General features: G+C 40.8%; 1 protein-coding gene across 1 annotated transcript; it reads right to left on the minus strand.

The window, feature by feature from the left end:
* Positions 1-8646: 8646 nt before the first annotated feature.
* On the minus strand, positions 8647-83504 carry angpt1 (angiopoietin 1). Its single transcript, XM_033637920.2, has 9 exons — positions 82678-83504; positions 55248-55403; positions 54548-54669; positions 53068-53300; positions 43673-43797; positions 41801-41902; positions 36158-36324; positions 19611-19741; positions 8647-11906 (listed from the first exon to the last, which is right to left on the minus strand). The coding sequence occupies exons 1-9, from the start codon at positions 83065-83067 to the stop codon at positions 11743-11745; spliced, it is 1590 nt and encodes a 529-aa protein (XP_033493811.1). The 5' UTR covers positions 83068-83504; the 3' UTR covers positions 8647-11742.
* Between the last annotated feature and the right edge of the window lie 60675 nt (positions 83505-144179).

Raw genomic sequence — 144179 nt, forward strand, 5'->3', positions numbered from 1 at the left:
AAACATGCAGGGTGAATGTGAAGGTGACAGTCCACCAGTAGAGGTTGCTCTGATTTCATTGTTAAACACTGTAGCGCTCCATGAGGACACAAAAAGGTCTCTTCAGCTCACTATTTAATGTTTTTATTTAATAACACCAAACATGTAAACCCGTCTACTAATGAGTCAGCAGCCAGCTCCACTGTATATTGAATTACAGCACAGTGACGCACACGGTTTATTATATCATGCTAAAGAAATTAATTTTTTCCCACTATCTCACCCTGTTTGATTTATTTGGCTGCCTTTAAAACTGCACTCTGTATAGAGGGATTACGAAGCTCTGAGATGCACTTTCTGATACACTGACTTAAAAAACAGCACAAATTAGAGCCAAATTCTAAACACTTGTCAAAAATGCAAACAAATAACCCTGATCCATGGCTGCTAAAGAGATGATTATGCCCGTTAGAGTGTCATTAACCATCTGCTGATTTCTTTCAGACATCGCAGGCAGCCATAAAAGCAGTGAAACAATGCCTTCAGATGGTTTTCATTCTGTCTCAGCCTCTAATAAGATATGCATGCTGCAGGTGGGAAGCCAGCATTTCCTGTATTAAAGGCGATTCTGCTTATGTGGGCCAAATAGAGCGGGTGGTCGACCCCACTGAGGGCTGAGGACGTCCAAGTCTGGAGCGAATGCACCTGTGTTTCCTGGTGCTTATCTACATCTGCGCTGTTGCTGCTTTGTTTACCTTCCACTGCTTGTTCAAAGGTTGTTTTATTTGGCCGTTCTCATTATTGTGCATTAATTGCTCAGGAATGCTCAAGCTGTTCCACTGACCCCTGTGTGTGATGCTGACTTGTGTTATGCTTGGGGTGATCTTGCACATAATTGGAATCCTGTTGTTGCAATGATCAGATCAACATCCTCATGTGTAAGAGATATTCATAACTATCATCTTGTTTGCAGCAGTAGCGTATTTATTTGTAGAGGGAGTAAATGGAACAGCTGTAACCAGGATCGAGAGGATGTTTTTTAGCGTCTCGTCAGCAGAGTTTGATGGATTTAATGTCTTCTCATTTCCAGGCTAATCAACAATAACATCTGTAACAGTCAAATATATGGCTCTTGACAAATCATCTAAAACAACTACACTGAAGTAGTAGTAGTTTTGATCCAGCTGCAGAGGGTTCTTGCCTTTCCACAATGATGACCTCAACAAAGAGGCCAGCCGCACAAATCTGTCCTGGCCCAGGAAAAGTAAACCACTATGTAATCCACTAATACTTCCTTCCGAAGGAGCTGCATGTTATTGTTTGGCTGTGCCACTTGGCCCTGATAAATAAAGATGGGAAAGACAGTAAATTAGAGCAAGCTCAATATAGGGGTCAGTGAGGGCCGGCCAGGAGGCTGAGAGGAAACCTTGTCCCCTACAGAGCGCCCGACAGGATGACAGAGAGCACAGCTGGAGCCAGACGAAGTCATTAGAGGCTGAGGGAGAAGTAAAGGTCCCTGGTTTGGATTTATGTGACAGGTTTCATGACAATGTTTTACATTATGAAGAGGGTGGAGGCAAAAGAGGAAGGACTATGATAAAAGATAAAACAGGAGCCCTTTGGAGTGGGAAGTGTTTACAGTTGTAGAGGATTTATACAGCACTGTTTTATGTTGTTATGATGTTTGTCTGTGTCACTGATAACGCCTAATGGCTTTAAATAGCATTAAGAGCAGCTCTGCTAAGCTGCACATGGACACAGTGGTGCTTTGAGCTAAGTGGTAATGCCGGCACGCTAACATGCTTATGTTTAAAAGGCATATTGTTTACTATGCTCAGTTTTTGAGTTTAGCATGTTAGCATGCTAACATTAGCTAATTAGCAGTAGTAGCAGTAGTGGCTTATACTGCATTCTCAGTAGGGAAATTATGGGGGACTTGTTACAATGGCCCGAATTTCCAACACCCCATTAGTCTGAAAAATGTCCCATTAAACAGAAAGCCCATTTTTCCGACAACCCGATATCCCGAAATCAAATGTCCATTGCTTCGATGTCCCGTTTTACTGAATATACACCCTCCCTGCAGTTAGACACCTAACTGCCAGAAAAGTGTTCACACTGTACATTTCTGTAAACCAAGGATATGTTTAGCAGTAATAATTTTGTTTCAGATAGTACACTGAAACTTAACATTTCTCAACAACACTGGTGAATGTGTGGTCAGGTTTAGGCATTAAAACCACTAGGTTATGGTTAAAAAAAGCAGATTTTGGCTAAAAACACCCACGTTTGGTGGCACAAAAGCCGCTGAAATAGCAGGGTCGGATCAGTGATAAACACCCAGGTTCAGTGGCTCAAACAACAGTGGAAAATGCCACAAAGGGTTGGTAAAACCACCTGGGATCAGTGGCTCAAGTGCCATTGTGAAACTGTAACTAATTTTAGGGAGTGTGTGTTTTTGGAGAAATGCTACTTCAGAGTAATAAGGGGTTGTCAAAGAAATGGACTTTTGCTCCAATGGGACATTTTTCGGACTAATGGGGCTTAGGAGTTTTGGGCCATTGAAACAATGGCATGGCACCAAATGACGCTGCTGGCTGTGCTGAATACTATTTGCTATCTCATAACAAATATTCCCTATGTAAGGTTGTTTTGTGAATTCATACCAGTATATCCCTGTAGCATGCTGGAGTTGAAACTTAAATGCATTTCACAGTGCTGTATTGGTCATATAATGGAAAATACTGGCAAAGTAGCTAGCTAGCAGACATGCTACAAGTAACTTTTATTATGTGCTGAGTTTATTCAGCTGCTAGTCTAAGTAGAATGTAATTTGTGCATATCATAAGTTACCATTTCTTTTAGTTTGAGTAGAGAATGTGAAGCTGATGTCAGGCCAGGCCACAAGGAACACCATTATAAAAGACATTGTCTGTAAAACTGTTGACAGGATACCTCAAATTGCAAACGGGGTCAATTAAGACTCTTTCTATTATGAAGTTTCGGTCCATGGAGGTTTTATATTTGTAAAACTTTCCCCAAACGCAGATAAACGATTTAAAAATCCATAACAACATCACAATGTAAAGTCTATGAGCTGAGCGGGAACTCACAGGCGGAGCCAGCAGGAGAAACACTACTGCGCATATTCAGTGGGCCACATACCGCTGAAGTAAACCCAGAAGCTAGAAACATTTTTTGGTGTACTCTCCAGGCAAGCAACTCAACTGAGATGAATAGGCACCGTTTTGCCATCCAGTATCCAGGCATTATTGAAATCTATGGTCACATGTTAAATCTGTTTGGACAGGGTGCCATCTTGTGAGAGTCATCTGTGCCTGCTACAGTGGTCTACCAGCAGTATTTGGACAAGCTAGCCATGTTAAACTATTTGACTTGGCAGCCCAAGCCTGGAATACAGACCCTAATGCACTACATCCACTTACAAACCCAGACATTGCAGACTATCTTGTTTTCGGACTGAGTGTATACACTTTGGTAACAGAGGTAAGAAAGCAAGTACCTCACAAGATGGTGCACCCATCCCATATGGCATAATCAGGCCCTCAAGAAGTGTTTCTGGCTTTGAAGACAATTTTCGTAGTGGCCAAACAGTGTAATTACATCTGTACATGTTACGTGGCTGAAAGACTTTTCCCATTGACTTACATGTTCAAAGAGCAGTCTGTAAATCAGTAAGTGCATTTTTTTAAGTGCCAAAACCCCCACGAAGTGAATCATTTCACTATCAGAATTTGATCCATTCGGTCCAATAACATTTAGAAAGTTTACATGAGTAGCTCGATTGAATCATTTTGTCCACATTCAAGTTAGTGGAGTGCTAAACCATAGCAGCTGCGCTATGGGTCACAACAGTGCAGAAGTATGCTGATCATCCAGGTAATTTTTGTACTTGTGCTTCTTTGGGAATTACATGAGTAGTTAGCCCACAATAATCCTTTCATTAAGGGTGCTTTGCTCTGCTCTTTCTTTGAGGTGTGCCTGCAAACAAGAAAGATATTCTGAAGACTCACTCAATTAGAAACATCATGCATCATAGTTTTGCTGATGGCGGTAAAATGGTTATCAGAAAATTAGGACGACTTAGTGATTTGCATGCTGGATCCACTGCATTTTAGCGATATTGAATCTGTTAGTAAAACATCTGGCCTATTTGTTTTGAGACATGGTCTTGTTACCAGAGATCTTATAAAAACATGTTGCTTTTGGCTTGCATCGTGTGAGTCGGCAATCACACTTCATTACTTGTGACCGCAGAAGCCTCTGGAGCAATAATTGGCCACACACTTCTCACTCGTTACATCAACTTCTATAACGATACCAACACTGAGCTCTGAAATCAAAAGCCCAAAACAGGTCCGACACATTCATTCTTCCACTGTTTCTTTATCCAACTTATCATACTTTGACGTCCATACCGGTTTCCCATAATTATCCAACATGTCACAGGAATGGACACATAAAAACAACACTTCATTTTATGAATTAAACAAGCAAGCAAATGCTCTTTAGCTTCAACTTCCCAGGATGTCTTAATGTGATTTAAAGTCATCCATATAAGCTGATTTGGCCCCTACCAACATCCGAATGAGAAAGATTCTTTAATGCTCCTTTCATCCAGCTAAGAAGCCTTCATATTATCAGTTTGAGTGGCTCCTGCCGGGACCTGCAGCATTTCTCTGCTTCACACCCTCTGTATACACCAAGTGTCATTCTCACTCCCACAGGCCATCAATCATATCCAGATACTTTTGAGTTTTTCTATATGAGGGAGTCCCTCACCTAAACTGCTGTTTACATTCTTATTCTACTCTATTTATGTTGCTAAACCACAGGAGTTTCAAACCAGCATTGTTCAATCCAAAGTGGCTTTTCTTCCTTCAGTTGGATAGGATATATATCAATAACTAATATGTGCAAATGGCAAGTATTCTTGTTATAAAAGTGAAGAAACCTGCTTATAAAAGTTGGCCTTTGGTCGTCTTGAGAAATCAGAAATCAGACAACTTGTTGCTCAAGATTTGTAAATCCCTAAAATACATTAATTTGCCATGAATATTGTCTCAGTTTGATACAACGCTCTGTACATGTGAGGAAAAACTATGATTGTTTCAGTATTTAACAAACACAGAATGTCAACAGTTCTGTAAAACCCACACATTTGGTTTGGGATTATACTGCAGTAAAAAGAGGATGATTTAGAGTTGCACTTACTGATGTCCGCTTTAGTATAATGATTTCAGGGTGACTTGCATCGAATGATTTCCTGAGTTTATTCCCCCAGTGCCTTTTTAAGCTTTTAGAATGTTTGCTTCATTGGTGGTTGATTCTGTGCCACTTACGTGGTTTAACAGATAATTTCTTTGCTGGGGTTGATGATTGCCTTGCAACATGAAAACGTTTAAGACCCAGCCGTTAATTCAAACACAGGCAAAATGATGTCACTGTCACACACAGCCAAAACATGGGTCTTTCTTCCTTGCTCACAATGCTGTGCAACTATGCAGCTGAACACACTTCCAGTAAAGTCTGAAGAACTTGGCATTGGGTCTTTTCTGGAGGCAATTGTAAAACTGAAAACACAATCCAAAAAAACAAATCCAGTGAAAGTGGAACTAATCAGATAAAGATGAGATACAATTGACAAGAAATACAATAACAAGAAAACTGGATTCAAAAGCAGGTTGTAATGCTGAATTCACATTAGCTAAATGTGAAGAAAAACCTCAAGTTATTCTGATCATGCACTATATATGAAGATAGTTAACCTGACTGCTAGTTGTGTAGACCCACCATTATTAGCTACTCTGACTGAATTATGTTCGTGGAGCTGTTCATTGGCAAGTGAACCGAATACAAAGAGCGTGGCAGCCTTCTTTAAAATGACTAAAAAGAAGTTTAAAAAGTAAAGTATAAAGCAATTAGCCCAGTTAATTAGGCCAACTTTAGTCTTAATCTGAAAACACACTGACGCGTCACACTGCAGCTTGTCAACAGATGACCACGCAAAGTTATTATTGCTTTCACTGAAAGATCTGTTCTTCCTCCAACTATGCATTAGCTTAAAATCATACATGGACACCCTTAATATGAGTTGTTGAGCTATGACCCACCAAGCAATATCTTTTTGGCCATTGTCTTTGTAATGACAAGATTGTGAGTCATTTAGCTCGAGATATTTTTCAACCTCAACAACGAGCCTGTCCTCATCCAGTCTCCATCACACACGAGATACAGCAACAGCTACAGAGTTCTCTTTATGCATCAGCAGTGAGGAGAGGAGTCAAGCTGCCACAGGAGCAGAGAAAAGGAGCTGCTATGGGAGCTGGTATGATAAGCAGAGAGCGAGTGGAAAAGGACAGTGGCATGAAGTGACACGGGCGATGCGTCCAGGGGCTGACGTGCATCTAGCCGCTGCTGTTATGGGGTTGAACATTGAAAATAATAGGGGCATACTTTTTGACACGCAGCATTTGCACGTTTAGCAACACATTGGCTTCAGACATGCAGCTAGTGTAATGGCTAGCTTGCTAAGTGTAACACTGCTCCAAAAAAACTAAATAAAGCAGTCTAAAAAACAGCATGATGAAAGATGCCTGTGAGTATTTGTTTGGTCACAGATGTGACAAAATGGTGGATGTAACAATGTCACTCAAAGGAATACTTCACCTACAAAATGATCATCTGTATATCAAATACTCACCCCGTTACACTGAATTCGGGAAAAAAACTGTTTTTTTTCCCTCACATGCCTCCACAGTGAACGAATAATCCAAAAACTGAGAAAATTTTATACATTTAATAACAGCAAAACTATTGCAAGAAAAGCAAAGACTTCTTGAATTCAACATGACACAGAGCGAGTAATTTATACATAGGTCCACATCTGTGGATGAAGTATTCCTTCAACTATACAAAGTCAAAACCTAGTATATAGCTGGACTGTACAGTATATGTGATGCTAAGGGGCTTTTAATTTGAAACAAGGACTTTTAATTTAAAACAAGAAGTGGCTGGCAGTTACCCAGTCACAGACTTTTGTTCGCCTTGACTGTAGCTTACAGAGTTTTCATGAGCCACAAAAACAGCAGCTGCCTCTGGCTCAGACTCAACAGGTTTCTGTGCAGAACTTTTTTCACACCTTTGACATAACTGCAATGCCTAGTTTATTGTAGATATCAGGTTAAACTGGCAATGATGTCAAAAAACTCTGCTACTACTGACACAAAAACACAAGTTCACATTAAAGGTGTACTCTGTTTTTTTTTTAAAATTTAAGTTCACCTTAAATATTTGCCTCTGATATTTTTTTTAGCAGTGAATGAATCCTTGCCTAACTTGTTACATTTAATTTTGTTTAAAACTAATTTACTTTTACATTTTAATCCCTTAATTCTACACCAGGGCTACATGATGAAATAGAATTATGTCATTAGCTGTAAAAGTTCACTCCACTCTTCATCCTGTGGTGTTCTCTAGCCACCACGGTGGATCATTTTTTTCAGAGTTCTCAGCTTAAGTCTAACAATCTCAGTTGTAATATAGTTATATTTTTTGCTGGTGCAAATCTATTTGCACTTGATTAATAATACTAGAATGAACAATCAGACAGATGTTCTATTTTTACTTCCACTTCCTCTCTACACATCTTCAATGTTTTTATTCATTTCCATGTGAGCAGGTGGTCTCTTTGGGGGATTCAATGGCCCCAAGTGCTCATACTGCAGGTACTGTACTCTGTCATATCTGATTTGGTTGACATCCAACGCTGTCTGTCTGCATGCAGCTCAGACCCTTGGGGAGTCCCATCGCCTCGCCAGCTCTTCCTCAGTTAACAGGAAAGGATCCACTTTCAGTTGAGCAGCCTGGCTGTGGATGTAAGGAGCTGCTGGAGTGTGTGTGTGTGTGTGCGTATGTGGGAATGACACGTGAAACACCACTTTGCTTTGACACCCTGAATGTCCACTAGAGACAAAACTTCCCCCCAGTTTGGAAGTGGTTCTTGGTACCTCCTGTCCTTATACCAACAAAGGACAAAGCTTCAGACCCTCATAGGTGTGTGCCAGCGTGTGCGGACTCTCTTCACACTCCGTTGCTGCAGACTCTCTATAAGAACACATTCCAGCGAGGGTGTCGGGTCAGTGCAGGCGCTGAAGGACACGTGGTGGTTTGCAGGCTGCAGTAATTTGTTTAACCTCTGATTAGGCCCAGGAATGTCAACTATGAGGAGACACTACAGGTCCCGACAGCGTCGTTTGACACTTTGGCAATCTGTCATTGCCACTAGTGAGCAAGCAAGCGAGTCACCACTCGAGACAATAGGCACTTCACTGCCTGGGCAGAGAGGGAGTCTAATGTTTGAACCATCTGGTTTGGTTCTGAAAAAGGAGGAAGAAAGCATGCCTGTCTATCTATGTGATTTATCTCATGTCTTTCGGTGCAATAAGCTTGCTTTGCATGACATACAGTGCAGCATTTGTATCAGGAGATTTAAACTGATGGTGAAGATATTATCATGAAAGGAAGCTTTCTTTTTTTTAGTTAAAGCATGTCTGCTTAAAGAAAGATGTAATGAAGGGCGACTTTTTTTAAACCTATGTCTATCATCACATCAATTTGGCACAAAAAGTGCAGCCTAAACGCAGATTGAAAACATTAGTGCATCACATGCTCTTTTATTTAATCTAGCAACACAACACTGACCACATGTTACAAAAAGATGTTTAAATAAATCTGCAAATCTGGAATTTAATGAGGTAAAAGCAGAGTTATCAAAGGCACATTTCTCCAGGGTTATTATCTTAACTTCTATGTTTTATGCTCAACTTCAAAACACCATTGTACTTCTGGCAGAGTAAAAACAGCAAAAAGAACAGCTTTCCTCAGGAAAGCTGCTTTGCGTACACACACATTAAATTATACAATTTTAGTATGCTAATAAACATGTCAATTGCAGTTTTACAAGTTCCAGATACTTTATCTTCTCGCCACATGTACCTTTAGTAAATACTCCACAGTAGATTCTGTTGTTACAAGGCTGGAAGTTATGAAATATGTGTTCACACGGATCACTGGTGGAATCATTAATTTCATGCTTCAAATCCAACTCCAGCTGCTTTTGTTTTTTTCCAAAACTACATTGATGAGAAACAGAAACTGGCTGGATTCTGAGGCTGTGTCATGTTGATGTCTGTGAAAAACATTTTGGAAGTGACTTGTGTTAATGATCTGCTCTTTGTCTTAAGGTAAGAGGTTAGGCTTAAGGGTTCTTTTCATAAATGTCCCTTTCAGTTTGAAATAAGATTCAGTAATACGAACTTTGACCTCATTCTTTGGGAGTTTTGTACACGTGGGACACCAGCTTAATATAAGCATTTACATCTTTGTAAGGCCCCGATCAGACAGAGTGAGACGAATCGCAATGCGTTTTTTGTTGAAGTGTGTTTGCAGCTATTTCTAATTCTTGCTAGGCAACCAATGAATAACCTGTCCTCAGTTTAACCGAAGTAAACTCACAGATCTGTACCCTAAAATCTGCATAAACTAGAATTACCACCTTGTAGTGGCATGCCTCCACGTACCAGTAAAGTTGCTGTAACAATTCACATCCATGTCTATGAAAACATGGCTGTTTCACACAAGATCTGTACATCAGTTTCAAGATGGGCACCCAAGATTAGGGTCACCAATTCAGTATCTGACCAAATATCTTGCCTTCTGTTCCTGAGACATGACATTGAGTAATGGCCAGAAAAGTGTTTTTGCAGAACATGGTGATGTCACAGTAAGTTTGACCTTTGACCTTCTGGATTTATAATGTCTCAACTTAATCATCATATCATATTAGACATTTCTGTGGAATTTTGTTATAATTAGACTATGAATTCTTGAATTATGGCCAAAAACATGTTTTATGAAGCCACAGTGACCTTGACCTTTGACCTGCAACAAGCAAATTCTAATCACCTCATTGCTGAGTTCAGGTGGACGTTTGTGTCAAATTTTATGAAATTCCCTCAAGGCATTCTTGAGATATTGCGTTCGCAAGAAGGAGACGGATGGATGTGCGTACAGCCAGATTAACAACCCAAAAACCTAATGCCTCCAGCCGAGGCTATTGGCAGCATGGAGGCATAAAAATGAACAGGTGGGGGCCAACTGGGGACTGGACACAGGGCAACAGAGATCCGTGTAGGTATATGAAACCCTCAGAAAGAGAAGAAATTACAGGGAGCACCACCAGCTGGTCCAGGAGCTTCACCTGGACGACGGTCCCACTGGCGATGACAATCTGTTGTCAATCATCGAGCCTAATTACAGTTGGTAAAAGGTGAGAAAGTAGTTGAGGCTACAGTTTGTTCAGGTATGTCTTGCAGCTTGCCTTGAAGGGTTACGATAAAAGTGAGCTAACTTTAGCTACCACTTGTTGTCATCGCCATCACAGAAGGCTGGCCTCTCAATTCATCTGATTGGAAGGTTCAAGCGTTTTCAAATTAAGTCTCCTGCAAAAACACAATGCACATAGAGCTTCACTCTCATTGGAAACCATCACAAACAGCCACCCATGGCTTGCTCAAACACTGTCTGTCTGACTGGGGCTTAAATGTGGAAGCATCATGATGTGGTATGTCATCATTACTGGATATATTGTGTACTTTTGTGTGTTTTTTAAATGAAGCATTACTTGTATATGCAAATGTGCAATCCATTCCCCCGTGTGCACACAGCTGTAATTGTTATATATCACTAATTACATGCATCTGTATTAATGTCCTTGTTTTCATATTCAGCAGAGGTAAAGTAATCACTCACAATCTGGACCTTGGCAGGTACAGGTCTTTTCTCAGCCAATAACAAAAGGCAAATGGATCCCAGTCCAAAATCTAATCCAATAATAACCTCACATCTTGAACTCTAAAAATAATCACACTGTCAAGACAGCGAGTGTGTAATAGCCAGTAAGTACTGCAAACGACCCTTGTAACTATTACCAACTCATCGCTAGAATTTCAAAGCAACCTTACAGCTGAGCCTGTTTTATACATAATGCAAACAGAAAGTACACTGTACAGTAAAAAAAAGTTAATTTCATCTCACTTTGGATACAGTTGGGATAACAAAAATAATACTAAAAAACACAATATATAATACATTTTAAAAAAAATGTATGGGCTGCGTTCTGTGAGCAACATTTTAATAAAAAAAGCAACGTCTCTCATTTGTCTCCTCAGAGCGTTCCAGATCAGTTCGGTCCTGCAGTTTAAGAGTCAGTGCTGCTCTGCAATAGCTGCTTTCCATTCAAAAGAGTTCAAGTCCTCCATATTATTACAACACAGGTCCCCAGGAAATTGGAAAATCATGGTTTGAGATTGTGCTTGCATCATCATACAAGCTGACATTATAGTGCGCTCAAAATGTGCACAGATTCCAGGTGTCAGATAACACACCTGGGCGCATTTATTCCTGAATAATGTCACGTTTGTGAATCTGCCTGTGAACAGGAATCAGTTCAGGAGTGCCTTTCTTCCTCCTCGTGGCTGCTTTTCAGTTCATTGAGGGAAAAGGTTACAATGCAACAGCAGCACAGGAATAGCTGTTGCTCCGGGAAGGAACCAGGTTGAATAAAAAAAGATTCATTGGATGACTCCCATGGCCAGCGAAGTGAGATGAAACAAGAGGATAAACTGGGAAGCGTCCCTCTAATCTGCTACATAGCCGTTTGAAAGTTAAAAGTTCAACAGACTAGGAGAAGTCCAGGGGGCGGATCATCATGACCGTGGCTCGTAGCGAGTAGCTGGGGCCCTTGAAGTAGTGCCACTTGATACCATTCAACTTCCCTACGTGTTGTCCTTGGGTGAAGTACATACCGTTAAGGTTGGACGGGCCACAAGCATCAAACCACCAACCTGAAGAGAGATAAGGAAAAATAAATATTATATTGTACATAAAATACAGAGTAAGATCACACAGTCTGATCAAACACATAAGCAATAAATTTGTACGTTGTAAGCCAACAGGAACCCAGAAACTGAAGCAGAACGGTACACACTAATTTTATACTGAATGTGCCCAAAGTGAGGAAGGTGTGTGTGGAGCCAATAGTCTACTCAGTAGCGGACTCTGCTGTAGCTCCATATTGCGCTATACTCTAAGCTTGCCCCCTTCTTTGCAGTCCAATCAAATGCAAAAGATTTGATATTAATCCCTCTTGTAATTGTACACTACTCAAATTTTCCATTTGACTTGGAAATACAGTACTTCACAGCACAGGAGCTAAAGACGCTCCAACTTGTATGTCAGCGTTGTTGTCTGTTCATGGTGTTGATAAAGTCACCTCAATCATAAGTTTTGTCCTCTGAGAAGGTTGAAGGTTTCCCATGGCCTCTCCCACAGGGCCATGGCAATGGTCCAGACACCATTACACTGCTATCTGCTCAATGTGTTACTGTCACTGGGTTCACTGGCATGCCAGTACCTGCTGCTGAACATTTTCGGTACCTCTTTCTATTTAAAGCAAAGAGTGCATGTGCACGAGCTCCAGCAGGAGCTCAGAGTAGAGAATGGCATGGGAAACTTTTATTCTACTCCCGAGGTGACACATTTCATACTTTCCCTGAAGTAAATGTGGTACCTAAAGAAATGGTAAATATGCTAGGACTTAGAGGATGTTATTATTTTAGAACGTAAGACACACACTGGCTTCTTAGCTCTTTTAGAATGGACTTTAAAAATAAATTACTTGTTCACAAGCTTCTGAAAGGTTTAGCACCTCCATACTTAGTCAACTGTTCCTCCCTCTACACTGCTACCCCCTGCTGTAGGTCACTGAAGCAGTTAAGACTCATCTTTTTAATGGAGCTTTCAAGCTGTCTGTGTTTACTTTTATTAAACCTTACATAAAGTTTATTTTTATTTAATCTTATTCTAAATTTTATTTCTATTTTTCTACCCCATTTTATTGTTTGACGATTGGATTTGATGACACCTTTGAAATTGTGTGTACGTATGAAAGGTCACAAATAAAGTGTTATTATTTTTATCATGAGTATTTCATATTTCAGCAGACAGATTTACTGAAGGTAAGGTCCATTCCATCCCTGTAATCTGTCATCTAGGTCTTAAATCTGAACTCGTGAGCACGTCCTCACTGATACAGTCAGATGTGGAACATATGCAAGGCATGGCATGTGTCAGTCACACAGTGACAAATGGTAGCTCTGCTCCTCCCTCCTGTCAAACCTGAACTGCAGCCTACAGTCTGACATTTAACAAGACCTATCAGTAATCAGGAGCAATGCTCTGCCCTTGTTGCTGGCATGGATCGCACACATATAAATTTCACACTGATTGCCGCGTCATCATAAGACACGTACACAACATAGTATGGAAGTAACTGGTGGACACTTCCTTACGTTTCTACAGCTCCCATTTAATGCAGAATGTTGGCGCCAATGGGAAACAAATATGATATATTTATGTATATATATATATATATATATATATATATATATATATATATAGATATATATATATATACAGTACAGGCCAAAAGTTTGGACACACCTTCTCATTCAATGCATTTTCTTTATTTTCATGACTATTTACATTGTAGATTCTCACTGAAGGCATCAAAACTATGAATGAACACATGTGGAGTTATGTACTTAACAAAAAAAGGTGAAATAACTGAAAACATGTTTTATATTCTAGTTTCTTCAAAATAGCCACCCTTTGCTCTGATTACTGCTTTGCACACTCTTGGCATTCTCTCCATGAGCTTCAAGAGGTAGTCACCTGAAATGGTTTCCACTTCACAGGTGTGCCTTATCAGGGTTAATTAGTGGAATTTCTTGCTTTATCAATGGGGTTGGGACCATCAGTTGTGTTGTGCAGAAGTCAGGTTAATACACAGCCGACAGCCCTATTGGACAACTGTTAAAATTCATATTATGGCAAGAACCAATCAGCTAACTAAAGAAAAATGAGTGGCCATCATTACTTTAAGAAATGAAGGTCAGTCAGTCCGGAAAATTGCAAAAACTTTAAATGTGTCCCCAAGTGGAGTCGCAAAAACCATCAAGCGCTACAACGAAACTGGCACACATGAGGACCGACCCAGGAAAGGAAGACCAAGAGTCACCTCTGCTTCTGAGGATAAGTTCATCCGAGTCACCAGCCTCAGAAATCGCAAGTTAACAGCAGCTCAGATCAGAGACCAGATGAATGCCAAACAGAGTTCTAGCAGCAGACCCATCTCTAGAACAACTGTTAAGAGGAGACTGCGCCAATCAGGCCTTCATGGTCAAATAGCTGCTAGGAAACCACTGCTAAGGAGAGGCAACAAGCAGAAGAGATTTGTTTGGGCCAAGAAACACAAGGAATGGACATTAGACCAGTGGAAATCTGTGCTTTGGTCTGATGAGTCCAAATTTGAGATGGTTTGGTTCCAACCGCCGTGTCTTTGTGAGACGCAGAAAAGGTGAACGGATGGATTCCACATGCCTGGTTCCCACTGTGAAGCATGGAGGAGGAGGTGTGATGGTGTGGGGGTGTTTTGCTGGTGACACTGTTGGGGATTTATTCAAAATTGAAGGCACACTGAACCAGCATGGCTACCACAGCATCCTGCAGCGACATGCCATCCCATCCAGTTTGCGTTTAGTTGGACGATCATTTATTTTTCAACAGGACAATGACCCCAAACACACCTCCAGGCTGTGTAAGGGCTATTTGACCAAGAAGGAGAGTGATGGAGTGCTGCGGCAGATGACCTGGCCTCCACAGTCACCGGACCTGAACCCAATCGAGATGGTTTGGGGTGAGCTGGACCGCAGAGTGAAGGCAAAGGGGCCAACAAGTGCTAAACACCTCTGGGAACTCCTTCAAGACTGTTGGAAAACCATTTCAGGTGACTACCTCTTGAAGCTCATTGAGAGAATGCCAAGAGTGTGCAAAGCAGTAATCAGAGCAAAGGGTGGCTATTTTGAAGAAACTAGAATATAAAACATGTTTTCAGTTATTTCACCTTTTTTTGTTAAGTACATAACTCCACATGTGTTCATTCATAGTTTTGATGCCTTCAGTGAGAATCTACAATGTAAATATTCATGAAAATAAAGAAAATGCATTGAATGAGAAGGTGTGTCCAAACTTTTGGCCTGTACTGTATATATATATATATATATATATATATATATATATATATATATATATATGTACAATCCTAAAGCATTTTCAGAGGAGGCACTGCACCTGACATCTTTTTAGATGGACCAAAGTTGTGAGAGGTTAAAGCTGCTGCAGTCAATATTTATATGTTAACAATAGATTGACCAAAAGCATGTTCTGAGAGGTCACAGTGACCTTGACCTTTGACCATCAAAATCTAATCAGTTCAAGTGGATGTTTGTGCCAAAGTTGAAGAAATTCCCTCAAGGTGCTCTTGAGATATAGCATTCGCGAGAATGAGATGGTCACAGTGACCTTGACCTTTGACTTGTGACCTCTAAAATTTAATCAGTTCATCCCAAAGTCCAAGTTGATGTTTCTGGCAAATTTGAAGAAATTCCCTTAAAGCATTCTTGAGATATCGCTTTCACAAGTAGAGCACGGTCTCACTCCGAAGTTGTCGAAATCCGGTGCTTGGGCAGTGACTTGTCGCATCAGAAACCAACAAAAAAGGCGTCCTTTAACATCAGCATGACACGTGGCTGGTTGCCGTTGTAGTTGAACGGCCCCCAGCAACATCAGGGGAAACATAGTGGGACAAGAATGAAAGTTTAGGCCGTGAAAGTCCGAATGGGGTGGGTGGATGGGTCAAACAAACTCCGACTTTCACCGGAGAGAGTGGTGTTTGTGTCCCGTAAGATTCTAAAGCCAAACCCTGTTCTTTTTTCCTAAATTTAACCACTTGCTTTTGTTGCTTAAACCTAACCATGTGTGTTTGTTGTTGAAGGAAAAAAAACATCAATTCGTGGTGTTGTACCAAAGTCGTGTATTTATTTAGAAAAAAACTGTATGTAAACGGTAAACTTCCTGTGAAAACGGAGGTGTATCCTGAAAGAAGAGAACCTGACATGGTGTCCCAGAAGATCCACAACCAATGCATCCAGGGTACCTTGGTCATATGTGAACGTGGAAAGTCCATGACCAAACGTCAATATGTGACGATGTCGGAGTGAGAATATGTTGACGAGAATGGTATGTGAAGACGAATGGATGCATGAAAAACCCCAAAACATAATGCCTCTGGCCACAGGGATACCAATCCACTGTACGCTACCCATTCAGAATTAAACATCAGACAAAGTTAGGGACTAGCTCATGAACATAGTGGATCATTTAGCAGCTAATGAGACATATACTTCCATCAAGAGTTGGTAGAGAGAAAGAGAGCTTAAAGGAAAGTAAATATTGGACACAAATTTGGATTGTGGCTATCTATAGAGGTTTTCTCATATCAATTCCAGACAGTTTCCACAGAATCAGGTCTGGACATTTTCCGTAGTTGCCCTTTAAGACATGGCACACAACAGGACATTGTCTGTGTCAGATGCATTCTTATCAAAAGGAAATACTCCTTTGGTTTAGGCGAGCACTGACCTTTGGGTGAAGCGTTCAGGATGCACAACACGATGCAAAAAGCATGCTGGGGAAATTGCAGTGTTGTGTTTACGTCGCCAGCTCTTAATTAGGTCATAAACAACAAAGTCTCTTGCTGTTCCTTGAATCTGCGTGACAGTGTTGGGGTCATCACTTACTGACGGAAGTTTACATTTCCTGTCATCTCTCAAGTTAGACATTTTTGTCACCCTTCTTCGTTTACCCTCTGATGTTTCTATTTTTTTGGCTTTGCACTAGTTGCATGATAAAAACATCATGAACATGCCCACTGCATGCTGTGTATTCTCCAGACAGTTACCTGGACCATTCACACACAGGCTCAAACGGACATTACACAGACTTTGTACAAGGAAGCTAGCAACACAAGTTTTGTGTAATGTCCCGTCCAATTGATTTTGACATTTGAGTCGTCTTGTTTTAGCTTCCCTCAATGGGGAGAAAAAAAATGCAGCACCAGCCACAGTCTGAATAAAAAGACAGTTGATAGTAAAAGTAGAAAAGCTGCTGGTAATGTCCTTCAGTTGATACGTTGTGGGGGTTGGTGATATATCACAAAGTGTGTGTTGTGCAACCTGCTGCGTCCTTTTATTGAGACAGTGTTTTTTTCCTCTTGAGGAGCAATAAAGCAGACTACAGTGAATGTCTCCTACTCGCCACCCCTCACCTGTTGATAAACCGCAGACCACACAACCGCCATCACACACATAAACATTCAGTATGCACGGCAGCAATCCTCTGGGATTTATGATCAGGATCCTCTCTGTTTCCAGGCAAGAGATTTTTACTGACTTGTAAAACCAGTGGGAAAAGTCTATGCAAGTGCAGTTTGTTCTCATGATAGAGGGATTCCCCCTACCTCCTCCTGTCAGTGCTGTATCCCTACTGTATGTTATGGTGTTGGGTGAATATATACATTACAGTATGTGTGTCCTCCTACGTATTCTTAACACAGCATGTTGCAGTTGTCCTCATAAATGTAGCCGAGAGGTATTTTCCTCTTGTATATTCCAGACACTTACATCATTTGGTGTCAGCCCTGCTCTTATAAATGTAAGGAATAAATCAAATGATATACAGTATATACTGTAGCACAGTGCTGGGTTTGGACCAGCTTTGACTCAGGCTACATGTTGTCATGCCTCTCCTTTGTGGCTGGCTGTGGGCAGGCTATGAATCAAGCAGAGTAGGGGTGTTGATTAGTGATCAGATGCCAGTTCCCTTTAACCCACTGCGTTCACAATGACCTAAGAGGTAATGCTGATCTTAAATCTGCACTTAGAAATGCTTGATTAGTACCAGGTCAGGACTCCACAGCAATAGAGCTGCCATAAGGTGACAGCAAGGGTCACTGGGCTCCACTTACACAGCAGGAGAAGCAGAGTCATTTTAAATCTCTCTGACACTTGGTGCCGCGCCCAGGGATTTTTACAATGTGCTTGTTTCCAACCACAGCGCAACTGGGAGGGGATGCAGCATAAAGCCTAATAGGTGCAGATAGATGTGGCCATGTAAGCCCATTGCATGTTGCAGGTTGTGATCATAATGACCTGAACTAATGACTGGGCAATGAAAATTGTGGGGTTGGTCATAAAGCCAATCAAACATAATTGCTTTTTGGAATGGTTATGTCATGCCATTGTTTTCTCGTAAAAGCAATTCTATACTGTCTCACTGGTGCCATAGAGACATATCATTACATCTTGGGCATTTTTTATGTAATTTTACCCATGACTTCTATTGGTAATAATGACATTTTACTCCCCAGGTTAATTGCTGAGAACTGAGAGCAAGAAGACATTGCTGAGAGGAAGTGTGGTGGGCAAGAAACTTAAGAACTTACTGTAGACGCCCAGACAGGTTTTAAACAAATTTCTGACTAGCTAAACTTCTTCAACAGAGAAAACGGCAAATGGTAAATGGACCTGCACTTGTATAGCTGCACTGGTGTCCAAGACTACCATACAAAGTGCCACCTGCTACTCAGTAGCCATTCACATGACTTTGCAGCAGAAATAAACATGTTGACAGCCTGCTACAAAAAACAGTCTGGGTGCTCTATAGCTAATTTGAACATTCATGACAACTGTACATGGGTGGAATTTTTATTTAACTAACTCATTTAAATTTTATTAAGGCTCTGGCTCCAAACTTCTGGCTCCAGAAAACCAAGGGGGTGACGGCCAAAATGCCAAACTTGAGGCATAAGGTGACACTTGCGGTTACAGTAGCTACGTCCATTACTTCAAATGCTCTATGGTTGACGCCCACACACTTTGACATACAATGTGAATTTGAGAGTTTAGAAGGAGCAAAAGAATGCACCATGAAGTCCCTTTACCTGTGTGAGTGTCAAACTCTAACTCACAGGACTGAAGCAGTGTGCCTGTAGATGACAGCTAAACGCCATAGAGACTCAGTGTAGTTTTTATAAGATGATTATTTTGATACAAACACTCGCCCACCCATATGGCAGATAGCCCTCAGAGATTTACTTGCCAAATGGAAAATCTACCACATTTGGCAGTTGGCAGATGTTAATTTCTGGCTCCTGTACATAAAATTATGTCCTTATTTATTGCATTTCTGGTAGTCTTTTGTGATGTGTGTGAGTAGGGACCAAAAAAAAAAGATCAAAAAGTAGAGTGAGGTGGCAAGAGTCAGGCCAAATTAATGCTACTGTTTCTCTGTGCCTGTTGAATGTGTAGACAAGCAAATGCTTGCTAACATGTTTGTGGACTATATTAGGTAATAATATGTCAATGTTCTGTTTACAGCTTGTTGTGCTGCCCCCTAGTGGCCAAAAATAAATTAAAGCAGCTTTAAACTGTCGTAAAAGTCCATCACAGTAAAACAAACAATGTTGTGGTTAAACTTTGATTTGGTTTACTTGTTGCAGTGACACCAGGAGGTAATGGTGATATAGTGCTCCTGCTCTGCCATGACTCTATGATTATCCTCACTGTAATGCACCATTAGGCTGCACTTACCGCCAGTGAGCATGAGGGCACACTTGCACATGCAGTTGTCATTGTCCATGTCCTTGGTGCTGAAGTCTGCTCCGTGGATTACGAGACTGCTCTGTCTGCCTGCAGTCCCACTGTGGCTTTTCAGGAACAGCCTGGAAGACATGAGGAGGAGGAAGAGGAAGGAGTCAGGACATGAAAACACATGGGGGGGGAGAGGAGTATGGTGAAGTGAGCAGTGTAAGCAATAAAGACAGCAAGAAGACATAACAGGCTGCAAAAATGTCTCCCGAGAGATATTTATTTTTGTTGTGATTGAGGACATTGAGAACACCTGGATCAACATTAAAAGGGTGTTAAAATAAAGAATGAAAGAAAAAGAGAGTATATGAAAGAATTACAGATGGAAAGTAGGAGAGAGAGTAGAGAGCACGTAGTGTAAGGAATGTCTGGGAACCACATTTCCATCAGCAGGTCCACAGTATGTTAATTTACACCACAAATATAAACCTGTAACAGCTAAACACAGTAAAAAAAGGTAATACCTAGGACCTGTTTAACCTGTCATCCATCCATAGCTGGGCAGGTAGGGCACACCTAAGTCTTTGATATCAGAGCAAGCAATAGTTCTCCTTGTCTGGTCTTCTTTTGTGTAAGTACCTGGTCTTCTTTTGTGTAAGTACCTGGTCTTCTTTTGTGTAAGTACACAGCTCCCACTGTTCCCCCTCTTTTCATGATGTTACATTCCTTTCATGAAACCATACATATACAACTGCTTTTTTGCTGCCAGTACATTTATAGTTTAAGCATGTCTGAAAGATACAGGCATGCAATAATTGTAGAATACACTATGCACAACCTACAATATGCTGAATGTAAAACAAATGTGTCCCCTCATACAGTATACAGTGGTGTATCTATAGGCTGGTGCATCATACTGAGCTGCTACTGGGAATTTATCATTGCTTCATGAGCACATTTTTATTGATTACCAAATTATAGGGGAAACTTCAGTGTTTTTCAACCTGGATTTTTGTCCAAGTGGTTAATGGAGTCAACAGTTTTTGGCATGGGTCCAGTATTGAGAGAGCACTGCAGCCACAGCAGCTAAACAGACTGCAATGTGACCGATTAGGGCAATTATACACTGTCAATTTACTTCCATTGAAAGTGCTCGTTTTTGACACTGACAGACTCAGACTGTCATTAAGTGTCTGAGACCCTTCAGAGAAATTCAACATTTTTCTTTAACTTTTGCTGGTCTGTTTGATACTGTGACCAAGTCTCGCTCAGGGATAAGTCTCATTATGAAAACTTGGGAGAGGTTCAACATATTCTTACAGAATGGTTCGTATATCCTACAAATTACGAATTACATGACTTAACGTGCAGTCGTGTAATTAATTTCAAGTTATCAAGGTTAGGTTTAGGCAAATAAAGTTACTCTGGTTAGGTTTAGGAAAAGAAACATGGTAAGAATGTACCTGTAAATGACTAAAGGTTCACTCAGAGTTCACATGGTTCCGAACCTGTGTGTCTTGGGGAAAGTCCTAGAGGAACGTCTGCATTTTTATGACCCATCCACCACCCCCAACCATACCTCCTTACAAGACTGCTCGAGACTGCTTTCTTGTTTACTCCAGTCACTGCAATGGTCACGTGATTGCAGCCTTTTAACTACATGGAATATGTACAAATCTGGGTGCATTATGCTTCAGTAAAGGAATGGTGGAAATGTTAGTAAGAGTTGGAGAAAGGAGTGCCACAAGACCTACACTAAAATGATACCTTTTTTGGACTGTTTGTTACTAACGTTTAAGTGTCTGCATGTGGCACTGATGCCTTTGTCTGTTCCGGTTATGCTACCCAGTTCCTCTTCTACTCCAAAAAGTCACTACTGTGCACATTTCACAAAGTGCATCATTTTCTGGGCACGTGTAGATGTTCTCTGCATCTCTACTTACAATAAGAAAGATACAAACTATTCCCTTAAGATGTATCACTACTTTACAACAACTAATTTATATCACAGATTAAACATGTGCTACAGATAGCTATTGTTTATTCATACTGAGAAAACTGAGTTATGCTACAGTAAACAGCCACAGAGCATCATCTGGCAATTATCCAACCCATGTAAGAGGGGATGAGATATATCCTATTGAATTTCTTGCCATCTTTTCACTCTGAGGATTATCCTAACAAACAGCACGTCTATGGGACTAATAAGCCATCACCCCCATGCTGAATTCCTTCACACACACTGCGCTCACCACACAAATTGAAAATTAATATGCAACTTGGAAGCAGACTTCTTCAGGGTGTGTCCCCCTGTGAACTCACTCTTGGTGTGAATGGGAACTGCCGCATGCGGATCTGACAAGTCCTTCATCCTTTGACAGCTCTGCCATTCCCTAACCTGCTGCATCATACACTTGCCTTATTTCCCTTCATGTCTTTGTTTCTCTCACGCTCTCTCCATCTCACTCTCTCCCAACAGAAGAGATTGCACATCCAAAGAGCAGCAGCGCAGCACCAAGCCAATGAAGTCTCTGTTATTAAGTATCGTTCCCTCTTCAGTGAAAGCAATTTCCTGAGTTCATTTCTTGACAACAGGGGACCATGGGCGTGTAGTGAACCTTGCACCCAGTTCGGGTTTTCCGATGAGAAAGTAACGAATACAAAATATTTTATGTTTTGGAGAGATGTTGAACACTCCCGTATGCACCTCCAGCCTTTGTGAGGCTTATAGCTCTGAGGCAGCAGCTTGAATAGCTCAAAGAAAGAGACTCGTAGACTCCCCAGGAAAGAAAGTCATTTAACGTGAAAGACTTCTGTATTTGGACAGCTGTGTAAATGGCTGATTTGTACAGCAGAGTAAAAAGTGTGACTGCGGGTCACCCTGGGGAATTCACTGAGCTACTAAACCAGGACGTGTAATCCTACATGTAAGGGTGAGTCATGTGTCTAATCAGTGGCACCAAATGACCACTGAATATGGCAAGTTTAGATAAGGTCCTGTGAGGATATTATAAACACTTGGGTGTGCGTGTAAATGTGCAGCTTCCTGTGTGTGTATGTGAACAGTACGTCATCTGTGACACATGCTGCAGTATTATTCAGTGTCTTGGAGGCAACAGATGTCTCTGGAGATGCTTTCCAGTTCAGAGTAAATTCACACCGCAGCACACTGCCTCACTTACGGGCAGCATGACTCCTATCGACTAATTCCTGATTCTGAGGAATAAAACGTGCAATGTCAAGGATGAGGTCTGCTACCACTCTGATAAAGAACAGACTTTGCTGCACATTTGCTCTTCATTTTCCAAAAGCTCTTATGATCTCTGCTGCGCTGACCGATGGCCAAGGCACATCATCAAGAGGGATTTTCAGCATGACACTTTGACAAGCTGCTTTAAATAGTCTGCGGCTGTGTTTACCGGCTGTGCTACATATTTACCACACCAACAATCCCCAACTCAACTGACATCTGCAGTTTTTCCTGTCAGGATACATTATGCTCTCAAATGATAAGTGGGGTAATGTAAAGATGGGCCAAGTAATGAACTCAAGAGGAAGATGTGCTTTTTCCTGAAGCCTGCTTGTAAGAATGAGAGAGGGAAAGGCAGGGAGACTTAGAGATTGACAAAGATGGCGTCTAGTAAATCATGCTGAAATGTGTCAGGGGACAGGCATCTGCTCAGCCAGATCGGGAACTTCACAGGCAACGCATACTAATCTGATTGTTCCTTTTAAGTAACTTAGTAATGTGATTGGTCAAGGCTCATTAGAAACCAAAATATTGAGCTGTGATGGGAATTGGTTCTACTCAATGACACCTCTCGGGACGGAGGTTGGTGTTCTGCCATCTAACTCTTCTAATATCCAATGGGGATGCTGGCTTGTTTACGATATTTCCACATATTTAAAAAGTCAAAGTAGAAACAGTGCATGTCATCTTTAGGGTCAGGTCGCCCAAATTCCCCAAAAAATTCCATTTAACCTAGGTGGTATCTCGTCAAGCGTTTAGCTTCTTTTTCAGAGTATTGACTTTGGCATTTTTTTCACAATTCACAGGCTGACACACACACAGCACACACATGCAACAACGGGGTAGTGCAGGGTCAGCCATGAATGGTGCTCCCGCAACAGTGTGGGGGCTCAATGCCTTCAAGGCACCTTGGCAGTGTAGTGCCCAAGAGATGAACTGGTACCTCTCCAGCTGCCAGGCCACAATCTATACTTGGTCCATATGAGGACTTAAACCTGCGACCCTCCGGCTCTCAAGCCAAGTCATAAACGGAGTAAGCTACTGATGCCCCAAGCTTTCGACACAACCTGAGTCAACTTAAACTTTTAGGTTTACTGGACTCATAAAACAAAGACAGCATACACAAGCCAGCCCCAGCTGAACACAACACTCAGTGATCAGGAGCTTGACAGCGGCACTCAGCAGGTGTTGAAATGACATGAGGGAAAAGTAACGTCTAGTTACAGAATCAGTTATAATGCATGAAAGGCTAACTAGCTTCAATTTGCCAAGAGGAAGCTAGTTAGCCTAGCTTGCTAGCTCCCATTTTTATAGTGGAAACGTGGGGTCATCTCAGTGGTTGAATGTTGAACAGTAAATAACCAACGATATGAGCAACATTTGTGGGTTGTATAATGTGTTCCAGTAAGTAGTACACCACAGAAATGATCAGTGCATCTCCTAGCAACTTTGTCCCTCAGATGACAGCCAACTGCTGCCATGAGAAACACCCACCTTGAAGCCTAGACACTGTCTCCACAAATATGTCCAAAAGCTGCAGTAAGAGCTATAACTCTTATAACTCCTATTTCAGAGTAGGTACTCTCCTAGCACAAAGAAACCATGAGCAATGTCAGTGTACAATGATTGGTAACACACTGGCAATGCAGCACTGGCAACTGCCATTTTTAAAAGCTTGTTGGCCATGACACCAACAGGCAAAACAAAACAGAAACAACAGCTCATAAGGGAATGGATGTTGGTGAAGATTATCAGTCATCCAGGTCATGGTAATCTTTAGTGCTATATCGTAGGCTATTGGACTTGCTTGAGTTTCTGGCTTTAAGTATGTCATTTTAGCGTTCCTATTGGCGGCGTTAAAGCAAACAGAAAAAGAGCCCTTCAAGGTATGTAGTTCTGGGAGGAGCTCCCCAGTGGGCAGTTCCTCTCAGGGAGTCCCGAGAACTGTTTGCTCTTAAAAATGCCTATTGTTTCTGGAAAGACATAATGCTTTTGATTTTTCAAAGGTAATTATCCAAATATGTTTAGCACCACAAAAGAAATTCCACATTATTGTATTAGGGGTGACTGCAAATGTCTCCAATGGCAATACATCAAAACTTGTGTAAATAAAACCCAAACTATTTGCATGACAAAACACCACAGAGGGTAAGTGAGATTTTTTTTTTTATGTGTGTGATTTAGGTGAAACTGACGCCTTCAAGCTTTGATGCAGATTCAGTTTCAGTTTTCCTAATGAGTCTATGCTCTGGAGTACTGCAGCTGCAAACTGTGTACGTGGGAAATGAGTTGCAGCGGGCCGGGTCAGGTGAGGAATCAGATGACTGTGATATGTTTATCTGAGAGCGCTTCCAAGTAAAACTAGGTTATAATGATTGACATTTTATCACACTGTATCTTAGAATCATCGTTATCAAACATCATTCAAACATGTACAGTGTTCTTGGTAATGAAGGCTTCACACTCTATTTAAAAACCTTTCCATTGGTTTTTATGTCAAGCTTGTGCATTTAGTATAAACATACCATCACTTATCTAGAATATATATTACAACAATAAACCTTTGAGTGAAAATATTTAAACAGATAAGAGTTCTGTTAGACCTGCCACATCATGCTCAGCATCTTCTCTCCCTAGAAAGCCCCTTAAAAACCTGAGCAAACTTTCAATCAGCCTACTTATTTGTAGAAATGCACTTCATTTCAAGCCTAGAAGTGTTCAGAGAGGACCCCTTAGAGCTGGTCCTCCCCACATTGTGTCCTTGTCTCCCCACACAGAGGAAAGATGTGTTGGATTACAGCAGAGCGGGCTGGGATTGGCGTGGGGCCTCAGATCTGCTAACATGTCGCCTGTTCACAGTCTAACTTTTATCTGACACTTCCCATTTCACAACACACTGTGTTACTCTGAGCAGAGGATATTGCTGTCATACAGTGACTTAATGAAAAATTTTCTCCGGAGAGGTTTGGGGAAAACCCATAAAACAATGTGTCTAATGGAATGTATGTTACCCTGTGCAAAGTTCAAGTGATTCTTTGAAGGACACGGCAGAAATAAAATACTGAAATGGTGTGAACGATCACTATAATGTGCACAGAATCTTTCTTGAGACTCAAATGGAAGTGGTTTTAAAAAATATGCCACTTTTGATCTTTTGACTGACACAGATAAGCTTAGCCTACTTTGTTTTCTTTCATCTCCATACACGAAGGTGACAACCCAGTCAGCAGAGGGTCCAGCGCGTGCTGTTACACACCTGGCAGTCGTTAGCCTCCTGAACTGCAGTCTGATTGGCCCATTGCAGAGGTTAATCACTCTGACCGATGGTTTGCTTCCTACTACAAGGCTGCAGAGGTGTCTGTCTGGTGGAGACCCGCTTGACTGCTCTCTTGCCACTGGGTGTCCTATAGCTCCAGTGGGGCACATATATACTGATGAAAACAGTATGTATAGAAGCATGCAGGTTAGCTATAGTGCAGATCATTTTCAGTGTTTTCTGCCATACTAACTTTATATACAAGGTATGTATATAAAGTTTCTGAATGTAGTGTATAGCATCTTCTTTATGTGTCATATACTCCCAGAAAAAAGATCTATGTCACTTTCCTATGAAAACCTCTGGAAATTAACATTTTCTATCCTGGTAAGCATAAAAATTAAATCTTGATTTGGAAATATGGGGCAATATCTTCAACTTGAGGCACACATAAGCTTTTCTCTCAACTTTCAACTGCATACGCCGAATCACAATGTTTGTTTGCAATACCTTCTGGATAGAACCCCTGCGTCACATACATAAAATGAGATGGTGCTGAGCAATAGTACCTCAATTGTTTAGTTTCTTGCCATCTAAAAAAGGCCGAACCTCAAAAAAGAATATCAGTTTAAGTGTACGCTATGTATACAATATTTTCTCTTTACCTTGCTATCTGAAAGGTCTTTATGATGGGGAACTGAAGCCTTTATCTCAAAGCCACCAGACTCCATTCACAAAACAATAATTTTACCTGCAGAACAAAGGACTTGGAGGTCTACCACTGCCTCAATCACTTTGTGTGTAAGGTAAAACAGAGAAAATACAACAAATATAGTGTACACTTAAACTGATATCGATTTTTTAGGTGGGTTTTTTAAGGTGGCTAAAATATGTTTTGCTGTGATCCCCATCCACAGCAGTACATTGTTAAGCTTCCGCGCCAGTAGATTATCAAGGAGTCCACCAATGCAAAACAGCACATAAAATATGAAGCAAAAATGTCAGACAGGTCAGATCACTGTGTTTAACTAACTTTAAACGGTACTGTCACAGCTGAAAAAGACTAAAAAACAAGTTTGTGGATTTGGTGTTGTTAGCACTACATCACAGTGATTTGATCTATTGCAGGACTTCATCCGCTGATAAAGTTTGTTTAGTTGTCAAGGAGATGAACTGTTTGTATGTGAGTCCAGCAGCTGATATGATTTCATCCATATGCCACTTTTAATCATCAGATCCGTTTACATGACAACTGAGCAAAGTACATCCACAGATGAAGGCTGTGTGGTATACATGAACAATCTGGAAAAAGCTAGTAGGTGGAATTTGATCTGGGATTGTTTTATGTGTGATGAGAATTTCTTGTATTTTCTTTACGAGAAGGTGATAGAGTTGCACAATCAACTGTATGTTATATGAAAGAAAACCATATTACAACTTTGATTTCAGATAAAACACAGTTCATTTCTAATAAACTGTGCTGCTGATCCTTTTTTCTGTCCTACACAAGTGTTTAAGGCCATAGCTTTGATGCTTCATCTCTGTATCACTGGAAACTTTTGAACCTGAAGCTTCCAGGGATGACGTTCAAGACATAACTTGAGATACATAGGATTATCTCAGTGTGAGTCTTGGAAAATAGAGGAGTCACCATGTTTTGGAACCCAAATCTCTGCCAATTCCTTTCCTAAATCCTCACATGAAAAACATCTAAACAAGATGTGTCTGATTCCACGGGGGAAATCGGGCCATTACCATATGGAGAAATCACTGGATTTAAGAACTTGGCTGTCCGAACAGGGAAGGATATTGAATAAAGATGTAATGGCCCGTTCAAAAATAAACATGTAAGTCTTTTCTTCCAGCTGGGGGGCTTTGAAGGTACGTACGAAACATTTTTCCATGTTAACCTCAACTTGTGTCTGTGCATATATTCCACTGCTGTGGACGTATACCTCAGACAGGTTTGGAAATGATGGCTCGCTGAGGTACCCAGGGTACTTCACTACATCTTACCATGCACATTAGTGGTTTAAGATGCATTAAACATACTGTACTCAGACATTCACTGACCCACATTCCTCTCCCCTGAAGTAGCTGACGGAAACCAATTAATCCTAGAAATTCGTATTAATAATTGACAGGAGGATTTTAAGAAACATTATCTAAAAAAAATGCTACATGTTATACACTTCATAAAAAGTTGATGGAAAATAGAAGATACAAGATTTGTTTAAGGTTTAAGTCCATGTGGGTGCAAAATGGGTCACACATGGTATCCCACATTAATAAAAGGATCTGACAAATACATTGTGTGATATTTTACTGAGATCTTGTGCTTGAGTGGTAAGTGAACTTTAGCTTGCGCTATTTTTTATGCCTTATTAACAGGCCCACGTGGAATCTGTACCCACAGAATTCCGATGACATGTCTGCAGACTTTCTGCAGATTGTGGAAAATAATTGATTAGATAAATAATATAAATAAATAATGTCTATTACATTACAAAAAACATTCTGATAGGACATGATGCTGATTACATTGCGGTCATGTAGCCAGCTCGTAATTGGGTTATAAACTCTTTCTCTTGCCGTCCTTGAATTTGTCTTGCAATTTTATCCCAGATTCGAAGTTCTCAAATCTCATCATCTCTCCAGTTGGACATTTTTGTTGCTGTCTTTGTGTCAATGACCCTTCTTCTTCCTCAGATGTTTGTTTTCTTTCGGTTTAATGTGAGTTGCATGGTAGAGATATCATCGACGTGACCACTCACTTGCTTGAAATTCTCCTGACAATTACCTGCTCTGATCACACAGGGCTCAGACAGTACACTTTGCATCGGACTTTGTATTCTGGAGCTGGCAGGGTAAACTCAATTTAAAGTACAATACAACTGATTCAGACATTTGCATGCTCACACACAACTCCTCAGGGTTATGCCAAGATAATTTCAGGTTTGCAGTGCATGTGCAAAACAGGCTCTGGTCTACTATTAAAACATGATTCCGTAGAATTATCCTGTTGCTCTTATGTGGGTCTCTAGTCCAGTTACAGTAAGTAACCCACTGGAGGCTAGCCAACATACAATAAGTTTACATGCTCTTACCTTGAACATCCTGGTTATTTTCAACTTTCTGTGTGGCTGTTCTCATTAATAATTGTCAAATGCATCTTTATGCAGACGATATGGTTTTATACTTGCTAATTCCTTTCAATTAGCCATAGAAAAATAAAAACTTTCTTTTAATGCAGTGCAAAAAGCTCTGTTGATTTCAATCCTAACATATCCCTTTTGGGTTTGTTAGTGCCAATAACAATATACAACACTCTATGATAATCTTTGGTATTTATCTACAAAGCTTTTGTAAAACAAATTGCATCATGGAAAAATGTACAAAGCCACTTCGAAATCAAAACACCGCTCTGTACCTTTTTCAATCACCAATGTTTATCTATCTCAAACTGTTTACCTAAGCTGGCATTGTGTATCATCCAGTTTAGTTTGATCTGTCTTTTCTTGTTTGATAATTTGGTTTTGTGACGCGTGTAATTTTCCTAATTTTGTGCCATAATTTTCCCTCTGACTCAGCACTATTTTATTGTTAGCCATTCCATCTGTATGTTCTCTAATTAGCTGCTTTATTGTGTCTCTTTGTTTTGTTTTTCCTTGTAGTATCACAGAGGTCAACTTTTATAATCCCTCTTCTATTCATACAGAAATGTAGCACAAAACTCATTTTTGCAGCACAGAAACTTTGATAAATGAGGGTGATTAAGCGAATGTGTCAATCTGATGGCTATCATTACAACAATATTTGTAGGTCATCAAATTATATTTGATTTTATTATTTTCTTTTCTGCAACTAAATTAGCTATGATGATAGGGGACATTTTTCTGTTGTTTATAAAGACAGTAACCCCTGCAATTATGGTGACCCAGTCACAATGAAGAAAAAACAATAGGAGCTCATTTCACAACATTATGAGGCCGTGGTTCAGTGGGAACTTTGAAGCTCTGGTCAGCCCCTCAAAGTGTTGTCCACAAGATTTGTTCATTCTACATTAAAACAACATTGCTGATGTCAGCTTACACTGTGCAGATGTAGCCAGTGTAGATTTCTTCTTTTATTTGGCTGCTATTGCACTGATGGAGGCCTCTTGATCTGCTCCTGCTCCTGCTCTACTTCTAATAGCATTTTTTCCCTTAAGTTCTGCAAGACCAATGCATGTTGTGCATGATAGATAGTCTCCAAAATGGACTGAAGAATAAAAGTCCAATTCTTGGAGCCAGATCTGCATGAAAAGGTTTGGGTCAAGGTTATAGTAAAGGCAAAAATGCAAACTGTTTTCATTATCCATTAATCTGTACCTTATTTTCTCTAGTATTTGATCATTTGTTTGGCCTATAATTTAATCATCAGATCAGATTTCTTGTTTTGTCAGACCAGATGTTAACTAAAATGGAAGACTAAGGAAACATTCAGACAGCTTACAGGGTGAAAAACAGAGTGGCAGATCCATTTTTTATGATTAATTTAATCATTCATTGACAAATTTTCAGCTCCATTGATAATATCTTCGCATACGGTGAATGCAGAAATAAAAAGTTGACAAAATTTGCCTTTTGTTCTGAGTTTTATGACTCCAAAACCTTGGAGTTTTACATCCTTTGACTAAACAGGACTGCATGGGCTCAGCTGTGTTAACAGGTTCTAATCAGTTGTCACCTTATCAGTTATAATTTATGAAAGCACACTCTCTGAAGGCAGGGTTGCCTTTGTGAAAAAGCACTTCAACACAGGCAAAAACTCTAACAGTCTAAAACTATCGACTGAAAAACGTAACAAATTTTTCCCCATTATCATTAAATTAAGGAAAACTGTTATTAATTGATACCTAACTGGTTTTCTGGGACATTCAGCACTTACACAAAGGTAAGGTAAGCTGGGTACAAAACTCTGTACTTTCAAGGGTAATAACTTAATTATGTGGGATGCAGTAAGGCGGCAGAAGCACTGTTAAGTGCCCCAAAGCTGGGAAGCCAGCCACAGAGCTCTGTCTGCTTCCCAGCGACAAAATTATTACTGCAGCACCAATAGTTTCAGTCTGTCGGGTCTATTTAATTCTCTTTTATGTTAAAAAATAGCCTAGTGTCAGAGCTGTTTGTGGTTGTTTTTTTGTTTAAATTTTGTACTACATTACATATTTGTCAGTTGCGTCTCAACAGAGAGTGAGAGAGACGCACAGACATGTAAACATTCATATTACCGACCCAAGCAAGCAGACAGGCAGGGACTTAACTTTGTGTGATTAGAAAAGAGCAGAGGAGCAGAACTGCTTGTTGACTGCAGCTTATTCTAAAATTATGTTTTTTTGTTATTAACCTACAGAGAGTACCAAGTACCAAAAAAAAAAATAAATAAATAAAAATACCTGTGGGTACCAGTGCCAAATTCGATGTACCGCAGTTGGTACCGTTTTAAATATGGACTGTGTCCAACACTTATCATAACCATCAAAATATCTCTGTTTTTGAGATATTACAGATAACAGTCTCAAAGTGTTTCCATTTTTCCAATTTAAATTAAAACGTCAACCAAATGGAACCAAAGCACTGACATGACACTTTATTTCGTAAATATTCTTTACTACATTACATTTTCTTCATTACATTATTTCAATCATCAGATTCTTAATAATATAATGATATAACAGTTTTATTATGCTGGACAAAGCCAACGAGAATTAGATGACTGAATGACGATGAATGGCGGGCCCCAGCTTTTAAAGTGCTGGTAATAAATAGGACGTTTATTCCATGTACATGACTTCATTTATGAAGGATTAGGACTCCATATTTCACAAAGGAATAATTGCACACCTCCCTCCCTCTCTGCAAGTTGAGTCATTTCAATTTCACAGTATGTACAGTGTATAGATGAAACCAAGGAGCTGGCAGCAAGGCAAACATTTCCTGGTAATGCTCAATATGATAAATGGTGAGTTGCATGCATTGTTGGACTCAGACTATTCAATTATTGTACCTGGTTTCCAAGTGGTGCTTGTCTGTCTAACACACACACAGTCTGTAAGAACAAAGCACATAAACAAGGCCTTGAACAGAGTGAGCAAGAGGCAGATTTACGATACCAAATGAGGTCTTTACAAATGTTTTTCTGACTGCTGACGCAGACTGTATTCCAGTAAACCACCACGGATGACAGAAAATAGTCCAAAACCAACTCAAAGACCGGCCATATCACTTACAACTATTTCTTACGTTTCAGAGTAAGAAATATAATTCGGAGAACTTGTCGCAGATTGTTTGACATTTAAAAGCAGGGTGGTGCCAAATCACAAAACATGGCGGCGTGGGTTTGTTTTAGGCCCGGCCATCTGGTTTGTTTTGGCCCGTGTTTTAAGGAGCAATGTGTGATTATCATACCACAACTATTTTCAAGAACAAATCTATTTATAGAGATCACTGCGTCGATTGGACTCTCAAACAGCATAAGCCTGCATTTAAACAGGCTGGAGTGGCTGGGGATGCCCTTTGACTGCTGCACTGGGACTAAGACAGTTATTGTTTCCTTAATTCAAAAGAACAAAAGGTCAAGTGTGGGATGTTAAAATATGTGTAAAACACTGGACAGGATGATTTAAAAGTGAAAGTAAATGTGTTTGGATTGGGTAGATACAGTAAATTACACATTTGGATTTGATACCCAGCCCTACAAACAGAAAGGCCTGTACTTCACATATCTGTGTGCCATGAACACAAGCCAACAAGGTATAGTTACAAGAAATTGAGTTTCACTCTGTCCTTATTCTATGGTCACACAAAACCTCAACTCTGCGTTAAATTCAAAACAAAAAAAGAAAGAAAAAAAAAACTTGATCTCTTCCGTTACATTGGAATCCATTTCTCCAGTCCTCTGAGAAAACCACAAAGCCCACTCCAGGTACAAGCTCCTCAAGACAGAAACCTCAGAAAGTGAAACCCCTGTCATCGCAAGACAATCCTGAAAATTAGATACGGCAACAAGCCTAACGGCCCCCCACTGTAGGGAAACACTTGGGTGCAAGGAATGGACAGGGTTGAGGTAAAGGCTTTTAAGCCACAAAATCTCATTCCTTATTTCGTCATTCAAAGCTAAACGCATTTCGCAACTAAAGGGACCTCTTATCAGACAGAACCAGCCATCCAGTGAAAACTACAGAATTGGAGATGTCAGACCTTTTCCTCTTGAAGCCAGCAATTGCTTGGAACACTGTGGAATTTGCAGTAGTTTTCCACATCTGAGAGGGCCAAGCATCTGCCATAGTTTGAGGCCTGTTATCATTAACCCCCTCAAAAGAAAACAGAAACCTTCACACCCACAACACACAAGGACAAAGCGTCAGTCAAAGGAAAGTTCGTAATGAGGAGATGATGACAAGCGGTAGATTTGGTTTGGAAGGAATCTGCGATGAGGAAAACCTCGCTGCGGACTTACATAACAGCATTGACATGATTTAATTGTATGGAGAGCTCATAGTTTCTAGCCATGTTTATAATGTTACTACTTTTGAACATTTTGTCTTTCCATTGAAGTTTTATTTCCTTTTATGATTTTGTTCCTCCTTCCTGAGTGACATGAGCTTAAGACATAGTTTCACAATTGTCTGATATGCCGTCAAGAAAGAGTCAAAACAAGACTTAAGTCCAAATCGACGGCAAGGATCAAATATGCTTCTATTTCAATCAATGCAGGTGTCAACACAGGTTGCATTGGGCCCACATTTAATGCATACTATATGCACATAACTACGATGACTGGTTGTTGTGCTCTTAGTGCTGCTGAAACGTGACCTATGTTCAGCACTGCGTCTCAGCGCATCCTGTGTAGACACAGTTAAAGGACTGAAGCTTCTGCTGTTTTCATCACGCAGGCGGTTTAGACATTAGTAACACTCGCGGCTCTGTGAAGCTGTTGCTAAGTACAGCAGTGCTTTAAGCAAAATGCTACATACATCATGTGGATATTTAACGTACTGCCATGCTAACCTCTGCTAATAAGCATTAAACACAAAGTATAGCAGAGGATAACAGGGGTGTCATTAATTTTGCAGGCAAAACCAAAGTATTGGAGGAATAAAAATTTTGACCTGATGGTGGTGCTACATTAACAGTTAAGGGATCTCCAAATTTATTAGAATTCACCCTGAGAGGCAAAGGTTTGTACCAAATGCCATGTCAAATTCATCCAACTGAGTGAATCACAATGTTTGTTTACATAAACTTCTTGGTAGAAAACCCCTGCTTCATGTACATACAATTTCATGGTGCTAAGAAAATGGGGTGAGAAACAGCAGAGATATCAAGAGAAAATGGTTAAGTCTTGTCTTGTATGGGGGTGCGGAGTGAAATAAAGAGTGTAGAGGGGTTTGGGTTTTTGATTTCCATCTGCAAAGAGCAAACATGCTCTGGACTCAGTGCCTTAGAAGGAAGGAGATCTAGGACAGACCAACAGCTTGTGTCAGTCCAAAAGACGGGGCCTTACAGTGTCAGGAGATGGGAAAACCAGGCAGCCTGGTCCAAATGACTGATTTTGTAAGAAGTATTTTGTGAGAAGTACGCTTTTTGTCTTATTTCCTTTTCAGTTTTCAAAGAAAGCTCTCATTAACTGTTGGTGGTGCATTAGTAGGGCTAACGCTACATAACAGTACTGGGACAACCCCCTGAAAGTTAAAGACTTGAATCGTCAGTCAGAGACCCCTCAGTCGACTGACATTCCTTCAGTCTAGCAGTCATTTCTGTTCTTTTCAATGTCAGTCAGTGTACAGTGTATTTCTAAGGAGTGGTCCTTAGAGTTAGCTGCAGAGTGAGCGCTCCTTGCTTTCACGCTTCTATCCAGTACAGACAGCTGGAGACCCAGAGCCAGGGTGAGTCAGAGTGAGACAGAGAGAGCTGCACAGAGGAAGAGAGACTTTTCCTGGACAAGCTCCAAGATAATATTATCTTCTGCTTTCTTCTTAGAAGTGGTGAAGTTACAGCTCACAGCAACTTATTATGATACAGTCTCTGGCTTTTGTTTGATATCTAGTGTCAGCAAGAGATGTTGTCGCACACTTCCGTCATCTGTCGTAGTTCGCACGCATTAGCTTGGAAGGCTAACTTGTTTTTTTCGCTATATCACATGAACTTTGCTGTCACCCTGAGCATCCCACTGAACTTCATTCAAACTCAAACTTTATGTGACAAAAAGGAACGAATGGTTACATATTAGTATTGAACAGCCATATCTCGGGTCGGGTACAGCCCTAAATGTTATTGCTGAACACTGAAACTAGCGAGCCAAAGTTTGTTTTAAAATTAGCATTAAGGTTAGATGGAACAGAGACACAATGATTTTGTAATCAGTGTCTGTGGTTTAAGTAGATGTATAATGCTATGTTTACACTATGAGCAACAAACTTACAAAAAGGCCAGTCATGGTCAGCTACATTGTGCACATCTGGCTGTGGTGCTTAGGCTTTGTTCACACTAAGAGCAACAATAGTTACAAAACAGAAACCAGTACCAAAATAAGCTAAACAGAAACGTCAGATAGGTTGGACCATCGTGTTTAACGATATATCTTTCAACACTACAGTTGCAGCTGAAAATGAAATAAACTAGTTTGCTGATTTCACATATCTCCGCAATTCAAATCCATTGCCAGTTGTCTACCTGGAAGTGACTGCTGTTGTTAGTGCAATGTGATACAGCTTATAGTGGTGGACAGACCAACCAACGTTGGCAACAATAGAGCATGGCACAAAAATATTTGTTCCATTGCTTGCAGACTCATTTATTCATTCATATTTCAGCTTGAAGTCTGCATCATTTCAACACGTGGTGCAAATATGACCTCAAGCTCCCTTCTGAATCCTGCAAAAACAGATGCAGTCTGACCAGCCACTGTGAAAAAGACAAATCTCTCTGTGTGTGTATTCTATGGCCTGAAAAACAATTACCCCCCCCCCTCTTTGTCTACCAGCAGCAATATGAGCAGTCTTACCTGTAGTTTTGTTTCTCACTGCCGATTTGGAAGCGGTCATACAGTGAGAAGGCCTGGTGTCCATCCCAATCTGTCAGCTCTACACGGAGGGCGTACTGTCTCTGGCTGGTCAGCTGGTAAACATACTCGTTCCCCAACCAGTGCTCTGCAGACAAGCTCCCAAAACCCTGCAACGAAGGAAGAGAAACACAATAATCAGTGTGGAAATAGCGGAAAATACTCTTTGTAAAACACAGATTATTCATTGTTATCTCTTTTCTTTTCCTAGAATGATAAAATCTTAACACTAGAGGGTTGTGAAATGAATGGTAAAGAATTTTCTCATTTATTTATTGAGCTGTTTTTGGTAATCAGATATCAGAGCAGAACAAAGGGCTCCTAACAATAAATAATGTGGTTGTTTATCCACCAGCAGAAATGTTTTCGGTGCTGCATAAATAGATTTATTAACTCATAACATCCCAGCGTTCTCTCCCATTTCTCCAGACCTCAGTGAAAAGCCGCACACATTACTCATATTGTATATTAACGTATTTTTTAAGCTTGCTTTTGGCTTGATCCTCCACGTGGATAGACTTACCTACCAATAAAAGTGCCTAAAATTGGTACCAGCTGAAATAGACACACACCTTTTTCCATTTCTGTCTTCCACTCAAGTCACACATGCTAAACTCATTATTACTTAAAGACCTCTTTCCCAAAATATACACTGCATGCACGGAATACTCCTTCAAACAACTGCAAAAATTTGTATTTGATCAGAGTGGCTCCCGGTCACAGGCAAAGTGCTTCTGACAGCAGCAAGAGCAGGAGGATTGCAGAGGTGAATATCACGAAGCAGGATGACATTACAGCTCTGACAGGATAGTCTGGACTGCTGCATTAAAGTTTGGGAAAGAAGGGGGTGGACTGGAGTGGGCTAGGGGGGCAAAGTCAGGGAGAAGTCTATGTCTGTGCTGAGCATGTGTGGTGATGAGGAATGGGAAGGAGGGAAAGTAAATATGGGCATTCCTTGAGCCTTAGGCATGTCCTGCCGAGTGGGCGGAAGAGAAAGTGACTGGGGCCTATTACCGCTTTCTCACTCCTGATGAGATGTTCCCCTCTGACTGTCTTTCAGCTCGGTCCAATGCCTCCTACTGTGACTGCGGTTTATCTCAAGAACCCTGGCTGAAGAAAAGGCTTCGAGTCTAACTCTGTTGACAGTTTTCCTTTATGTAGTTCCGGTTCTTTCGCGGGCCTTTACACGCATACCTGATCTACATCACTCAGCTCAGAAAAGATGAGGAGATGGTTAGTCATTTTGTTGGACTGAGCGCATGGTTTGTATTTCAGTTACACTTGCTAAAATCACTTTGTGTGGGAAAAAAGTAATTGTAAACACTGAGCACTGTAAATCTCAGGAACCGTTGCACATACAAAGATAAACTAGAGTTACAGGAAGAATCCAATACTCTGTAACACTGGTTCTCAACCTTTTTTGTATGACGTACCCTCACAGCTGTATGAGATGAGCTCATGAGGACCTTTCATCAGCACCAGCCCTCATGTTCTCATGAATGGATTAACTTATGGATAAACTTATTTAACAATATGAATTCTATACATTTGAATCAACACTGTCTAGGTCATATAAACCTTTAAAGGTCCTTACACATCTGGGGCATGACAAATAAATGGCATGAAAATGTGAAATACTTAGTTGCAATCTGTTTGTATCAAAGGTTTTATACAAACAGATTCACTGAAAGGGATGCAAATTTGGGACTACAACTGGGATCATATTGACCTCGAGCAGCGTCTGGCAGTCTGTCCCTGGTAAGTTGTTGTATAGAACCAAGCTACAGTAAGCTGTTATATTGAGTTTCCTTTCAGCAAAATGCTCTGGGTGGATTTGAGTTCCCTCTGGTCGACATACTGTGTATGTCTAGGCCTTTAATTCTGTAAAGTAAGATCGGAAGGGGTGGATCTGGTATGTGCTGCCTTTGTCGAGGTGAAAAGGAGTAATGAAGCGCTCGCGAAAGTTCAGTTGGGAAGACAATACTTTTTCATGCTTAGGCTGTAACGTTCTTCCTCACCCTGCTATTCACTCCTTGCGTGCATGCTCACACTCTGTCTCTGGCTGTCAGTGTTTTGGGCTGTCAATTGAGTCATCACACCACCACCACCAGTGTCTGGACTCAGTGGGGGGATTTATCTTGCTGAAGCTCAGACGTCCCCCGATCACAAATAATCTCCCTCTGTTGTCCAAGTGCCAAAGGCTTCTGTCTCTCCTGACTGAAATAAAGTTTGCTGTCTTCGTTCAGACTATGAAACCTGCATGTTGTTTAAGCAATATCATACTTGAGGCTATGCGGTTATTATCAGCAAGCCTGGATATCAGTGGTGATTTGGTCAGCCAAGCACTGAAAATAATTACAGCCGTGCTGATAATCAGTACAACAGCACAACTGTATTGTAGTTAACAGTAATAAGCGACAACAGATTATGATTTGTTTGTTGATTTTTTAATCTATTCGGCTCTAAGAAGACAATTAGTTCACAATTAGACATGGACTGGACCGTTGCCAAGCAACACAAACATTCCTACACACTGGCCTGCTTACATGTTCAGCGTATTCTTGTACAACTGTTCTTACATCTAATGAATTTGTGCCCCACGAATGATGCTATGTACTTAATGTAAACTTATGTACTCAACATAAAGTTATGTAGATCAGCTTTATCAAAAGAAACGTGGTGACGACGTACCTTTAAATGACTCAAAATTCACAAAATTCTGTAGACCGGTCTCCTGGGGAAACTCTTGTGTTGTGTGACCCATCTACCACCCCAACCTGCCTCCTTACACAGACTGCTTTCTTCTTTACTCCCCTCAGTGTATTGGCCACGTGATTGCAGTCCTACCTAATATGTGGATTACACACAAAGTGCTGGCTCATGATTACATGGGATATATATACGATTTTTAGTGCATTACTTTTCGTAGGAAAATGTATAAACATGTCACCACAGACGAGCTACTTTGAATCATGTGCATTTATTTGTATGTTTGCATTTATTTTGCAACCATTGAAATAAGTCTGTTGACAATCACTTTGGTGGCATGTTTCAGTCAGATGAGTTAATAGCTCGATCAGACAGTATGTTGCAACATCGGCTGATGACATATGAGCACACCTGGAGGTTTAAAGTGAAGTATCCTGTTTTCTTTTCTTCTCTGCGCTCTCTTCTGACAATCATTTATAATTTAACTCAAAAGTTATTTGTGGCAATAGGTTCTTATCTGCGATGCAAAGCTTGTTACGAAGACACTTAATGTAGGTTAATTAATGGTTAATGTAATTAACAGTTTAGAGCACCTGTAAAGTGGTGTGACACGTGCATTATTAAATATCCCAGTGATGCTGTACTCTGTATGAGGCCTCATGGAATGCTTCTTGTCTAATCAAATTATTTAGGTACACAAACTGTTGTTTAATGTTTCATAATCCTTATAGGTAAAGGCTGCACGTGATTGGTCGATGTGTTGATCCCCAATGAAAGCGCTTGTTCCGAAGAAAACATTACATCACTTTTTTGCCATGTAGTATTTGTGTTCTGTGTAAAATTGCTCAAGACAAAAACAAAAGTTTAAAAAAATATACTGGTGTGTGAATTAATCACGCTCCTGGTGTGTAAAGGCCTTCAGAGTGGCAGAAGATTAATGTTTAAACTGTTGTTTATTATATTTAGCAATTAATTACCATTAATTAATGGTTATTGTGAAGGTGCAAGTTAATTAGTTGAGCTTTCTATTTACCATTGGGTAAAACAATGGCCGTGAACCATTGTTCCGTAAGCACCATGTTCACATACTGATAAGATGAAAGAAAGTTGTGAATATAATTTGCAAGGTCTCCTGTGATATGTGGTCTCCTAGTAATGCAATTACAAACATAAGATGGTTAAGATCACATTTAAACATGTGCACTTCATACCCGTTGCCAAAACTCTCTCCATGGTCCCACAAAGAAACATGTCACTTGTTACTGAAAGATTTACAAATCCTCCAAGTACATTAAATCTGTGAGCACAAGCCTCTGGAGACCAAGAATGAGAAAATTAATAACACAATAAAACACCATCGATCACCTCCAGGCTTTTCAAGGAGAGGAACAGTAATACTAAGCTGTTAGATCAGCACTGTAAATGTCGGCCAAGGTCCATGAGTGTGCCCTCGTGTACTGTAATGCACTCCATGCTCTCCATGACACCTGTTCAAAGCTGGAGGGTTTCCATGTGTGTCTTATTGGTGGCTACCTTTTAGACTTTAAATTATCTTGAGTTTCTTCTTCTCCTGTGCTCTTTTTTTGCCAGTGTTCAGTCCCAGTAAGGGACAATGTGTAAGATTAAGGAGGATTTAGTGGCTTTTAGCAGTGAGGATTGCAGACTGCAACCAGCTGAAACTTCTACCTTTTAGAATTCCATCAGGAGGTTTTAACCAGGGGCCGAATTACCCGCAGAGGTTTCTTGTCACGGAGGGATCACTTATTGCAGTGGGCAGTGCGAAAATGTGAATGGCCATTTCTAGAGCCAGGGTTTTGTTTGTCCATTCTGGGCTACTCTAGAAACATGGAGGTGCAACATAGCAATCTCCTTGGACAAGAACCTGGTCCCGATGTGGATATAAACAGCTCATTCTAAGGTAACGAAAACACAAATGTTCTTATTTTCAGGTGATACTACACTAAAGAAAACATACTTATTATATCATATTATATTCCATTTTTGCCTATATATCTCACTAAGTCCTACAACTGGACATTTAAGTGCTCTTATCTGATCTAACCTGGGATATGTCTTGCATGTTATGTCCCACAGATTCTTTGAAATCCTTTACCAGTGACTGGTAAATTGTACATCAACAACAGCGAGACAGGGGGAAATAATTAAACTGGAAACACAAAGCAGATTACAGGGGGATAGAAGGAACATAGTCCATTTGACAATAAACTGACAGCTAGTGGAAGGTATACACAGGTGACTCCTAGAGCAAACACTAGCAATGCAACTGCCAGCAATAATAAATCCAATTCACTGTCTAAACACAGCGTAGGCTCTGAAATGTTAACACCCTTACTGCAGAAATGCATACATTTCTCCTTGATGACAAACAGATGAAACACCTGGCACAGCGCTGTAGAGACTAAACAAATGTATTGTTTGCAGATTTAGGTAATAATTTCCTGTTGGAGAAGAGGAAGAATAACAGCAGGCTTCACTGAAGCCTCGGTTGAGGAGCGGAGCAAGTCGCGGACACCCCAGACAATATTTCTAATACAAAACCGATGGGGGAGCTATTGCTGAGGAGGAAGGACATCTGGATGAGTGGATGCTGCCTCTTAGTTTTCAGCATGTTCAGTCGAGGCCAAAAAGCACACGCTATTTGTCATAATCCCCCCTATGGAAGTGTATTTATAAAGCAGGATGTTTTCCTCGTCTCACAGTTTCGTAATTTATGCTTGATGGATATGAATGAGTGTCCGTTTTTGTGTGTGTTGAGTCACTCGTCTTGTGTTTAAAGGACCATCTTGCTTTTAATGGATACGGATGAGTGTCTGCATGCCGGAGAGTGTCTGTCTGCAGGCATTTGTCTCGTCTCACCATTTTGTACTCCTTCCACGTTCTCTGGAAGTCCACACTGCCGTCTTCTCTGCGTTGGATGACCGTCCAACCACCACCGGCTGTTTCCATGTTGCAATACACCTACACAATTAGAAATTGAGAGAAAAAGGAGGGTGGGAAAACACATGTATGAAGGTAATGAAACAATGATAGCACCCACAGGTCTTTGTACATTTTTTCAAGATTCAGTAGAAGCAATTTAACTAACAAGCTAATGAATCCAACATTCAACATGACTCTCAGCGGCATTTAAACAATGAAGGGTCATTTGGACAATTTTTTGGTTTCGGACACTCCTTTTCCCAGCTTTCATGATGAATCATCGTTGGGAATGCGACGTATCTGTGTCCTCCTCAAACTTAATCGGTGTCTCCTTATCCCTCACCAACTCCCTGGAGATGTTCCTCATCAGGGGGGCTTGTTTCTCCAAGATCAAAGTGGAGGTCCTGGGTGTAATGTGGCCCTTAACCTTGGACCTCAGCGTGTGTAAGCTGATAACGCATGAGCTGGTGCTCTATCTGCAGTGTTGCTCTCTGTTTTGAGGAGACCCCAGGGTGGAGCGGAGAAGGTCTCTCACCTCAGCTAGCCCACACAGCTGAACACACATGAATGCCGTCTGGGTATAATTAAGGAAGTACCCTTGACAGAATCATTTTCCCTAAGACCAGCTCATCATTCATAGTACACATGCACATAAACGCACACACATACCAGCAATACTTGAACTCAAGCTATAATCAAAATATTTTTTCCTGATACAATCAGTATGTGAGTTATACTTCATCTATGGTCTATTTTGGTCTGGAAACTTTTAGAAAATCTAACACATAATTAGAGAAATGTATTAATATAATATGGTACTGGCATCGTCATTTCCATTACCATCATAATAAACAAAGTGATTGAAATTACTGCTGTAAAAATTGCATTTTGTCACATTTACAAAAAATAAGTATGATATGTTAGCTTGCTGTCCATTTTAGCATCAGCATTAAATATACACAAAATATACAATTTAACATTTTGTTTTTCTTATAATTTGTAATGAAGAAAATAAAATATGGAGTGTTTGTGAATGGCAGCCAATTAACCTATTCTGGATTTTAGAATAATCCTCTGGCCATGTGCTTTCCTGTCACATGACTACTGCTGTGCTCACCTAGTTTACAAATTAGAAAAATAAAAACAAAACTGAATTTTACATACGGTTCAGTGTGGTGGATGACAGTAACCCTAAAAGACACGTGTACATTTTTATGTGTTAAAAATGTGTTTGTGCTTTTCTTACACACAAAAATCTCAAACGTTAAAGAATCGCCCTTTGGTGTTTGTCTATTTTTGCCTGTGTGCTTATGTGGCTAGATATAATGTGCCACAAACACATTGTTGAGTATATGGGAGCTGCCAACGACTCAGAAGGTGTTTAACTTAAATAACATAACAACAAATTCACATTTCTGTGACTCGCTTGTTTGAGTTTGAGTTTGAGAGAGAGAAATCCACGCATGCAAACCTTCTGCCAACGTCTAACTTATTAAATCATCACTCCCATCAATCAAGAGTATGTAAGCATAGTGTAGAGGTTAAGAACACACACACACACACACACACACACACACACACACACACACACGTGTACATTTGTTACCATCCTGATCAGAGCAGTGTCCTGTTTCACACCTCACCCCCCTGCTAAACTCCTGCACTCACAAAGCTGCCACGTGTATTTTCAGCTTTCAGTATTCCTACTTCCTGTAAACCCACAATGACAGAACAACATAGAAGTGATGAAAAGGCAGATATTTTCGCATTACAGCGAGCCGCCAGCTGTAAGGTATCGTAGCTTCTCACCTTTTTGGTCTCCTGAGGGCCAATCTGGATGGTGTAGACTCCGTTCTTATGGAAGCCAGCCTGGTAGTGGTCGGCACAGTCGCGAAACTTCTTCTCTTCAATAGCCTTTGTGCTATTAGGCACAACTGTGGGTGCACAAGAAATAACAGAAAGATTGTTACTATAAAGAGAAATGATGCACAACTAAACTTAGTTGAAGCCCTTCGGTAACTAAACATTGCAAATTGTATTTGATCTCTGATGAGAATCAATAGCTGTTATTTTAAAGGAATAGTCTGACATTCTGTGAAATATGGTTATTCATTTTCTTGTCAATAGTAAGATAAAAAGATTGATACCACTCTCATGTCTATGGCCTTGAGTTTGGAGCTGTAGCCAGAGGGCAATTAGCTTAGCTTAGCATAAAGACTGGACGTAGGGTGAAACAGCTAGCCTGGCTCTCTCCAACAGCAGCACCTCTAAAGCTCACTAAGTAACACAGATCTTGTTTGTCTAAAACATGTATTTAAAACCACAGTTTAAATTCATGTCTGTGTATAGATTGGACAAGGTTTACTCAATGTCATGGGCAACAGCTATTCCCTGTTAAGCATCGACTAGGAACAGTGACTTCCTGGCATTGTTGCTGATTGTATGGAAACCTCAAGGCGATATGACTATGGGAAGTCAGTTTTCAAATTTATGGTGTGCTAGGCTCTCCACTCTGCTTGAGTGGGTATGGCTGCAGCTGGAGCCACAACCTGACCCGCCCACTAGCTTCATGACTTGCCCTCCATACATTTACATCAGTCTATGATCACCCTCCTTTGTCCCCTTCGCCGGAAGCAGAAGCCCCAACAAAAATGCTAAGATAGCGATAAGCTGGCTATAAAGTATTAGGTTAAAAGAGACACGGTTAAGGTAAGGGTTAGGCCTCGCATAGCAGGGTTCAGATAATGGTGGTGGGTTTGTCTTGTACTAGTGGTGGGTGCACTTTATAGGGGCATTGAAACGAAATGTGTCTGCTGTTATACCCCATCACAACAGTTATCTGAACCCTGCTACAGTGCAACACTATTGTGAATAAATATGAGGGCAAACGTAGCAATAATCCACTTTATAATTCATTAGCCTATACATAAAGACGTGACTCACTTTGTAAGTAACGAGATGTAAGCATTACCATCACCCTTACCCTACCCTTAATGGCCTCTCTTTGGGTTTGTATTGTCCAGTGGTGGGCGCGAGTTGTAGAGGCATGTCGTGTATGCTTTAAGCAAGATGTGCCTGCAGCTATACATGTCTCACTCTGCTACAAGTCTTTATATTAAGCTAGCATAAGCCATCTGTTTGTCAGAAACACATGCCAAAGCTAAGGTGTTGGTGCCACACTATTTTGTATCTAAAGACGGGATCAAATAAACCCTCATACACCAGATACAGACACAGGAATAGAACTCCATGCTATTAAAATTGTTACCCTTCATGCAACCTCTTGTGTCAGACAAGCATGTTAATCATACTTATCATACATAATGTTTTATGAAATCACAAATTCCAAGCAAACCCTTAACAGGTCAATTAGTCATATTTCAGATGTGTACATCTCAGAGGAGAAAATATAAAAGGAGTCTGAGGCAGAAGCTGATCTGTGAGGTCTCACTGTGAATATCTTGTAACAGACAGATAGAATCTGAGGGCAACTAACTTATTAACAAGAGAAAAGCAGTTCATCGACTGGATGATCTCCTGCACCAAGAGAGAGGCCCTTAGACTTTGACAGAGCAGCTGCATCCATTTCCATCTGCAGATAATTATGGCAGCACTATTTTGAAACCAAGCAAGGGGCTAAGGACAAAATACTACAAGCTATAAATTTCAAGTTCCTGTTATAACAAGTGGTTTGTATTTACCTTGCAAGCCCTTGTTATATTGATGGAAATTCCTTCCGTTTCTTTTTTTTTTCACTCTCTCCTCTTTCTTCCTCTCCTTCTCCTCCCATATGAGGGGTTCATCTCGGTTTTCACGCCATTGCTTTTATTGTTGTAATTGTTGAGTCAAAGAAGATGTCAGGGGAAAGTGAAATGTGTCAGCGATCTTTAGCCTTCACTTTGATGCCCCCTCCTGAGCGCAGAACATCCCGGTGGAAGCAGGACGCTTGTTTGGGTGTACTATCTGAGCATTTCAACAAAGTATTGAGTGTCAATGACAAGAATCTCCTGCTGTGACAGGTTGACAGAGTGGACCTCACGCTCCAGACTTTAATACAACAAAGAGCAGCCCTGTCAGGCGGTAATTTACCCCAAACCAGCAGACAGCAGGGCACATTTTAAAGGCCAGGGAGATCACTGACAGAGGGGAACTTTCTGGTATTCGATCTGCAACAGTGTGAACAATCATTTCACAATCGCCCTTGAGATCTACCTCGGAGGATTAAGACTGTCTGCCGAGGGACTCGATGCTCAAGTGTAGGAGCGGCTCCCTTGAACAGCTTGCTGCCCAGCTCTGCAAATATTATTTATGTCCCGATATTTATTTACAGAAAATATTTTGCGGTTCAGTGGGGACTCGTATTCAGTAGGGGGTTCATGTGAAAAGACCAGCAGGGCTTGGGTGTTTGCATAAATCAGTACCCTTGCCAAATGAGCCCAAATACTCGGACTAAAGAGAGTGAGTAATGGAGCTAAATGGACTGCCGAAGACATCGCTGCTCCCATGTGACTATAATCAGTCTCTAAATGCCTCTGAGAGTTTAAGTGATTCCATGCAAGATCCAATGAATTTCTCTGGTGTATTCATATATGAAAGATGCAAAGCCCTATAAAATACCAGTTCATTCCCACAGTACATTTTACAACAACCATGTGTAGTCCTCGTTTAACATATGAAGAGAACTATGGTTTTTGTGTGACAATGTCTGAGAAATGTGTCAAGATTCATGAGATTTAAGTGGCTTTCACCAGCCCATTAGCACTTTAGATGCAGGTAACTATAGCTTCTATGCACTTTGAATATTCAATAAGTTTACATCAAACAATGTGCATAGTTCTGTTGCAAACCCCATGTCAGCAGTTTCCCCTTTTTAGAGTGAAATCCTGTTAATGTCTCCCAGCACTAGTCGCAGTCCTCCTGCTCACAGCTGTGCTTTTAAAATCGGCCGGTTGAGTTTGAACTGAATGCAATAAACTTCCTCTTGGATGTTTCTATAACCCCCCCCTAATACCAAGTACCAATCCAATACAACTGTGTTAAAAAACAGCTGTGTACAAAAGGGCCTGTAAAAAACATGAACAAAGAGAGGATAAATGCCATAGAACTTTCTTTATTGTCTAATTTAACTGTCAGTCATAAAAAAAAATCGACTAATCATTGGAGTTCCCAGTATAAAATATTGCCAAATTGCTGACATTTTGCTAGGCTGATGATGTTATACTATTTTAATCAACTCCTCTTCACCGCTCTAAACAGTTGATGCCAGTGGCTACACAGCATACTAGCTAGCTATCTCTGTTATATGATGTTGTCTTCAGACCATCATATGAATGTGTAAACCTCAAGTCATTATTGCTTTATCCTTTAGCGGTTGATAAGTAGAAAGCATTAACTAGCTAGCTAGCATGCTAGGTCGTTAAAAAGTTGTTGACTTCCACTTTACTACAGGTGTAATCATTGTCATATTTAAAAAGGCATTAGCAAAATATCGAGGGATACTCAAGACAATTTTTGAGCAATATTGCAGAACATAACAGCAGATATGTTGACACTATAATAATATCTATATATATTCATATTTTCACTCAAGCTGGCCTACAGCATACAGTTAATGCACACCACTGTAGCCTTACAGTTTTCATAGGAATAATTTAGACTTGGCAGCTCAGGTGAATGCAATAAATCGACTAACCAAGTCTGATGCCTGGAACTGGTATCTACTGTCTTATTGAATGGCTCTAAAACAAGGTGCTGCATTTAGCATTTTGAACAGACGTGTGCAAACACATAAAATAAATTAGTCTAGTTCCCTTTGTGAGAATAAAGGTGAGAGGTACCATGCTTTTAGGCAGGTCACTGAGGTGACTTGCAAGAGGCGCACACTTTACATAGTCTTTGCAACAATAAGCGTCAACTCATTCTGCTGTTCAGTGAAGCAAAAAAATAATAATCTTGTACAGCACTCAAAAATGTGGCCTGGATCATAAAGTGATGTCTAATGAAGTGGTTTAGCTTGCTGTTGTATTGAGGCATTACTACCCGCAAATGCCATTTTTGAGGCTTTGAATGGAACCCTAAAATAATTCCACTTTCTTCGACTCTGAGTAAGCAGCTGTAAAAATGATGAATGTCATTCATTTAGTGGGATAATAGAACACTGTAAAACAAAATCATATTTAGCAGCCAGAAATTTTTACAGTGTTCCAAAGCTGAGATCAATTACCGTTAATAACAGTGTGTGGCTCATTGCACCCTAATGAGGTTTGGGTAATGATTACAACCTAAACAAGAGCTCCACTGCCGTATCTGGCCACATCAAAAATATCTTCCCGGCCCCCAGTTTGCACTGCAAACTGTTCGAAAACACACTGGAAACCTTAATTTTAGGAAAAACCATGCATGAACGGCTGGAAAAAAGTAAGCTTATGGAGATTTAATGTTAAAACTCCCTTTTCTAAGTATCCACTTCAGCAAAAGCAAAGTCAAAGATGATTTGAGTCCATGCTTTAAAGGAAATGCTCAGACTCAGTTTTCAAAACAATGCCTAACACAAGCAGACGCCACTCCATGGCATGAAATTCTAACCCTTTCCTCAAATGAAAACACTAATCCGTTTTCCAAACAAACAAAAGCCCTCCCCTGAAGATGGAAAAAAAGAGAACTCTGCTGCTTCTGTGTTTTAAATGCTGTCGAAAAACAGGGGCAGTACGTCAGTGATCAGTGAGATGTACCTACTCCTTCACCTCCTTTGGAAGGGGCGTCCCACAGGAGCTATTACAGTTTGACTTATTCGGGTTGGGGTGACGAAAGGGGAGACCTCTGACCCACAAGCCCACCTCAACCCTGAACACCACCATGGAGGAGGAAAGGACCAACCACAGAGCAACAGCGGCCACGTTCCATTTCTATCGACTCCCATTAGGGCAGCCACCAATCACAGACAGCAGGACGGTAGTGGTACCGCACTTGACTGACCCTGCTGACACTGAAAATAGCATAAATGGTGGCAAAATAAAGGCTAGAAAGCACAATATATAGAAAATCAAATCAAGCTTGGCACATTACAAAGCCAGTAAAGTAGAGAGCCAGAAGTGTTGCATGAGGACACACTTGAATGTCCGCTTGAAGAATGCAAAGATGATGACGAGTCAAGCCAAAATGGCCTTAAGAGACCTCTGGTAATTAAATGTAACATACACAAATCCAGACTAAACAGATGGAGTGTGAGCAGAGGCTGTTTGTGACCTTTATTGCATGCCACATTAAAATTACAAAAGGGAGCAGCGTGATAAATACAAAGCATGTGTTAATCATGTGCAGTAGTTATCTGCTCATGACTCCTACACCCCGTCATACCATTGCTGCTTCCTGTCTGATGGGAAACCTCAGGAAGCACTGTGGGGTCTCAAGGAGTCTCTGCAGGAAATCCAAAAATGAAAATGAAGTTGCAACTATTCCCCCGACACAGACATTCATGTCAAATCTCCTGTGACCAATGCGATTTAAGGCCAATGTTAGGATCAAGTGGGTTCGGCATTTAAATGGCTGAGAAGGGGGTAAATGAGTTCAGTTGCTTGCATTGCTGTCAGGTCAAACATAGGGCCAAAAGGGAAATCCCTGGACGTATATTAACAAAAGGGAGAGACCCAGAGGAATAAAATAAGCCTATTACTTCATACCCAGAGTCATGCTTAACATTTCAGTGAAGCCGTGTGCACAGACTTTATGAAGTTAAAGTGTGAAAAGTGACTGTTGCAACAAAAAAAAGGAGCACCATGCTGGTTTATGAGAGGCACCAAACCTCTTTAACAGGAGCATACCGGGTTACAATAAGAACCATGTTTCTCTCTCCATGCTGCTCTCAGTGATGCAGGAATTAATAGCCATTGCATCCCTGTGTCTCTCAGTGTGGGGTAAAGTTTATAGAACTGGTGTCATCATAATTTTATAAGGATTGTAAAATCTAAGATGGTGTATCAGTAACATCTGACCAGAGGAAGTAAGTATTCCAAAACAAGTTGAATGCTGCCTCACAGTTCAAGCTTCGAACAGCCCATGTACAAACTTTGCTTTGCAAATTGTGGTCTGGCAAGGGTCAGTAGGCATTTTCTAGGGTTAGGGTCATTGCTAGTGGGGGTAGACAACATTTGGATCTGTCTATAACTAATCAGCAGATGAATGACAGACGCTCTCCTCCACTGAAACATAAACCTTTCTTCGCCTGGTTGGACCAAGTCATTGCACAGTGTATGCCCGTCATTTTGCTTCTGGGTTTTAAAGTGAAACAAGACTAACGGGAAAATTCACTAAAGGACTGCATGGCTTTTGCGACCACTAAACCTGCACAGAAACCATGTTATTCTCAAAGCACCTGCAAAGGGTGAAATGCACACCTAATTGCTGCCAAGCAAATAGCGCTACTTGCATGTATATTAATTAGGTAACATCTATGCAAGAACAGTCCGATTCACAAAGATTAGCACTAATAGCCACATGCATTAACAGTAAAATTATTGGCGTCTTCAGAGAGTTGGTGGTAACTGAATGACAAAATTTTGAGTAGCCTCTGCATCTCGATGGTCGGGACCTGTGGTCTGCGGTCAAAGCACTGCCTACTGTGTTCTTGGCGCAAAGGCAACATTCGTATTTGGCCACATGGATGACTGCAATCAGCTGCAAAACTTCATGGCCGTGTTCGCATTGTAATATAAGTAGCGCAATATCTTTCGTTAACCAAACCTTGAGATGGGGCAGATAATGGCCGCAATTGATTTGCAATTCATGGTGCTATTAGCAGCTGCAATCCATTCTTTGTGAAGAGTCTACAGCCAGTCTAATGGCACTAAGTGAAAAGTCTTTATCCGGAGGGATTGAAAATTCATCCCGAAGGGGACATGAATATCTTAAAAAAAATGTTGCGGCAACTCATCCAATAGCGGTTGAGATATTCCACTTAAAATCACAAATGACAATCTCATGGTGGCACCAATGGAAAAGTCAGAAGATCACGAAAGTCAGGAGGCTCCATCCTCTGGGGACAATGAATGTCTGTACAAAATGTCATGGAAATCTATCTTATAGCTGTTAGAAAGACCAACAGACAATCTCTGGAGCTAACTGAAGCCTAGTTCACATTATACGATTTTCACCGCCATTTTGACATTGCAGATGATCTTGAGAGCCACCTTGGGTCGGAGGTGAGTCGGCAGATAGTCTGCCACGACGAGTCCTCATGTGTGAACAAGCCTACGAACACGTCGCCCCCTCATCTGTGACTGGGACTGGATGTCTGGCATGCTAGACAACTGGAGAAGTCTGACACGACTGACAAAGAGCATCAGCCAATGAGAGGCAGGATACATCCCACGTCAGCACGCAGGAGGATGGAAGAAATGTGAGGAGGACAAGCCGCAGGGTTGCCAGGTCCGCTTATTAGCCGCAACTTTCGGCTTGTTTCTAAAGTGGAGTTGTTTATTTGGGCTTGCTCTCTGAACGCTGCCTTCCTCGATATATATCTGTCTAATAAGTTATCTAAACGCATGATATTATGTCAGCAGTTGCTTCATTTGGGCTTGTTTCCATAGCTCTGGTTGCTTGTTTCTCTCCCAAGATCTGGCAACACTGACAAGCCGGCAAGCAACAACAACAATGGCGGCATCTTCAGGATCACGGGGAGCGCATTGTGTTTGGACCCAGGCAGATCTGATTCAACACTGGGAAGAATATCCATGCCTTTACTATGTGTCGTCTCCAAGTTAAAAAACGTAGTTTGGTCACATCACCGCGTTATCTGGGGCTCTGTTGGCGAGGGCTCGGTGGAGAAATCTTGTGGTGTGCACACACAGGTCGTAACGCAGTTGGCGAGACTCCCGATGACAGAAACACACATCGGCAGGTATGAACACTCAAAAGATTACGAAAGTCTCTGTGACGCAAAATCAGGGTGAAAATCGTGTAATGTGAACGAGCCTTAACTAAAACCAAAGCTGCAACTTCTGGCAATGTCAAATAACACCTAAACTATTCACTATAATCAAACACAGAATAACTTTTAGGCGAGAAAAAGACACACCTACCATCTGTGATGGATATCATACTGCCTAAGGATCACTCTCACACTTGTCCTGGCGCTCTTCAGTACTAGCTCATTTCTGGTATGACATATTTAATTGGTTTTCCAATAAAAACATTCAGCCAGATTGTAATTTGGCAAAATTTGGCTACTCTGCCAGAATAAAGGCCCTTCCTTTCCATCAAAAGCTGCCTTCTAACACAATCAAGGTTGCAGCTAAAGAACTGATATTACTAAGCTGGAAGTCTCCATCATCCCCATTTTAGAGGAGATGGCGCAACAAAATACATTCTGTTCCTAAGATACAACAGATTTGCTTCAGCAAATGGAATTTATAAAACAATTTCCAGAGGGTTTTGGAAGCTGTTTTCGATGTTGCTAGACGAGACCAAAGTGTATAACTCATGAGCTCTGCTACTTTGCTCTATCTTTATTCTATGCAAACTCTGCCTTACACTGTATGCTGACCGATATTCTGGCAGTCCTCACCTATGTGTGTTTTCCTTAATTGTTGTTGTTTTCTTTTTGTTTATTCATTTGCTCTTTTTTCACCCTTGACCCTCCTGGCAGAAGGGGCAGTTTTCTGTTTTGCCAATACTGCTGTTAAATGACAGCATTGGACTGGAGTTCTACCAATCCCCTGTCTTTCTTTCTCTTATTTTAAATGTAAATGGTACTGGGTGCCTTATGTCTATTGTGTGTGTTTGTTTCATTTTTTTAAATAAGAAAGAAAGAAAGACAGAAAAGGACACACAATTGGTAAGTCATGTTTTATGTCCACGTTGTCCTTGATTTCTTTTTTTCACTCAGTTTATCTTGAAAACACAGCAGTGCTTGTTGTTGCCATCATCTAAACCATTCCTGGTATTTCCCTGATTGGTCCAGCTTTGAGCTCCTGGGCTCAGTCAATTCTCAGTGGCTTTGCTCGGCTATCAGGCTTCTCGATTTGGTTAAACATTTATTAACACTTCTAACAGGTTGTGACTTCCTTCATCTCCATACTCAGCACCATACAACTAGCCAAAATGTGCTCTTATGTGATCACTATTGTGTAAGACCGTATTTACACTTGGAATTGCTGAAAAAGTTCCAAACCTCCCAGCGTGAGACACTTAGATTCCAGTAAGCTTACCTCCGTCTTTGGAGCAGAGGTTGAGCAGGTTGTGGACGGTATCCATCATCTCCTGCTGCTGTCTCTGCAGGGCCGTGCTGTTTCCTGTGGCTCGGCTCAGCTGGGCTTCGAGCTCCCCGATAACCCCACTCTGCCTCCCCACCAGGGCCTGCAGACTCCCCTTCTCCTGCTTCAGCGTCTCCAGCTCCTCGCGGTGTCGCATCTCCATGTCTAACATCTTCTGCTCCAGGAGGCTGAGGGAAAAGGAAAAAAAGGGAGAAAATATTGTTGTTGGAAGTTGGAGAAGTTGCTAATTATTAGGGTCTTTTAGAGCATCCAAATCTGCTGGAGTGAGAATTGTTTTCATAGATTTAAACATCTTGAGTATTGTTTTGCAATATTTGTTATGATGTCACCAGAGATTACCAATTATGTAATGTGTATCTGTTTAATTTCTCTTTAAGCATCAGCAGATTAAAGCTGACTGAGTAAAATTCCTCCCCTTTTGACATTTTTACTTCCTGTTGTTACTTTGCGATGGACAGTGTGGGTATTACAATCAAAACATGGTGATGTACCTTTTACTTAAAAACATTTCCCAGAAAGTGATATGGGAAAATGAAAGAAATACAAATAATGATGTCTGTAAGTTTGGTTGCCATGTGTTCCCAACACAATATAAACATACACTTCATCATGCACTTTGCAGACTCAGTCAAGTACTTTTCAAGTAAATGAAAAAGCCTTCTCAGTACGTGAACATTACCACTGTACAATCTAATGCCTGAAAGATGATATAAGCTGACATCAAATTCATTAACCAATCATGTTTCCCTCTATTATAGATTTGGTAAAGGAAAAGGAAAAGACGACATGTACAAGATGAAATCATGTCATAATTGCTGAAGCTTAGGGAAATTGCCCTCAGAAATCTATCTCCATAAGCCTCAAGAATAACTTTAAAGTCAGAACCACCAGAGACTACGCTTTCAAATGGTGTTCTTTTTTTCCTGAAGTGATTGCATAGGGTTTCTATGGATACTGCAACGAGAGATGTGGACCAAACCCTTTTAAATACTACATCATCTAAGACAATCCCACAGCACCAATCACTGCAAAGAAAACAATTTGGAGACATGAACATGTATCCAAAAGCCACATTTTAATCTCCTGATTTTGCAGCAACTGCACAGTTCTCCAAGATGGAAACCATAGCCTCGTGCATTTTTAACTGATTTACTAAACATCACAGAAAATACAAGCTTCCTATTATGCTGTTGTATATACAAGTGAATATTGTTTTGGAAAATGGACACACTGTGTGGTAGTCAGTGAGAGCTGGTAGCAAGCTTTTGATTTTGTTTATGCAATCACGCAGAGAACAGCAGCACAGACTGGGTTTTCTCCTGACAATGTATCATCTTCATTTCCTCCAGTCTGTCTTTGCTGCAGTGTGGATGGTATCCAGTGTGTGTGAGTTTTGTTAGCTTGAAGTGTTTACCTGTTCTTGTCATGCAGCTTGTTGATCTCATTCGTCTGGATCATTAACTCTTTCTCCAACTTGTTTGTAGAGAGAGAATTCTCCAGCAGCTGGATCTCGAGCCTGGATGTCTGATTCAGAACCTGCAATGATAAGACATGCACAGATAGTAGATGATATTATGCCTCTATACATACTATATTAATGGCATTAATCCTAGCTACTATCATGAACATGTGCTCCAAACCATGAAGAGAAACCAAAAGCACAGGGCTGTATTTCAGGCTTTCCAGACACACACTGCACATTTGAGGCGCATATAAAACTTTTACTTTGTTTTTTTTTTTTTTTGTCAAGTGTTCACCCAACACATGGTAATACTTAGGAGATATTCATCTTTGCTATGATTATCCTTTTTAACTTTGCAAACGGTTGTCTTTGAAGTACTGCTAACTTCACAACTTTCCATCAACGCCTCCTCAAACTCCTCCACATAAACACCAAAAGTAACCTGAGCCAATTTATATAGCATCAGTATTGTCTTTGGCCAGTGCTCTGTAACCTTTTCGGGCAGTGGACCGGGGGATAGTTGAGTTAATGGAGCATAGGATGGATGCTCTCAGGGTGTGTGTGCATGAGAAAGACATAAGAAAAAGAGTTAAATGGGACACATCTATATGTTTGAGAGGATTAGTGTGAGTGTGTTTTTCGGGGTTGTTACCTGCGTCTCAACGTCAGTTAGCTTGCGTGTTTGTTCAGCCGTCTGAGAAAGAAGGTTGGTGCCCATTTCCAACATGGCTGCTGTGTGGTTGTGGACGGCGCTCTGTTGCAGTTGAGCCATCTCTGTCTTCATGCTCTCTTTGATGTAGTTCTCAATCTGGAAATAAAAAGGTTGCAGAAAACGAATTAGAATCATGAAGAAAGGGCAACTTTATATGTTGCAGAAGACCATAACTGACAGCTAGTGTAGCTGTCGATTTTGATTCCAGAAGGTATGTCATGATACCAGAAATGTAGTTGATACCGGTACCAGTGACATTCCACGATTCTTGATACCCAATTTGATACCAGGGTGAAAAACAAAAGAATGATAAATCCCCTGTACTTAAACATACACTCTTTAATACGGGAACATTTAGATTAAATTTCATTTAAACCTTATTATTAATCCCAGATGATCTGCTTCGAATGCAAAGTACTAGTCTATGTGGGTTCATGAGAAGTTGAGGCAGAGGAAACATATTAAATATAGCCTACAGTGCTACTGTGTGACAATTGGTCTTAATGATAGGCTTTTTGTCCTGCCCTTCCCCCACTGTGATGTATGGCTGCGCTTGTCACTGTCACTTTTTACCCAAAGTTGAACATTTTTCAACTCTCAGCAACCAGAAGAAAATGCCAAACATGCAGCACTCGTGCTCGGTGCCTTGTCACACTGCTGTCACTGATAGCATTGTGAAAATAGGCATCACTCCCCTTGCAAAGAATTAACAAAATATGCTGGCCTCAGGAAATAAAGCTTTCCTTATTGACAAAAAGCTGCAGCTGCACTCACTGACACCTGAAGACGTCTGCCACCCTGTCAGGTCCAGTAGAATTGAAACCATGAGGGCGAAAAACAATTTCAGCATCAACCTGGTAAGTATCAGTTCTCATGACAAGTATCAGTTCTCATGACATCCCTAACTCAGACACAGAACACAACATTCTACTGTTTACTTGTAGGTTTGCGCCATCAATGTATGGATGCAGAATGCTGTTAAAAAAAAAAAAGGTATCATGGATCATGGTGCCTCCAGTTTGATGTCCAGACACAATGTAACTCAGATGCCACCTTAGCATCTGATGCACATAAGCTACTGATATAACTGGTCCCACTGGCCCAGTAAATCTAGCCCTGGATTGAACTGATTTTCAACACTTTATCTGTGATCACAGTGCGGTAAAATGGTAAAAGATGTTTTTATAACTGACATCAGGCTGCTTTCAACTCCAAGAAATATATGAGCTGAGTACACTGATGTAAGGCATTGTTTTTGTCCCCACTTGTTCTCCTCTTTGTTGTTTACACATTCATGCTAATAGCAGATTTCAAAGATGCCACATAATGTACTTAAATCAGGATACAATATTCTAAACTAGTTTTTAAAATCTACGCTCCTTTGGGTGCACACTGGATAAGGTTTCCAATGTACATCTAAAAAAATGCACAAACATATTTATTTTTTCCATCATTTGAAGAATGGGTTTGGTCAGTATAGGTACAGCCAGATGTAGGTGGTTAGCTTTAGATGGAACAGGCACAGATGAACAGATATTCACTGGAGCTTGTCTAGAAAGAACTCTTTCATCCTTAACTCCAAACACAAACAAATGACAAGATGGAGGTTTGTGTTGGATACAAGTCTTCATATAGATATGGAGAATCTGTACTTGGATTCTTATTTCATTTTCCTCCCAGTATATCATTATTTTTGGAGTTTTCCCCTTCCTTTTCTGAGGCTGAGGTGGTAGGGTTTAGGTAAACCTACTGGGTCTTACTTGCATCTTGTACTTGCTATCTTTGTGTCTTATTTTCACAGTGTTTCACATCATTTTGTTCCCTAGCTTCTCAGCTTTTGATTAGATAATGAGGGGCTTATCTGTGAATAGTTACTTTTTGTTGTATAAATAAATCTGACTTGATTGGATTTTAAGTGTCCACTTGTTCATCTGGGTTCTCGCAGTCTGAACACACACTGAGGGGATTCAATAATCAGCCAGTGGGGAGTTTCTCAATTTTGATTTTGGGTCATCAATGGGCTGTAACAGCCATGTTTCAGGAACGCATCAGCCAAGACAAATCGGAGTCAAACAGCACATCACATGTGTTAGTGTCCTTAGCAACAGCTCCCATCTTGCACTGTAGCTGTGGGCTAATTCAAAGTGCTTACACACTGAGGAACTATTTAGTGGAGGGAAATGCTTTGTTGTGGGTTGCAAGCAAGCGGCAGCCTCCGAAGCTGAAAAACAAAACCAGTGCAGAGGTGCCAAACACTGGAGTTCATCAAATGGCCCCTTGAGGCTGGATCCAAAACAGAGTCAGTCCTTACAAACCCCTGTGTTAAAATGCCCAGCTTTACAGCAGAAATAAACATTTCACACAGAGACACAGCTGTGGTCTCTATGGCTAATTTCTACATTCATGACAGCTGTACAGGAGGTGAATTTTTTCATAACTCACTGGTTTACATTTTATTAAGGGCCAAAGTTATGCATATTTAAAGGCGGGGCCACTTGAGCGACAGGGTGCCTGCCTAAAGCGTCCTCGGCTTCTCAGTCAGATCCACCAATAGCTCCTCCACAAATACAGCTTCTCGTCCAAATATGTTCACTTCTGGCTCAAGAAAACCAAGACAGCAACAACAATCCTGAACTTGAGGCTTCAAAAGTCACAAACAAACTTTATACAGCCTATGGTTGCAAGAAACTTCCATAGGGAGCAGCTGGTGAGAGCACAAATCCTTTCATCCATCTGAGGGTATACACTGGAGTAACCATTACTGTGCAATGAAACAAAGTAGTGCCTCAAATGGCATCTGCTAGAATCCACCACACCTGAAGGAAAACAATCAATCAGAGCCGAGGAGCCCTTAACACAGCTGTCAATCATGTCAATCCCTGCTCATTAACTGTGGTCAAACTGTGAAACTAAGCAGCACTGATCAAATGTGAATGACGATTCTGTTACTGCATTGCCTATTTCACACCTCACAAGTCTGAAAAAACACGTTAGTGTACTGTTTAGCTGTAAAATGAGAAAGTTTGCTCTGGCTGGTGGGCGGTGCTTGGTTTCAGCTCGACAGTTTCCAACATGGCAGCTGGGTCACAAACTTTCTCACTTTACAGGTAAACAGTACACTAAAATATTTATGTTATTTATGTTATGTTTATGTTTATGTATGTTTCTGAAAACATTTTGAGATGGTGGTGTAGTAGCAGACTCTTGATTCATAATTGATCAGTGCTGCCTGGTTTGACAGCTTCACCCCAGTTCACGAGCTTTGATTGACATGAGCTCTGATTGGTTGATCATCATGTACTACTGCCAGGTAGGGCCGTAACGGTACATGTATTTGTGTCGAACCGTTTGGTACGCGACTTTTGGTTCGGCACGACCCTGTACCGAATTATTGGGCGCAGGATATTATTTTATTTTATTTTGTTTTATTTTAATTCCATTTTTGCGAGCCGAACCATTTAAAATATCTAGTTCCCCGACGGACATAATTGAGTGACGGACCGAGTCCGACCGTAAACCTCTGCTTTCACTTTGTGCAGCGCATTCTCGCATTTTGACAACATGGCAAGTGAGTCTGACGAACCAGAAGACCCACCCGCAAACCTTAAGTCCTCCGTTTGGGAACACTTTGGTTTCAGGGTAAAATACGAAGATGGAAATAAACAAGTGGACAAGACAAAAGCAGTGTGCCGACACTGCAGAGCAGCAGTCGGGTATGTACTTGGAAACACGTCTAACATGCTAACGCATATAAAGCGACACCACCCGAGTTTGAACGTTAACCGGCACGACTAGAAAAAGCAATCTGGTGCAAACTACGAAATTGTCGTCTAAAAATAAAGAGCGTTTCCCTGACCATCGCGCTAAAGAAATAATCAACGCCATTGGAGTTGAGTAAAATTGTTTAAGCTGCACTTTAGATATAAGCATGTTTTGTTTACTGCACTTTAACAAAGTGGGAAAGCTAAGTAAGTTCCTAGTAAAACTGAATCTGAGCAGGCTTTAAAGCTGACCAGCTGCACTATACTTTTTATTTTTATTGAGTAAAATTGTTTAAGCAGAAATTTATATTTTTCATTCAAAAAATGTGTTTAAAAAACAGCAGGATTTTATTTTTCACTTTTATATTTCTATTTTCATTCAAACAATGTGAAAAAGCAGGATTTTATATATATTTGTTTCATTCAAAAATTGTGTAAAAAGAGTTAACTGCTGTGGTGGTATGTTTTAATAAGGTTACCAATAAGTAAAAGATATTTGATAGTTGTCTATTTTTTTCATTACTGTACCGAAAAAAAATGAACCGCGACTTGTGTACCGAGGTACGTACCGAACCGTGATTTTTGTGTACCGTTACACCCCCACTGCCAGGATCTAGTCACAGTTTTGGCAAATATGACAAAAAGTTATTTTGTAAAATAAAAGTTACCGACTACAGCTTTAAGACGAGCTGGCCTTTTCTGTTTCCCTTACTTTAGGCTGAATGTACAAGTTCGTAAAAGGTTGGTGAGATCTCAAGTTCTTCAGGGCTTTCCATTATGGCCCAATCTTGACAGCTGTATGCTGGAGTGCTTCCAATTTACATTTGATCAAATGATTAGATCAATGAAAAAATAAGACGACAAGGTTGACTGTGTATAGTAGATATATACTGTATATATATTGGTTTTGGGCCCATGTTGGCAAACATTAAGTTTTTAAAACTAACATAAAAATCTATATATCTGTATCTACTGGCACAGTAAAATCTTGATAATATTTGCACTGTATATATTTCTAGTGGAACATTCACTTGCAGAGAGAAAAGAACAGCCTTTTTTCCTGCTTTTATAATAAATAGATGGATTGCAACTTTTCGATCAATCTCAGGCTGATAGATAATGAAACAGAACAGAGATGGATCTCTTTGCTCTGCAGCTCTCAGCCATTTGCACAGGTCTGCCAAGTCGAATTAGCTTTTCAATGTAATATCCTCTCTTGGCAGCGATATTAAAATGAAATGTAACATTTTTTCGGGCCGGATTTCAGGCATAATACTGCTTCCCCTAACTGTGAACTACATAAGGCTGATATAAGTGTCACTTTCCACACAACCTCCAATAGCCTGGCCCGAGGAATTGGAAAGAAAACAGCGAGTCTGGAATTCGCGAAGCTCAAGTAATGATGGATTACTCTGCCTGATAATGAACCAGAGAATATGACTGTGTTTGGAAATGGTTTTTCGTCCATCTAGAAATGTAAAATCTCTCCAACTCCATGCATGGTGTAGGTTGTTTTCATATCCTCTTAGGGGGCCGAAGTTCAAATCTTCAGTTTAAAGCTCAATGCTTTGTCCATCTTACAGCAGCAGCTTTGCACTGCAGTTTACTCATATGCTGAGATTATTGTGTGGTGTTCAGCTTTGCATACTGTAAGTCACCTTGAGAGAAAAGGTACGGAAGGGACACATGGCTGACAGAAATGTAAGCCCAGCGATCACTTCATGGTTTGTGTCGTAGGGAATGTGGCTGACTCATGGCTGGATCTGGTGGGGGTCATAAATGGAAAGTACCAAGGAGAAACAAGATTACACAAACACGCCCAATCATGTAAAATCACCACTCAGGAAGCCGTAAAATGGGTCTATGTGGGTGTTGGGTTATTTAGATGGTTTCTAACCTCGGCTCCAGTTAAACGCTGTGCTTTTCCAGTCTGTGACTACCAATAGAAACTACTGTCAGCAATGAAAGCAAACACTCTCTGTCATTGCCAGAACAGAAATGCAAATTTGTGTCCATTGGGAATGGGATTGAGATGGTGAAATAAATATGAGTGCATACTGAGAATGCAAAGGTTGTAGTGCTTTATTTTCTACTAAGACATGGGGTTCTAAGCCTAGGCCAATGGCTGATTTTCTACAGATTATATTGTAACTAAACCATGTTTAGTTGACCTGAAACTGGAACCAATTAATTCAACTCATGGTGCTGTTTTCTCATCATTTTCATCAAGAGACAGAGTCAAAAAGCCAATGAAGTCGAGCCAAGTGGTAATTTAGTCTGATACTCACGAATTCTTCTCACAATTTGGAATTTGACGAGAAGCAGGTGTCAGACTAGTAAACATGGCTTTAAAGCTGTATGGGTTGGTAAGCCTCTCTGTGGAGCTGGAGCCCACCAACTCAGGGTTAAACTAAGAAAAATGGGGGTCATCCTTAATACAGTCAGGTGTAACTATCTAAGTGGCTATCTGCAGTAGGATTCAAACTCAAAATGAGGTTTCAGACATGAAGGGTCGCAGAATTTGCTCTAAAAATGAGTTTTTAGACAAGCTGGTGCATTAAAGAAACACAAGAATTGAGAAAATTAAGCGTGTGATGCTAAAATTTTCTGTTGGAGAACCCCAAAACCTACAATTCATATGTGCCCCCACTAAACATCAAAACAAAAGTAATACCCTTGTAACTTCTGCTCTGGGGCAGCCACTGTGGCTGCAAGTAAAAATTATGATATCATACTAAATACCTACTGTAACAGTAGTACAGTGAGGAAGAGCCCTAAAACCAGTAAACTAACTCGGTAATGTCATTATACAGCAATATTTACTTAAAGTTGGCCAACATAAGCCACCATAAGCCTCCGGTCAAACCAGGCCAAATAAGGCTGCAACTGCAAAACCCCTGAGTGTATTGAAGAGAGAAATTGCGTGTTTTATTGCTCCTAAATTCAGCTTTTCTTTCTTTTTTTGTAAAAGAAAGAATGTTTAATTCTTCTTGCAAAAGTTACACTTTAAAATTTGAAGTTAAAAAACTAACTTTTGTCAACCTGCGCATGAACATTTCACATTTTGAAAAGAGAAAGAATTTAAACTCCACTTACATCAAAATAAAAATAAATCTGTGTTTTTAGTGATTTATTGGGGACATTCCAGAAAGTGCAATAATACCAGACTCTGCTTTTAGAAACTACTAAATCTAGCCTCTGGTTTCACAAAATCACTGTTTGCTAAGTGAGAGTCACATAAACACAAGTTTATGTTTCCCTAAGTGCTACTTTACAGCGAGGCATAAAGGTTTCAAGGTGGTCTGGCTTCATGTGCACTGCTTGTGACTTTACTAATGATGCTGCCCGACACACAGCAATGGAGATCCATTAGTACCTTAACTGCAGCTTCACAATGCTGCGTACTGCATGTGCAGACTGGTGTGTTTAGACAGTTTATGAGGTACAATTGACTGCGAATCACTAAGCGAGCTGCTTTGGGCTGTCTAGAACGTAAATGACAAGCTGTACAACATAAAACATGTAGCAGGATGCAGTTTTTAAGAGCACAGGGACTGTTGATCATACAGAGGGACAAGTGTTCACAGGCAAAAGGCGCAAAATCCATCAGCTGAGAGCTCCAACATACATATTCTGCACATTGTCATGGTGCAGCTGCTAAATTGCCATCGCTTGAGAGCCAAGAACAGGATAATCCCTCAAGATGATACTCCCTGCTATCATCGTTACAGATTACTGCAAATATTTACCACTTCTCTGACATTCCCCATTTAGCCATTTTAAAAGGGGGTCTTGGTCTTTTCCTAACAGCAGCAGTAGTGGTGCTGCGAGACACTGGGAGAGTTAGAAAACAGCAGGCCTGGACTGTATAAAGCACTTACTGCTAGAGCTCTGTCACAACTCTGCTTATCTCTGGCTCTTTCTGTTTGTGTGAGTGTGTGAGTGTGTGAGTGTGTGTCTGTGGGAAGGTGATGGTGATGGTGTTACTGGGCTGGTCTGGCTTCTGGGATGCGTCCTTTACGCATCCCTTATCCATTTCAGACCACTTTAATGGACTAGAGCATGGGGGATATTACGTATGAACACCCACTCCCCAAATTAGCACCCCTTATAACACCCAACTTGAAACGAACACCAGCAAATACACTCACGCCTTCTTATCGCCCACCAACAATGAAGAGTGAACTGGACAGCCCCCCTTGGAAACCCAGTCCTATAATTCACTCTGGTAGGGCTTTAGGAGGTGTTACCCTGACTCACTGCCCTGTCACCCTCCAGCATTTTATAATACAGATATGGGCAACCTCTGTACGTATTTTAGAGAGCTGTCTTACTCACTCACTGGCTTGTTTGTTTTTAAACCCACCTTGAAACAGTTTTAAGGTTCTCTGTCTTAAACTCTGTCAAGATTAGGTGACTAACAACTCAGGTTGAACTCACAGTTGACCTCTGTGACCTTCACCCCAGTGGCCAACAGCCAGGCCTTTACTCAATTGCTGCCACATTTTTTTCCTCTCAAAGAATGTCAATAGCGAGAGTGGCCAACAGGAAAAATAAAAAATAAAAAACGATAGACTTGCCTCATGCTTGACGTTGAAATGGGGGATTTGATCAATTGATCAATAGTATATCCACCTATCAACCAAAAAGCCATTGTACTATATCCTCTTGAGACCTGAACTTTTGTTTGGTATGCATTTTTAAATTGTCCTAGCTATTTGGTATCAGTTGGACCCAATAAATATATTGGAAAAAAACCTCAGCATTGTCAACAATAATCAAGTGCCAATGTCCTCAAACGAGTACGTCCTCCTACTTCCTAACAGCGTCTTATCTTGTTACTGTTGCTAAAATTGGTCAAATTTGTTGCCATATCAAACTACAAACATTATTAATCATATATAAACAAGTTTCAACCATAAAATCTGATCAGGTTTTGGACCTTGTTGACTTGTTGACAGAGATGGCTGCCATCTTGTTTTAGTATATTGGGGTCCTTCTACCACTAGATGGCACAAAAAAGTGTCCACGAACGAGGTCAGCAGGTCTAAGTTTAGTAGAATTAAGTATAAGGGTCAAGTTAACCCAGAATGTGATGCACTCATATGCGGACACAGGGTCTCAGGAGGATATAGGAGAGTATACCCAGTTCCTCCTCGGTAACCTAGTCATCTACCGAGAAGTACACCCACCTCATCTATTACTACTAGACCATTAACAAAAAGTCCTGTTTATGCCTAGAACAATCATTATTATACATTTATGCTCCGGCAACCCTTGACAACATATCCTAAGATAGTGTTACGTTTTTGACAGTTAAAGCACAGTATCATGTACGTAGCAATGAAGTATAGATTTATGACCTTTTTAGAGGATTCTTGTTTTAAAACAAATCATTAAGATGTCAGGGAGACATTATTTTCAACCAGCTCATGGAGCCAACATTAGATTAATTAACAAGGTAGCTACAGCTGATCAAAGCTTACATTTTCCATTCATTAGACGAAATCCGTTTTTGCTAGAACTGACCAATTGGCTTTTGACTACCTCTGTCTGAAATCAAGGAAGGTATATGTGCTGTGCAAGACTGGAAAGCTAACAGGCATAGCAACAGTAATATAAGTAAGGGGGGTGTAGCTCAGCAAATGGTCAGTTATTATCATATAGGGTAGACACAGGGGTCTGCAGTGAGGTGGGTGGTCCAGCCCCCTGCCACATCTTTGTTGCTCAGACCAAAAACTGTTGATCCCAGGACTCTCTCAGACAGAAAGACTGACTGCCATCTGAAAAACAACCAATCTACTGCCAGCACCCTCTGCTCTAAGACTCTTTTACATCTGTCTCTCTTCTTTTCTTCCCCTTTGTTTTTCTGTCAAGATGCTATTGTGTTGATGTCAATGGCGTGTTCAGTTGTGCATTTCCAAGGACATAATGAGTCTTGTGTACACAACCTGAAAACAAACCAACCGTTTCTCTGTATGAATTACTCTGTAAATCACTGTGCGTACTTGGAGGTGCCCAGAATCGCTTGGCAGGTTCAGAGGCACACCATTTCAAAGCTTTCCGGTCACAATGGTTTGTCAACAGGGCAGACAATGAAAGAAAGTGAGAATACTTAGCCAATAGTTGAGCTGTCAAGTTTGGTTGATTTGCTGGTTGTTTCTAAAACAAATCAGAACTTCAAACCTGACGCTAAATGTTATAGGCCAAATCGATTTTCCATATTCATGTTTAAAATATGTTCCACTTGCATGCCCTTATAAATCATTATTCAGTGTTAAGAGTTAATATAAACCACAAATTGTAAAAACAGAGAGGAAAACGTGATGTGAAATTTTGATGTGTTGAATTTTTCAAATGACTAATGAGCATCGTAAACGGCCAATTTACTTCAAGTTACAACAATAGAAAACCACAATGAAATAACAAGGTTTGATTTCAAGAAGGTCTATGTAAAATGTGAAGAATCTGTTGCTAAATCATATTTTCGAAACACAAATTGGCAGAAATGGGGCTCTACTTGAGTCTAATTTGAGATTTCAATGTTTAATGGGGTGAGGTTTAACATCCAAAAATACAAAAGCCCTGAGAAATGAAGAGAGAATGGAAGGACTGTTTCTGTTTTTAGTTTCCTTTGGGAAAATACATGCTCCAAAACATCAACATGGCTATTTACTGTTACTATCATCATTTTTAGCTTTCTCCTATATGAGGACTACTGTGCCATCGCTAGCAGAAATCCCACTACATGAATAGCTTCTGGCTTGAGAGGACTTTTTAAATCAAGAACTCTGACAGTGTTATGTCTACAGGACATACCTTCAGTGATTAACTACAAGCCCCCGAGCAAGATGAATCAAACAAAGTCTTCTGCGTATCTGTAATATGTAAGTTAAAAGCCAATTCATCTCAGAAGTCAAATGAAGTATACAAATTACGTTCTGACATTGTGTTATGAAAGGACTGAACTTTCTCTTAACATCAAAAAAGAGAGATGGACATGTTTTGCCTGAACTTTGAGTTCTTTAGCACTCCGGAGCGGGTGTGAGCACATCCAACAGAAATGTTTGCTTTTCTGTTATTGATATGCTGGTGTGGACACTTCCTTGTTTTTACGATCAAATATTCATAGCGGAAATGAATTTTCAGAGTTGGTCCAGACAGGGATAACTAAGCTATCCTCTGAGCAGATTCCAGCAGCAGCACATATAACTCAAGTCACTGAGTGCATGCCTGTAGGAGTCTAATTTAAATTTCTTGTACAGAAACTCATGAAAGGGAGGGAAAAAAATTAAAAAGATTGCCAGGAAGCATTAAAATATATTGTCAAGGACAGGTGATAACAATTTAAAAGAAGCTGTATGTGACATTTAGAACATTACAAAAGCAGCAAACCACTATTTGCAATGTAAAGATACATAATAGAGTAATGGCGTCAGTGTAAACTTATGTATAAACAATGCAGAAAAGGCAATTTAATGCAACTTAACACAGCCTTCCTTAACTGTGACACTCCAAAAAATGAAAACCTTAACAAAATGTTTATTAAAAGGCCTAGGATTTAGTGGCATCTTATGTTGAGGCTGCAGAACTAAAGGTTCTCCCATGCGCCAAGCGTGTAGCAGAGCTACAGTGGCCAATGTTTGGTATGTCCGTTCTGGGCTACTGTAGAAACAACATGGCAGACTCTGTGGAAGAGGACCCACTCCATATGTAGATATAAACGGCTCATTTTAAGGTAACAAAAACACAACGATTCTTACGTTCAGGTGATTAGAAACTAATGGGGATTTTTTTTAAATTTTATCTATCCATTATTTAGGCAGGTAATCTCACTGAGACAGGTAGCCACACAGGGCCACCTACAGAGGATATCTGAAGGCCACAGAGTGACTTTTTGTGGCCACAGGCCATGGTTAATGTCGAATCCTGATTGCCGAGGGTTTGAGCCAGCCATCGCAACAAAAGTCAGAACCAAAGCTGTTAGCAGGCCTTTCAGTTTTATATTTCATACGCTATATCAACACATTTTATGAGTTAGTCAAATTACAAAATGAAACATGTTGCAACTTGAGCCAGTGTCAAGGACACTCTACCAAAGTGAAATGTTTCTCTGTATTGTTGTGATATTATGTTGTAGCACTCAATGGATGTACAGCTTTCACAGAATTGTTAATTGTCACCCTTGGATGAAACAGTAACTCCATAGATAAGTACTAAAGGACCCTTGTGACACCCTTACAGTCAGTCGTGGCTTATTTTTGACTCATACTTTAAGAGGATACAATGAACATGTTTTGTGGTTTCTTTCCATGTTGAATGAAAACGAATATGGTGAAGTACAACTTAAGCATGAATGTATATTTTCACAAATCCTCCAATTACAATCCTGCTCTCTGATGTTAGAATGGGCCCAAAAATTAATCCAATTAATTATGCGTATCTGGCCATATGGGAGAGGAAGTACTTGCATTCACCCAAGACATTGGAATGCGTAACGAAACCCAAACAACCAAACAAACTCGGACCTGCTCATTCAACCAGCGAGCACTAGCAAGGGGGCAGTCTGTAGCTGTTGTGACGCAGGTTGACCAACATGGGAATCTTTCCTTCGGGACACATCTGGGCAGGAATGTCCCTGATATTGGCGTTTTTGTGTCAAGGCTGCAGGCCGTGTCAGTCTGCCCCTTTTACTGAAGCACACAGAGATACCACAAACCCACCATCCCACGGTGGAGGCGCTTACATCCAAATATTTGTGACAGCATTCCAGTGTACCCTCTAAACATCACAGCAGGGGATTCCTTCGCCAGAAAGCTGTAGAAGTAGATGCAAAAGGACATGTTTTGTTTTAAGCTCAGCCATGACAGAAACATTACTGTATGTTAAACCTCCTAGCCGGGCAAAACATCAGGGAAAAAATGGTTCCAGCGTTCCAGTTTGTGTGCCAGCGTCACTATCTATCAAGCTGGGTGTCTCTTCTAATCAAAATGAATGGGCGTTTAATGACAGGGGTTGTTTCCTTCAATGTCACATTCGTGTTTATCTTTCGTCCTAACATCGCATTAAGCGAGGACTCCAGAGTTTATAAACCATCGCCGCAGTCATCCAGGGTTACAATCACCACAATGAACGCCAACCACAGCCTTACAGTTTTTCTCACTTTCCCCTTTCTGCTGCTCTTTATATCTCTTTATCTCCCTGTGTTTTGGTCTCCCCCCTTCTTTCTTCTTACAACCTCTGCTTTGCTTTGCTTCTATCACCAAAGACAGATTGACGCTATCGCATCGGGTCCAGATTATGTTACTCTGGAGTCATTTTCCACTCTCCCACTGCTGCTTTTGCTAGAGGCTAACACACAGCGGGCTATATATCAAATCTAGCACTTTTAAATACTGATGGTTGTACATGAGACGTTATGGAGTGTGTGTGTGTGTGTGTGTGTGTGTGTGTGTGTGTGTGCATGTGGGCCTAAATTTTCCCCTAAGTGACGCTGAAGCGACACCCAATCTAAACAAAAGAGATGAGTAGGAAGACGAGGTGCGGTAACCCGACAAACATCTCCACATGGAGCTGCTTCAGTCTGACCTGCGGTTCACCACGACTGTTTGAGAGGAGGAAAATAGATGCTGCTGCTAATGATTAAATGCAGCTCACAGCTACTATTGTATCACTGCCATGCTGCAGCATTAAAAACATTTGCATCTGCCTGACCTTCAGCTCATGATGGATGAATATACCGATAATGTGCATGTTTGTGTGTCTTCATGGTGTGTTTTTACACTGTGATATAGCTCTATAGCTTTAGAGGAGCCACAACATAAATTTGTGAGTCACAGATCTAAAGTTAGTTACAACAAGTATGGCGGTCTGTCAGACATCCATTTTTGGATGATTTACAACATATTTCTGTTGGGACAAGATGCTAAATACGACAAAGGGAAAGAGGAGGAGGACAAATCCTTGGCATTTCATGTGCCCAGGTTTCTGTTTATTTTTGCATTTCTTTGGCTGAAGTGCACAAGATGTGTGTATAAACACAGTCAAAGGCAGAGGATGGCTGAAATGATCAAAACCAAACCCAACTGAACTGAGATCATTATGTTCAGGCAACAAAGCAAAACATCCTAGCACATCGCACAGGAATTTCCACAGAACTCCAAAGCATTGCCCACACTTACGGACAAAGTCATGTCCTCACTAAACACAGACGGCCATACAATCTCATAACAAACACACTAGTTTTGTCAACAGTTCTTCACATTCCAGCTGTGTACACATAAGGTAAATTGATTTCATTCTAGGGATGCACCGATATATCAGCTGGACATCGATATCGTCCAATATCGGCCTTGTTGAATGTTAACAGCCTATCAGCACAAATGATGACATTCACTGATGGCGTGGCCGATGCTTTTCTGTTGTGTCACATGAGTTTTGTGCAGGTTAAAAAGCAGGGCTCGAGACTAACGTAGTCCTGCCGTCCCGAGGACAATAGAGGACATGTCTGACATGAACAGAGATCTTTCAGAGAGGACGCTTTTGGGACAAAAGGACGTGGTAAACTCACTATCGAAGCATCAGGGTACACACCATATTGTTTCCCTGATAATGCTACATTGTGAACTACAAATCAGTGTTGAAATCAGGAGGAGAGTGAGTTAGCGTTAGCTGTTAGCAGTCGGCAGCTGGATCTAAGAGTTAATAGAGGTTGCATTGACTTACAGTATGATGCATTCAAGCTCTATTCAGTGAAAAATGAGCACTGGGCAACAGCAAAATAACTAGAATAACTAGGATGGTTTGATGGAGTAACTTCATATTTTCATAGTAACATAAAATAGATATTAGAGAAGGAATTATAATATATTATAAATAGTAAAAAGGCTTCTGAAGCAGCATTTAAAAAACCCCAGAAGCTTTCTCGTGAAGCAAGGTTATAGGTTTCAAAAATGTGTATGATTCATTACATGCTAATTCAAAGGTCGTGTTATGAAGAGCTGAATGACTTGAAACAGTTCAGTTATTTTTTATAATGAAGATTTCTTTGTTTCCCTGGCGCAAAAGGAGAAATAAATAACAAAAACAAAATAAACGACAACAGCTATCGGACAACATGTTGTTTTAAACATCGGTACTGGCCAAGAATTTCACAAACGGTGCATCCCTATTTTATTCAAGCAAAACTATGAAGGTGTATTCGTATATCTAAAGACAGGAAGTCTGTTTTCGATATTGTTTAGAAAGGGTTCCTCTGGTTTGACAAAACTGTTAATGATATGTCTTGTGCTATTCTGGACACCATGCATTACTAAGATGTATTATCTATGTTCATAATAGGAGTGCTGTTTGACAGTCACTGAAGAAATGTGACAGCCTCTTTTTAGTCCAAGCTTCACCTTACGACTGTACGAGTCCAGAGTAGTAACATCTTATTTGATCCTTTACAGGCCATCAGTTAAGCTGAAGGTCATTTTATCCAAACACAGACTCGTGTACGTCAAACAATGTCATCCAGGGACACATATGCAGAAAAGGACTTTCGTGTTACACAGACTCGTCTTTGTACACACACGCACACACTGGCCTTTGGACGGTTAGCCTCTCCATCTCACAACCACTGCAAACATGTCCATTTAAATAAACATCAAGAACCAATTGTAAGCATTTGTATTTTGGTTGTAAACGCAGACCCAGACAGCACATCCATCTGTTCGATCGATGACAGATTTATGAACCACTTCCTGCTAGGTCATCTTGCAGCAGCACATTTTAGGACTAGACTGTCGGCTACTGTGGTACATTTGTATCCTTTGGGGAAGAGATAACTGTAAGAATACGAATTCTTTTTTCCAACGTGGACAATTGTCACTATGACTATGTTACAGAACCAAACTTAAAAGCCACGTGGTGAGTATTTACACATCCCATATGACATAAAACAGAGGAGTTTTAGTTAAAGGAGCTCAATACAATTTTTTGAGCATTTCTTTGATTCAGGCTGTATGCACACGGCTCACAACATAGAGGTGGCTGAGCCAGTGACTAGCAGCTAACAGTGCTAACAGCAGGAACAGTGCTAACAACAGAAACAGTGCTGACAGAGCTAACATTGTTACCTGGGTGGAAACTGTAGGGTTGGCACTACACTTCTGGGGCAACGCCATCCCAATATCAGTGATAATTGACGTAAGAGGGCTGCACAGAGTGGCGGGGAATAGCAGGCAAGTGGGCTAACACAAAGGGATTCACATGCTGTAACAGCTACATGAGCCTGGCAATCTACCACAACAATGAACAGATGTGCTTGGATTACAACACACACACAGAGGGAGCGTGATTTCACTCTCTGGTCAGAACACCATTACTCCACTATATTTTAACATAGCAAATGGTGGTTTGCTGCTATATTAATGCTCTGTTTATCCTGTAAAGCCCCTTTAAGAATTACTTTCATGGCTTCTCGCAGGGTGCACAGCAGGTCAACGAGCTGTCTTTACTACAAATCATGTAATCACTTTCTAAAAATGATCTGCACCCGTCGTGTTTAACTGGCTCTGTAATTTACAATGTGCAGCGTGCCAGTGCAGAGAACACCTTGGTGCAACAGGCATGACAAGCACAACAGTATTAACTTTATTTTAAGGTTTCGCCTTGCAACTGAATGACAAAAAAACAAGTTTATAATGTAGCAGTGTAAAACAGAAACTCAAAGCTAAATCAATGATTTATACTTCTGCATCGAATCAGTGTAGGCTCTGCGTAGACGTGTACCCTATGCTTTAGCCCTACGTGCACCTCCCCAGAAATGTAACTACACGTGACACAGACCTCCTGTTTACTTACGTAAGCTGAAGATTATTTCCCTTGGCAGAACTAAAGCTTTAATTTACTTAATCACTCAATAAGGCATTCAGATTTTAGATTTTAAAAAGAGAAAATATACTGTATTACTGGAATCAGCTAATACCCTGAGATTAGGTACTGAAATCAGTGTGAGGCAACCACAAACAGGCTGACTGGTGCATCCAAAGTCTGAATCTTCATCAAACGGAGTGCAGCAGGTGTTCTCAATCAGCTAACCACCTGCTCTGACATCACTGACTGGGGTCTCACCAGAAGTGCAACACGCTGAATGGACGAAGGAAAAGAAATGTGGTGAAAGGTCGACAATGTGATTGATTTTACGAGGCCTTTCGACTTGTTCTGTACTATGTTTTAACGGTGTTATTTTTGAACGGTGGTGGACACATAACAAACTTTACTGTGTCACGTCTGTAGTCTCTGTGCCAACTCAAGCCCGTGGTACTGGATGTGAGAAGCCTGGCTCGGGTCCCAGACGAGGCAAATGCAGCTCTGGACCAGAGTTAAGTGTGTTTTTAGAAACATGTATACAGATTTGTGGGTGTTTATGTGTGTGCATGTGCGTCTATATCTCTGTATGTGTGAATATGTGCATGGGGCTGAATGAGGTGTCACACCGATCGCAGCGCTTAACCAATAAACCGAGACCTAACACACTCAGTTGTCCAAACCACCCACAGAAACAGAGCCTATAATCAGCCTGCCATTCTGCATAGCACCTCTGTCTACCATTAAGATGACATTGTAAGTTAATACATCACACGATACCAACTCTCCGCTCTCACCCACACCAAAGAACAACAAAAGATTAAATAAATAAGTGAGGTCATTCCTGGATGTGACACGGAGGCTTTAAGAAAGAGTGGCTGCTATCCCACCATCACAAGAACACAACAAAAATAATGGAGCCAACTATTAGTCATTTGAATATCTATGTAGGCCACACTGTGAGGGCGTGTTTATTTTTCACCCACTATCTTGCACTTTGTCTATTTCGCCTTCTTTCTCTCTTTTCACCTTTTACCGGCTTCCAGTCATCAGTTTTCCACAACCCTGACTGATTCTACAGACACTTCTTTTCAGATTCAAGCCTCTCTTTCAACCATGTGATTGTGATTCCTTTGTTTTTCTTCAATTTGAAATCACAGCACTAAATCCGCAGGGCTGAACTCCAGCAAAGGTGAAACAGTTTTGTCCTCTGCAACCTCTGGAAGGCTCGCCAGCGTTGACAGACAAAGACGTCCACTCAAAAAGCAACATCTGTCGGGGAGAGTCAAAGAGACGCTGGGGGGAGAGTCGGCCTCAGAGGCAGCATGTGGAGAGGCTTCAAGAATTTTCCTCCCCACTTCAAGGACTTTACAGGATTAACATATAGAGAAACATGGGAATTAACTGACAGTCAACTTGAAAATTTGACGAAAATAAAATGAAACATGTAGCGAGAGCATTATAACCTGTAGTAAATTCTGCTGTTTTCTTCTACTGCTCACTGCCAGAGCCAGCAATACAAGACTTGCGTGTTTTCTCTGTTATCTTTATCTGGAAGTAAAGCAGCTGTAAGAAATGAGTGATACGTTATTATAAAATCACAATGTGTAGACGTCCCGCTGTAGCCATTGCGAACGGCTCAAATTCTCAAACACTATTCTGTTTTTTAATGCCGTTTCAGTTTCCCTGACCTTCATCAGACCTTGATTTACAGCTCACGACTCAAATGAACCTAAAAGTCTAAAGGAAAATAAATAGCAGCAGATACGGGTGAGTAATATTATCATCTGCTCTGTTTATCAGGAGTCATTATAAAACAAAAATACAACAAAGATAACAGTCGGTTCTGAGTCTGAAATAAGTTCAAACACAGTTGTGATTTGCTGCAGGCTGTGATAACAGCACATTACTCGCCCACTTACTGCGAGCTCAGATTGACCGTAATGTCTAATGTTTCGCTCTGTGTAAGCTATTACTATCTCATATTTGGCTCATAATCACTAACCCTTAGCAGTGGCAGAGATACAGCCATGAACCTTGTGTTTTTGGCAACTCTTCTGACCATAACTTACACTCTCAGTACTAATGACTTCCACTTGCCTGCCCAAAATAATATTATTTATACTTTGAAAAAGCCTTTACTCTTGTTTCAGTCATCTTGTAAGAAAATATTTAAATTCCACAGTAGAATAAATTATCTAAATATTACTTCCTTACCTGAGCAACACACTGCAGAGCACTCACATTCATAATATGTTAATGCTGCTATAATCAATATTTTTATATCAACAATGGATCAAATGAATGTGTGTGTGTGTGAAAGGGGTCATTTGTAATAGGGATGGAGTGCTCGATTTGGATGTCTGTATTTGTTCAGCGTATAGACTAATCACCGCCCAACCTCCCACATGTGAACATCACTTTCATGTTTTGTTTTCTATTTACAGTTGGTGAGCGTCCATCCCACACACACACACATAGCGACAGGGCTAACTGTTAGCATCACAGGGGTGATGTACAATTATTCACCTACAGGCTCTGCCATCTCCAATTCCTGATTCAACATGCTTAATCAGCTGAAAAAGAGCTGATAGGAGTGGACAAGGACCAACTAGTGAAAAGGATGTGGGATAGGCTACACTGCAAATACTAGGGCAACAGATTCTCACGGACAGCCTGACGTTGCCAGACTGACGGCTTGGTGTGTCAGGGCCTTTAGCCGTGAATGCTGTGTTAGCTCATGCTAACTAGGCAGACGTTCAACTGACCGTGGGGAGAGTGGCTCCAGGCTCCAGAGATGGTCTTTCAGTGCTGCATCTAGCCTATGTAACAGCAGCAACAGAAAGTTTGGTGACTTTGATATTTTTCTAATAGGTAGGCTAAGTGAAGCCTGGTTGTTCAATAAATGAGTTTGAATTTGGAACTTACTTAAAATGCCCACCCCTAGATTGTAATGATGACATCACAGGTAATTACCAGGTATCTCTGTTGTTACCCTCAGCTCTACCATACGTTTTACCATCTTTCAGCAAACGGTTTTGGTTTTATGGCCTGCCACTTTAATGTCCTCGCTCAGCCACACTTCTCTGCAAGTTGGCAACTAGCTGGTGAACATAAAAGAGAATTAAGCAGCGAAGAGTCAGATAGTTCTCTCAGGCATCAGTGGGCATCAGACCTGAGCTAAATTAATTGAATTCTTGACTGCATGTTCATGTTTTGTTTTGTTGCCTCCAAGTGGCCCAGAAAATCAAGTACAACAGGTTTAAACAGATCACTTCCATACGTGAGAGACATGCTGCAGAGCATTCATATTCATAAAACCCTCAGCTACCAAATGAAGAAAAATTGGTGCCATTACAGGAGTGAATGTACTCAAGGGCGCATGGAAACACAAACCTATCAGAGGAAGCTCTCGATTTATTCCACAGACTCATCAGTGGGTGCCAAGCTACATGCTTTCAAGCAACAATGTTTTCAGAAGGGATATCATAAATCCTGCATGCATTTGGCCAAATGTATAACCTTATAATTAAAACAAAATAAATCCCCTATAAAGTGCCCACCAGAGAGCGATTCACTCGGATGAGTGATGGAAAAGGACCCACGCATTTGTGTTATAGCTGCAATAAGGTAAACCAGACAGATTCAAGACACACAGTGAAATTACCAAGAAATTTACTGCATCATTTATTGAGTTTTAAAGAGACATGGGTGTACAAAACTTCCAGCGTGTTTGAGGCCACCGGCTGCACTGAAATATGATTTCTGGAAAAAACGGGGTCTTAAAACAAAGTGGCTTGCCATATTGAGCGCGACAAAGCTACTAAATGCCCCTTTTCCTGAAAATCGGGAACATTAACAATGTTAGGCTCCGTTTTCAGGTCCATGTGGAAATACTGTGGCATGGCCGTAATGTTTTTCCCTATTCCCATGACATGCTGAGCAGAGAGCTCTGTTTCTTTTTCGCTTTCAGTCATAGTGCAAGTGCGGGTCGAGACAACTTTTCTGGAAGCTGTTATTGTAGTGTCCTTCAGCAATTTCCATAGTTTCCTTTTTACACGTTTTTACAGGAAGGAAGAGCTTTTTATTCCTCTGAGCATTTCCTAGCCTTTCTGCATCATCCGATTGTTAGTTTTGGCCCACATTATCAGTGAAAATAAACTCTCATAGAATAGAGGCAGTCACCCCTAAAATAGATAGCTTTCTCCTTGGATCCCCAGGCATGCTGTGTGGCCCTCCAATAGCACTAAGTAGAGAAACATATTCACCCTTTCTCGTATGAACTCCCAGTATGGAAGGGAAACAAGCTGCTGCCCACATGTCAGTGTATCCTTTTAAACCACTGTTTATGCAGCACAGTCATGTTCGACAAGAGGCAGAATGATGAGAATTTCACAGGGATCAGACACTGCCGATAGTCTTCCCCCCTCCCTTTGTTCAACAGCTTAGTTTGGCACAGGCCGTCCTCCTCAAGAAACATTGCTCTCAACCACTTTCTACTGTCTCCACCAGGAGGGGAAAGAGAAGATCTATTACTTTCACTCCCAAGAGCAGAAACAAAATTTGGCTAGCTGAACTTCCATTTGTGCCAAATTTTCTTCGTCCTTGAAATATTAGAGACGTAGAAAGGACGTTTTCAGAAAGTGCTGTGAGATGCATGCTTCATATACTTTTTATTCAACACAACCTTTTCTTTTATCTTAAACAACCCATCCATTCTCATGTTTCCAAGCAGAAACTGATCCTTATTGCCCTTCTGTTCAACAAAAGCCCGGCAGCTACAGTAACAGACACTAAAAACAATGACATATTACACCAATCTGTTCACCAGTTCACTTTCTACCACTTGCTCTCTGTGAGTAGAGCTTTGTTTCAAGACTTAATACTTCTTTGGTCCAGATGGAAATTGTCGAAAACTGTCAAGTACTGAGAGCTGGTATCAAAGTCTTTTGGACAAAGGTTTGTACTTCTCTTTACTCAATTTTTGTTTCATTTTGCCAGTTTGTGTCTGTTATTTATTTTGCGAAAGCTCCAGTTCAGTTGCCTGTAGTAAGAGAATATCAAATTTTTAAGGAGTCTGACGTTTAAAGAGCTAACAGTGTGAACACAGGGGGAACCAGAAAGTGGAAGCTAAGTTTCTGTGATGTCACCATATCTATATCGGCAGTTACCACTGAGTGCTGTGCTCGGGACGCCATTACTCCACTATATCTTTACATTGCAAATAGTGATTTGCTACTATAATAGTGCTTGGATTGTGGCATCAATCTTCTTATTTAACTCTCAACAGGAAAGCAAATAAACTACTTTTCCAAAATGTCAAATCCTCTCTTCAAAGCATGTTTGAATCTGACTCCTGGATACATCTATGACGTTGTTGCTCTGTCATTGCTAGACTGCTCCCATCGATTCGGAAGATGCAACTGCTCAGGTTGTTCCAAAGTCTAAAGCGTGGTATACACTGTGCAATTTTGGGCTGTCCCAGATGATAGATGACCATTGTGAAAGAAATGTGGCAATCTTTGGTTGTGGCTCTAAAACGGTGGTCCTACGTAGCACAATGAGAGATATTCAAGGATGGACGTTGCCACTGTCTTGTGATCAGACAGCCTGGGATAAAATTCTGACAGTGTCAGAAATTTGGGATGACCATGTCACTGTGTGACTGCTGTTACGTACGTCTACTAACCATCCAGAAGAAATGCAGCATGAAATGAATTAAACCCAAACAAACAGATGGATAGCAGCTCGCCATGGTGGAAAAATGAAAGAAATGTGTGGGATTCCAGCAAAGAGGAAAACCTTGTAAAGATGTGGCTGCAGAAGCCTTGCCTGTATGATGCATCCTCCAGCTCTTAGCTTGATCTCCTAAAGAAGGATGAAGCGTGGAAGGAAATAGTGATGGAGTTGCAGCTGTCAGGTGAGCAACCTAGCAGCTAGCAAACACACACACACACACACACACACACACACACAAACACACACAGATATAACACAGTATATAGTGCCCACAAAACTTTATGTTGTGCTTTTTATTACCCGTGCAGCATCCTTGTACACTCAGTATGGGAAGCTATTGCATCGTACGTTATAGCCTGTGATTCAGTAGGGGCTGTCATCGTACAGTCTGCATACATCAAACTTGATGTCGTACAAAAGTACAAATTTGAGGTTTAATGTTTTTTTAGCATTATGCAAGCTCGCCAGTGTACTCTGCATCATTTCATACTGTATTCTAAAACATATTCTGATTCTGATTGGCTCCTTTAGGCAAATTTGGGATCTGTGATATTGGGCCATATAAATAAAGAATGACTTGACATGGTTGGTTTGTCAATGTAGCTGCAGTCACACTGTGGCATTTTGGTTTTCGGTCAACAAATCTCACAATACAACATGACCACCATTTTCGATTGACTTCTCAGACGATTGACAACTGGATCCTGAGACGGCCCAACATCGCTCAGTATTGATCAATTATATTTCTGCTGCTTATCTCAACCTTAATTTTGCAAAGCACCATGTTCAGTCAAGAAAGATGCTGTACAACTAAAGGTCAATTGTTATTATTTTACGTGCGAATTATCTTATACTATAATTATTATAGTTTCCTGCTGCATCTTCTCCTTGAGATCAGAGCCACGCTTGTCCGAGGCTCCTCGCCTCGCAGGCAGGCCAGGGAAGTAATCCTTGGACAAACGCAAGCCACCTTTGACTGGTCAGGAATGTTATCAGGGTCCATATACTCTACCCTGGGCTGAGGAAGGAAAGATCTTAGACTTAAAATGCTTCCCCAACAGCTGTTTGCTGCATCACTCTCTCTGTCTACCCCCCACACTGGACTGAGCACCCAGGCATGGGGCTGCTATCTGAAACAGTCTCCTCTGTGCATCTCTTTCATCAAGGCTGGCTGGAGCAACATCGGGGCGAGCTTTCTCTTAGACAAGCAGTAAAAACGCTGGCGTGATTAAGATAGATAGACCAGCCAGAACACTTAATCTTCTGTCCAATGAAAAATGTTAACTGCATCCTGATGTTCCCCCCCATGCAGTGCAATTAGGCTGAATTACCACTGTGTGTTTAAGCGTCCCCTCTGAAATGCCTACGCCAATTCCTTTCTTGTGCTAACCTTTTACATGTTACTTGTGTCGAATATTATTTAAATCACATGCATCCAGGGAACTTAATTTAATTCTTTTAAAATATGATCACTAAACATTGCATAATATAATCTTCCCAGTACTGGATTTTAAAAATAAAATCAATTTCAATTAGAAATGAAAACTGCCTGGGGCCATGCAAAACTCCAGAGTGTCAGGAAAGAAGCATGATAGTGTTAGTGGTGTTGGCAGACGTTTTAACGTGCTCCCCTTTTTACATAAGAGGAGAAAGTTACTTGAGAGGTCTCATTAGTCAAACCTTTAGTCTACCGATGCTGCCGTTGTGTTTTCATAGTATCACTCGTACTATCAGACGGATGAGGTCCACTGAGCAAAGATAAAGCCAGTGTTATTTCACCCCTGGCCTTTCTTGACACACGGATCACTTTTGGGAGCCGTGCAGTAACACACACAGGTTTTCAGACTATAAATGGTGAACTGGTACAGAAACTCATTAATAAAAAGGTGCCAGAGTTTATATTTTTAATTAGATGAATGCATATTGGTTTTCCACCTTCTAAAGCAAAAAAAAGTGCACATTCTTTTCAGCAGTTTATTTTTCATATTTCTGCCATATAAAGTGGATCTAGGACAGGGATGTCAACGGTTAATCGGTTAACTGTTGATTGGTTAACCACCGTGAATATTTTTGATTGGTTACGAATGTTGGTCTATAAGTTGATTTTGCTATTCTGTAGTTTACTGCACTACACACCACTTTGATCTGGTGCCGGCTAGCCATGTTAACATGCAGAAACATACTGTTCACTGCTCACCATTTGGTCTCCAGTGGTTGGCTAGCTATGGCTGCTCTGCACTGTACACCAGCCAGGTTGGGTGGGAGCTGGGTAGCGATAAATTACAGCTAATAACACATTCCCTTGCTGTGAAAACATTGTGCTCACCCTCTAGTCTCCCCCCCATGTCACCCTGGTGAGTAAACAGCCTAATTTGGAGCCACAAACCACTTTTAGCCATGTGAGCACCATTAGCATTGTCAGCACCACTAGTGGTGCTAAATAGTTAACAATGCAAAAGAAACGACATGACAGCGCCACAAGTAGTTATCGCAAGTGAGCAGCACTGCTAGCTCACTTAGCTGTGACCTGACAAAGTGCAGAATGGTCAAGTCTAAACAGTGGAGAGCGGGAGATGGGCAGTGGGCACTATGTTTCTGCATGTTAACTCAATTAGCCGGCTGTCGGTCAGCAAGGCCAACAGAAAATGAAATAAAAGTCAAACAATTTACATCACAAAACATTAAAAATTCACCACCTCTTCACCGCACTTTAAAATGTGATACTAAAGCTCACCGAGTCAATGGTTTGACCACCTAAAACACGAGGTCTCTTGTATTCCACATCACTTCATGGTCTTTCTTAAAAATTTGCTGGTTAGTTACCGGTTGATGGGTGTCAAGCTATCAAAAGCAAAATGAACTTAAGGTGACACTCCTTATCTGCACAAACACACGCACACACACACACACCCTGTTTTAAACCTTGACATACACCATATACAGTAAATTCCTTCTCTAAACGGAGATAAGGTCCGTGATGTACAGTCCAAGCTGATATTTCCCAGGTTCCATCCTGGAAGCTCAAAATCATCTCAAACGATATTTCATTTATCTGCTCAGTCTGAATTTGTGGGAGGGTGAAGTAGCCTCCAACACTATACCTCCCTGATTATAAACTCAATCAACATCTCGCGCTAACACACTGAGACTTCTGCCTGGGTAATTGATGAGGAATGACTATTTCCTCTAACCTGAGGAGTGAAAAGTTTACTTTTTGAGAGTAAATGAAAAGCAGGCACATGGAAGAGAAGCTCAGACACATTGGGGAGGGCACGCTGGTTGCTAATGAACAGACTCAGGGTATTGATGAAGTTCAAGTTGATTAATTCCCCAGTTGTACTGTGATTCATCAAATCCATCAAGACTAATCTTATGCATGCATTTGCTTTGTAGACAAAAAACAAACCACTATGCAATTAATCACAGATTGAACCTGCTAATCTTATTTAAGAACAATATTGTGGAAAGTCAAGGAGCAGGAGGGTCGGTCATGTCGAATTTGGTTGGAGTTTGTTTATTTGATTCGTGCATTCATTTTAGAGAGATAATCTTGCTCTCTTTGGAGACACAAAGTCTCAAAGCTTAGAAAAGCAGAGTGACTGCCAAGCCATATCACTGATGGCCTCATGATTCGCAGCTCTTTACCATTATTGAAGAGCCATATTTGAACATGGTAAACACCTCGTGGCTCTATAAATAGATTGGAGTTTGGTTGTTCATGAGTACCTAAATATAAGTTATTTTATATCATATCAGTTCTATAAAAATGAGATTGTTGGTTTTGTTCTTCAGGAAAATAAAACAGGTTAATTTTTTTTGTTTGTTTTTACATGAGTCTGGATTTTCAAGCTACACTCACACGTCCTTGTCTAGAATAAATAAAGGGAGCTTTCTCTTTCTCTGTCTTTTCCTCCCCTGAGTGTCTCTGGAGACTCTCTCTGACTTCCTGCCATTAAAGAGACAGCCCACTGGAGAACAGGGGGTGACTGACATATAACTACCTCTGCTCTATGACCGACGCTCTATGCAACTCAACCAGACATCTGTGGAATTTACTCAAAGGGTAGTTTACTCGGGAAAACATAAAGAGAAATAAAACAGGAAAAAAAAAATACATGTGTGTGCTGGATGGACACGGAGCGACAGACAGAGGCACCGCAGTACAAGATGTCTGTGGAGGCTAGAACATCAGACAGCTGCGAGAGATCCAGAACAAAAAGTTCAATTCAGATAATGTACACAGTTACATAACAGCATAGCAGGCTTAATATAAATTGTGTTGGTTATTCTTGTCTTCTTTCAAAGACCTTTTTTGTTGTCTGACAGAAGCTGTGTTTCTACAAATTGTCAAATTACCGGCAACAAAGAAATACAGCCAACCCCCAATTGACCACATTGTAATTTTGAGCTTCCTCCAATAATTGTAAAGGTTTTCACGAGGACTCACAGCAGCATACACTGCAACCCTCCCAGATAAGTGCATGTTTTCGCTGACTTTTGTGCAACTCCGTTTCAGTTTGAAACTAGTCACACAGCTTCACCCCAGACAAAATTCCTTAACCTCTAACGCACATAAACTCTCCTACAGACAAACACTTTGACAAACAATGTGTTGACGACGAGAAAACAGCAAACACAGCCCTGATTTAGTCTGAGAGCCTCATCCAGAAACCAAAACAAGTTGTCTTGTGAAGCCACAGACAGACACTCTGCAGAGACCACACACGCCCACGGAAACACAAATATCTCAACAAATATACTACAGCGTGACCACTTCAAAAGAAACAGATGAAGTCTCATACAGCATTGCTGGAGATGCCATTCAATACCCGATCTTTCTCAACAGGGATCTATTTGAATTCAACATTCCTGTTTCGATCTGTCATAGAACATTGTGTCAAACAGCAAACCAACAGCCGATACTCCTTGCAACATTATTCTTTTTTTTTTTTTTTTAAAGGACTGTAGTTTAACTTTGCAAGTGGTACATTGAAACCAAATGCCGTCCTCCTCCTTACCTTCTGTAGCCACTGGGTATAATTCTCCATAATGTGCTCGAGCTGCTGGATCTTCTGGCTGGGAAACTCTGACTCAGGTGGCGGAGCGTCTCTCTGGAGGGAGTTGGCGTTGTGCTGTGGGCTACCGGCTTTTGCCTCCCTGCAGGAACCTCTGGCTCCATCTCCCTCAGGTAGGATGAACGTATAGGTGCACTGGCCATGCTGGATCTTATGAAAGCGCCTGTTGCTGTAATTATTGTTACTACTTCCTCCACTACTGCTGCTACTGCTGCTGCCACCTGTGCTGCTGCTATCAGTCGCTCTCCGCTGCTCCCCTCCTCCGCAGCTCACAATCACCAGAAGTGCTGCCAGAGAGAGCAAGTGGCTGCCAAAGTTGTACCACAGCATCATATCAGCCTGGAGTAAAAGTTGCAGGTGAATGAAGTTCTTGTATCTTTAGCTGATCCTTCTTCGTTTGGCTGGAGGTTCCCTTTAAAGCTGGATTAGAAAGTGGTGGAGGACATTGTTAGCCTGTGTCATCCATCCTAACGCTGGACCTCCAGCATTGAAAGCTACTGCTGCTCTTGCCATGGACACTTGCACATGCTATGTTTCCAAAGCTCCTTTAAGTTTTTGTCCTGGCAGGGAAAGTCACACACATGTCTTGCAGAGTGACAAGTTGGTTGTAAATCTTGATGCTCCTCCAGTAAACCAAAGCCAGACTGTGTGCTTGCATTTATCAATCTGTGCATTTAAAATAGGTGCCGGGCAAGCTGAGATGGTGTCGTCAGACCTCCCCTGGTCTTTCTGCCTTCCCTTCCTCCTCTTCTCTCTGGCTTAACGACTGGGGAGAGTGAGAGAGACTCTCACTCTGAAGAGCAGCTCCAAGCTTCCAGCACACTCTGCGCCTGCCCCTCACAGAGCGTGCAGAGGAATGTGAGTGTGTGTGCATGAACGATTGTGTGTGTGTGAGCCTGGCAGAAAAGGGACCCCAGCACAGAGGATGTGCTTAGACTATGAGGATCGGTTTACAGGCACTCTTGACTGCAGGCTCATGTGGTTGACCTGCCTATTTGCCTGTGTGTTGACACAAAAAAACGTGCCTAAACCTATGTGTTTAATTTATCTGCTCCTGAGATACAACTCTACTCCCTTCTATACAATGACAGGTGCTCTATCAGAGGTTTGCACAAGGGAGGTATATTTCTAGGTGTTTTTATAGCCAAATTGTCAATTTTCTTCTGTCTCCCCTCCCGACAATTGAAACCATCATAATGGCAAGTAAGATCTTTATAGAGGCAATCATTTTGTTTTCATCCTCTTTTACCTTTAAAGGAAGTGGAGGTCTTATATCATCCAAGCACCTTAAAGTTATAATCCATAATATTTTCACCATATGCAGATGCACATATGCTCTCAATGAAATTTGGGTGCATTTGTCATTTTGAGTAGATACACATATAGCTGTGATTTATAAATAGACAGCAATTTTTCATCATGCTCATACAGCTAAGGAAATACATAAGCTGCATGTCTTCCTCCTGAGATAAAAAAAAAAAAGTCACTTCGAATACTAATAATAGTATAAGAATATACAGAATAAGCCTTGAGTTCGACATTTTGGCCACTGCCATCTTGGATTACTGGAGCCAGAATTGACCATATTTGAACGAGAGGGTTGAGCTCACCCTAATGCTCGCTGCTGTCTTGGTTAACTGATTGGGAAATTTGCTGTACTTCAAAATATAGTGTGTTTATTACGAACTTGAAACACTCGCACGTCACGTGACACGCCAGTTGAGAACCACTGGTTTAGAAGACAGGTTATTCAAAACAAAAAGGAAGAGGACCAGTGTTGGGTAAGGGTTACTTTAAAAGTAATCCAAGTACGTTACTGCGTTACTTTCTAAAAAAGTAACCAGTTACTCTACTGCGTTACTCCCTGAGTAAAGTAACTAAATTACTTTAAAAGTACTCCAACGTTACTCCCTGAGAAAAGTAACTCAAGCACTTTTAAAGTACTTTTGAGTATTCTACATTTCCTATTGGGCAATGGACCACAGGGTGCTAAGCCTACATTTTTTTTGTCTCCAGAATTAAAATTATGGACCACTTGCCCTTCACTGAGATCCAATTCTCCCATCACAGCCGTCACTTTGACCAGTAGAAACACAGAACGATCTGCTGCCGTAGACAACTGTATGACAACAGCACCCCAGCGTTTTTAATATTTCCTCTAGGGATGTTACCACACAGAGTAAAAGGGGGAAATGATGGTGTGAAACAGCAGAGGCACTTTGTCAACCTGGTGAGTAATGTTACTGTCATTAGCATCAAGCTAGCAAACAATGGTACATCCTCATGGTCAGACATAAAGTAATAACATTAACAAATAGCCGCGGGGCTTTTACTCACCACAGCTGCAGAGGCTCCCAGCTTCATTTGAAACAAACTACATTATAGATGGTCCGTTATTTATTAATCCCTCTGTGTGTTTATATATTTACTTTTTATCCGCTCCGTTGTCTTTATAAAGTTAACATATCGCACTGTCATTTCAAACTCAACACTTGTTTCAAATTAAAAGCCCCTTATAACCACGGCTAGAGAATCCCTCCATTTTCTAAATAGGCTTTTATTCTGAAACATTTGTCAGAACTTCCTATGGAAGATACAGTAGCTTGATAGTTTACGTGTGGCGCTTCAGATGTAGCTCCTGCCATCAGCTGACGCTTTTAGGTGACTACAACAACATGTCGGCTGGCACATGAACACACACACACTGTGACTCAAATAATAGTAAAATAAAAATAGGACAAGAATGACCCGATGACATCACACACGCTGTGAAAGACGACTGGGGATAATTGGTGAGTACCAGCGTGTCCTGAGTCTGAAATATGTCTGTCAGCGAGTCCTACTCCACCTATTAAACTCCACCGTAGACAACGGCAGCATTTCTCCGACCATGTAGTGAGCCACATGCTCCGTGGCTTCTTTCAGACTGATAGGTTTAACATTATCTCCATTATTAGAACCAAACGACAGCCGTTGCTGTTTCGGAGCTGAAGGACCACCGTTCTTAAAGTAATGGAAGTAACTGATGTCTTGTTTGAAAATGTACTTAAGTATTTCATTACTCAAACAGCAAACTAACGCGTTTGGTTACTCGTTACTGCAAAAACTAATCAAAGTACTCTAACGCGTTACTTTGTAACGCGTTATACCCAACTCTGAAGAGGACTGAGGATGGATCCTTGTGGGACGCCACGCAGGACGTTTACTTTATAATTAGGGGTTCTTTTTGGTAGATACAAACTGTTTTCTATTTCTGAAGTGCTCAAGTACCACTGAAGAACCTTAACAGTCATAGGAACTTAATTTGGCGAGTGACATATGCGGGTTTAAATGTAGGCCTAACAAAAGTTTCTCTCCTGTGTGATGTATCATTTGGTTTGGTCAGATACTTTGAATAAAAAACTGTACTTCTCCCAAAAAAAATTGAACCTCCTAAGAGGGTCTTTTGGTACAACCAAACGCTGAACAAGACGTTTTTTTAGCAGCCAAAATGATTAACAATTAACTGCCATGAAATGAAAACATAGAGCAATGGCGACAGCTAGAGCTATGCCTATTCTGTGAAATTTGGGTTTCACAATGGTTAAGTTACCTAACCAACGCTGTCGCCGTGGTAGCGACTTGTCAACAGCAGCACTCACCTGTCACTCAAGGTGGCTAATCCCTTAATTATGCATAACTATAAGCCTTAATAAAATTTAAACTGGTAAGTTATATAAAAATTCACCCAAGTACTATTGTCGTAAATACTGAAATTAGCTCTAAGTGAGATCAGGTTGTACCAGGCTGTAAACATGTTTATTTCTGCTGTAAACATGGGCATTTTAACATGGGTGTCAATGGGGTTTGCCTTGCTCTTGGAGCCAGCCTCAAGGGGTCATTTGAGGAACTGCTGTTTTTGGCACTTCTGCATTGGCTTTATTTTTCAGCTAGAGTTTACTGCTTAGTCAAAACCTAGTGTGTACATTAGCCAACTTGACCACCAACAGTTCAGTCAGAAATTCAGAGGTGTTATGCCAGCAGTAGCTAATGTAACCTCAAGCTGTTAGCCTCAAGCAGAGATGATGAGGGGTTTTTTTTTTCAATCCTGTAGCTTTAAGCCTGGACCTAAGCCGACTAAAGTGACATAACTTGAAGTATTTCTCATTCTGAGACTTTAAACTTCAATACTTCCTGGGATTGAATGACAATAGTTAATTTCCATCACTGGATCTCAGAAAAAGCAGAACCAACTCGAGTGTGAGATTCTGCAAAGACTGCAAAAAGCTCTGCTCTGATTAATTTCCTGTCTTTCCTTCACCCACTATATCTCCATTATACGCACTGTCCCTATGTTCATTCATTTCATGTACAGTATGTCTCTATCACACGTACCCCCCCTCCGCTGTTATGTTTTCAAGAAAACAAAAGTGAAATCCAAGAATGAGCAGAGGAAGAAGGAATGTGTCTTCATCATTAGCCCAGAAGAAGGAGCAGAGTGAGGAAACAGAGTGCTGAAAGGCACTGGGTCAAAGGTCAAGTCCTTGTTATGGACAGTCCATTAAAATCGCTGATTCGGGGAGACACAGCTGTCTGAATTCTGGCTGGACTTCGTAATTCCTCTCGAGGCCAAAACATCCAAATCTGTGTGACAGTGCATGTGCTTGAGTGTGCATGTCCTTCTTATATGAGCAGCATTTGTATATTCATGTTTACTGTCTCCATCTGCCTGCTCATGTTTATATTTCATACTGAAAATGTCTGCAAAATCCTACATGTGTGTGTGCTTTATATACCGTGTGTATTCAGTGATAGCAGGGGGCTACAAAAAGTAGGGCCCTCTGTGTGGGAGCCGACGGGTGGTGTGAACGAATGCATGAAGGAGACCCAAGATAACAAACCCCTTGAATAACCCAGACTGGCCAAGACACAAAGCATGTGCAAATATCTCTTGGAGTGCTTGTCTTTGGTTGACGTACTTTGCTGGTGTCCTAAAATCTGGGCGCCAGTTACTGTGTCCAAAGGAAACTAAGAGGGAGATAATCACCACCTTGAGTGTGCAAAATTAAAACTACACATCACGTCTCTGAACAGCTACACCAAAAACTCACTGATGCAGAAAATAAATCAGGAGTGGTGTTACGTCTAGTCCTCTGTAGTCTTACATAGCCAGACCTTGAACTGCCAGTGCTGGAGAAAGAACTGGCTGAACCCATCATAATTCTGCATGAAGGGAAAAATGTTCTGAGTTTGTTTGTATTTCTCTAAATCAATCAGAGCTAAGCTCAGAATGCAGTAATAATGCTCTTGTAAAATGATGTTGGAAGGGAACTTGGTTCAGTGAAACATTTGCAGAGGGGAAGGCCAGCATTAAAATGCTTTCTTGTAGAGGCAGCTGCAGACCCAGACCTGTGGTGCGTCTCAGTGAGAACGAAGCAGCTGCCCAGAGGAAGAGAGGTTTTGCACATCAGGCTCTGAGATGACATTATCTTGTGCCTTCTGCTTAGAAGTGTCAAATTTACAGCTCAAAGCATCTTAATACGATACACTCTCGATTTTTTTGATACCTAGTGTCGGCAAAAAAAAACCCCTGAATGTCACTGTCACTGAACATCCCACCAAACCCCGTTCAAACTCTCAAACACCAATAGTCAAATTATTGAACTAGGCTTGGGCGGTTTTCATACCTCCATACCTTCCTGGAATTTTGCTATGGTATACGGTACATGACGGCACTTGCTTGCGGCTACATTTCGGACAAATGCTGGCTACAATTTGTTACATTAGCCAAGCACACTCAACTTTTCCAGTATAATAAATACACAAAAGAAACTCGCAAAATGTCAAAAAATATGTCTTTTTTTTTGTCTTATCACTTTCCTTTATGACACAGAGAACTCCAACCGTACACTTTTTGGATTCGAGTTTCTCTCTTTCACAGAATTACGTCAGGCTTAACCACCTCGTTAGCTCACGGTAAAACATTCTTTGATCAAACTCGACAGAAACAAAATAAAATTCATCAAAATGGTTTTGGTTAGTATGGAGCCCCTGAGGGGACATGGAAGGGGAAAAAAATAGACAGTTGGAAAAAAAAAAAAAAGATGTACTTTTGCGAGATCTCGCAAAACTTTCGTTTAAGTAATGTAATTCTGGGTAAGTTTGGTCCACAGAGACTGCAAACAAATGCAACAATGGAGCGCATTCATCCGTGGGAGAGGTTCATAGAGTTTTCTTTTGAGATTGGCCTCAAATATAAAGACATTAAATCAGTGCTCGCGAGTAAACACGGTTTTCATGTAAGTGAGAGACATCTGAAGCGACTACTTAACGCAACACTTTTGTTGAAAAACATTCTGTGACTTGGCGGTACCGATTGACTTTTGCGAGATCTCGCAAAAGTTTTGCGAGATATTGCAAATGTTTTGCGAGATCTCGCAAAAGTACGTCTTTTTTTTTTTTTTTTTCAACCCTCTATTTTTTTTCCCCTTCCATGTCCCTTTAGGGGCTCCGTAGGTTAGTCTTGTTAGTCCTTTAGTTAGTTAGTCTATTGTTCCAACAATCAGCAACTCTGCTTTGGTTGAAAAAAAAAAAAAAGATTCATTCACTGAGTTAGATGTGAAAATAACCTGTTCTCCCAGTGGTCTCTTTGTCCTCAGCTGTTTCGAGCACAACACAAGCCAGCTAGCCAGTCAGCCCAGCTGCCTCTTGCACCACACTGACCTCTGGAGGTGCGTGATTTGCATTACATGATAAAAATCCTCAGTACAGCCTCTGCGGTAAGAGTTTAATGGAAAGATGAGCGTCTGCATTTTTCAAGGTATTGAAAATGATATCAGGATTTTTAAATACCCTGGTATACTATAATACCGTAATACCGTGATACAGCCCAAGCCTATATTGAGCTCCCAAATCTGATTCGAATGACATAATTTTGAGTCTGGTACGGCCCTGACTGGTAAAAAATCTAGTATCTACTTGTTTTATTCAATTAACAGTACCACTGCAGCATTTCAGCAAAATCAACAGTAGTCAGCCAGAATTGAGAAGCTGTATTTGTCTACCTTTGTGTGAATGTGTGAGACCGACTGTTTAAAAGATAGCATGAATTTCATGTGGTTAAGCCACCAGTTATATTGTAAACAAAGTGCTGTGAGAAAGCTACATACAACTTGACAGATGTGGCAACAGCAACTACGGGGGGATGCTTCTTGGCGACCAGTCCATTCTGCATTGGCATACAGAAAGTTGGTATTTGATACCAAATTATGTGAATTCTTTTCATTAAAATATGGTCAAAAACCCAACATTCTCATACTTGGCTGTATTACAGCCAGCATTGGCTTCTCTTACTTTAACATGCTTATGAGGAAATACAATCTGTTTATATTTATAAGTCATTAACTGATAATCTCACATTTGAATTCTTACTGGAGTGTAAACTTATTGAGAAAACAAACCTCATGTTCAAAACTACAAGAGTACAGTCCTTTGCTAACCCTTAAGGTCCAGCGCTGTCTGTCCTGTACTTCCTGTCCCATACATACATCCAATGCACAGCCAGTTTGGTCAAATGCAATAATCACTTTGCTGGTGACAGTCAAGCACAGTGCGGGTCATGTCAGTTGTGAGATGCCTTGAGGCAGTTGGCCTTCATGGGAATCTGGCTTATGTTTTACCAGTGAAAAGTCTGGGAGGACATTTTGTATAACTCAACATCAATCTGAATGACAATCCCTTCCGCATGTGATCTAAAATTGAATATATGATGTGGGAACATGGAAGATCAGAGCTTTTAGACACAATTCCCTTTGGGGATTGGGGACCAAACAATTATGTCACCTGACTTACAGTTTCAGCTTCATTTACTGACTGAAGTAGTTCTGTAGTTTTATTAGTTCTAGTTTTATAGACCTAGATGTATCAGGTAATACAGAAATTATTTTGCACAATAATTAAAATGTACCCTGTTAAGTTTTTGACCACTAGTTGTGCTGTGTAGCAATGATTTCAGAACTGGGTCCCTGTTTTGTACAAGCACAAGCATGCACAAACGTGAGCATGTGGGCCATGCAATACACATTACTGCCATTGGTTATGCACAGTAATGTGCCAAGAAATGCTGCAATACACCAGTAAAGGCAGTGGAGGAAAAGACTGCAAGCTAGTAAACATGGGTACAAACAATGCAATGTAATGGTTCTGACATGGGACCTTTCTTGACGTGGGAATCTATGCTGCTCATCCTTGGTTTAGTATCTAAGGTATCGATATCTGGGGTTCTCCAAAATACCTTAGACTCAAGATCTTACAGTTTGGTTTGGTCACAGGTTCACTTGGTTCTCTAGCTTCATTAAATTGACCAGGTTCTGTAGGGAGATTGGTGGTAGCAAAGTCTACATTACAGCAATAATATCTCCAACTCACAAAATTACCACTGAATCAAGTAAGGTCTAATGTTCCATTTCAGTTCTCTGTAACACCTTTTAAACTCAAGATTTTCCTTTCTTTCAGGGTCCAAGTTAGTTCCACTTATATTAACCAACTCAAATATAGCATGGATATAAAATTACAAAGAAATAAATGTTCAAAAATATGAAAGACAAATTACGACTAAGTACAGCAAATGCTCAACTCTTTGTACCAGCTGCTTTGTCCATATAGAAAAATTAAATGTATCCTTTGTTTAACCACGTTGGTTCAGTAATCAGTTTTATTAGTCAGTTATAATTGTTTTTCTCTCCTAACATTCCTTAATTTTTTTAAGGTTATTTCAAATGAGTCTCGAGTTTCTTTGCCTTGAATGTTTATTTAAAGTTATTACTCCATGGCTCTTTTAAAAATAACATAAAGTTATTTATGTCTAAAATCTCAGAAAAGAAGCACATAAATTATAATCCTTCTTAGATAAGTTTATGATTTGAACGGGACTATCAAACAATTTAATTCACTGTGACATCTCAAAAATGAAAAATGTCTGACACTCCCCACAGGCCATTGACATTTTGACATTTAAAGTCCTGCTGTGATCTCAGGATCTTTGTATCCTGCATGCTTGCCCATTGTCACTCTCACTGAAGTACTTGTATATACTATAGCCATTGTTAGCATTAACACCTGTGCTCTTCCTACTATGACAAGCCAAGATATCTACTGTGAGAGAGGCCTATTAATAATTTTGGCTAAACTCTAATCTTCGATCCCTGGCCAGGACACAAAGAAACACACTGAGGGTTATAAATGCAGTTGTCACTGGGTGTAAAAGGCAAAAAGCGTTCCGTTTGACTCCAAAGACAAACCTCAGCAACTCATTCAGACATGCCTGAATAGCTTCACACTCTCACTGTTTGCCCATTTCTTTCAACTTGGAAAATTTGAATTTGATTAAATGGTTGCATAATCCAGCCAAATGGCTGATGGCACCTTTTCTTTCATGCCTCAGCTTTACTTTTTGTCATGGTGATGGTGATTAAAGTGTGCACACACTCACACACAGTGTCATGGTAATGCTGATCCTGTGCCAGCATCTATACCATTAAGTCATCAGTGAAGGGACATTTCTGCGAGTGCTAATGCGGGTCACTGGTGTACTATTTCATTGTTTTGAGGTCAGGTCAGATCTATCATACTCTGGGCTCCTTATGAAAGATCCACAGTCCAGTCTGCTTGGGCCTTGAGGGAACTTTAATCTCACGCACACTCAGTGGCTCAAAGGTGCGAGTTAAAGAATTATACAATTCTGTGCTTTGAGTGGATTTTGGTTTAGTGAAGGACTCTGTTTGAGTGGATGTGCTGAAGTACATGTGTTGGGAGTAAAGAGTTACACTGGTGGGTTACTCTCTGAAACCACTTGAACAACTTTGCAATAAGCCTATGGAGTAATGAGATCAAGTTTATAAGCCTGCTTACGGAAATCCTTTTGGAAAATAATACTGAGGCTCAACCTCCAACGGTGCCTCCATGTAGAGACAAACATAAAAGGATTAAGAGGAAAAGTAGATATCCAGCAGCATATAGACTAAACAGAGGCCCAGCAAGAACAGTTTTGCTTTGCTACGCCCTCTGGACAGTGGAATTAAAATTAAATCCTTAATTCCTCCCAAACCTGCCCCATTGAAGAAAATGAAACATTTAACTGAAATAGCATTCTTTGGTTCAGAGCTAGCAGCATGGCCACCACTTTGATCCAGACTCAAATATCTCATCAACTATTGGATGGATTGCCAAGAAACTGGGTACGTCCATTTACATTTCCCTGAATTTTAACTGACTTTGGTGATCCCTTTTTAACTTTTTATGTAAGGCTATCTTTCATTTGTTCAATACCTTGGATTATAGCTAGAAAGGCTACTTGCTGAAGTAATTCAAATCAGCTTCTGCTGTACTCTCTCTGTTATTAGCCAATGTTGGCATGATAACATACTAAACTAAGATGGTAAACATGGTAAACATTACACATGTTTAACACCAGCATCTTAGCATGTAGACATTGACATTAAGCTGAAAGCACTTCTTTTCCTAAATTACCATATATACAAACATAAACACACAAGGCTCAGTAGTGTTGTACCTGAATAAGAATTTTGTCAGTCGAATCATTTGGCTATTCATTATGAATATTCGGCTAAGTGTTTGCTTTTTTTCAGCATTATTGAAGGGTGATTGCCCATTGTTCCGACAGCAAAAAAATCCGAATCCCAGTTAGTCTGAAAAATATCCCACTGGAAAGCGAAAGCCCATTTCTCAACAGCTGCTTATCCCAAAAACAAACGCCCATTGCTCTAAAAATACACACTCCCTGCAGTTGGACAGCCCAACTGACAGAAAAAGAAAAGGTTTGCATTGCACATTTGTATAAAACACAGGTACGATACAATCTGAGTTTGGCTCATTCTATCACCCAATGTTGACTATGTGAGAGCCTGCTCCTGCGTGTTCTTTAATGAAGAGAATAGAGAAGATATTAGGTCTCAGTTAATAGATTTATTAAGCAGTAAAGGAATAAAGTTACAGAGCTCTGGGTCTGATCTTCACGTCCCTGACCAACAACAAAGGTGTGTCAGTTCACGAAGTCTGACCTCCTGTCTCTCCCTGACCCAGTATATTGAAGCGTAACAGAGTGTCATTGTGCATGGGCGTGATTCAGTCTTCTCATTGGTTGCTCGCTGCCTGCTTCCTCATTCTCTTACACAGCTGCCTCGTGTTGATCTGAGTTGTTGGGGCTGGCCTTCCTGTTTTGAGAAGACAAGAGCAACACCTCCCTACCCCCAATGTGCAGAATTATCTGAATACAACACGTTCTATTCTTTCTGCCATACATTGTCATAATTATCTATTCTAGCTGCATGTGATTACGTGAGCTCATCCGTTACAGCACTATACTTCTCCTTCTGTACTTCTCCACTCTGTAAAGCAAGCACATTTCAATCAGTTAAATCATCACAGTAATTTTCCATTACATATGTCACACAGTTTAAGCAACACACCTATATTCCAATAATTCGCACATTATTTTGTAGTGGAAAATTTATCAACAGCGCTGTGGTGAATGTGTGGTGAGGTTTAGACACAAAAACCACTTGGTTATGGTTAAGAAAAGATCATTTTTTTTGGAAACATGGGGATGCCCAGGATGGGTGGCTCATACACCATTGTGACACTGGAAGTAACTGCAAAGAGTGTATATTTTTGGAGAAACAGGACTTTGGAGCAATGGAGGTTTTTTTTTTTTTGGGGGGGGGGGGGATTCGGATTTCGTTGGAACAATGTCACAGTACCTTCTGAATGGGGTTCGGCAGATTAGCCTTCCAAGCTAATGCATGCTAACTATAGTAACAACTGATTGGAAAGGTGAAACATTTTTTTGCAAACACTAGATAGCAAAAAAAAGCCAGAGACTGTATCAATGAAGTTGCCATGAGCGTTAAAATCACTGCTTCTAAGCAGAAGATACAAGGTAACGTTACCTCGGAGCCTGACCAAGCATAGCCTCTCTTCCTCTGAGCAGCTTCCTGCGACCCACTCAGACTCACCCTCAATTCAGGTTCGCAGCTGTCTGTAGCCATCGTAGACATCTTCCATGAGCGGACGGATGACTTAACATACTATAATGCAAGGATGTAGAGTTTGGTTTCAACATTGTGGGGGGCACATGTAACGATGGGATTGGTCCTCCGCCTGAAAATTAAGAGCATCAAACACTTAATTTCCAGCATTCTGGTAAATGTTAATGCTCCAATTTGTGCCTTTTCTGCACCAGTTTATTGTATAAATGTCTTTAGTTTTGTCAAAATAAAAGTCCTCTGTTACTTTAATATTCTTATTGGGAGGGACAAATGAACATGTTCTAAATATTGAGGGGGATGTGTCCCCTGTGCACCCCCTGAAATCTACACCTACGCTGTAGTGTAATGATTTTTTTCCCTGGAGAGCAGTGTGAAAGCGAGGAGTGCTGACTCCGCAGCAACTTCTGAGGACCGAAATGTCCCAAGAAGTAGCTGCTTAGTGTGTGCACAATAAAAAAAAAAAACAACTTCCCATCATGAAGAATATCAGTCGACTGAGAGGTCACCGACTGATGATTCGCTGACTGATGATTCGAATCTTTGACTTTCAAGGAGCAGCCCCTAGTGCTTAGAGATTTAAAATATGTTTCATTGCCATTGATAGCGGCTCCGGCTAAATTCTGCTCCGGCAGCAGATGCTTTGATGGATTTCCTAAACAACCAATTGTGACACTTGCCTGGCCTGGAGCAATGATGTCATCAGGGTGAGACCACTGGAAGAGTGACACTGCGAAGCCATTAGCACAAGGTGGCTGTCATTCTCAGTTATCCCCCCAGGCTTCCAAGTCTGCGCTCACACCAGGCATGGCCTCTATCTCCTGTCAAAGCAGCCATTCGCAATCCTTGTCCCGCCTCAATTTCTCCCATCTTCGACTCATGAGACGAAGTTCAGGCCGAGGTGAACGGAAAAGTAAGGAGGTTTCTGTCTGTCAGCATGATGTTAAATCTTTTATTCCACTTCATACTTCAAGGGACATTTTTTTCACTCACATTACTTGTCCAACAATGTGAGAAACAGAAAGGGAGCAAAAACTAAGGGGAAAAGGAAGCATCCGTGGCCAAGGTAACCACTCTCCTGTTGGTCTCACAGTTGGGGGTATAGCACCATGGTAGCAAACAATCTAACAAAACAGATGACAAAACATCAGCAAACAATAGAAGCAGACAAAGGGGGAAAAAAACAAATAAAAAAGAATGATGAGTGCTTTGGGTCCATTTTCAAGTTTAGACCTCTAACAATTTTTTTGTGGTTAGTTTTGCCTCTGTGTTTCACCAATTTATCATAATAACAAAATCAATTACACAATTCAAGTTGGTGTGTATATTTCTTAAGACATTCTGTATATTATTGTGTAATGCACAGTACTGATCCCACCTGATATGCCCTTAGTTTACTTTGTCTGTATTATATATGGCAGGATCATTTTCTGCAAATCACTGTGATCAAATTTGTCACATTCAAGTTTATATGATGCTGCATGAACCCTGCTTTCAATTCGCAATCAAAAACAAACCCCCAAGTGAAAACAAGTGTCCAAACAAAATATGACCTTTGCTGTTGCAAAGCTTGGCTGTTGCAAAGGTCAAATGAGGGTTTGGCGAGACTCGAGGTATCAGCAATGGTACTCTGGGTATGTTGCTCTCTGTTCTGCCACTAATCTGGAGAGCTGAGTAAACGCTGGACAATGCTGGTCTGCAGAACACAAAAACACTGAGACGTGCTAAAACAATACATAGTTACACAATGCATTGTACACCCAGACGCATAATGGATCACGAAGGATGTTGCTCTCTTAATCTTGCAATGGAGGCTTCAGAAGAGCCTTTTTCATCAGTGTCTCAGACTGATACCCACACACACACAATGCGAAGAATAGCCACATATGACCTAATTTATAAACATACCCATGTAAACACATTATAAAGCATAAGAACCAGGCATTATTTTCTCCCACTCGCTGCCTTTTCCATGATAATTGGAGCATAAATTAGCTGGCAGACTGTTTTAGTGGATTTTTGTTGTACTGTCTGCATTTATGTCTTTTGGAACACACCGCTTTTTTTTGTTCCTGTGGGAATTAAAGGGAAATTCTACCTGCCATCTTCCACATAAATTTGGCGATTATGGCTTTATTTATGGCTTCATGCTACCTTTGCCTCTGTCTCCTTCGTTGTAGAGATTCTGAGAAAGAAGGACTCAAACAAAACAATGTATATTGAGGTAAGCTGCACAACCATCCTACAGCTTTCTGAAAGAACATGATTTTTACATGAATGATCTCACACATTTGGCTCTATAGCCCTTTTTAGATAGGAATTGTGCAAATTTGCAGGAAAGCCCAATCAGTCTTCATTCAGTATTGGCAGTATAAAATCAAAATCGGGGAGTGCGGCAAAATGCCACCTGCCTACTTTTGTTTATACAGAATGTGCCTTTTTCGGGGCAATGGGGGGGCGTGAGCAAGTAACAAAACATGTAGCTCAGCGTGTGACGCAAACAGTGACATGGGAGGGAAGCCACGGCTGGTCAGTCTTTGGGCAATTCTCTCGTAAGTCGGCCTGTTCTTCATCGTCCCCGTCATTTGATGGTTAATGGCCTCTTCATTTGCGAGGGCAAGGAGGGCAATTCCTTGTCTCCCCAGTTGGTCATCTTTACAGTGTCTTTCAGGTTTGCGTTTCCCTCTTGCTACTAGCTGCTCGCTAATTCCTGCTATCAGCTGTTTCCTGTTTATCCACCGGCAGTGGCTCGCACGTGCGGCGTCATCAACAGCTCCTCCCACAAGTCTTCAACAGCCCCTCCCGTGGTAGAAGGCCACCTCGGTCTTTTTAAACTAAAAGGGTTCCACCAATATGACTACACTACGAGACGGAAAATTGGGCACCTCGGATCAACTCACCAATCTGGCTCTGTGTGTCTAAACGCTTGCAGTTCGCTGGCAAAATGGCCCAACATTCACAGAAAATCTGGCAGTGTAAAAGGGGCTTGAGTCCAACCAAAACTAATCACAGAAAGTGACCTCTCTGAACTGTCATTGCAATTTGAAAAGCAATGCACCAGGTGCAAGAACCTGGCCTTTAAAGGGAATGGGAGATGACTTTCTGATGGGTTTAATTCATGTTACGCCCAGAACACACCTATAATAAATTTAGGGTCTAGATACAACCCCTTTACCTCATGCACCTTACTTTGCACAGTGATTATGAGCTGTTTAACAGTGGAGTGAGACACACCCTAAATGCACTTGGGCCATGCAGTTTAGACCATGTGCTATAGATTGTTTAAATATTGTCCAATCTCTGTTCCCAGCTTTTGCCAGTAACTATCACCCATCACATTCCTCAGCCTTTAGCTAATACTCTTTATGTATATTCTCCATCCACATCAGATAACGTGAAGTTTAACATTGTAGACAACAGCAGGCTGACACCTGATACAAGCTGATATCACCATGTTTCCTTCACAGTATGTGCAGGGTTACACAATTAGATATTGGTCATAAACAGAAACATGCTTCTCTGTCAGTCACACAGTTAGACTGCCTGGGTGTTTGTCAGCACTCCCTAACATTATCAAACAATGGAACCTGATCTGTTGCAGCTATGGGGAAGAAATGCAGCTTTAATTAGCAATAACTAATTTAGCCTGGCTACTTGGACCACTGTGTGACATCAATCACGATGACGCTGATGGGGACCCTTTTTGCTGGCCTCAGATAGGCTACATTGTCCAGTGTCATACATCAGAGGCGACACAGTAAGCTGAGCTATATCTCCTTACTTAGTCTGGTAATTTCACCGCTGGCAAGCGTTGTTTGCTCTCTTCATCTTAATGCACAGCCAGCTTGCTGCCATTTGTCATGTTGTATTTTCTTCTGTGGTAATGGGGCCGCTCGGTCCTCCTGATGTGGGAAAAGAGCATGACATCAGCGCGTGGTTATTTTCTTGACTTAACCTGCCTGTGGAATCAACAACTCATATTGGGTCAGTGTGTAGGTGTGTGTTGTATGAGATCATACATGTGAGAGCAATAAATTCATCCACCTAAGACTCCCCGCCTTTGGTCTATTCACACAGAGGAATTACAGCAGTGTTGAAAATGAATATCGCACACAGTTTGCGACACATACACTTCCTTTCATAGTCCTTAGCATTTTTGTCTTTCTTTCTTTCTTTTAGGATGATGCATGGCCATCTATCAAGCTGAGATGAATGGGCAAGGGGTTACTTAAACCTCCAGTTTCACCTCAGCGCCCGCTCCCCTCAGCTGACTCCTAACACACTGTATGAAGGATGGAGGGTAAGGGATCAGATAAGTGGTCTGGTGAACAAGAGTTGGTTGTTGTGCTTCACTATCCACCCCACCTACACCTACTCACAGCTCTGTTTGTGAATTTCATGAAGTATGATGCTGCCAGCACCAGTCAGAGCAGGGTTTTGTCGATTCTGTCACAATGGTAATCCTTTAATGGACGGAGGGTTAGTTTGCTGAGAGCCAAAGAATGTTCGCCGAGCCTTTGCAGTGTCAGGTAATAGATAATATAGAGACTCTTGAGAGATGATGGATAGTCACGATACTGTGCTTGATGCAACATCCATCTTCAAACCTGTGTTATCTCGGAGTGATAAAGTGATAAAAACTAAACTGCAGCTTACTCGCAGCAAACACAGTGTAAAAGGCGTGATAGATTTATTAAATTCCAGAAATAATGGTTCAAGTTCTGTAAAGTGGTGTGATTAATTGCTGCTAAAGTTCTACGAAATCAGTCACTAGTTGTTTAAATAATGTTCAGGAAGAAACATGCACTGTGGGAAATTTATGATAGCCAGCATGCTACAGTAAGGCACAAAGGTGCAAGCACACTTTCGGCTCACAGAACAGAACACTTGCTTTTTTAAAAGTTTTTTAAAAGTTTATTATTACATTGGTTTGCTAATTAACCAGTATGCATTTCTATTGTGAGAAATAAAAAATCATACATAAACTCCAGTACTGTGTTGGTTGACATGTTTCATGTACTGAGGAGGTTAATATTTGTTTTGGAAAAAAATGAAATGCATATGGCCACTAAGTCCCATGGGACCAATTTCTCTTTCATGGTCTCTGACACAAAAAAAGCATCTGCATCTGTTTACCATTACTCCTCATCTGTTTTTGGTTAAGCAATACTCTGACAGGTTGTCCCTTATAAAGTGGGGAGTGCCCCAGGGCTCAATTCTGGGACCAATCATGTTTCCTTTGTATGTGCTTCTCTCTGGTTATGTAATACATAGGTATCGCATTTCATTTTTATGCTGATGACAGTCTGATATTACCGATCATGAAGCCCAACAGCCACTCTGATCTGTCCCATGTGGTTAAATGCCCAGCACATATGTGAGGTTGGATGCCCACAAATTTCCAACAAAAGATTTATATTAAAGTTGGAGTCATATCTTGGGGATTGTGCCTGTTATGTGCTTTTTGCCTAAATTTGGAAAACTTTATTAGCAAGCTTATCTTGTCCATTAAAAAAAAATGAACTAACAAATACTTCTAAAATTAAATTGGCTGTAATGCTCAGCTATGTTTTGCATGCCTTCATTTCATTGCGGCTAAACATATAAACCAAAACTGAATGCTGATGCACTTGTGCTCAAACCTTTTTCAGTAATGTATCCCCTTTAAAATATTCTTTTATCAAAGTACCCCCTCACCAGTGCAAAGAAGTGTAGGAAAATAAAATTTTACAAGATAAAAACTTGTTGCCCAAGTCACCTCCAGAAACATATTTTTTTTCCAATTTGCTTAGCAATAGTTTTACATTTTTAAGTCTCATTATATTTTACACTGTACATCTTAAATTTTATTTTGAGATACATTTTATTTTATGGCTGTTTTACAGACTGTTCTTCTTTGCTGGTTATATTCCTATATTTTGTTTTCTTAATGTATTTTATGTACAGTGAAGCAATGTTTTGAAAACTGCTATACAAATAGCAAATAGTTATTTTTTATTTTTGACTGCACGAAAAGCCCATGTGTGTAGGATTTAGTCAGCATTTAAAGAGGTAGTTGGCTCTTCAACAAGCATAATTGTTGTTGAAAAATCCCTTTTATTGATATTTTTTCTGTCTCTCTCACCCCCACGCTCTGTCTTTTTCCCAGACCCACAAAATGGTCTGTTTTTAATTTTACTGTCTACATGTACTGTGTCTGAATCACCTGATGACAACACAAAGTGACTCTCATATTTTAATTCTCTGCAGCCCTGACATTAATCAGTAATTGTCATACCACGTAGTGTTGCGTAGTCTCTATCGTCTAGTTGATTCATCAGTTTACTTATCAAATATGCAGTAGTTGTAGTCAAGTTTCTACCTTCAAATTATTTTTGCTGCCAACAAATACAGAGAGGTTTTGTTCATTTTCTTATTATTATGAGATTATTTTATATTAGAAATCTACCATCAATTTTGTGTCTCGATGACAGAAAGAAAGTTGTTGAAAAATAATTTCTCATGACAAGTGAAGTGTATTTGTCATCACCTGACCAGGTAAACTGCTGCACACTGTGCTGTCATCACCTCAGACTCAGTGACTTACCTAAGGTTGCACTAGGTTTGATGAATGCAATGTTATATGAAAATATTTTCACATGAAATAGATATTCTCATATGGGGAAGTCTCATCAAGTTTCTCTTTTTGTTTTAATGGTTCACATAATGAAAAAATAAAAAAACAGTCTGTTATCAGTGAAATTATTGCTGTCTTTGACCTTTTCCTCGTTTTCACCACACTAGTGACCCCTCCATGTGACACAAAGGTTTTTCTTTTTTTATCCTCTCTTTGTCCCCAGACTGTATTGTGACTATGACACAAGTTCACTGCAACTAAACTGGTGGGGAAAAAAACAGATTTAGGGGATATATTTGCAGAAAATGGAATGTCATAAGTATGTTTTCGTTATTGTATAATCATGTTTTCATTACCTTAGAATGAGTCGTTGATATCTACATAGGGAGCTGGTCCACCATGTTGCACTCCCATACCCAGAAGAGACAAATCAAATACTTGCTCTAGAGAGGGCCATTCATGTTTTCGCATCAGCCACCACGTTTAGCAGCCTCCACATTGTGATAGCATTGAAAAAACACTGATTTTCGTAACATGTAACTGCTTTATTCTATGTTTTTACCGGTTTAAATCACTGGGTGTGTTTGTTTTGGAGAGGAAGAGACCTTTGTGGATAATTCGGCTCTTAGGTAAAAACCTCCTGAATGCCTGAGTCTTAAGTTAACAAAAAAGAAAAAGGTGAGCACACATTAGCAGCTGCAAGGCTAGCTGCCAATCTTCAACATGCCAAACACCCTGAGAGAAACATTGATTTGGAACATGAAACTGCTTTATTCAGTTTTTTTTGTTTTTCATTATATTTTGTTTTAGAGACAAAGAGACCTCAGCGGATAATTCGGCTCCCAGTAAAGACTTACTGAAGGAATTCTAACTGAGAGATTTCTAACTGCAGTCCTCACCGCTGGATGCCCCTAAATCCTACACATACACACGTTTCTTTAAGAAGAACATGAGTCACACATAGATATCCACACGTTGATCTGCCTCAAAAAGGACATTTAATGTAGCTCTTGATTGAGATTCAACAACAAAACATTAAAAAAAAATAATTGGATATTACATGCTTTTACCATTTAGGGTTGTCATCCTGTTTTAAATGTCAGCTGGTGACCACACATTTAAGCTGTGATAGCGCTGTAGTGATTTTCTTCTGACTGGTGCCAAAGCTGCTACTGTGCCAAACTTTGATTTATAACACTTTGAAAGGATATGTTTTGAGCTTATAAGATCATATTTTTATGGCAACCATATGGAAAACAGCACCCAACAGATATGACTACATCCCCTTGCGCACTCATAAAGTTAAATGTCACTGAGCCAAAGCAATTAATTTTTGTCTTTTGCTCCAGGGTTGATCTTATGCAGTGCTTCGCTCAGATTTAGCAAGTGCGTGGGATTGTGTGTAATGTCAAAGTGATATGAATAAATAAATAACACATATCGCTAATGTTGATAGCACCTCAAGACCCCCTGATAACTGGAGATATTTATAGACTTGAATTATAAAGACAAGGAGAGGGGAAAATAGAGAACTTAAAATGAGAATTTCCACCTCGGGAAGCTTTTTCTACAGTTTCTCTGAATATGGAAACGGCCTGTGAGGCATCATTGCGTCAGTGTCTGGCGACGCTCGCCTCGACCATTAGAAACACAATGAGGTCAGGGGAGTGAGTGACAGAGTTTAGCGTGGACCTTAAACACCTCACAGAAAGCAGGGCTATTAGCTGCCTATTAAAGCTCAAATAGCAAAAGAGCATGTCTCACATGTCTCGCTGCAAACTGGCAGTTATTCACCTGGTGATTTGGGCGGGTACATTTCAGTGATCTGTCAGAAACATTGCCTGTGCTACAAACCAGAGCTTCACATCCCCCCCTATACGTAACGTGGCGAAACGCTTGAGTTGTGTCTCAGCTGCTGATCAGAAACAAATGTCTCATTAAACTGTCAGGATTGATGAATTGATTCTTTTAAATCAGAGTAATTTGTGCTCACTCCAGTGATAATTTGACCTTATCAGTTTCATGTCAGGAAATTAGTCAGAAGGTGGAGGAGTGGTATAAACTTGGCCGCGCTATGTATATGTTTACCAGAGGTCTGTCACTTCAAATAAAGCCAGAAGCGCACCAATGGTTTACATCATGTCACTTTGTTGGATGGGTCAGCAGGCCAACACTAAACACAATCAATGACTGGCCCTCCAGGACACACTGCTCAGGGTCCTTAGTGCTTATTTGAGTTTGTGTCTATGAACTTGTCACGCACTGAAGCCGCTATTACCAAGTAAAAATAAATGAAAACTAATTTAGCAAATGGGGAGCAAAAGCACGGCCACATGGTACATGACCCCTGTGACATCAAGGTTTGACCAACTTGCTGATCTCTCTGGTTCTGTTTGTTGCTCCTGGTGGTCTAACAGTTGACAGAGCGGAGGCCTGGAGCTGTGGCACATTCCCTGCTGTACCTATTATGTCCCAGTCAAATCTCTTCTTAAAACTCACTTTCATCTTATGGCTTTTTTCTTGACTGATGGCTTTTGCTGTAATTATTTACATGTATTTTGTCTTTTTATTTACTATTTGTTTTTTACTGTATAGCACTTTGTGAGCTCCATTTAAACAATCTATAAAGTGCATGGCTCAAGTGCATTTAGGGCGTGTCCAACTTCACTTTTGCTTATCAAATGGCGCAAGGAGCAAAGGTGTTGTGTTTAGTCCCTGAATTAATCATGATTTGTTTTGGAGTGTAACATGAACTAAACCAATCAGTCTGAATCACCTGAATTTTGCACACTGCTATTAACCAGGTGGCTTCTTCAAAATGGAGAAGTGAGCAGTTTTCTGCAGAGGTAAGAGCAGTGTTAAAACTGGTGAACCAGAAGAGAATGGACTCAAACGCATGACTCAAGAGGCAGTTCAGGTAAGTAAATGAGTCTTAACTGGTCAAAAGATAGGTTCGGTAAACACAGGACAATCAGTAGAGGCAAACAAATCCAAAGGGACAAGGCAGTGGCAGAGACAAAACATTGGCTAATGGTGCATTCATTTTGTACTCAGAGGTCGGAAGTCGGAAGTGGGAATGACGTCACCTCTGAGTTAGTCTGAGTAGGCAGAAGTTCGCTGCATAGATCAGCCTCTCATTGGGCGGAACAAGCCACCCGCTGAAGTCCTGCCCTACCACCTCTGTTTGTGTAGCAGTTTTCAACCGTTTTCAACACGTCCTTTACTAACTTTTGCGGTGTTTGATCTTGCGGGGATGTAGCCATTTTTCTGCCATGGTTCGCGTCCTGTAGGCGATATTTTTGTGGGCGTGTTACACCAAAACCTGTTTCCCCCCGGCAATATTTTTGCAAGCGCACCGTTGCTGTGGCACCACCCAGAACGATTGTGATTGGTTGAAAGAAATATAAGCAACCGGGGCGTTTTTTTCTCCAATCTTAAAGTGAGAGTTGGCCCAGCCAGACCTTTCTTTTCTTGAGAAAGGTCTGGTGAGCGAGACTACCTCCGAGTTGACAACAGTTTTTGCATTCTAGTTGACAACGGTGGACAAGTCAGAAAAAAACATGGACGCCCGCAAGAAAGCCCTTGTTGCCCTTGCACTTTCGGAGTATAGACAGCTTCAAAACCATCGTGCACTCCAACTGATGAACACCGCAGATGTGGCTGACCTAATGTAAAACAAATAAGATAAAATTGCTATTAACAGTAGTTTAGCAGAGGGTTTACTCACTATGTATGTGACCGGCGGCCATCTTGAATTCGTAAGTCGGGGTTGATGTGGTTGCTCTGAGTTTCCGAGTTGGAAATCCGATCTCAGGGTGCGTTCGAGTTTAAACTTCTGACTAAGAACTGGGAATTTCCGACCTCCGAGTTCAAAACAAATGCACCATAAGTCCAAAAAAAACAAGAAAGAGGTACAGGGGAAACAAAAGGCTGGAACTGTAGACACACAAGGAGCTAAAAGGAACTGGCACAGAGAGAAAACGAAACACACACTAAATACTGTGGTGAGGGGGAAAGATAACAAGGCACAGGTGAGGCTAATCAGGGCGGGACAGACAATCAGACACAGGTGAAGCCATCAAAAGCCACCTTGGGTCGGAGGTGAGTTGGCAGATAGTCTGCCATGACGAGTCCTCATGTGTGAACAAGCCTACGAGCAAGTTGCCCCCTCGTCTGTGACTGGGACTGGATATCTGGCATGCTAGACAACTGGAGAAGTCTGACACGACTGACAAAGAGCATCAGCCAGTGAGAGGCGGGATACGTCCCACGTCAGCACGCAGGACGGAAGAAATGTGAGGAGGACAAGCCGCAGGGTTGCCAGGTCCGCTTATTGTTTTCTAAAGTGGAGTTGCTTATTTGGGCTTGCTCTCTAAACGTCACCTTCCTCTCTATATATATCTGTCTAATAAGTTATTTAAAAGCATGATAATATGTCGGACTGCAGACACTTCTTTTGGGCTTGTTTCCATAGCCCTGGTTGCTTTTTTCTCTCCCAAGATCTGGCAACACTGACAAGCCGGCAAGCAACAACAACAATGGCGGCGTCCACAGGATCACAGGGAACGCGTTGTGTTTGGACCCAGGATAATAAAGAATATCCATGCCTTTACGATGTGTTGTTTGGTGACGTCACCGCGTTATCTGGGGCTCTGTCGGCGAGGACTCGGTGGAGTAATCTTGTGGTGTACACACACAGGTCGTAACGCAGTTGGTGAAAATCGTGTGATATGAACTAGGCTTAAACCCCACCTGTTACTGTAGAAGCGCTGGTGTATTTATTTAGAATGGCAAACATCCACATAGCAGTAAGTATTGTAAAAGTAAAGTAAGTGCTTTTCAAAACTAGGGTACAGTGTGCTTCACAATTTCTGCTAAGAAAGAAAGAAAGAAATTGTTAAAAAGAAGAAATCAGGGCGAGGAAGCATCAACAAAATGTCTACTGCCCTTTTACCAAAGAATTGACGCACACCCTGCAGCCATTCTGAATCATAAATTCACAGTGGCCATAGCATTACAGTTGGAATGTTTATTTTTTAACATAATGACAAATGTGTGGCTGGTGATAAATTGTAATCATTTTTAATATCAAAGAAGAATCTGTATATCTGAAATCCTATGGCTCTGATACATTAATGATAGATAGTGTTGATGATATCTTATCGTCACAGCTCTGACTTCAGACAGCTTTTATCTTGGATACATTTTCAGAACTCGGCTGGGTGAGGGTTGATGGTTGGAGGCCAACAGACTGATGTAAAGCATGTTTGTGTAGAAAGATAAAGGTTGAGCTCAGAAGATTTAATATGTGGCAGTCAAAATGTGGTGTTGAAGATGTTTTATTTGAAGACCTTGACTTACCACACCCCAGGTTACTGGGTGTGGATGGGAAAAGTGTTTCTTCAGTGCCGCTGCTCTGAAACTAAATTCCAGAGCTGTCTCTTTGATAATGTAGAATAGGAGCCAGTATTGTGTTCTTTTAATGAATCAAATAATACACTGGGGTCATGTTTTAGGAGAAAAGATGACACTGATGTATCAGATTGGAAGTTCTCCAATTCATTTGCTGGTTCCAGATCAAGATTTTGTTTCTTTCTAAACTGAAAATAAGATCAGATGCACAAAAGGTGTGTTTATCCCTTTCAAGCCTTACTTACATTTGACACCACAGGGTTTTATTTGATGTAAAAGTAAAGTTCAGTTCCTGCTATAGTCCATGGCTATGAATGGTTGTTTCTAAAACCAAAACCTGAGATTACTTTTTGCTTGTCCTTTACTAGTAATGGTAAATAATGGTACCTCTTCATACATTTCTATCAAAAAAAATAGCTTGTTTGCAATCAGTTACCATTATGTCATGTGAAAAGAGGCCAGGAAGTGATGAATCCATACTACATGAAGTACTTTGAAGGGTAGGATGAACCTGCATGCAGCAGGTACTTACAGAAAACTGAAACTTATGTTGGATGTGATCCATGCAAAATGATGAAAAGTGATTTTTTTTTTCCCACAACTTGAGCAACTTGCGTGGTGACGTGATCATCATCACGAATTACCTCTTCCTCTAGACTTCCTGCTACAGCACTAACCAGATGAAAACATACACGAGTCTATGAGCCTGTTTATACTTACTATTAACATGCATCCTGGTTAATCCGATCACAAGTGGAAAATGCTAATTTCAAATGCACCAACACACATTGTGATCCAATCACTCAAGCTACTCGCCAAGGTGTTCTGGGATGCATTTGACCACATATTTTTTGTAGTGTAGACTCTAAGCATACTGATGCATCCACAACAAGGACTATGTTGTCAGTGCAGGATGTGGAGGTTATTTTGGTGACAGTGCACTCACACTCTCTAACATGGCCAATTTACAATGAATTGGACAAAGTTGTTGAATTCTGCTGACAACGATATCTCCAGCTGTGCTAAGATGTTCGCTAATGTGACTAGCGAGCAGCTCACGAGAGTGTGGTTGTAGTAGCGGAGCAAAGGACCCTTTGATCTTCTAGTGTAAGTGATGTAAGAAGTAATAAAACCTAAACACAAATTATCAGCTGGTGATGCGACAAATGAGAAATGGACAAAGGCATGAATGCCAATGTGTTTCGGCTATCCACTTGTGTTCGGATTAGGGATGAGCAAGTTTCACCATTATCTGTATGTCTCCATCTGTTTAATCAAGAAATTGATCTGTATCTGTGTCTGTACTTAGAGTGGGTGGGATTTAAATTGAAAGAAGGTGAGAGGTAACTAGAAGTTGTTATTTTAAGCCAGAAATTGATATGGGTTGATAAGAAGTTGCTGTATTTATTATGGAGTAAAACACTGAACACAGCTACCCAAATAAGAATTTTCCCTCATCTCAAGTATTGATAGTGAGACATTTTATTCATATGATACTCATACTCATTAAAAAAAAAGAAAGAAAAAAAGTACATTATCTGTACCAGATACTCGTTTCATCAGAGTATTTGGCTCAACCCTAGTTTGAATCATGGAAACGCATGTTCATACCAGGTGTAAACACGCTCTAGAGGACTATTGTGCAAGGTTGGGTCCACAACCTCAGAACCAAAGTAGCATTTAATGAGTAAATGTGCCTGAGAATTGCTTTTTTTTTTTAGATTGCTATTTTAGCTAAAATATGTACATGGATGCACCACTGTTGTCCGGCTACTAGTGAAAGGTGAGATTTGTTTTTCATAAACTTTGAAATTAGGACTTTTCATCTGAAGAGAGGGAAGAATGTAAAATGAGATTTATATTCATGAGGACGTATCCAGTTGATCGTGTTGTTTTTCTCAGTTCATTATTTTGCATCTACATAATTTAATGTTGACTACATTCATAAATGGTTTACATATCTTATTTTGCTCATAACATTAAAATTTGGAACTATTTAATATCGCTCACCTTACGTGCAGGTAATGAGAGACAGGATTAAGTTTGGCAGAGCGATATACATATATATATATATACATATATATATATATATATATATATATATATACAGTACAGGCCAAAAGTTTGGACACACCTTCTCATTCAATGCGTTTTCTTTATTTTCATGACTATTTACATTGTAGATTCTCACTGAAGGCATCAAAACTATGAATGAACACATGTGGAGTTATGTACTTAACAAAAAAAGGTGAAATAACTGAAAACATGTTTTATATTCTAGTTTCTTCAAAATAGCCACCCTTTGCTCTGATTACTGCTTTGCACACTCTTGGCATTCTCTCCATGAGCTTCAAGAGGTAGTCACCTGAAATGGTTTCCACTTCACAGGTGTGCCTTATCAGGGTTAATTAGTGGAATTTCTTGCTTTATCAATGGGGTTGGGACCATCAGTTGTGTTGTGCAGAAGTCAGGTTAATACACAGCCGACAGCCCTATTGGACAACTGTTAAAATTCATATTATGGCAAGAACCAATCAGCTAACTAAAGAAAAACAAGTGGCCATCATTACTTTAAGAAATGAAGGTCAGTCAGTCCGGAAAATTGCAAAAACTTTAAATGTGTCCCCAAGTGGAGTCGCAAAAACCATCAAGCGCTACAACGAAACTGGCACACATGAGGACCGACCCAGGAAAGGAAGACCAAGAGTCACCTCTGCTTCTGAGGATAAGTTCATCCGAGTCACCAGCCTCAGAAATGGCAAGTTAACAGCAGCTCAGATCAGAGACCAGATGAATGCCACACAGAGTTCTAGCAGCAGACCCATCTCTAGAACAACTGTTAAGAGGAGACTGCGCCAATCAGGCCTTCATGGTCAAATAGCTGCTAGGAAGCCACTGCTAAGGAGAGGCAACAAGCAGAAGAGATTTGTTTGGGCCAAGAAACACAAGGAATGGACATTAGACCAGTGGAAATCTGTGCTTTGGTCTGATGAGTCCAAATTTGAGATCTTTGGTTCCAACCGCCGTGTCTTTGTGAGACGCAGAAAAGGTGAACGGATGGATTCCACATGCCTGGTTCCCACTGTGAAGCATGGAGGAGGAGGTGTGATGGTGTGGGGGTGTTTTGCTGGTGACACTGTTGGGGATTTATTCAAAATTGAAGGCACACTGAACCAGCATGGCTACCACAGCATCCTGCAGCGACATGCCATCCCATCCGGTTTGCGTTTAGTTGGACGATCATTTATTTTTCAACAGGACAATGACCCCAAACACACCTCCAGGCTGTGTAAGGGCTATTTGACCAAGAAGGAGAGTGATGGAGTGCTGCGGCAGATGACCTGGCCTCCACAGTCACTGGACCTGAACCCAATCGAGATGGTTTGGGGTGAGCTGGACCGCAGAGTGAAGGCAAAGGGGCCAACAAGTGCTAAACACCTCTGGGAACTCCTTCAAGACTGTTGGAAAACCATTTCAGGTGACTACCTCTTGAAGCTCATGGAGAGAATGCCAAGAGTGTGCAAAGCAGTAATCAGAGCAAAGGGTGGCTATTTTGAAGAAACTAGAATATAAAACATGTTTTCAGTTATTTCACCTTTTTTTGTTAAGTACATAACTCCACATGTGTTCATTCATAGTTTTGATGCCTTCAGTGAGAATCTACAATGTAAATAGTCATGAAAATAAAGAAAACGCATTGAATGAGAAGGTGTGTCCAAACTTTTGGCCTGTACTGTATATATGTGTATATATATATATATATATATATATATATATATATATATATATATATATATGTATATATATATATATATATATAGATATATAGATATATATGTAAGATGTGAGATGCCACTATTGTTGTCCATGTTCAGTTGTCCTACATTTTTTTCCGGACATTAAGGTGGATCAAGTAACCCAGAGAAGCTGTCCCCGTGCTCTTTCTTCACCCACATCCTTTTGATAATTAATTCAGTATCTAGTAAGTTTATAGGTAAGACAGGGGAGAAGGAAGCTAGCTAAACCTTTTTGAGAGGTCTTGTTAAAGACCTTGGTCATGGCCAAAAACAACAGCAAAGTTGCATGGCATATTAAACGGAACACTTTAACTAAACACTAACGTTAGTTGACTCCACTACTCCAAATTTAAGATGGCGGTTTTTGATGTCTCTGTTTCTCGTGAGTGTTTTTTTTTTCGTTTCTGCATGACTATTTTCAGGATTCAGAAGTAGCCCTTGTTTTTTCCAAATTTAATCAACTGGAACAGCCGTAAACAATTATATGCATCTGTACAGGTTTTTGTTGCCATTGCCGCAGAACCTGCCTTCAGTTGCCTGCCCTTCATCTCGAAAGCATGTTGATGTATGATGTCATAAGCAAAGAAACTATTGGAGAGTCTGTCACGAACTGTGATGGCACCATTTTTTGATAAAACATTGTGAAACAGAGAATTGTAGTCTTAAAAGAATCACGTTATTTGGCTATACAACACATGTCATAAGTCTTCTTAATGATGCCAGATTCCACGATTTCTGCGGTCTATCTGAGAAGAAAGAATACGTATGCATCCATCCGTACCCTCCAAACAGATAATTAACAACGAATGTGTGGGGCAGGACCTTTTATATCATCCGTTACTTGTCCATCACACATCGCCACTGGACACCAGCCAGTCTTTTAACATACCATCCACCTCCTGCTACTTTTAACATGCAAGTTTTTTTCACCGCTTCTCCTGCCATGGTGAGGGAGACGTTTTGTACTAAACACCTTCATATGCTTTGGTGCGGTTGCCAGAAAAGCTCTTCACGTATATGGAGATTGGCCCAATATGATGACCTCTCTAGGTTTTATTAAAAAGTCAGAGTTGGCCTGTCAATGCCACTCATCAGATGTGTCGAGCACCTTCCTCTGTTGAGTGTCCAAACAGAAGAGGAGGATGGGTGTAAATCCCCAAGTTACTGGTGATGACTACAGTACTCTGGAGATGCTGCAGCAGGGTGGGCCAGCTTGAGAGGGTGATGACCCAGCGCCTTGGCAAAACCACACCAGGAACGTCTCCTACGATCATAAATCAGCTGACTTTTCTACCTTTGATATAAAATATGCTTTTGATTTCAGAGCTATAATGTTCTTCTGGGGATTACAGCATGAAATGACAATCATTTTACTGCAGAGCAAACTGTCAACAGCATCTTAAAGGGTGACTAATGAATGACTCAGTGTTGTGTCAGTGTGTACCTTTGGGGGATTTTAACTAGCGCATAGGAAAGAATGGGCAGAGATTAGTGACAATAGAGCACTTGACCTCTGAGGACTTATGTGGTCATCACTGTGATTCAAACACAGCAAAACCATAAAGTAGTGGAAAAATAAAAAAAAAGACAAAAGCCTGAAAAATCCGAGCTCTCACAATTTCTGGCTCCTTGAGCTCCGAATGCAGCTTTTCAGTCAAAAATTTAAGTCAGTTTGTGGGAAACTGGCGTGCCTCAGATAGTATTGTGCAAGTTACAAAAACATTTTAAATGACTAAAGGCTAAACATTCATTTCACAGAAAGAGGTGAAAAGCTAAGGATATTGTGTGAAGCTTTGTTAGATCACGCTTGGAATTTGACTTCCAGTATAAGCCATGGAAATTCTGCGTACAAGGGATTTTTTTGTGCAAATGTAGTACTGCTTCTTGGTATTTGTAGGTTGTTATATTTCATAATTGTTACCATAACCAACAGTGACTGCTCACCTTTCCCTGTGACTGCTGCTTGGGTCCAACCTTAAATCCTCTTCAATCAAATTTTACTGTTTCTGTTCAGTGTCATTTCTTGTGAGAAAGTAAATCAGTCATATTTTTGTGGCTTTGGCCATTATGTATCAGATTTTATAGCATTTTTACTCATTAAAAATGCTTTTCCCTTAATGGAAAATCATCTGTTCATGGCATGAATACCTACTACACAAATAAAAAAAAAAGTACAGAATGTTTTCCACCTACTGCTCCAATTGGTACTTAATTGACTAATATACTGTAGCTGAGGTAATATGAGGGCAATACCACTGTCTATATGAAGCGGGTCTTGTTTACATGAGTCCAGTCCATGTTGGAGCCATTACCCAGAGGCTGCAGCCAAGGGTTTAACCATTCAGACTTATATTCCACATTATATTACATCATTCCTAATAAAAGAATGGCAACATCGGCCTATAGGTCAGTCATTCCACCACCTTGATCATCACTGAAATATCTCAACAATTATTCTATTGATTGCAACGCAATTTGGTTTAAACATTCATTTTCCCCAGAGGATACATCTTAATGATTTTAGTGATCTCGGACTTAATTCTCGCACCACCATATGGTTAGTCTTGCGTAGCCAGACCTTTCTTTCGCACATTGGCTACGGTTACATGATGGCTTCTCATTCAGAATGAAATAAATCTGAATGAAGTCATTCGGAATTAAAGTTTTTCCAGGTAGTTTACATGAGAAATATTCATTCCAAATGAGGGTTTACACGGGAGAACAGTTTAATCACCTTTATTCGGGTCCGCTCAAGGTTTGGGGCAGGGAAGGTTTCTGATTGGATAGGGGGCAGGACGGATGTTACGTGTTTATGTTTACCGGAAGAAAATACTGTAGTCCTCGTTCCAGATAAGAAGATGCTTGACAACGCTGTTCTTAGTGCCTTTTTCGGGCTTCTTTTGCTTATATTCTTGAAGCAGCAGTACGACAACAACCTTGTTCTGCTAATGCTTCGTCTGTTGAGGAGGAGAAAGGAGGTAGAAGGTCGAAGAAGGGGGATAGAAGACCGTTTTTTTTGGCAAATGGAGACCGGTGAGTGCAACAAGTCTGACTGCTCTATCTCAGCCCGTTGCTATGCGCACTATATATGTTATCACGCCAGAGGGGCAAGGAAACAAGCATGCGCAGAAAGACCTGAATGAACTTAAAGAGGAATGAGCGTTTACATGCACACAAAATTCTTTCATTCAGAATGACAAACGGAACAAACCACCCCCTTTAATCGGACTTAATTTTCAATCGGAATGACCGTTTACATGACCACTTTCATTCGGAATGGCCTTTCATTCCGAATGAAAGTGGAATTAAACTGTCCATGTAAACGTACTGACTGTCAGCACTAGGGAAAGGTCTGGAGGCACACATTATCATTCTGTCATTACAACAAAGCCGGCGCGCCTTATCGCATGATCCAATTCTGGGTCAGTGCTTGCCATTTTCAGTGTATAAAATGTTAGCTCAGAGGTTGTTGTTGTTTCCCGTGGTGAAGGGGATTTTGAAAACGGTTACATGATAGCGGAGGTGGGAAGAATGCCGGCCTAAATCAGCTGGCCAATGGCAGGCTTATAGCCACAGTCTACATCCAGTGAGTCAGACTACCATGTGGTTGATAAATAAGACAAAAATAAACTGTGTAATTGTCAAAGCACCCACATAAGGTGAATTGTACCTGTGCTGCCAAGCAAATGTGCTCCTGTGCTATTTGCACATATTCAAATAAGGTGATATGCATACATTTAGTACAAGTTGGCCCCTTTCTATGCAAATCAACCTTATTGCAAAAACATTCCAATTTACAAAGATCAGTGTGAATATCCACTCACAGTTACAGAGGAATTATTAACACCCTCGGAGTTTGTGGTAAACATGCCACCTTTTTTTCCACAGTCTGAGGGTGTGAATTTGAACACACCAACAGCACTGACAGAGTGAGATATTTAATCCCAAATGCAGTTTCTCTCTGTCACATTTTAATTTCTTGCCTAAAGCTTGGAGCATTGCCTCTGCACCTCGTTCATCAGGACCTGTAGCTTGTGGTCTCAAAATGTATTTTTTGTCTTTTTCTTTCTGTGGTTGTTCTGCCTTCTGCGTTCTTAGCACAAAGGCAACATTTATACTTTGCCACAGGGATAATTGCTAACAGACGCAAAAAAGGGCAAATTGCACTAAGCTGCAAAACTTTATGGGCATGTTTGCGCTGTAATATCAATGGCGCAATATCTTGAGATGGGGCAGATAAAGGATATCAGACTGGTACCAACAAAAGAGAGGACTCAATTGCAGGACTCAAAAACACAAGGTCTTAAATAAAGGTAAATAAATACAACAAAAGTTTCCAAAGCTTGGGGCTTAAGCAGAACTCGAAAATGCAAGATATCTGATCAAAAAACTAGTGAACACTAGGAAGAAACAGCTAGGACATGTGCTCAAAACTACAAAGACGAACTGGCACAGACAAAGGGCAGCAGGTGGACTAAATATACAAGGGAGGAGGGGTAATGAGAGACAGGTGAAACCAATCAGGGCGGGCAGGTAATCACACAGGAGGGAAACACACAGGGGCAGGAAGTGAAGTACCGGAAATGAGAGACAAAGGTAGGTGTCAAAATAAAACAGGAAATACTAACAAAACTGAAAACAAGGAAACATGACCTTGATGTGACCTCGGGGTGTAACAGAGGATGAAAATGTTAAAATGTCAGAGCTTGTTCACCAAAGCTTGGCAACATCAGGTCCTTGTTCAACCAAGGTCTGGGAAAGAATTTTAAAACCTGGTTGTATGACTTGTGTTAACTCATTCAAAGCAACCACCGATAAAGGTTTAGCCAAGCCGAGTCTAGTCGACACTGAGTCAGTATGACCTGGATGTAAGACTAAAGAGAAAACAGAGAATGAATGTGTCACTGTCAAAGCAGGTCCTGTAGTATATTCAGATGTTCTCTGTCAATGTCAAACTGCTACTGTTAACATTGCCAACTTTTGAATTTTCTCACCACACTTGACCTCCTTGATATCGACAGCATGCCAGAGCATGTGATCGGAGCGTGAGCGAGGAAGGAGCATGAACTGAAGGATTTTGGATGGAGCACAGAGTGGATTATTTTAAAAACTGGAGCGTCCCCTTGTCTCCCACTCCAGTTTCACTCTGGTACAGCTCACACCATGATTTGGTAATGTCATTTTTAAAAATGACATTATGAGTTTAAAGCAGCCTGGGAAAGAACCAGACAAATCTGCAGAGCTCATGTTTTATTTGTGAATTAGTCTGGCTAGTGTTTAAGCTAAAATTAAAATACAACACAGCTTTTCTTTTTTGGAGGGTGCATTGAGTGATTCGAGTGGAGCGGGGTGAAATCTGAGTTAAACGCAGGGTGACTTGAGTGGAGTGGCCAGAGGCGCGCTGAGTGATTGAGCGGAGGGAACGATCAGCTCTGTAAGTGAGGAGTGGGAATTCTCACATGCTCTGCAGCATGCACAAAAAAATCTGAATATGAAAACAACCAAACATGTAAAGTCAAAGTGACATTTGTCTCAAAATCAAGACGCCTGATCAATCAGCTCTTTTTTGTATTAGTTCTTTACCTTGTGGACCCAGTAGCGTAATATTGACACCCTTTGAGAATAAAGTGAAGGGCAAACAGATAAAGAGCACGCAAGGAGAAAAACAGCCAGAGTCCTATCTGCAAGAAAGGGTAGCCAAGGGGCACAGGCCTATAAATAACACCAACAGGGGATTAAAAAATGATCAGAGCATCTACACTGAGCAGGTGTCTGTGTATACTGGACACACACATTACAAGGTGGTTTTATATCTGCAGATTAGTGCCACTTAGTGACTTGTCTTTGTTACCTATTGTCCTGTTCTGAGAACATCAGTGGTGTAGCAGAGGGGGGTTTCTGGGGGTCCAACCCTGAATGTGTTCTTTAAAGCCTCAGATCTTTTAGGTTTTTAAAATACCTTCAACTTTATGTCATTTCCCCTCAGTGTCTTTGACTAGACCAGCAAATCAATGGGGGAAACGTTCTTTTACTTCTCTGCTGTTAACGCCAGATTCCTTCCCAACTTATCCTTTGTTATGTAACTTTAAAATGGTAACATCAGACATTTTTTTTCTCTTTCTGGATGGCAGAAGTGAAAATCCGTCATCCTCAACATTTGTTGTGTCATGGTTTCAAAATGATGATGAAAATTGGAGAACAATCAGATTCATATTAGGATGTAGGCCAGTGAAACTCAACTTACGACCTGTGGGCCAAATCTGGCCCCCTGTAGATTGCAGCGTGGCCTCCCAACAAATTTCTAAGTCAAAATAAAAACACACTGATTTACAGTGAGAATTATTTTTGCACTTTTAGTAAAAATAAGGTGACAGAGAGCATAAAAGAGCATCAAAAGAGAGCCAATGAAAAAGAAATTACCAATGGAGGATCCTCCTAGCTAAGCCCCTAATGTTCTAAAATCATAGAAATGCCCCTGTGTATATGTTCGGGGCTGCTGCGACTGGCCCCTGGCCTCCTGTCATTTTGCAAAAATGGCCCCCAAGCAAAACAAGTTGACTATCCCTGATGAAGGCTTTACAGGATTTTTTTTTCTTGGCAACTATCATGTTTTTCCCAAATGATGTAGAAATATTCAGGCTCTCTGTTATCTCAAATGGCTTGAAAAATACTGCACATAGCTACTGTAAATAGAAAAAGAAATCTCCATGGGAGAGCATGCTCACAGACCCCCTTAGGTTTGGGCTAAGCCCTGAATGTTTACAGCGGCTGGCTCCGCCCCTAGAGAACATGCGTATGAGCATATGAGCTGTAGCCTTGTGTTGTGTTCTTGACAAGGGTAGCGTGAAGTTTATTTCAAAATGACGACCAACTTTAAAACCACTACTGTTGACAAGCCTCAGAGAAGGCAAACTAACAAAAGGCACAAGTTATGCCTGCAAAGCCTGGTTGGTTTATAAGTGCCTGGGCAAATGCAAACAAGACTTCCCATGAAGCTGAAGTGATTGTGTCTCTAAGCCCTGCAAGTTCACAAAGATATGAGATATAAGATGAGGAAAATGTCAGGCACCAGTTGTCTCAGTAGCTCTGCCCCAGAGCAAAACTTTGCAGAATGGTGTGGGAAGGGATTATATTAATGTGTGTGACCAGCAGCTCCACAGCTCGCTCTGTTGGTCAGTGGGTTGGTTGGTCCACCAAACTTTCCTTACCCTCTGGCGGCCTTGGTTTTTGCCCTTGGAGGCTGACATTTGGCATGCTGGTTGCAGCTATTGCAAACACACACCACACAAACACACATGCACATTTGGTACTGCAGCAGGGGGCTGGCAATGTGTGGGTGACCACTTAGCCTGGAATCTGACACAGAAGTCCAAGATTTAGCCTCCAGTGGTGTGGAAATAAGCCAAAAAATGTGTATAAATTCAGTTGGCTCATCTGAATGTCTGAATATTAATATCAGATTTTAACCAAAGTATTGGCTTGAATAGGGAAGCTTTCAAATTCTCAGAAAATTCGGGGTAAAACAACAAAGTAATTGTCATGAAGCCAGTGCAGATGTTAACCTGACAAGGTTGCTGGCAAATGTTGACTCACATTAAGAATCAGGACTAGATCCTTATCTGTGTTAAATGAGTCTGCTGCACTATAATCCAGTGGCTTTGGTTCCAGCATTAAAGATCCAGAGAACCTCTGATTAAATACAGAAAGTACACAGCTGATCATCGTGTCTAGGACTGTTTAACCTGGCAAATGCTTTAAGTGTCACTCAGACAAGAAGATGGTGAAACTAGTTGAATTGTTTTGTGTTGCTAATGAATTTTGTAGAACCCCCCGCCCCCCGAATTCCAGTTATTTAGACTGATAGTGTTTAAGTGTATATCTGTAGTAGCAAAGTTCCCTGAAAGTGAAGGCAGTGTCTTACTAATGTGGCGTGCGGTGGCTAGCACCCTCTTGTGATATCACCACAGCCTCGCTGTCACCTTGGTGCTGGATAAACAGCCAGATGCAATCCAGCTTCTCGCCTGGAAACTGAGAGCTGTGATCCAACGCTGGCACTGTCACCGAGCTGTTTGGTCTTTGCCGTGGTGATAATGTCCAGCCTCAACGGCGCTGTGGGCAAACTGTGTGATTAGAAGAGGGAACAAACTTTATCTCAGAAGCAAAATAAAGGTCTCAGATAAGGGACAGTTCACCTTGATTTACTGTTCTACTTTATTCTGACAAGGATAAGTATTCAGCCCATTTAAGCCAAAGTAGCAAAACTACACTGTAAAAAATGACATCACAGCTAAAAATCCTGCACTCAGAATATTACCTATGTAAGAGTACGGATGTATTAGCAACAAAAAAGACTTAAAGTATCAAAAGTAACAGTACTCATTATATAGAATGGCCTCTGTGAGTAATATATGATTGGATTATTATTATGGATACAAAAACATGTAAGCAGCATTTTTACATTGTAGTTCGTTGAGGTTGAGCTAAATTGAACAACTCAATGTACTGTTTTATTCACTGGGGTTTTGTACATAAAATGTCAATGTGAAAGTTGACAAGGAAGTGAAACTGTGACTGAAAATAACGTGGTGATTAAGGCGGTGGAAAAAAGATTGGGAGTCACTGCAAAGCAAATATGGTGACATACCAGGAGCATTAGCCACCACTGGAGGAAGTCGTGACAATGGGAAACGCCCACACATAACATTAAAAGAAACATGTACAATGAGCTATAATGTTTTGGCTTGATACGTTTTGGCTGATAAGACCCAATCAAGAGGCGAACATTGGTGTCTGTGTCATCATTTCCAAAAGTCTCAGTAAGTTTCCCTCAACCAGACAAAAACATAACCCCAGAGTTTTCAAACTAAAATGGGATCAGCAGCATTTTCTCCATTTTAGGAGTTCCAAAACACCAAAGTAGTGTGGATGCTACGGGTAATGGTAGAAATAGTTAAGTGATTCAAAACAAAATTGTATTAGTGTGAATGTAGCCTTCATCCTGCTCCCCCAGTGTGTATGCTCTACTCCCGCCCACTCCTGCAGCCTGCATGGGAGATGAGGGGATGAAAATGCAAATGCTTCTCACATGTTTCTCATTGATCACTGATCAGGAGTGGAGCTCCTAATGTTGTTGTAAAAGTCCCGGAGTGTATCTTTTGACCGCCCACTCCCACCCACAGCAAAATTAAAACCACACAAACCAGATTTGTGTTAGCTCCCACAGGACCAGTGGGATCACAATCCCTATGCAGTGCTCTGGAATAAAGAACTGTTAAATTTGTACTGAAAAACGTACTTAGTTACTTTTCCCCAATGTTACTTCATTCATTTTCCATAACTACTTATCCTGGTACAGGGTCACTGGTGTGCTGGAGCCTATCCCAGCTGTCACTGGGCAAGAGGGGGGGTACACCAGGCTATCACAGGGCTGTCACATAGAGACAGACAACCATTCACGCTCACATTCACACCTACGGGCAATTTAGAGTCACCAATTAACCTGCATGTCTTTGGACTGTGGGAGGAAGCTGGAGTACCCAGAGAGAACGTGCAAACTCCGTACAGAAGGGCCCCTGCCGGCCAGTGGATTCGTACCCTGGTGCTGTGAGGCAACAGTGCTAACCACTGCACCACCAGGCTGCCCCAATGTAGTTTTAGTTACTTGATAAATCAATCATCATGTGTTACTCATTATATAAGTAATCACATTATCATGTTACTCAAAAGCAAGAATAATTCGTTGCATTACTTATGACTTTAATTTTGTCACTCAGCTGTGTGAAAGGTGCCTTTCAAAGAACTTCTAAGAAGAAGCCCACAGTGACAACATGAAGTGTGTGTGTGTGTTCATGCATGTATCTGCGCTCTCAGTCAAAATAAGTGGAAGGTGTTTGTTTCCACTGTAAGGCTGCCTCTCCTCCAGGCCTGGTGTCACTGAGGTGACGGAAGATTATATCCACACACTGCCAAGGGTATGGAAGAGCCGCTCAATTAAATGTGTTTCATATCTGCTGAAAGGTGTCAGGACAGAGCAGCATGAGTGTCTTTTCCTTCTCTTACACCCTCTATTTTTACCAACCACTGACAGCTGTAGCAGATCTGGAAAGCACATGGAACCCATTCCGACAGGTCGCCAACAACCGGATGCCAGACCTCTATCCACTCTGATCCCAACGCTGCAGATTAATTGATTCTCAAATATTGATTTAGTCCCGGGTTTATGCCTCATGTAGAACTGAGAGCAGTGGACCTCCTCTGCAACATCCTCATCAGTTGGAATTGCACCAGTGGGACTTACAGTGGTTACAATAAAAAATAAAGTAAATAAAAAACATATATAAGCCATCATGTTTCATTAAGACGGGCTTCCTTTTTTATTTCCCAAATAATAGACTTCAATCTATTCTAATTTATCTAGGAAGTCGCGTTGTGTTAACAGACCACCCTTCTGTAGGAGAACCAGAATGTGAGATGTCTGAGTTTATCTGTAATTATACAATCGCTTTCACAGCTGCTCGGTATTATGGTCAATTTGTTGCACAAGCCTTGATATGAGCCCGCCGCCCCATGCCACACTCCACCTATGCAATGATGTATTTGATTTGGCATCGAGATGCACGCAACTGTCTTCTTGACATCTCTAATGTGACAGGAAAAGCTGAACCCGAGCCAATAAGCTCATTCGGTGTCAGCGTGATCGATGAAAAGAGGTTTAGCAAAAGATTTTCGCTCTAATTGCAGAGCAATCTCTCGACTCTGCCAACATGGTGTGTGTCTGTGCATGTAACCATGAGTAAATGTGATTAATCTGAAAACCAACGCGTTCCCTTGAGTGGCCCTTAATAAATCTGACCTCAATTTAGCGGTTTAGTCCAGAGAGCTGCTTCATTTCATCCCAGTGTTGTGTTTTATTCCCTTTTCTCTTGACCACACATACCTGAGGTATGTCTGGCTGCGAGCTGCCAAGAAGTTTCCGAGCGTATTACTGCCATGTCTCTTCTGAGTGTCCCATACATGGCTGGAGAGATGGCATCTGCGTTGAAAGGATATTTCTGCCCTGCTTGTTGAATGGGTTCTTTGTATGACCGGCTCAAACCTGCAGAGTGTCACGAAAAGTGCTACTCATGTCCTTATCTGAAAACGGGATAGAAATGAGTTCCAGACCTGTTCAGGAGGGAAAAGAGGAAAAAGTGTGCTATCTTAGATCTTGTAGGTGATTTGTCATCCCTTTGAAGGCCACTTTTAAATTCTGGCATCATGTTTTAAAATATTGTCATTGTGACTCACACTGTTAGCACTGAGGAAAGCCACAAATTACACTCTCATTAAAGCTGGTTTGGTTTAAAATCAGATGGCTTAACTTGATAGAACTACAAGTAATGTTTTCTGTAATTTAAAGCTGTGGTGCACACCACTTTAAGGCCCTCCTGAGTACACATAATACTAAACATCATAATTCACTGTCCTATTGTGCCTCAGGAATTTAGCTTTGTTGTAGCCTCAAAAACTGCAGCTTTCATCAAGACATAAAACTTTATAATCCTTAGTTTCAGCACTGGCAGCCAAACTGAAGTAAAAGCAATTTCACCTCAATTTGCACCTCTGAACTTTAAAAGGTATATTATACAGGATCCCTCTAGACTAGCTAAAGTAATACCTCTCAATTTCTCTGCAGAGACTCAGCCTTCTTACTGTATTTTCTTATTTGCTTCTTATATTGCTACGTTCGGGACATTCCTGGGCACAGCGCTCAGGTGAGGTCAGGACTTTATTAAAAGGTAGCGACCAGATGCCAGACTGTAAGGAGCACACATCCAAGAGAAGCTACTAAAACTGTGCACACAGTACCGAAGGAAAACAGAGGGAATCTGGATTTGGCTTTTACTTTGCCTGCTGCTGGTGATGCTGTTTACAAATGTACCAAAAACGGCCAAAAATTGAGCTATAGTTCCATTTGGAGATATTTCTCTATGAGATCAGCCGTGGAGTGTTGCGGTGATGGTTGTTTCTCTGGAAATTTCTGCCACCTCCACACAGGATCTCTGGAGCTCAGCCGAAGTTACAATTTGGTTCTTGGTCACCTTTCCTACTAAGGGCCTTCTCCCCTGATTTCTTCAGCTGGATGGTCAACTTTAGTACCAGTCCTGTTTGTCCCAGACGTCTTTCATTTAAGAAATATGGATTCCACTGTGCTCTTGGGAACCCTCAACACAGCAGACATTTGTACATCTGTGCCTTTCTGCAGACGGTTACTTTAACTGCTCTGATATGCACTGCCAGCTGTGATTCCCTGACACAGACAGGTGTGTGCCTTACCTAAAACATGTCCAATCAACTGAACTGAACACAGGTGAAAATTAAGTGAAGTTGAACTGTCACAGCAAAAGGTCTGAAGACGTCTGTCAGTGAGACATTTAAGTTTTTTCCTTGTTAATAAGTTTGCTATTATCAAAAAAAATCTAAAATTGAGCAAAGCGTTAGTTCAGGCAGGACAGCCACGTCAGCTGATCTCAAACAGCCCAGTCAAGTGATGGAGCTGCTGATTGATGGAAGGGCGTCAGCTGATAGATCACATGATTCCTTTCTATGCAACCAATTGCTGCTCTCTTCCCTTGGGCTTTCCATGTAGGCGGATGGAAGGGCAGGAAGGATTGCCTCAGGCTTTCCTCGTTTGCACGTGGAAGGGCAGAGAGGTGTGCTCTCTCTGCCTTATGGCTTTCAACGCAGGTGCATGGAAGGGTGGAGAGGTGTGCTCTCTCCGCCTTAGGCTTTCCACGTAGGTGCGTGGAAGAGGCTTTCTGCGTAGGCCTGAGGAAAGGCAGAGGGGCCCCAGAACAGCGCCATACCATCAAATATAATACTGCTTTTACTGCGTTTAATGAGGGGGTAAATTAAATAATTTTTTAGCACAAGGCTGCAATCTAACAAAATGACAAAAAAAGGGAAGGGGTCTAAATAACTTCTGCACACACTGTAAATTATCAGGAGACTCTTTTTCTGGTAGTTGCTAAACGTAAAACACACTCTTCCTGTTATCTTTGATATCAATTTATTACATGTTGTTTTGATGGATGAACTGACACCTTAATGTAGCTGAAGAGCTTCAGATTACATTTTTATTTTAACTTAGGCTTTCTCCTTTCTCTGATTTCAAAAATGTAGATTGTATTGTATAGAAGCATGTGGAATTTATTAAATAAGGTTGCCTCAACCACAGGAAAATCTTTAAAAATACAGCTGCATTTTGAATCAGCATCCACTGTAGCCAATAAATTGTCCCTCACTGGGAACAATAGTGCCCTCAGCTATGGTCAAGGACATGCTCTCTGCATCCCCCTGGATTCTGGGCCTTGTTATGTAATAAAAAATTGAACAGGAGAATATATCAGTCACATGCTGGTCAGCACTAGCACATACGCAGTCCCATGAGGCCTGTTGTTTGTCTCCGTCACCTTCTGTTTGGTGAGACTGTTCCACATGTTTGCACACGTATGCATGTATACCATCTGTCTCCAGCCCTCATTATGAATGTACGTGCACAGCTCAGAAGCAAGCCAAACACACACCCAATAAAGGGCGAGCACAATAGGCTTTGAAATCTTTACCAGAAGATATTGTGAAACTGAAAACGACTGTATCTTTTTTTAATTGTCCCTTTTAATAAAGTGTCTTGACTCTTTTATATGTGTTGTTGGCATTCTAAGAAGTCAGCTCAGTCACCAGGAGAAAATGTTGACATTGTTTTTCTGCAGACCACAAATACGTTACATTTGCATGTTTCGTACGTGTCACATTGATGTTTCTAAAGTGACGTAATGTATGAGCTGACTATGACGTCAAGAAGTGCAGAGGATGGTGGATGGCGTGTCACCTAAGCAAGACGCCTGCCAAGCTGCAGACCACTGTTCGAAACAAACAAACAACAACACCCATTGTCTTCTGGTGACTCTTTGTGGCGTTTCCACTAATGGTTGTGGCACAGACTTCCACCAGTGTTTGTGGAACCAAACCTGGGTGTTTTTTTTACCAACACATGGCAGCATTTCCTGGCGAAAACTCATCCCTGCTTTTCTGCTGCAAAGGCAGGGATGAGTTTTCTGGCAGTTGGGTTGAGGAAGTAGTTCTTACAGTTTTTACATGTCATCAGCTTTTTTCTTTTCCTTACAGAGGAACAACACATTCAAAAGTAGGCAATTTAAGTATTTTCCAAACATGCTTAAATTCAGAATATACAGATTTTCTTTCTTTTGGTGTGTGTGGGTCCCTGACCAGAACTGAACCAAGAAGATTGAGAAGTTATGGTATGGGTCATGACCCCCAGGTCACCGGCAGACCTCATAGTTTGTTTTTGTTTTTTTTTCTGAAGCATGTGTCCAAATGATACTGATCAAAATACATGTTGATAGAAGTACAGTACATACACACAATCCAGTTCACTCCTGGAGAAAGTCCCGTAGCAGACAGTCACATTCAACTTTGAACGTCATTTTCAGGCCTATGACCGAAATGCTGAGGCAGATAGATACTGTAATTCAACAGTGCATTTTACAGGAGCTCTGCCACCACTTGACACTGTAATAGCTCCATCTAGATAGCAGCAACTGTAGAAAATGCCAAGCAGAGATGGACAGAGTAACATTGTTTTTCTTTTCTTCTGGAGAAGAAATACATTTTTACTGAACAGTGTAACTTAATAGGTCTGAGAGAACTGCTTCTTTGATTTCAACTTCTTTGAACAAGCATTTTGGATTATATTGAATATTTTCAACAGCTCATAATCAGCTAATGATGCGATGCACAGTGTAAGTATGTCTAAGATGGTCGGGGCAAATGTTGATGTTTAGCGACAATTATTTGAAGTGCTGATTGGAGGGCTGTTTATGCACTTACAGAGCTGATGAAAGTCTGAGGCAGCAGTTCAAAACCAGCAACCGTGTTAAATCAACTCTGATGGGTGTCAACTAACAGACGTGCGGTGTGCTGCTGATTTTTAACACTTGTGTTGAATTAACAGTGACAGTATTGCTTGTGTGTGTCTGAGAGAAAGAGAGAGAGGTGAAATTAGAAGTTTCAAACTCCATTTGTGTCATCGCTGATGGAAACATAACAGCTATAAAACACAGCATCCAAAAATACCACTGAACCACACCAACCTCAACTCTGGAGTTTGCATGTAGCCTACATTTTAAACATACATAGCTTTAAATACATTGAAAGAAACTGAAGAAACTGTATTTTAAGGATAAAGATTCTGAAAATGTAGACTGTTAACATGCTTTACCGATAGTAGGCCTGATCTAAAAAATAAAAAGAAAGTGGCCTTGATTGTAACACAGCATTATTTAATTGACTGTTTGAAGGAATAGTGCAACACTGTGGTAGAGACGCTTATTTACTTTGTTGCAGAGGGTTAGATGAAGATATTGAAAATATAAGGTTGGTATCCATATTCTCATCTAAATCCCCATTCCCACTGCACAAAAAACCCACCAACAACCACTAACATTTGGTTTTGTATTTAACAGGAAATGTTACAATGAGCATTCACTTTCGGGTCAGATCATTCTGCAGTAGTCATGGGTATTCATTGGCTCCAGCTTCGATCAGCACTGATGGAAATTCAACACCCAGATGGATGTGCTAATTTTAGCCCCTTTACCAAGGAGATGCAATGACGAGCTGCCAAAAAAAATCTGTCCATCTCTGTCCAAGCAGCACTCAAACATTGATTCAAGTTCAGTCTGCACCAAATTTGAAAAAGAGACTGAATAAGTAAGAGATATAAAAAGAAGTAACCCTGGTAACATTTTTAATTGGCCTCCATGCTACTTTCTACTGTTTACTAGTGATGGGCAAAGCAGTTCTTTAGATGTTACTGAATCACTAGAATCAGTTCATTAAAAAGATTCGTTCACCAAATCGTACAGAGCTTGGCGGGAGGAACCCTGACTGTGTACTGGGTAGTCCGACTCACTGTATTGATACACAGCTGAGCTGCTGCTGCGTCTGCTCTGCACTGGTGAGTCTCATTACTGGCCAGCCTAATGTTTTAAGTTTGTTTATCTGGAAACTAAGTCTGTTAAAACAATGGGGAGGTGTGTGATTGTGTTCATGTGGCTTGACTCCTGGCTACATTAGCTGTTAGCTTGGAGAAAGCAGTCTCTATGAAAGTGTATCGCTGAGACGAAATGATTTGAATCTCTCAGGGATCGGGGTTACGTCGTTCACCAAGTGATTTGCATGCTTGCTGCTGAGCTCAACTGAAATAAGAGAAATAAGAGAGAGAGAGAAATAAACAAATCAGTTCCGGAAGTGATTCAGTTCAGTACGTTCACTCAACACATTCGTTTTTTTGAACGATTCGTTTGCAAACTACACAACACTACTATTTACTAACCTGTTTTCTGGCCTGTCCGTCAGTGACAAAACAGATACTCATCTACGTCACTAGTCTATGAGCAATGGGAAAGGAGCCTATTGTCTATTTTTAGTGGGTGTTCATGGTTGAAAAACCTGCATACATGTGCAAATTTTGGTGGCAAAAGAGCAAAAAAGGAAAACAACATGTAGGCGCAGTTCCCCAATGTCTAACTAGTTGTTAAACCTCATTGAAATTGAACAAAACGATAACCAGTTAGTAAGTAAATCTAACTGTTGTTAAAGAAGCACAACAGTTTGTTAAAGCTAATGTTCAAAATCACATGTCTGTCGACTCTGCGTTAATCTCAAGGATGACATTCAGAGATCTGCCTCAGTCCAGGTGGCACTGGGCTCAAGGTTCTCCTGTACAAACCATGGCTCGGATTTAAAGCAGTCTCTGTCTGCTTTGTGGCCACGTGCACTGCTATCAGTTGTCGGGTCCGTTTCCTAAAACCAACCCATCTAACACACACACACATGCAGAGGCACCCCTCTGACCTCCTCTCAGGCACGTGTCTGGAAACTGATGAATTAGAGGTCCTGAGTTACCTCTGACGTTCACTGCCTGCATCTGCTAATGCACACACACAACGCAGTGTAGATAAAGTGTGACAGTGTGGCCCTGTAGCCATTACATCATCAGCTGTGTTTCCCTAAATCTCTGATCAGTCATCTCTGGAGGGAGGGAACAGTGTTTCTAATCAGACTTATACAACCTGTAGATCTGTCCCACTACAGCTGACCTACTACAGCGGTTGAGGTACTGTCCTCTTCAAGTCACACAGCTGCCTTCACAAAAAAATCTGTTTCACATTGAGAAGCATCGCTTTTTGTAAAAACAAAGAAGGTGTGAACAAAGTGGGCCTGCGAATTGCATGTAAACCTACTCGATCATGGAGAGGTAAGCTGTAAACACTTATTACCACTGACAATAGCATGACTTAAAACAAAAAATAGTAAAACATTATGGTTTAAAAGGGAATATGCTAAGTAATCATAAATCATTTTCAAACTAGCCTACATCAACAACAGTAAAGCATTTCAGAAAATGGGATTGCTTTCTTGCAGAAAGTTAGATGAAAAGATCAATGCCACTTTCATGTCTCTACGGTCAGAAAGCTAAAGCCAGGAGTTCGTTAGTTCAGCATAAACGCTGCTGTTTGATACAGCCCCTGCTCCCTGTATTTGTGCTATGCTAAACTAATTGACTCCTGTGACAACTTTTTTAATCCCTCAAACCAGGACCCTTAAGTGTACCACACATTTATGCATGTGCACATCTATGTGCTTATGCACGCACCATACGCATTCTAATCAGGATGGGGGGCAAATATTTCAGCGCTTAGCTCACCTACCAAGTGCACCTTTCAACACCATGGATACCATGACTGCTAACAGTTAGCATACAATGCCAATGTCACATTAGTCATGTGACACTTAGAAGTCCCCTCCTTATGCCGCCTTTGCATTTTTACACAGAACCAAACAGCCACGGCATCATGCTGCTCCAGTGTGTGAATTAGACATGCCAGCATCGCGGAGGCAAAAGAGGCATGAAGGGTGTGACGTGTAACACAACAGGGTCGGCCTCTAGTGTGATACATAACATATGCGTCGGCATAACTTCATATTTGCTGTCTCTTTTATATGACAGCTAATCTTTACCTCTGCTCAGAGGGTAAGGAGCTGGACCTCATGGATTTCCTAATTTGTGGACATCTTCTGTTCTTCTTTGAGTGAGCCGCTAACTGCTAACAGCCGCTTTTGAATCTCTCTGGGTTGCATGCCTAACATGTCAAAAAGTCACACCCGTCCCATCCATAGTGCTGTCCTGCTGGCTGTCCGGTTTACACAGATGTTGCCGCTGTTTTTACCTCCGCTGCTAGCCAAAAGGCGAGACAACTCTGTTCCCCAATTATGCGATTGTAACTTTTATACAGAGCGGCAAGGCAGCATAACAGCGTGAATTCCTGCCTTGAAGAGGCAATGCAAAGGGTGCTATTGATTGATTGACGTACACAGACAAATCAGTATTGAATTCAGATGCTTAGTGTATTGTTCATGTTTTATATTGGGTTAGATAATAATGCATAGGACACAACATGATAACAAGTATAATGTTATGATCATGTTTTATATTGCGGATATTTGTCTGGACTCAGGACACCCATTTTGAAACTGGGACAATCCCACACAAACTGGGATGTCTGGTCTCCGTACTTCTGGCTGTAGCCCAATTATGCAAACATGATAGAGCTATCAGTCTTCTCACATAATTTTAACTAAGCAAATAGGAATGTTTCTCAAAATGTTGAGCTATTCCTTTAAAGCTGCCTTACATTTACATTTTCCAGGCTGTAAGGCTCATTTCCAGCCCATCAAAAGCATCTAAATCATAAAAAAACTAATTACACACAGCATGAGCTATGATACTAAATGACACCAGAATTGTCCTTTATGCAGTTTAGAAGATATTGCAGTTAGTGTGCTGGCTGACTGCTTCTTCCCCCCTGAGTCTCTGTCTGTTCTGCAAATGACTAAAGGAGGCATTATGCAAATGGAAGGGAATCTAATCTGAAGTTAACAACGTCTGAGTGCTCTGTGGCACAGATCAAAGGAATGTGTGTTTTCCAGCTATGGTCGAACAAACCCTCGGGGCAAACGGGTCATGAAGGCTTCTGATAGCCACTGCCCCTGGGGTGGGACTGGGACAAGAAAGAGGAGGTTGGAAAGTATTTATTAGGCCTTTATCATCCACAAAAAAAGAGACAAAGAAAGTGCTCCTGATAGCAGAGGAAAATCCTCAGAGGGGTCTCAGTGAAAGTCAGCGACAGGAAAAGCTGGGATCTTAAAGGAATGTTTGATTTCTTTTAGTTATTGCAGGAATTGGGTTACCATCGTCGTTCTGCAGCTGGCCCACCAGCGCTACATGAGCCCGTAAAAGTAGTCAAGTCGATATATCATCCATCTGCATGCCTTATCTTTTTGTGTTTTTTTTTTCTACCTTTTTTTTAACCCCCTCTTTCTCTGTCTCTATCGTCTGTTTGGGAATTCAGAAAGGGGACCATAGAAGTGAATTGTAAATAGCTGCACTGGGAATAATGTCAGTTTAAATGCAACATTCAAAGACAAGGCTCTGATTTACTGGTTTATCTGAGCTGCAGAAAAGATTACAAGAAGGATATGGGCTGACACAGGGGAATAATTGACATCAGTCACTGCAGCAATCATCTGTTGGGGAGATTCTTCATCCAGGTAATGAGCCGTAGACGGGAGATGCATCTGCATTATTTTGCCTTTTGATGTAAAGCAAATACACAGACTCTGTGGGATGTTAGAGTGAGCGTGAAACCATGTATGAATATGTGGTTAAAGGCCAGAGGTGTGGACTCGAGTCACATGACATGGACTTGATTCAGATTTGAGTCACAAATTTGATGAAATAAACAGAATCAAAAAAGGCTTGCATCTTGACGTGGCTTTAAACACCAATGATTCGTGACTTCACGGAGACGCAACAACTTCCAACAAACTTCTTTTAACAAATAAGGAGCCTACAAATTTTAAAAAAGCATTCGTGATTTTTGTAAATTTGATATATTATTACTCAGTTGTTAAAATGTCATTGCAGTCAGTGATCCTCAAAGTTTAGGATTTGGGACTTGCCTGTCTTGACGACTCAGGACTCGAGTGCAAAGACTTGAGACGTACTTGTGACTTGCAAAAGTTGGTCTCAACTCAGTGAAATACAAAGAACAATAGCAAACTTGTCCAAAAAAGCCCCCTGCTTCCCATTTGGTGAAATACAACTTATAAACACAACACATGACTAGAATAGCATTTTACTTTTTTATAGTGACAGAACCTGTGTATAACTGTATCTTTATTTCCTAATAATATTATTTACATCATGACAAACTGCTTTAAATGTGGGTCAAGTGTTTCTTCAAAAGTTACTAAAAGGACACAAGCTACAATAAAGCATGACTGCCACCTGTTGGACAGAACAGGTAACAGGTAACAAAGCTGTAATACCCATGAAATCGTCCTCTACTCATCACACTGGGGCTCAGTTTGCTTTTTCAGTAAACACATCCCACTTCCCCGCATGAATCTTGTCAAACTAACATAAGCAAACTGACAACACAATCAATTTTTCATCTCGCTAAGTTCAGTAAAATCTGTTAAAATCACAAAATAATTTGAAGGATAATATTATGGTTGAGCGCGTTTGGGTGAGAAGGTGAGTTTATGATCAGTGCACACACACGCAACTGTGAACTGTGTCACAGTTTAGGGAGTTAAGTCCCAGACATGCTGTCTAGAGGAGGGCTCATCACTCAGCAGCCTACAGGAGGGCTGTGCTGCTGGGTGTGCGTTGTAAATGTAGGGCTATTAGGGGCATTAACTGCTTGTGCAAGTGTGTGCACGTGTATGTGCGTAGGGAGTGTGTCCTTGTGTGTATTAACAGAGAAAGATCTTCTGTCTCTATGTGTTGGGAGGTCCCAGTATGGTTGATAGATATATGCTTCAATACACCTTCTATTCTTGTAACCAGATGCATGCATACACAACCCTTACATCATATTTGAAACAGACCTGTGTGTGTGTGTGTGTGTGTGTTGTGAACTATAGTGTATGGGCAGGGAATATCCAGCAACAGTTCATCTCCTTATGTTGTTTATTAGAGGAAGCAGCTGCATTATTGTGGGATTTACCGTTGCTTCACAAATATCCTACCTACTTACACTGCAGCCCGTGAGTATTAGGGAGGTTTATTTTGGCTCTGTACCTTCAGCACTTTGGATTTAAAGTGGAAAAATGACTTTGAGATAAAAGTGCTGACTCTCTGCTCTAATTCCACAGCATTCACATCCACATCTGATGAACTTTGTAGCCATTTTTATATACCTGCCCTAAAGGCAAAATGTGCTCAGAGACCTACATGGTTCATCCGTGTATGGTTGTGAACACTTTCCAAATGCCTTCAATGTTAAACCTGCAATAACTGCTTTTTGTGATCACATGGGGGCAGTGCATTCAAGCAGTAAACACACAACACTAAAATCATATCTAACACATCACCAACTTTTAAAGGTCCAGTGTGTAGGATTTAGATTTAGTTTGGCTAAAATGGAATATAATATAATAAGTATGTTTTTAGTGTATAATCACGTGAACATAAGAGTTATTGTATTTTCATTATCTTTGAATGAGTGGTTAATATCTACACAGAAAGCGGGCTCTTGTACACAGAGTCAACCATGTTGCAGGGCCATGTTTCTACAGTAGCCCAGAACACACAAACCAAACACCGGCACTAGCCAGAGGCCATAATTTTTGTATTTTTGCATTGGCCATAGCAGTTAGCAGCCCCTACCTTATGAGCAGAATGGAGTAAACACAAATTTTTTAGCATGAAACTGCTTTATTCAGCGTTTTTACCGGTTCAAATCATCAGGTCTATTTGTTATAACGAGGAAGAGACCTCTGAATAATTCCTGAACAATGAACACTAAATGAATTCTAATCAGAAGTTTCAGCTGGTTGCAATCTTCAATCTTCACCACCAGATGTCATTATATCTCCCTAAATCTTACACGCTGCTCCTTTAAGTCGATAATACAGTTGCCTATTTACACATCCGGCAGATAGGACACAACATTAACATTCTTTTGTGGTTGTGCTTCTCTCCACCTAGTATTTCACTCTCCTTGTATTGCTTTGTTTTAGCCCAACGCCAACTGTTCACCAGCCATCACGAGGTTCATCTTTCTGCCATTTGGCGCTCGGCAGGTCAATTTCTAAAGCTTTTTCATGGAAAACTGTTGCCTGTCAATTTCACTGAGAGCTGTAAGAGTGAAGCAAAACAGTTTAGTTGCACTGAAAATCAAAACAATGAGCTCCAAGTGGCTATAAAGCCAAGAGGGGACTGCTGAGTCAGGTGATAATGACCTGTAACCCTTCATACACAGAGATCCTGCAATAGGGCCACAACGCAGACCCTTTATTAGGTTGGCTTTGCTTTTTTAGACAGAACCAAACAATATCGGCATGCCGCCACAGTGTGTGGATTTTAGATGGCATGCTGGCATTCTGGAAGCAAAAAGGGTGTGACATGCGTGACATGTAACACAACAGTGTCAGCCTCTAGTGTGACATAGGCAATGCTTTCTAAACAATGACAATGGCATAACATGGCAGTAACAATGATTTACCTTCTCTGTTATATGGCAGCTGATCCCGCCCTCTGCTCAGAGTGTAAGAAGCTCCTGGACCTCATTGTTTTCCTGATTTGCGGACATACGCAGATGCTGTTCTTCTTCCTTAAGTTAGCTAATAACTGCTACTAGCTGCTTTATATATCTTCTAGTAGTGGGTTGCACACATAACACATAATCACACATAATATTTGCTGCCAGTGTTGTATCGCAATGTGTTCCCCTGTCTTATAGTTTTTCCCTCCTGTTAATGCATAGCTTGGTGGTTAGGATTATGGCATAATGGCACAACATTCCTGCCTTGAACAGGCAGTGTAAAAGGGGCATAATCACTGCGAGCAAAGCCTTTCACATTCAAGTGGTCATTTGATCCACTGTTTAAGTCTTTGTTTGAAATCCACAGAGCCAAATCGATGAAAAACATACCACTGCATAATAACTCAGAACTGCATTGTCATTCAAGCCTGTACAAACAAAAGACCTTAACAAAATCTAAACACTGTACTGCTCTCAATTGGTGTGATTATAATTTTATTGTGAAATAAAATTCTTCTTACTTACAACAAATAAGCTTTTGGGATGTTGAGAAAACTGACTCAACTTCCTTAGATGATTTTTTAAAAAATGTATTTTTTTAATATAGTCTTTTTTTATTACAGAACATGATGTTTCAAGGTTTTCACATCACTGCGTTTTGAACAGTTAATCCAAGGTCAACACTAACAGACTATTAAATCCAATGTCTTTGTGTATCTAAAGAGAGTGCGCTGGGTTGAGGTCGGAGGGGAGACAGAGGATTAGGCTGTCACTGTTAAGTCCAATTATGATTTATTTTCTAGGTAACAGCAGGCCAAATGCACTCCCTGCCACTCGCCCACACACACCACAAACACACACAGTTCCCATTTCCCCTTTATGTCCCAGCAGAATTGAAGGAAACTGCTTTTCACGTCACCCCCGAGGGAGAGGCTGGTCTCTGGTTTGTTTACGTCCTGTAGTCATGTGAGGCTGCACCACAGAGAGGTGGTGGTGTTGTTTATGCCGCCTGTGTTCTGTCTAACCTCCCATAAGAGGGGAGCTAAGGTCCCAAAACATCCCTTGGTGGCTTGTTGGACACAAACCAGGCAGGTACACATGAGGACAGAGGGTTTTTTGTGTCAGTATACATTTGTGTGTTAGGAGAGGTGATATTGTCAATTATAACCCATAGCCACTAGATGGCACTAGAGTACTCAATATAAAACACAAGATACATCCTAAGCCATACACAAATAACAGCACATGCACGTTTAAAGGACACATAAGCACAAGATGTTAGCAACATATGGGAGCTCTGCTGTTTCATCGTCGTGTCTTATAGAATATAGTGTCTATCTGATGATTTTGAATCTGCATTCAGTTTTTGGAGGAGAACAAATATGCATCACATTAAAATGCAGAATAATAGCAAAAAGCATCTGCATATGAAAAGCTTTTCTTGTGTGTTTGATGTTCCCAAGGGCGGTAGGTGAGTGGGTGAAAAGACTGTGGCGCTGCTTGTAAGGGGAGTTGCATTTTATTTACCTATTTCTGTGGCACAACGGGTGAGAGAATAAATCTATACGCTCCCTCCAGCAATGTGAGTGTGAATATAACCGGCTATTTTACTATTGTGGAGGAGAGGGAACACAATAGTCTAACGTTACACCCTTGTAACTCTGCTGTATAGAGGCCTCGGCCCCTGTTATGGGCTTTATAAATGCCAAACCTGAAACGTGATATCTGAATAGGTGAGTGAAAGTTAATGTGAACTTGCTTCACCATACACACAGCCTTTGGGCCTAATATTTCACTGTGAGACATAAAGCACTCGCAGCAGGCTCAGTAAGGTGACAGTAGTGAATTTGATATACGTTGTCTGCATTGTTGTTGGAGCTCGGAGAAACGGCAGAGCAACTATTAAAAACAACACCATTTTATGTGTGTGTATATTGTATTCATCCAGAAGACAGGAATAGGCAGAAAGGGTGGATAAAAATTCAAGTGTATCGGCCTTTCCTTAACAGAATTTGAGTAGCTTTAGTTACTCTGCTACATGATACATGCCAGTATGCTGCTCTGTGAAGGCAGAAAGCAGAAACTATAGAAGCAGTGAAGTTGAGGAAAAAGTTTTCAAGCTGGCTGGTAAACTGCTGACATTATAGAACAGTTGCCCCAGTTTTATGCCTTGTGGGCTGATTATTTTACCTCAAAAAATCAGCGCCATAAAACCTACAAGCGGGTACTTGCAGAAACTCCATGTTTGGATAATCTTCAAGGAATGCTGGATAATGGAGTACAAACAAAAATGTATTCTTTTAGCTATCTTTTCCGTTTCAAATAGTTTGTTCACAAAAATAAACATGACTTTAGTTATTTACAATCCATTTAGAGGATTAAACAGTGGTGCGAAGGGTAGAGAAAATCTATATTTAAGAAAAAGGATAATTACTCCCATAATAAAACTAAAGTAAAAGTAAATATAATTTAAAAAAAATGATTTTTTTTTTAGGGTGTGCAGGTCAGTGTAAAAAAGAAGACAGAAAAAAACACTTGTTTCACAGGAAAATTAACATAGCTAATGTTAGCTTGCTATTTTAACCTACATTATGTGCAACTTACTTCAATGTGCTTGCAGAGGTGAGAAGCGTTTTTAAAAGTGGAGATCTTCATGTTTTTCTGGAGGCACAAGCACCTCATCATGTCTTGTCTTTTTGAGATTTTGTTTTCAAAAGTGTGGCCGATCGTCACTGGAAGTTATTTCTTGTTCTGGATTCTGGAAATGCATCACCCCCTCTCAAGCCTACACTCAAATATCGCAAAGTTAAAATAAGTTTACTGGCTCAAAAATCCACTCTGGTAAATAATAAAGTGCAGTTAATTAAAAGGACAAGAAAAGTTCTGTGCTTTTTTTTTATGTTACTTGTAACCTGTTACTTCTCACCCCTGGAATTAAATGTATCTACTGTATGTAGATGTGTCTGAGTACTGTCAATAGAGTTCCCCAGGAACGAGTCCTAAAAATCGCATTAGCATTTTTGCACTTCTGGTTCCCGCGTTTCAAAGTCAATGGTTTTTTTTAAATGGGTTTTTGGTTAGATACATGAAATAAGGTCTGTGGTTAACACAAGCCTGAGAAGAGATTTTCAGCTTTTGTTCTATGACATAAAATTCGTCAGTAAATACCCCACTGATAACTTTCGAAGCTTTTATGCGTCATAAAAAAGGCGTTTGTGAGCAAATGGCTAAATGAGACGACAGAATGTGATCATGCAAAAATCCAAAATCAAATGGAAAAATCTCATTGGCTTTTTGTTGAGGGACCCAGGGTGATGCTAAGTTATGTGATATGATAGTTACTACTAATCTGCTAAATTCATTAGCTTTAGCATAAGCTTAACAATAGGTTCTTCATCTGTGATTTAGCTAGCTACTTTCTCATCTAGTAATGTGGAATACTAACTCATTCATTCATTATCTGTAACCACTTGTCCTGTCAAGGGCCGCAGGGAGGCTGGAGCCTATCTCAGCTGACATGGGCTGAGAGGCAGGGTACACCCTTGTCAGGTCGCCAGACTATCACAGATCTGACACATGGAGACAGACAACCATTCACAGTTACAGTTACACTTAGAGGCAATACAGAGTCACCAGTTAACCTAACCTGTTTTTGGTCTGTGGGAGAAAGCCGGAGAAAGCCCACGCTGTCTTGTGGAGAACATGCAAACTCCACACAGAAGGCCCCCAGCCAGCTAGATAGATAAGTATACTGCACATTTAAAAAGCTGTTTTCACAGATTATAGAAACTGACCTGTCAATCAAAACTATGATATAACCTTAGCAGAAGGAGCAGATAAGTACAGACTCTTTCTTAACATAAAACTAAAAGTTCGTCTGATAACTTTGAAATAGGGAGGAGGGAGACCGGAGAGACTTGTGTATAAACATGCGTTGTGCACATTCCCAACATTCAGACCCCCTCTCCACCCACTTCTCCACCCCTCTACTCTACCCCCAAATTTTTGTTTTGGACGTGGGATCCTGTGATGCTCTGCCAGTAGCACCCAGGCCGTTGAGCTCTGCTCAAATATTTGAGCTCAGATGCAGCCAAGTTGACTTAGCTTGGAGCGCGGCGTTCCCAGAGCTTTGATAGGATGCCTGTGCCGAGCATGGGGCTTTCGAGGCAGGCTGCACTGAGCGCCTCTTGTGACTCGTTCCATCTTGTGTCTGGTGGGTTTCAAAACAGACAGGCTGGACTGAAGGGCAGACAGCCACATGAGAGAGGACTGAGGTTTCCCCACCATCAGACACAGACACTGGCACAGGACCTCTGCTATCTGGAGTTGTTGACTGGCAGAGATCAAAGTCTTCTGGTGGACAGGTTTGGTGGGTAGCAGAGAAAGCGGGTTTCTTCAAGGTAAATGAGGGATAGTTAAGCCTCCATTTTCAAAAGCTGCAATGCTATTTTATATCCCAATAGAGTGGTTTAGTCTTTTACAGCCTTTTCCCATTATACGCTGACCATTGCTGATGAATACCTGGACAAGCAGAATGCACAAGTATGCTTCTTTACACATTTTCTTTACCTTCTTCTAATTCTATGCAGTCTGCAGGATCCTGTGGTTTCAGTTTTTCTGGGTTAATTTAATCAGTTCAGATAATTTTAAAAGACTGCAGATGTAAACTGTTGACCTTGACTTGAGTTAAATTCAATGCTGCACATTCAGGAGTGTAGTACTATTTATTTAAATACTGCAGTGCACCCATGATGAGCATTCATGCATGGGCAAGGTTAAGCTGTGGTTTGTTTAAGGTCATGCAACCACTATTGTTACTGTGGCACATTCATATACAAAAGTCAACTTAATCTAATAAATGAAAGATATTTTGCCAACATTTCATCTTTACTAGTTCACAGTTAGCTAGACTGAGAAGAAATAATTAAATTCACTGTGACGCTCTAAGGCTACCGCTGGTAGCTACCGGCAACATTTAAGGTGGAACATTTTCTTGCATGGTAATTAATGCAAGTAGACGTGACTCAACGAGCACACATTAAAGGTATATATGACAACATTCAACATTACATTTGATTTTATTGTGTCTCGTGTATGCCATTTAGCGATGAATGGATTTTCAAGCGTGCATCAACTAGATTATATGAACTGTGAATAGAGTGTTGCAGGGTTGACGTTTGCTTGTAGGCCAGTACAGAAGTTAAACACCCCCCTGGTTCCCTCGACAGAAAGCCAATCTCTGTGGCACATGTTTATGTCATTTACATGTTTTGTTCAGCAAGATAATCTTCACAAATGAACACCACTTTTATGATTTTTGAAGCATAAATCCAATCGTCAAAAGTGGGAAAGCTAACGTTCTGCTATAAACAAACTAACTGCAGTTGTAGGACTTCAATGCTGCCACCACAGCAAGGCTGCTGTTCGGTACAATGATACTCTGTAGTTATTTAGCTAGTGGTACCAATTGTCTTTTCTAGGTTACATAAAGGCTTCAAAGTTCATGAGTGGGGTATTTACTGATGTATTTAATGTCACAGAACAAAATTTGAAAATCCCTTTTTAAGCATGTGTTAATCACAGACCGTATTTCAGGCATGTAACCAAAAACACACTTAAAAAACCCATTGACTTTGAAACGAGGGAACCAGAAGTGCTAAAATGCTAACTCATTAATGAGTTTTAGGACTCATTCCTGTTGCACTTTATATTCTGTTTACTCACCTGTAGAGAAAAAGTGTTGGAGTGTTATCTGGGTGTGCTACAGCAGCACCACACTCCCGTGCCCATAGCAGTGTTTGTTTGTTTTTTTCTGATATTTTTGGGCATTTTTCATGCTTTATAGAAAAATCAAGTCTGACATGAGAGGGGAGAGAGGGGAGGACCTGCAGCAAAGGGCCTGCTGCGACCTCTGTGGTAAGGACGCAGCCTTATTGGTAAGGACTCTAAGCTGCCGGGGCGCCCCTTGTATAGTAGCTTAAAAAGCCACTCAGCATGGTTCTCTAAACAACAATTACTTGATGAGTTCAAACCAGTTCAACAGACTGACAACACTCCTAAATTGAAGCTCAGCAGGGGATTTGCAGCAGTTTTTCAATATGTAATGCTATACCCAGTAAAAGCTGCGCCTCGGGCAAATCTGCTGCTTTTGGTTCCTTGTCGCAACCTTGTCAATTACTCTCCTTGTCAGAAGATTGTTGAGGCACATTTCTGAGTTTGTTACAGTCCCTGAAAGTGGATCTTTTTGTTGTTTGCCTCTTATACGGTACATCAAAGGTTTCAGCTTGATTATGGCATGTTATGATGCGTGCTGAGGTGACAGGACCCCCTTCCTGCTTTAACACTTGGGTGAATAATTTCCATTTCAAGATGAGAGACAAATCATGGTTTAATAAATGAATATTTGAAGAAGAGTATTTTCTCCCACTTGGCTTTTAGATAGCAGTGGGATGAAAAGTGAAAATCAGGCAAACACATTTGACAGAGTGACAGAGTGGATCTGAAAGCCTGTAATGAAATGACAAAGAATAGCAGTGATAATAGACTGTATACACGATGGCAAAATCTCCGGAACAATAACAAGACAGAGAGGCTAAGCAGGCATAGCAGAGAGAATGAAATTCCATGAATACCTATGAAAGGGTTTGATTTTCTCAGAAAACCAAATCCATCTCGCTCTGAGCATAGGTTAAATAGGAGATGTTTGCAGTCCAAGGAAATTCCCATGGTAGACTAGAACCCTGTTGTTTCCATGAGAAAGAGGAAACCGGGCCTACGCAGATACAGCCGAGTGCTGTAGCCCACAGGCCTGTGTGAACTGGAGGTTGTCCAACCAAGACGAGTTCTGACAAAAAGAGATCTACGGAACGATCAGCACATATATGACTACACATGGAACAAAGGGAACGCTTCCCGTCTTCTTTTTCCTCTTTTGTTCTCTTCTAATCTTGGAGCAAATTGTCAGTCTGAAAAATTTAGACAGTCACTTGTCCCCTTACTCATTTTCCTACCAGGACCGAGACACACAGCCCCTTTCACCATTTATGTTTTCTGTCTTTTTCCTTCTGTCACTTATTTTTCCAGTAACGGCTGTTTAACCTGTCATGTCTGATTGAAAGGAAAGGTGGTGAAGTTTCTACTTGTTCATCTCAAAATCAATTTTAATCTCCAGATGAACTACCATGTCCTGCTGTAACATTTTGCTGTTTCATGCAGAAGCCTTCATCCTAATCCTCCTCTCCTCAGATCATAATGGTGTGTGATATAGATCTCTTCTTTTATATTATTTTTTCCTAGAAGAAACATTTAGCCAGAGTAATAAGTGATGACGCACTGACATCTTACTACATTTGATGAGCATCCAAAAGCCTTCACTTGATAAATGATCATACACATAAGCAGTGGATAGATGGCATGGTTTAAAAGGACAGTTCACCGCAAAATTAAAAATACATATTTTTCCTCTTATCTCTAGATTATTTTGGTGTGAGTTGCCGAGTGTTGGTGATACCTGCCGTAGAGATAGATGTCAAGTCACTGAAGATAATCCACAGACCTTGTTGTGAGCAGTTTCATGTAGGAACTATTTTCTTTCTACCAAACTACACCTGCCGAATGTATCACCACGCAGAAGGAAGCGTGCATCCATTGCTAGCTCACCAAGCATCACTGAGCTAGCTAAAGTTACAGCTCACTTGAGGAGGACGGCATTAATGTTTACATCTTGTACCGTCACAAGCAGGGGCCTGTATCACGAAGCAGGATTAATGTCTTAGCGAGGTAACTTCAGGGTTAACCCTGGGTTTTCGGTCTCACGAAGCCGGTTCAGTTCTTATCAGGGTAGATCACCATGGTAACTTACTCTGAACGGCTATCCTGCTCCAGAGCAGGGTAAGTTCAGGGTTGAATCTGATCCTATAAAAAGCACCACCCACTGGCCAATCAGCTGTTCAGAAAAAAATGACTCCGCTGACAGAAATGCAGCCCAGTCATGATGGGAAGTTTAATTCATTTGATTGATTTTGATTTGAAAGTTTATTTTGAACATTAAAAAAGAAAAGAAAGCAACAACAACAGACAATGAAAAGATTGTTCAAAAAGGAGTGGAAAGAAGTCAAAATTTCATCCCACCCCTTCATAAGAAAGAAACTGATCATTTGCGGACACTTAATATATTAGTGCCAACATTTTGTTTTGTTGGAGGAAATGATCCCTGTTAAAGATAATGGGCCTAATTGACAGCTTTGCTGCTGGAAATGTGGAAAGTAGCATATATGTCTACACTTCATGGTGTTTGAGGGATTTTCTTTTTGTTTTTTAAAGAGGGAGACTAGGTATATTTTTGCGCAGCTGTTAATTTCTAACACAGCTCAATATCAGGATGATTTTATTCAGACTTTCAATTTGGTGTTGATATGATTTAATTGTGGCGTCAGCTTTAAGCTTTATTGTAGCATATATAACGTTATGACAAAGAAGACCAATTTATCAGACGCAATGATGTTAGATGATAATTGTAATACACGCAATTCATCTGCGCAGCATTGATTTCATGGGATTCAAGGGTGTGATCAGTGTCAGATGTACAGCTACAGGTACTGTAGCTACTTGAACCAGTGATGAGTAATTTAACCTACACATAATTTTATTTGCTACCTTGTTTTATCTTGATTTTTCCCTCTCTCCTCCTGTTTCTTCTTTCCTGACTCGTTTTTTTTTCTTCTCTATTATGTGATTTCATTGATGTTTTGACAGGGGAATTTCTTTGATAAGCTTTTAGTGGCTTCTAACCTCTCCGGTACTTTTCTTTTTTTAATCTTGTAAATTTTATACTGTCTGTTTTTAACATTATGTGCAAATAATCTAAACTAAAAAAACATTATTCATCCCGTTATGCGTTGCCACACGTTTCCTCCTCCTGCAGCTGCCACGGTGTTGGCCTTTTCTGTAATGTTGCTTTTCTTCTCCTCATATTTTAGTAGAATTAATCTCTGATCCTCATGAGAAAGACTTTTTTCTCCCTCACATACGGCGCTCTGTGAGGACGCTCAGTGACGCTCAGTGACGCTGCGCTTCTCTCATGATTGTGATTTGTCCGCTGCGTGCGCGTTCACAGCTCTTGATAAAGCAACACTGGGTTGAGTTACCGAGTTGATATCCAGCGTCGTGATACCGATTATCCTGATTGCCATTGTTAGGGTTAGTCAACCCAGGATAGGTCTGGGTAACCCAGGAAAGGTTGATCTCGCTTCGTGATACAGGCCCCAGGAACCTTTCGTCCATGAGTAGATGCACGCTTCCTTCTGCACAGTGATACAGCTGGCGGGTGTAGTTGGATAGAAAGAAAATTGTTTTTACATGAAGCAGCTCACAACAAGGTCTGTTTGTTTATCTTGAGTAATTGGGTCATGATTTCTTGAAAGAGACATTGCTGTTGAGTTTTTCAGATGTATGTTTCATTTATTTATTTTGGCGCTTCGAGCACTACAAGCCGAGTACCATTATGTTCCATTATGTCTGAGAGAGGCAGACATCTCAGTCAGTACGCCAGCACTCTGCAACTCACACCAAAATAACCTAGACTGATAAAGTACTACAGGTAAAAGGAAGCATAAGTATTTTTTTTATTTTGGGATAACTGTCCCTTTAAAGTCCAGTGAACAGTGTAACATTGTAAATTACTTCAGTTCTGTTAAATGTCATTTCACATCACATCCTCTATAATCTTTCATCCTTCTACACTGGCAGTAAAGTTAACATCTTTCTGTCGCCTCAAACCTTCTATGTGATCACTCATTTTAAATGTCAATATAGCGGAATACACAGCACAGCTGTTGTCATTGACTTGGATTTATGCTGATTTTTTCAGATGGCGTCACAACCATAAAAGATGGTAAAGGGGATGTCCACTCAAAGTTGGTCTAGAGGTACCTACGTACGAGTCTCCCCTAAACTTGAGAAGGCTTGCTCTCCATAGCTCCACCAGCCTATTTAAAGAACAATGAATCACCCAACATGTACAGATACACAACACATCAAAACAGGATTGCTGTGGAACTCAAAATGTTAATTGTTCCGGAATCCACAGAGTTTCCAACTAGCTTATATACTACAACAGCATAATAGGATTTGTGAAATGTAGATTTTGGTTTTGGTGTGCCAACCCAAGATGTTCAGTGACCCCCATCTGGCCACCCCTATAAAAAGTTCTTGGGGCTCCACTGCTGCCCAGTACTACGAATGCTTCTGATAACATTAGCAGATATTTTATGAGACAATCCAACAGCACACAAGGGTTATGGCATTTGTAAAAATCTCCTCCAATATGTATCTTTCTGCTAAAGGGTGCACTTCAGGGCATTTTGACTGACTTATTAGATCCGTTTAGGGCAATTTCCCTCAAGACATATTACAGCGGATGGACTGCTTCCACAGAATTGTAAGCACTTGATATGTCAGTGCCAGCCACCGACATTCTCAGCGTAGGGATTAATTTCCCTCTCTAAAGTTTGACTGACATTAACAAAGTTTCATTAATTGTCCTTCATTGCAATTAAATTTTCATAAAACCTCACAACTCACCACTCAAACCATTAGTTCAATCACTCACCTTCCCATAACACAGCCCACATGCACACCCACACACACACACAAACACACATACCCCCTGCGTGCACACACACAATGCTTTGTCCAGTTCCATGTCAGTTAATGTGTAATTAGAGAGAGCTTAATTTGCATTTTTAATTAAGCAGTGCATAATGGGGATACAAGGCTCAAATATTGGTGTGGTATTTAATGGTGTGGAGGCAATCAGACAGATGACTGTTAATTACAGATACACAGTCTGATTGCTTTCTTCTAACCAATGAATTTTCCAGCCAGGATAAATGGCTTTGATCTA

Source organism: Epinephelus lanceolatus, chromosome 16 (genome assembly GCF_041903045.1).
Source record: "Epinephelus lanceolatus isolate andai-2023 chromosome 16, ASM4190304v1, whole genome shotgun sequence".
In the NCBI taxonomy this organism is placed as follows: Eukaryota; Metazoa; Chordata; class Actinopteri; order Perciformes; family Serranidae; genus Epinephelus; species Epinephelus lanceolatus.

Coding starts and splice junctions, on each gene's coding strand:
- angpt1 (XM_033637920.2), bottom strand. CDS start 83,067: ATGATGCTGTGGTACAACTTTGGCAGCCACTTGCTCTCTCTGGCAGCA. Junction 41,903..43,672: donor GCCCTCAGGAGACCAAAAAG/GTGAGAAGCTAC, acceptor CTAATTGTGTAG/GTGTATTGCAACATGGAAAC. Junction 36,325..41,800: donor CGTGGAAGGAGTACAAAATG/GTGAGACGAGAC, acceptor CCTTCGTTGCAG/GGTTTTGGGAGCTTGTCTGC.